Here is a 144,179-nt window from a genome sequence, read left to right on the forward strand (position 1 = left end):
CACAGAATACTACAAATCATGCAAAAAACAACTGTCCAATGTTTTTCTGCTGTTTCCTGGCTAGAGGGGAAAGGGTTCGAACTTATCTGATTATTTTGAAATCTGACACACATATCAGCATGCCATAAATACAGAAAGCCACATATAAAACTTCAGTATGCAGTAACTATTTGTTCCTTTCCACAGTTCCCCAATTCTAAATAATAGTAGAATGAACCTTTGTGTAAGGATAGAGTAGCAGATCTCAGTGGTAAAGCACATGATTTGCATGCATGCCGTAAGAACGTGAGACAAACTCTACTGGATCAAACTAAAGGCCCCTCTAGACCAACATCCCGTTCTCACAGTGTAAACAAGATGGCTATTGGAAGCCTTGCAAGACGGACCTGAGCGCAGCAGCACCCTGCCCAACTGTGATTCCCAACAACTGCTATGCAGAGGCAAACTGCTTGTGACAGTGAGGTTAGCTGCTGGCACCTCCTGTTTAAAAGTTCTCATGTGGTATAATAAAAGGAAAGCCCCTTTCCTTGGAGAGCTGCTGCCAGTCAGAATAGGCATCGCTGGCTGGCTGGATCAACGTTCTGAACTTCTGACAGCATAAAGCTTTGTGAATTCAGCTCAGGACACAACTACACATTCTGAGAGTAGCATGTGTTAAGAGAATCCTTCTTGCCATCTCTCCTCTGTAAAGCACACTGGGAGCGGTGGCGATTTAAATAAAAGAAGGGTGGGCTCCTACTTATTAACGTATTTGCTTTGCAACCTCCCTTTGCGCATTTAGGGTAACTTTGCCTGTGTACATGGCTTTGCTTCACTCAATAATGTGCAATCAATTTTTGTAAAGGTTGAATGTATTGCTCATGATATGGTTTTTAAACTGAGGTTCCACACACCACACAGATACATTTTTATGTGAGTTTGCAATAGATAAATGAAACAATAATGTTAGTAGATGATGAAATAACATGAGACGATCCCAAGGAGTGGTGAATGCTATTTTTCAGCAGATCAATGAAGGAGAAGACAGTAACTTTTCACCTAGGCATTTTCAAAGAGAAGTGGATAGTTTGTAATTAATAATGGTTTTACAATTATTTATTGCACCTTTAAGATATTCAAACAAGTTTATGTTTTATTCTGCATCGCATCAAAATTATTTAAGAACAGACAGGATTCTGATGACTCTAAATGAATGGCAGAAGATAATACAGAAATAGAAATTCTGTCTGTGATCAAAAAAAGATTTTAGTGATGTCAACCTTTCATTGTCATTTCACATCAAGGCACTGGAGAGCCGAGTAATACTGTGCCATCTTGTTTACTCATAAGTAACGAGATTGTTTCCCACTAGTTAAGTGTGCATAGGATTACAAACAAGATGGCATTTTTTCATAATAGCAGAAATAATTCAGATAGCAAACTCCTAGGAGGAAATTTAAAACATTCTAAAAGTCAGCAGGAATTAAATTAGGATAGGTAATCATGATAATCTGTGGTTCCAATACAGTATTTTCCATCCAGGATGAACAAAAGGAGTGAGACTTTTAAGATTAGTACAAGAACGTTTTGAATAAACTATTATGAATTAAGTCAATATGAGTGTGACAAAAACACACTGTCTCTTAATAGATCTAAAAACCAAGTTAGGAAATTATCTGGGAAAAGTCACTGGCAAGATAGCAACAGAGAATGTGTAGAACTGGTTTTGGGTTTGTTTGTTTTTTACTATGCCCAGCAGCATTTCCTAATATTAGTCTCAAGAAACTCTGATTAGGTAAGGGAATTTTACTATTTTACAGAGAAATAAAGATGGCCAGGTTGATTGTTGGCATTGTAATAACCTGAGATTATGCATGGTGAATATGCCTAAAGAGAGTTTTGAGTGACAAACATTTATGCTATTCAGATAATGAAAAATTACATGTTTTTTCATGTAATTTTTCATGTAATTTTTCAATGTTTTGTGGGTATATGGTAATTCAGTTAGTATTGGGCACAAAATCTGATTCTGGAATCTTTTCAAAAGAGCAAAATCTTAGCGACTTTGAAATGGTGAACAATGGACTCACATCTAGGGAATGATGAGGTAAGATCTGGAAAACTAAAGAGATGATCAAATTAGTATTGGACATTTGCACGATAAAGCAAAAATACAGAAAGCCTTGAAATATGCTGGTTATTACTGTTAACTACTGCAGGTGGTGATATTTTCAAGTCTCACTCTTCATTCTGGTTGCTAAGTGCACCTGGAGAAAAACTTGTGCAGTCTGGTTAACTTCTTATAGAAATCCTAGTTAGTGGTAGCAGAGCTGCAGAGGGGAAGGTGATGTGGAGAGGGTCAAGCATGTGCCTTTTACTGGTGATTTTTATCCTGCAGTTTGCCCTCTCCGGATGTTGTACTGTGGAGAGGCAGAATGTGCAGTTCCATCTTTAGTGCACATTTTGTGGGAAACCCCGTGCATTAATTAATGACTTATGTATGCTACAAAGATAATTCTTTCCCTTATCAGATGTTGACATGTTTGTTCCCAATACCTACCCCCATATGAATTTTGATCTCCATATTAAAGTAATATGAGGAAACCAAGTTGTTCGAAGAAATTTATGACAGAAATTATAGTACAGTAGGCTGTCTTTGAAAATTGCGCTTTAAATTGTGCAGAATCGAGTGTTGGTCAGAATGAATCACCAAGAAGTGTTCCATCTGAGCTTATGATATTTGAAGATCTCCAACTGTCCTGGAATAATACAAGCTATTGGGATTAACCTATAACCCCTTGTACACTAAAGCGACCTCCTTCCCTATCATGACTCTTAAAATAACAATGAACACCCCTTAGCTTAGCCATTCATGTACCCTATGTATAAGAAAGGCACCCTGTGAAACATTATTAGTGGCTAATCCACAATTGTTGAACAATCCCTTATGTAGATTTTCTTCTGAAATTTCTTTTCTTTTTGTCAGCTTTGGGGACATTTTAAAGGAATTACAAATTAGTAGGGTTTTATCTTAATATCCTAGATTTGTAAAGAATGATAGAAAACAAAAACTTATTTATTGTAAAATTTCTAACCTGTCTTTAAATCTAAATTGGGCTCACAAGGTTGCTTAAAGCAGAAAACATGAAGCATTTAATTTCTATATGTAAAAAAACAGGATACATTCAAGTAAACATGCATAAGGCTGCATCAGTAACTATTTAACATATATTTATAACATTTTTTTCCATTAAGAAATTCTTAAAGTAGTACAGAAGATTTACAGTACAATCCTATACATGTTTACTCAAAAGTATTCCCCACTGAGCGCAATAGAACTTATGCATGGGTGAATTGCAGCCTTAAAGACATATCTCAGGTGTGTGGTAACTTCAGTCTTGTCTAATCCCCCTTATACAAATTGACAAAACTAGAAGGTATGCTGTATACTACAGCATCTCTTAATGAGGCATAGCTTTCCTGTATTAAATGACCTCCTTCCTAAAGAGTTTTATATGAGCACTGCTCTGGGTTGCTGCCCCACTTCTTGGGAAGCTGGTGTTTTATGTATTGATTAGAATGTTTACATCTTTATAGTTATTAACAATTCTGTATATTTTAAAAGTTGTCTGAACATTACTTAGAGACTGTCCTGTGTTGAGTAACTAACGAAACAAACAAATAAATGGTGGTGAAGGTAACTGGAAGCTGTGCTTTCCTGAATCAGAACAAGGTCCACTAGTCCAATATGCTATTCAAAAATTCTAGCACCTATCAAGTTGCTGATTGGCCAGGGATGATAAATATAAAGGGATGATTTATGCTTTCCCTTAGTATGCACTGTGTTTACTACAGAAAGTTTATTGATGACTGTATACTGGATGCCCACTCATCAGTTGTGAATATACAGTACTTTCATTTATGAAGACTTAGTGAAATCAGTTCTCCTATTTCACCAACTGGAAATTATATATGACAGTGAAACTGTACTTATTTAGAGCTCATCATCTCCAATAATATGTTCTCCAAAACCTTCAGCCTTCATTTCTGGCTTTCCATCTGATGAAACTGATTTTGAAAGTATATCCCAGTTGGTCAGATAGTGAGCAGACCTCAAAATTTTATTTTTAATTTATTTATTTAGCAAAATATTTATATCACTTAATTGTAGTAAAACCTATAAATTTTACAATATTAAAATATTCAATGGAAAAATGTTTTTTAATTATTGCCCCCCCCCCCATGTTTTAGCGGTTCATATTTTATCTGTAAACCACCTTGACTCCCTGACAGGGAAAAATACAGGATATAAATATATAATAACAAGAATCAGTTAACACAATTAAAACATTTAAATATAATTAGAATTAAAATATTAAAACTTGTCAACATCTATGCGTCTGGAAAGGATTGTCTAAACAAAATTGCTTTAAGTGAAAGCACCTCCCTGGTGTCAAAGGTGATCTTTCAGTACATATATTGGAAGCAACACACACTACCGTGTTTTTCCAAAAATAAGACACCGTCTTATATTTATTTTTCCTTTAAAAAACCCCCACACTATGGCTTATTTTCAGGGGATGTCTTATTCCCCCCCCCCTCCTCCTGCGGCCGGCATTGCTGCTGCGCCTATCACTATACAGTATCTTATTTTCAGGGTATGGCTTATATTCCTTGAATGCTTAAAAACCCTGCTATGGCTTATTTTATGGCTACATCTTATTTTCAGAGAAACAGGGTATATACTGCATCCCAAGAGTTTTTGAGCTTATAGCTTCAATCCAGCAGCCAGACACAAAGTGGCAGCCAATGCAAATCTTTCAGTATAATCAGTTTGACAACCTGCTGTGTTCTGAAACAGCTGAAGTTTACAAGGAAGTTTAATGGAAGCCCCGTATATACGTAAATTTAACCTAGATGCAGCCAGAGTATTAGTAACTGTGGCAAGGTCATCTCTTTCCAAGAAGCGGTGCAGCTGATAGGCCAAAGTTCATGGAAAGTACTTCATGCTACAAAAGCCCTTTAATTATCCATTAATTTGACCAGAACATCCTTTGGCATCTACAAAGATTCGGAGCCCCCCACCCCACTGCTTCCTTTGACATAAGATGGTGAGGGTGATTACAATTTTCCCCTTTGAAAAGTACATAGAGTGAAAACACCAAGAGAGAAGAGTGGGTGCTGTTTTCCATATCCTCTTTCAGCTCTGCTTTTCAAGGTCACATTAGCTGCACAGCAATGGACTGATAAGAGAGGGTAGGAGAGAAAATAATAATAATCTGGGAGACTGGGGGGAGGAAAACAGAGTGGTGGGGGAGACAGGAAAGATGGGTCCTGTGATTTGTTGGTGGTTTTGTTGCTTTCCAATAGATTTGTCCCCCACCCTGTGCAATATACCAATGTAAGCTTTAATACTGTTGTGGGCACCCCAATCTCCGAGCAGTGAGACTCTGAACGTGCTAGCAAATACTTCTGGTGATCACTGGAGACAGAGGTTACTGTGATACATGGTTTTATGTATGTATGCTTAATTTAAGAACAAAGAAAGGACTCACAACATTAACAGCCCAACGGCTTTGTTCCCCCATTGTTTCTAGCATTTCTCCTATAGTCCTGGATTCAGCACAGAGAGCAAGTTAAGTTTGTGTCCCCCAGCTCCATAGAGACCGGACTGAATTCTGTTCTGTTGTTCTCTTACACCCACCAGTCAACATCTCCAGACATGCACTGGTGGAGGAACGGGTCAGGGGAGTGGTCCGCTCCGGGTACCATCCGAGGTGGGGTGCCATGACGCCCCCCCGGCGCACACCATAGGGATGCGCGTATGCACCCCCATGGCAGGTGCCAGGCCCCTGCAGGCGGCACGTCATGCCACGCCCCCGGGATGCGTGCCAGCCACGCCCCCACCTGTTCTCCATCCCTGGTGCTGGAGCATGCAGCTCTGTCACTGCACACATGGGGAAGCATGTTCCCTTCTAGAAGCATCACTAGTTAATTTATTATTTATTGCATTCATCTGCTACTTTTTCTCCAAGGAGTTCAATTTGATGTACATGGTTCTCCCCCCTCCTCATTCAATCTCCAAAACAATCTTGTGAGGTATGTTAGACAATGACTGGCTGAAGGTCACCTAGTAACTAGCCATGTGAGGATTTTAACACTGGTCTCTGAGGTCCTAGTCCAGGCTTCCTCAAACTTGGCCCTCCAGATGTTTTTGGCTTGCAACTCCCACGATCCCTAGCTAGCAGGACCAGTGGTCAGGGATGATGGGAATTGTAGTCTCAAAACATCTGGAGGGCCGAGTTTGAGGAAGCCTGTCCTATTCCAACACTCTAACCCAGGCATCCCCAAACTTTGGCCCTCCAGATGTTTTGGACTACAATTCCCATCTTCCCCGACCACTGGTCCTGTTAGCTAGGGATCATGGGAGTTGTAGGCCAAAACATCTGGAGGGCCGCAGTTTGGGGATGCCTGCTCTAACCACTATGCCACTCAATCAATCAGACTTTATTCGACCGTCAGTCAGAAATAAACATTTATCCATACAAAAATTAAAACATCAAACATCTAAAGGAACTTAAAACTTAAACTGGCAATGAGAAATAGGCTATACATTTAGACCCATGTCAATGCTGTCAATTTTAACCTTACAAGGCGTAAGGGCCAGAAAAAGAAATATGGCCACCAAGGAGGCTGTTGCTCCAGTAGACTTGTTCAGCAAAAACAAAACCTGTCTTTCTCTGGCTAGAGGCCTAAGTTGGCAAAGGAGTGGAGCTATAGGTTTTTGTCTAAGATCTAAGATCTGCATACAATGGGCAGATCAAAAGAATATGTTCAGTTGACTCAACCACTCCCAGGGACAATGACAAGATCTCTGGGCATATGGAACTCCCCTGTACCTTCCCATCAATACCACGGATTCCAGGATATTTAACCTAGCAGCTATGAGGAATCTACGGTATTCCACATAGTGGATTTCTGCAAGATAAGGGGCTGGTGTAATCTGAAATATCTGATCCCCCCCAAAAACATCCCAGGTTTCACAAGGGCAATGTCCTCTTGTCTAGCAATGTTACTCAGTCTTTGAGAGATCACAGCTCTGGCTTGACTAAATGTCATAGACTGCAGGAAAAGATGTGACAATACTATGCCACTCTAGCTTATCGTGTCCATGGCACCGGTACTTTGCAAACTCCATAGTCATGCACAGATACACTAATAGTCTGTTAGGGCCAGCCCTTAACAGAGACTGGTTTCACCATGTCAGCAGTTCCTGCTACTATAGTGTTTCATATATAAAACCACTGTCCAAGGATGATATCTTGATCAACCCCACAATCCTAAAACAATATGATGGCAGGGTGCCATGTAAAATTATGCAAATTCAAGAAGATTCATTTCAGTTTTACTGGATGCAGTTTTTACCCAGACCCTTGGAAAAGCTGTGTGTGTGTGTGTGTGTGTGTGTGTGTGTGTGTGTGTGTGTGCATGTGCTCTGTGTGTGTTTTGGGGGGGGGGGAGAGGAAGAGTGAACCAAGGGAGAAGAGAAACAAGCAGAGAAGGTGGTGCTTACAGCTCTTCCAAAGTTCACATTTCCAGAAAGTTGGTGAATGAAGTCCTTACATTCCAAAATTAATTATAGGCGTTATAAATTAATGTGGTACAGCATAACACAATGGCTGTGGTATGGCTCAGCAGAAATACAGAGTCAAAACACAGGAAAAATACAATATGCAAATATGAGAAGAAAAAATGACCAAGTATTTTCAAAGGATTTCATAAACGAACCTACACAGTATTGAAACATAATACTTTTTCAACATGCAAGTCTTCATAATACTATTATGAGGTGTGGCAGTACTACGTGCAGGTGGAAAATAATGAACTAGGGTAAATACTACAGTATTTGCCTTTAGTCTACTTTAAGTCAATTTCAAGAACTCTACACCAGCTCATAAAAATTCATTGGATGAAATTCTTTCTTACCTGAACATCACAAAAACAAGGTATTACACTAGTAACTGTATCTGAAAGTACTTGGAGACAAAGTTATTATTTCCCCAGCTCGGTCTCACAAGGACCATTTTCATTCCGCAAGAATGTAGCACACAGCTATTATAGTGTACAGTAATAGGGAAATTCTAGTTACGTCTACTCAGAAGAAAGCCCTGTTGAGGTAAACAGGGCTGACTTTCAGGTAAGTGTATATTAGACTACTTACAGGTAGGTAGCCGTGTTGGTCTGACGTACTCGAAACAAAAAATAAAAAAATTCCTTCCAGTAGCACCTTAGAGACCAACTAAGTTTGTCATAGGTATGAGCTTTCGTGTGCATGCACACTTCTTGAAACAGTGTATCTGAAGAAGTGTGCATGCATAAGAAAGCTCATACCTATGACAAACTTAGTTGGTCTCTAAGGTGCTACTGGAAGGAATTTTTTTAATTTTTTGTGTATTAGACTGTGTTTGATATTTTAGGAAATTGGGCAGTTTTGCAAAAGCCTATGTTTCCATTATGTAAAACTATTGACACACACACTGTTTCAAAAGACGATTTAAGATAAATACAAAATTATTAATACGAGAAGTCTCCCAGAACGGCCCTTGGGGGAAGCAAAGCAAAACATTTCAACTTTGCATTTTCTTCCTTCCGGGTGTACTGAGGGAAGCTGAAGACTCGTGAAAGTGCGTTAGTTAGGGTGTGTGTGTTTGAGTATGGCGTTTTTTGTTTTTTCCGTAAGCGCCAGGAAACGTTTATATTTGCGCTGCCCTGTTTTTCACAGCCAGGGCTCGCCGCTCTCCACCCTAACACGTGTCTATTCTCAGGAAAGGTAATCAGCAAGGAAAATGGAGGAAGCCCTCCCGAAGCGGTCTCTGTCACACGTTCTCCCTGGAGTCAGAGGCTTCCACGCACACGGCAAGGCAGCTTTCTGCTTCGGGTTGAGGAAACACATTAACTCGGGAGTCGCTTTTTTGAGGGGGGGGGGAGGTGGAGTGGGAGGGCCTAATGCAGGGCTTGCTGCTCCCTGACCCTGCTTCCTAGGAAAGGGGAAGGCGCCTGCCAACGGAGCCGCGAGCCCAGGCTGGCTTTCTGGAAGTCGCCCCCTCGCCTCTCACGCGGCCAAGTCGAGCTCCCGGCAGGCGAGTCGCTCCTCCGAGGCGGCAATTTAACGGTCCGCCCTCGCTGACGGACTCGGGGGAAGAGCCGCTGCCGCAGCAGAGGAAGCGGAGCCATTGAGCCGAAAGCGGCCGCGCGCAGGCTTAGCAGGGGACGCCCCGCCGCCGCTTCGCGAACCGCCCCCTCAGAGGCGTCCCGGCGGGCTCGGCTCCAAGCCCCGGCCCACTCCTCTCTCCTCGCGCGCACACGCATCGCGCAAGGGAAGCCATTATTATTCGTTGGTGCCAGAAGAACCACGCCCCAGACCCGGCCCAAGGGAAGGCGGGAGGAAAGCAGGGCGGGGGTCGCAGCCGTTGGCCGAGAAGAGAGCCCCCTCCTCGCACCCTTCTGCGCAGGAGGCGGCCGGCGACAGCATCGGTGACAGGGGCAGTAACGGCCACGCGTGTTTTCACACGCACAGGCTCCCAAGCAGCGTCTCCAGACCAGCTGCCTGTTTAAGCGCAGCAGCCATTTATGCGCACGCAATTCCAAACCTATTCCCCCTCGAGCAACTGCTGGCCGCCGCCGCTGTGGCCTCCCCGCACCTAATTTAAAGGCCGCATACGAACTTGCTGCTACTTCGGTAACTGACAAAGTCGCTTGATTGACTCACTGATGGTTGAATAACACCCCATGGTGTACATAAATCCCGCCCTCTCAACCAATGGCGTATGGCCAGTGATGAGGGCGGAAGCCGAAGAGATAGGGGGGAAAGCGACTTAAGCTTCCGGTTTTCGATTGACTTTCTGTAAGACTCCTCCACTAGCGGGGAAAGAGTCCTACACCCAGGGACTGCGCGGAAACCAACCTCAGATAAAATAGGACTGGGTTACACGGCTCCATTTCGTTGCAGGTTTTAAAGTTTTCGTGAGTGGCAGTTCCCCCACAATGGTTTCTGCTCATTAGATGGGCCTGCGCCCCCATTCAGTGTTGAATTGCATTTTTAAAAAATAAAAGTTTTGGAAATTCAGTGCTCCTCCGTCTTGCTCCCAAGTTGTGCTATGCAACTGGGAGAGTTTAAAGCACATTTCACTTCTTATCCAAACAGTATGATTTGTTAGGCCGACGGAAACGAGTTTGTAACCAGTTATGTAACCCGTCTATAAAGCCGTCTATAAATGTCGGTAAATAAATAAGTGGGCCGCTTAAAAAACTGAACAGAAAAGGAAAGTGTGTATTTGGCCACATAAATGAAGAGGGCTGGTGTGTAAGTCTTTTTAACATACAAAAATACACGTTTGACTCTCGTGCCCTGACAGAACTGAAACGGGTAGATACGGAATAATTAATCTACGAGTCTCATGATTAGAAATGTATTCTCGTTTTTCAGATCCTGTGTTGTTCGTCTGTCCAAGAACAATTTTGATCTTTTAAAGTCGGCAAAACCGGTAAAAATTCAGCAGTGCAGCTTTTTACATCTCACTGAACAGGGAAAGGCCACATCCGTTGAATTTCTGCCTACATAACTACCTAAAATCAACAACAGAGTAAATGCCAACGTTTTTAAATCCTTAGTAACTTGGTTTCTCAATCCCTGCCCTTCTTCCGCGCGAGAGGTCATAAGGCTTTCAAAGCCCTGCCAGACTCTAGATGACATGAAGAACTGCACCCGCAGAAACCTCTGCTGTCTCTATCCGTTGAATACCTGTCACGAAAATGTAGATGGTGTGCTCACAGGGTGTGAGGAAGATTCAGCTCCTTTTCTACTTTTTAGAAAAGTAGAGGAAGTTTCTAACGCCACCCCCACCGTCCCGGCCACACATGGAGGATTCCGCGATCCGGCTGTAATCGGGGTACCCGAAGTACAGCTTCCCAACTCCGCCGCGTAGCCCCTACGTGAAAGCAGCGCGGCTACCAAGCTCGAGCGTAGCGGTAGAGGAGCGCTATGACTGACGTAAGTCAACAAAGGTCACGTGGGCGCGGCTGGGAGCGGCGATTGGCTGCGTGGGCACAGGCAAGCGGGGTGGGGAGGGGGGGTCACGGTGGCGGCGTGGGGTTCGCTGTGTGACACAATTACAACAACTTTGTGCAGCTGCTGGGGAAGTTTGTACAGGCAACAAATACACCCCGCGCGGGCGCGCGCGGGCCCCTGTCACTCCGACTCCACTCACTCCTCGCCGCCGGGGCTGGCGGCTCAGCAGCGATGTAAACACTGCTCCGCCGCCGCCGTCACCGCCGCCAGCAGCAGCAGCAACAGCAGCAGCCTCCTCCTCCTCCTTATTCTCCTCCCCCTCCTGCCTCCCCCCCGCGTCTCCAGCGCTGGGGCTCCTTCCCTCCCTCCCTCTCTCCCTCCCTCCTCCTCCGAGCAGCGGGGCTCCCCCCGCCTCTCCCTCCCCCTCCCTGCCGGCTGTTGTTGTTGTAATAAAAGTTGTGTTGGTGGCGTGTGTGTGTCGGGCACCCCGCCCCGCCCGGCACTGGGGGGGCGTTGGGGTGGGCGCGCGGGGAGGGGGGGCCTTGCGATCGCGAGTTAATTGCGCTGCGTTTCCATGAAATCGTGTGGAGTGTCGCTCGCCGCCGCCGCCGCCGCCGCCGCCTCTACTGCTTCTTTCGGTGATGAGGAAAAGAAAATGGCGGCGGGGAAAGCGAGCGGCCAGAGCGAGGAGGACTTCGCCAGCTTGACAGCGGAGGAAAGAGAAGTCCTCGCCGGCCTCGACAGGTACCCCCAACGGCAGCCTCCGCGCTCCGGCTCGTCCGGTGTTCTCGCTCGTCCGGGGTGTTTGTGTGTGTGTATGTATGTGAGCGCGCGTGTGTGTGTGGGAGAGAGAGTGGGGAATATAAAAAAGAGCGGCGGCGGTTGTGGTGCTCGGGTCGGAGCGCGGGCGGCAAGCGCGAGGGAGCGGATGAAGGCGTCCGTGTGGGGCGGACGAGGGGGGCAGCCTCTCGGCGGACGCGGCTGTTTTTCTCAGTCTGTCTCTCTCACTTCTCCCCCCTTCTGCAGCCGACTCTTCGGATTTCAGAGGCTTCATGAAGATGGCGCCAGAACGAAGGCCTTGCTGTTAAAGGTAAGGGGGGATTGGGCTTCGGTAGGGGGGTGGGGGTGGGGAGGAGGCAACCGACGAGGGAGCCACCCTCCCCTCGCGTGTGTTGTGTGGGCTTGGGTGTGTGTTGTTTTTGTGTGTGTGTGTGTGGAGGAGAGCTGGAGGAATTAAACCGCCGCAGCAGCAGCGCGCCCATGGGACTCGCCAGGAGACTTGGGTTGAGCCTGCCCTGCGTGGCCACCACCTCTTTCCTTGGCTTTCGGACGAGAATGGCTCTCTTGGCGCGCATGTGGTGCCCGGTGGTGCCTCCCTCTGCTACCACCGATGGTCCCCTGTGCGCGGAGGGGGAAGAGAGGGGCGCGTGGCGTGGAAAGCTGCCCTCGGTCACTTTCTGGGCTTTGTCCAAAAAGTAGGACAGAGAGTGCCTGCGCATCTGGCCTGAATCCCTCCAGCTGGGAGCAACCTCGCGAATAATCGGGAGATCGGGCGTTACTTATCTGCCATTGGCCACCTTGGACCTCCTTTTTTCCTCCTGGTTTTTTATGTATTTACTCATAAAGCTGGACAGGACCGAAGTGACCTAACTTAATTCATATAAGTACGAAAGTAGAAGAAGCGGGATCCCTTTTCTTCCATGGTGTGTCACTTTGGGGAGTCAGTCGCCAAGTGATTTGTTTACTCTCGAGCCATCTTCCTCCCAAAGTGCATCTTCCTTCAGTGAGTCTTCTCTCCCAGGCTTTTCGCCTCATCATGCTGTTTTGTCAGGCCATGGGGGAGAGGCTGTTGCTGCTCACCTGAGCGTGTGAAGAGAAATCTTGTTCCTATATTTAAAAAAGTTCTTGGTCCTGTCATTTAGTTAACTAATGGCTGCTCCTGACTGCCCAAGATGGCCGGATAGGGAGGGGAATGAACAGGGTGGGAGGAGGTAAACGGGGAAATAAATAGTAGGGATGAATATGTATATCAGTTGAAGATTGTGGCTTTTTGGAGCTGCAAATCCCACTAATGTATTGAGAGCTCCTGCCTCCGGTTTTCTAAAGTAGAATATTGCACTTTTACAGCATGGATAAACGGCATGGATAAACGGCATCAACCTGTGGAACATGCAGCTGTCTAGCGCCTAGATATGACCTATGTTTCAGGACAGTTTAACCATTTTTATGCTGCATGAAAGGGTATAATGCTGATTCATTTGATACTGCATTTTCAGAGCTAGAGTCTATATTTTGACATCTTAACGTTTTGGACTGAATATAAATGAAATTATTTCCTTATTTTAAAACTGGCATTCCCATTTGGATTTAATAGTCTACTTTAGACCTTAATGCTTGCTTACATTTTTTCCCTTTTGGTGTAACTGGTGAGCTTACTACGTTGTGAATGATTTTTTTTATGTGGGTATGTCTGTATTGTTTTATGTAATGATGCTTTCCTCTGTCCTTTTGGCTTTCGTTGCAATGTTAAAATAGACAGGTTCTCCAAAGTATTTAATGTTTAAGTAGTTATTTTAATAAAAAAATATGCTGTGCGTATATAGTTTCTGGTATGTTAGAGACTATCAGAATTTGAAATCTTACTGAAAACTGTTTTAGGATGAGACACATATGTTTAAATAAATGGATGAGTTTCTGCTGCTTAAAATGTTAGGCCGCAATCTGCAAAGATGAACAGCCCGAGTACTTTTGGCTTTTTAATATCACACAATATAGCTGTAATGTGTTTTTATTTTTCTTGTATATATTTAGTTCAAATGCGTATTTATCTTTTGTATATAACTTGAGGCTTAGGTTCTTGTGACATCATTAAAACAGAGTTTGGTACTTGTGTATTTTAAGGGTTAGAACTGAGGTTTCTTTTTCCTATTGAGCAGAACCCAATAATTGGGTAATATTGCTAGAGTATAAATGAAAATGGATAGTATAATGCTATCTTGTCATTGTATGGTTTGGATTGACGTTTCTGAACATGAAAAAATATTAAGGTTAATCCTATGCATGCTTACTCCAAAACAAGTCCCATTGAGTTGGTTGGGGCTTACTCCATGGTAAGTGGGGACAGTATTGTAGCCTAAATTAAAAGTATGCAGAAATTGCAAACTAGGGCAGATGGATTTAAAACAGATGGGTTCTGTTGAAAGAGTGATGTCCCAGGCCTTATGTGCTTGGGGGCTTACTTTCCAGAATGGGCTGTCACCAGGCAAAGATTACAGTGAAGAGTTTCATTGAAAGTCGGTCATAGTCAAGCATGTGTATAAATATAAAGCTCATGGCTGACATAGCAAAAAACCAGTAAGTTCACCAATAGTTTGTGTCAAGACCATGGATGGTGGAACAACTTATGCCTTAACTGATAATGTGTAGTAGATAACGCTCATGGTGCAGACCTCTTCATTCTTAGATGATAACCACAACCCTCATGTAATAATCAACAAGGGAAAACCATCTGGGAACGAATTGCTTCCTCTGAGTTATAATAGCTTTTTAAAAGGCAAGATCTAAGCAGCCAGTTGAACACTTCAGTCATTTTGAGGTTTCAGCCTGGGTTCATTTACATCATTCATCAGTAGTTCTGGTGAGGGCTGTGGGCCTTTTCAGATGCACAAAGCCAGGCCTATGAGGTGCTGAACAATTTCAGGGGGAAAACTGCCTATGTGGAGAGAGTGACTTTTATGTCAGAAAATAACTGGGTTCTAAATATGCGGCTATTGAGCAAAGTATCACTGAGTTGTGGGGGAACCTAAACAACTTTCCTGTTGGGTTACTTCCTGGGTCCATGATAATCCTGAGATATCTGTCCTATGGCTTGCCATCTTTAAGTTTTTTGTCATAGCTACTCGCTCAGGTACGCTTGTGGTTTATGATAGGAGCAAGTTCATAATGTGGTCATTATTCTGAGTCTCTTTTACTCCCCTTCCCCCCGCTGTTAGTTTTTTTTATGTAACCATAGTGGTGCTTCAAGTTTGCTAATCAGTACTGTTTTAGAACATGCAAGTATACTTAAGTATATGGTACCTAGTGACAACAGTGACAGTCTCTTCGGAGCACTTTTCTAGGCCTGTTGTAAGAAGTTCCACTGTTTTTGTTGGATATGAAAATTATATACTTCTTGATCTAAAGTGCAGAGAGGGATATTTAAACTATGATATATGTATGATTGTGCTCTTAATTTCCCCATGCAGAATGCATTTTCTACTTTGTCCGGGGGAGAAAACAGCACAGGAATATGCATTTTGTACTTCTCATACAAAGTGAAATACTAATGTAAGCAAATCCTCAGGGTCTGATTTAATGTTTACAAGCAGTTCTTCATTTGAAGCATGGAGGTGATAGGAAAAAAGTGTTGCCAACATTTCCCTGGTACCTTGTTTTGGATAAGGCTGGTGCATGTGCTTCTGTTCTTAATATGGGGGCAGGGCAATATGATGACTCTTACTTCCTGGCTTACAGTTAGGCATTGGTGGGTGTATATGACAAGCAAGCTTCTGGTATTGCGCTCTGGTTTTTGGATCTTCTAGTTCCTCTGTGCACTTGCTTACCGTGTTTCCCCCTTTTTAAGACACCGTCTTATAACTTTTCCCCCCTCAAAAAACACAGGGTGGCTTACTTTCGGTGGGATGTCTTATATTTTTTATTACCGGTACGGTTTTTACGGTTCAGGGCGCTGGCTCAGGGCGCTGCTGGGCTGTCTTGAGTGCTCGGCGCTGCAGCAGCCCCCAGTTCCGGGTGGCGGGGTGGCAGGCATCTTTGGCCGGGCCAGGCAGAGGCCGCTGGCTCATGCGCTCCGCCCGCCGCTGCAGGGCGCTCCAAGCTCCTTGGCCGGGCCAGGCAAGGAAGAAGCAGTGAGCCCAGCAGTGGCGGCAAGCACGGAAGTGGCAGGGATGGCGGTGGACGAGAAGGCAGAGCGCGGGGATGCAGCCAGCAAGGCGGGAGCGCGATCAGCTGTTAAGCGGAGCTCTTGGAGCGCCTCATCATAGCTGATCGCGCTCCTGCAGTGCTGGCTGCATGGAGTGACTCTGTGAGTGGAGGTGCCTGTGGAGGTTGGTTTCCGCGGCGCGGAAGTATGGCTTATTTTCGGGGTATGTCTTATATTTCTCAAATACTTAAAAACCCTGCCATGGCTTACTTTATGACTACGTATTAAAAAAGGGGAAACAGGGTAGGTTTCTATTTATGCTATAGCACTTGTTTTGTTGTAGACCTTATTCTAATGAAATTTGTGATAGTGTGGTGCTTGAACCTTTCAGGCTTAAAGGGCATGTTAAAGAAGAGTGGTATGCACAATATTATCCTGGGTCACCCCTCCCCCCCATGCACAATTCAATATAAGAAATTCTAGTATAAAATCTATTTATACTGCTGACTAGTGTGCCAACTAAATTCAGTACAGTATGTTGAATAACTGTGTGATGGAATACATTGCATTTATATTTCCTTATAAAGTATGTGTAAAGGTTCAGTGTATGTTAAGACAGAAGCCTAAATCTATCTACGGCCATGTCTGTAGGTTTGTGTTTTCTCCTTGCAGCAGAGGGCAACTTCTTTCTCACTTATATCCAGAGGTTTATACAGTATGCTAATGTCAGTGATAATATATTGCCAAGGAAGCTCTTAAGTAAGGTTTTACTGTTATGCAATGAGAGGTATGCCTATGGCTGTGGTTAGATAGAATTTGCCATCAGGTATATTCAGTGCACTTTGAATCCATCCTCAGTCATTTTTGCCAGTACTTTGTATAATGATTATGGTTTGTTACCCTAATGTTTCATTGGAATCCTTGTTTACTGTTGGAACAACTTTGTTTCAAAGACATTTCATGGAGTGAATTGTATTTTATTTTAAGGTCTCTACTACAGTTTCATGCATTTTAGTCTTCTGTTTATTTTCTTTTTTCTCTTTTTTAAGGCAACAATTCATTGGTACATTGGGTGTGTATATAACAGAAGTCATATTGACTGAAGTTAGTATGATGGTAATTGACTCTGTTTTTATTTAGTGTATTGATAAAATTAGGCCATAACCAATAAGTTGGTCAATGGTTTTTTTTATAGAATGTAATGGACATACAGTATTGGTTATGCAATGGATACACTAAGCTTCATTCTGTTTATTTTTGCACTTATTCAATATAATAGTCTAGTTTTGCAAACAAATGTGTGACTAGGATTATCAGAGAATGTGTACCTTATTGTTAGGTTTTAACTGCTTCTATTTGGAAATAAATGAAATTGATTTCTTGTGGAATTTTTTTGTTCTTTTTGGTGATATAGGATGGTTAAAAAACCTCAAGATTTTTTTAAAATAGATTTCGCTTAGTCATATTTTGGTAATGTAATCTGAGGTATTTAGACAGTGATATTTTGTAATTTATTTATTTGTTGCATTTCTAAAAAAGCAAGCCGTTTCAAGTTCCATGTAAATTGAATTGATGGTTTAACAATAAGAAAAGGAAATATCTCTTGCAGGCCAGAATCAGCTTCTCATTGTGACATAAGCGCTAGACAGTGTCTTACAGAAATTTGATTTCTCACTTTCCCCATGCAACTCAGAAGTCACTTCTGAATATCCTGCAAGTCTTTTGTTGAATGTGTGGTCACACAGGGAATTCTGTAAAATGTCCTGCAACCCTATGCTTGTTTTCTCAAGCTTGTTTTCTCAAGCTTGTTTTCTCATAATTAAGTCCTACTGGTTTCAGAGGGACTAAACTCCTAGGTAATGCATAGGACTGCAGCCTTAGAAATGTGACTGCTCATGTGGAGCTCATTCTGTGCCTACTTGGATTGAGGCCTAATTTAGCTACAATAATGGAAACTTTCCTACAAACACTATGGATTGGAACGATCACTGAGATACCAATGATAGTCCTGTACCTGTAAGAGATTTCTGTAGGAATGCCATTACAGTACAGTACTGTTGGCATTTTCTGCTTGGATAGAATACATAGTCTGGAATGAACAAAATTGGATAGACATATGCAGGTTGACACAGGTCTGAGGAAGCAATATTCCAAAATGGCTATTGGCCATCCTCCTGCAGCATCTATTGCGCATCTACACCCATAAAATTTATATCGAACTATAGGGAGTGTTTCATTATATTATCATTTTCACTAATTATCTTTTATTTTATTTTATTTCATTTCATTTATATCCCCCCCTTCCTCCCAGTGTGGCAAACATATCAATAACAATAAAAACATTCTAAAAACAGTTGAAAACAATCACATGCTTTCAATCAATGATTCCAGGGTTTCACAGAAATATGGTGCCATCATGCCTAAATAAGAGAATAAAAAACTAGGGGTGTGCATACTTAAATAAGCTCCCTAAATTAATTTGACACACCCCAATTAATATATCCACACATCCAAAAATGTCTTTTTCTTTTTGGACATCAATAGCAATATTTTTTTCTTAAAGTCTGTTGATGGAAAAATGAAGGAAAAATATATACATCATTCTAGGTCATTTTTTGTCATTGTCTATTAAAGTATAATTTTTGGAGTTGGCTAGTTCTTTTAAGCCACCTTATGTTTCAGCATATAGCATATGGCCATAAGATAGCTACATCCTTTTTAGACAGGCTGCTATTGCATTTTCAGAATTACACCTTTTATTTCATTTGAGTATATTTTTTTAAGAGAATCACAATTTTTAGATCTCTTGTTCACATTCATATTTTCCATTTTTCTCTAATATGAAGTATACTGAATGATTATAATAATTCAGCCTTTTAATCTCTACTTGATTATACACACACAATATAATATATATATAATAATAATTTTATATTTTATATATACAGTTTTATAACTTGCTACTATAATTAGATCTGAACTATTTGGGAGCACTCTGATGAATGTGTTGCGCAAGCACCTTAGAAAGCTAAAGTTTTGAATGACTACAGTTTTAATTTGCTTGGCAAACTATTGAAAGCTGAAGGTGGGATTACAGGCCTTAAATTTTAGTGCAATTATGTTTGATACAATAAACATATTTTCTTATCAGATAGGATTCTGATTGCTGCACTAATATAGATTAAAGGTATTTCTCATAGAAGGGATAGACTCCTTAAGGATAATTTATTGAGTTCTCTGTGGCCAGCGTTATGGATTCCTGAAGGCCTTCATTGGCGCGGTGTGTGTGGTAAATTATGATGTGAAGCATTTAGTTGTTTTTAAGAACCTGTGGATGAAACTTCCTCAGCAGTTCTTACAGTTGTGGTTACCACAGTCAGTGAGGGAAACCAGTGCTTTATTTTTAAAAGACCTTTTCTCTTTGGTTGTAGGAGGAGTGGCAGTTAACTACTGTAAAGGACTATAGTGGTGCTCATCGTTCCCTTGTGAACACTTCTCTTGGATCTTGTAAATCAATGGTTGCAACTAATCTAACCCAACAGGCTATTTAGTAAGAGAATGGGAACAAACCCCCACCCTCACGTACCTGCTGACAAGATTAGCCACAGTTTGTACACATTGTGTGAAATAGATGGAATTGAGAGGAAAATTCTAAGGAGTGAGAAGCGGCGGTCACCCTCCTGTTTCATGCTCATGTCTGACTTCCCTTCATTGCCATTTGCTGGAAGGGTTAGACTGAGACGCAAAGGTATATGAGGAAAATAATTTCCATACATTATTCTGTTTCTGTGTATTCCTGATTATGTTTCATCCAGGAAGTAACAAGAGGGGTTTGTTACATTGTTTTCAGTCTGCTAGTAGTAGTTAGGACTAGGCATCACTTGACAGTGGTGCAGAGGAGCCATCTTATGAAGCAAAATTGATCTTTTCAGAGTGGGAACAACACAACAGAACTATCTGAGATCCAGTAATATACAAGAAACTCCCTAAATAAGCAGAAATGGCTCCAGTATCTAAGTTCTAAATGTGTGGATTATTTCATAATCTTACTATGGTCCATAATACCCAAACTGGAACCTATCCAAATCAGAACATAAGGTATCAGATCTAACCCTCATATGTTTGGCTAATTGCTGTCATTTATTGAAGGGCCAGGGCATGTATGTATGTGCTGATTCTCCTACCTGGGACATTAAAATAGATATTAAGGTTGTAAGATTTTGTGTTCATATTTCTCTATTTGATGCTCAGCAAAGTATGAACTTCAGGAAGCCTGTTTTCCTCCTTCCTCTTCTTTTTCTGGATCTGCAGGAGAATACATCTGTAAGACTGCACTTCCTGCATTGATTCATGTATTTTTGAACTGTTCTCAATAAACCAGTCTCACTGGCCTAGAAATATTTCACTGTATTTGTGAGTTGTTTTGAGTTAGCCACTATTCTTTGGCACCATCCCCGATAAGTAGCAGGCTAAAGCCACATGGGGGAAGACATTTCTCTTCACCTCTCCATCTCTATCCTATCTTGTCTTTTCAAGCTATTTTATTTGCAATTTATAGTCTCTCTTTCAATAACAAAAACTCAAATGTGGGCATTTGTTCTGTCTTTCTTGAAAAGTCTCAGAGAGGGGGGGAAAGTGTGTGTCCAGGTAGAGAGACAGAAGCATGTACAGGGATGATCATTGTGGTTCTTTCTCAACCACTTTGGCTTTCCAAGTGGAGAAAGATGGAGGAGGTAGAAAAAAGCATTAGGGGATGAGAGTTCTTACCAGCTTGGAAATGCTTTGGAAAACCACTTAGCTTATTACTTTAAAAAAGTGAAAGTTTATGCAGTTTTAAGTCCACCTGCATGAAGAATGCTTGAGCATAAATTAAATTAATAGCAAATTTTGTAAAGTTTTTTTTAATCTTTTAAAGTAAGTAGCTATACAGAAGTTGTATAAATGTTAGAGCTGGGCCTTGCCTAACCTGAAACATATACAGGTTTCGTATTCAGTAATCCCACAATTTATGTGGGGGTAACATTCTGGGGATCCACTCCTAAAGCAAAAATTGCACATACAGTCGATGACCATTTTGTGTGGGAGTTCTGTTCCTGGCCCACAAGTGTGTATAAGTGTGTCATATCCTGTTCCGCCCTTTTCATGACTTTTTCAAGTCATGTTCATGTTTGCCATCATGCACATGTGCGTGATCACGTGTCTTTTGGATGCGTGTTGATTGGTTGTTGTCTATAATCAAACCACATTGGGTGCAATCAGGGCCAACTTAGGTTTTTCAAATTTCCGCAGTGCCCTGTGTGAGTCCAAAATTCAGCAACTCCACCTCTAGCCTTCCATTCTGCTAAATATACTAGTTGTGAAGCTCTCTGGCACCTCCTTGGCTTTGTGCAGAGTGTGGCAGAACAGATCGTGCTACCCTAAACTCTGCCTCTGGTGCAAAATCTTTTTTTCCTGGAAAAAAATAATCAATTTATTTGTTTATTTATTGGCCAAGCACATAACGCTGAATGCCCACAAGTTAAATGCATGTAAGTTGAGGGCTTACACTTATTATATATACTGATAGGTAAAGCTAAAGGGACCCCTGACCATTAGGTCCAGTCGTGACCGACTCTGGGATTGCGCGCTCATCTCGCATTATTGGCCGAGGGAGCCGGCGTATAGCTTCCAGGTCATGTGGCCATCATGACAAAGCCGCTTCTGGCAAACCAGAGCAGCACATGGAAACGCCGTTTACCTTCCCGCTGTAGCGGTTCCTATTTATCTACTTGCATTTTGACGTGCTTTCGAACTGCTAGGTTGGCAGGAGCTGGGACCAAGCAATGGGAGCTCACCCCGTCACAGGGATTCGAACCACCGACCTTCTGATCAGCAAGCCCTAGGCTCAGTGGTTTAACCACAGCGCCACATACTGATAGTGAGCCCCAAATTCTTCTCCTTACCAGTACATAGCCAAAATAGCACTGCCTATGCACAAATGAGAAGTATCAGCAGGCTTAGGTAAACATAACAGGTTTGCAGGATTTTAAAAATATACCCTTAGGATTTTTTTAAATAAAAAACCCAGCAAAGTGGGGAGGAGCAAAGTGCTCATGAGCATTAAACCATAGTAAACTGTGATTCAGTGTTGTCTTTGAACCGAGACACAGTGTGGTTTTTGTAGTTAAAAGGGATTTTTTAAATTTATTTTTTACCTTTTTAAATGCTTTATTATTCATTTTCCATATATATACAACACGTAGTCATCTTCATTTTGATCAGTCCAATAAAGATTACAATGTTCTCAAAAGATACATACAATTTCAACTATATGTTTTATACACGAACCTATGACTTCCCATCCTCTCCATATTTTCCTTTATATTAAGCATCTTGCTTTAGTTTATCATTATTGATTTGTAAAAATTCTCTTTTCTATTTCGATATCATTTTCCTTCATATGTACTATTTACAGAAATCATTCAAAGGCTACTACTGTGCTTAAGTTACAGCTGCTTTTCAAATAATTCTTGAAATTATCCCATTCTAGAATGAACTCCTATCTGGGCTTACGTGGTATGAGAAAGGGATTATGTGGTATGAGAAATGTTTGCTGAATAACTCTGGAATCTCTAAAGGAGGCACCTTAAATATGAACGTTTGTGCAATAGAGCAGCAACCCGAGAATGAGCCCTTTCTGGGATGGCTCCCTGCTTGTGGAATTGCTCTCCCACGGGAGGCTTGCTTGGTGCCTTCATTACGTACCTTTAGGTGCTATGCAAAAACTTTCCTCTTCTCCCATGCCTTTGGCTAATTAAACAATGGCCTTTTAAACAATGTTGGGGGTTTTGTGTTCATGATTATATGACGTATTTTTTGTGTTTATTGTAAACTGCCCTGTGAACTTCAGATGAAGGATGACATAGAAATTTAATAGCAGAGGTTTTCTTTGGTGGATCCCCATTTGTGGAATACTCTCCCCAGGCAAGCTCACTTGGTGCCTTTGTTACATATCTCTGTGGGGGAGGTTTTGTTTTTGTTTGTTACTCTGTTTTGTGTTTTTATATTGTAAACTGCCCAGTGAACCTCAGATGAAGGGTGGTATAGAAATTTAATAATAATAATAATAACAACAACAACAACAACAACAACAACAATAACAACAACAACAACAACAATCTTCAATATTTTTGCTTCCTATGAGCTTCTTCATGTATCACCCTAAGATTCTAATATGGATTTCCGTCACTGAGCATGGAACATTTTTTGGGGGGTCAATGCTGTGTCCTAGTCTGATGCTAGTCTCATGGCACGAAGACAGGTAAAGAGTTGCAGGACCAAGGATAGTTCTGAGTTGAGTAACTTACTGTGACAGAGGTTTCAGATCAAACAGACTTTTAAAGCCTCTGCTTCCAGTCTACCCTCCCTCACTGTGGAGACTTCAGATTCTTAAAGGGTCAACTCTCCTGCCTGAAGAGGGGTACTCTTCCCTTCTATAATTTCTCTGCGCTGCTGGACTGGTTAGGTACTGCGGGAGGCCTTTGCTTCTTGAGTCTTGGGAAAACTCCCATGATGGGCCTTGGTCCTACGGGACCTGGTGGTCCGGGGTTTTTTCTGGGAGCTTCTGTCTGTCAGCCTTGGGTGCAGTGGTCGCCTGATCTCCAGCAGCAGGATCAGACCCCTGAACTTGGTTTTCTTCTTTGTCTGGCTCCTACTGGTAGCTAAAGACTCAGCAGCCTTGGACCCTGAGTCTTGATTGTGGCTAGACTCTGGTCTTCACCAGTCCTAAACAATTAACAACACACAAATTATTAATGCATATTTAAAGTCTGCCCACAGTTTATTTTATTATTTTAATAATGCATGTGTTGCTTCACACAAAATTTCTACTCTGTTTTACTCTAGGACAGGGGTGTGTAATTGGATCTGGCTGGTGTAATCTGACAATCATCTGATTGTCAAGTGCTTTGGAGCACAACGCATGTGGCTTTGTAAGACATGGCAAGCCCCCTTTTGACTCAGCTGCACCTTAATTTGCCCCTCACACAACATCATATATGACATGGTACATAAACATAGCTATTTAATTTTAGATTGGTGTTATTAGCTCTGACCCCTTCATATTCTGTTCAGAGGCAGCCTATTTCTGGTAATCTGTAAAGGTTTGTTTCTGGTCCCTGCCCAGGCCCCCATATCTGCAAATAGTAAGCCCAAAATTTTTCATATGGAAGCTGTACCTTAGAGATGCCACATCCCATAGAGAATGTGATTGCTGGTGATTATGTACAAACTATAACTTTTTGTATTGATCTATTACATAATAATGTTTCAATTTAATCTTTGTACAAGCACATCTGTGTATACCAGGGGGTCCCCAAACTAAGGCTCGGGGGCCGGATGCGGCCCAATCGCCTTCTAAATCCGGCCCGTGGACAGTCCGGGAATCAGCATATTTTTACATGAGTTGAATGTGTCCTTTTATTTAAAATGCATCTTTGGGTTATTTGTGGGGCATAGGAATTCGTTCATATTTTTTAAAAAAATATAGTCCGGCCCCCCACAAGGTCTGAGGGACAGTGCACCAGCCCCCTGCTGAAAAGGTTTGCTGACCCCTGGTGTATACATTCATAGAACTTTACATATTTTAATCATAAGTCTTTCAGATTGAAGTTCAGTGAACTCGTAACTGACTTATGTACCATTCAACTTGGTGGAAATTTCTTTCAAATAGCATGCATAGAATCAAGACTGTGTAGCTCCCAACATGAAAAATGACAGACATATAATAGTGGTATTCAGGTCTTTGCATAAACATGTAATGTTGTAAATGAGAGGCAGAAGTGTGTATGTGAGCCATGCCTGTGTTTTCTCTAGATATATAGGTTGCCCTTTAGATCAAAGGTTTAGAGAATTTTCTGAATGTGTTTAGAGACTTCCTTGTGATTGGGCTCCCTGTTTTATCAGAATTCCTGGTAGTGTGTGTGTGTGGGGGGGGGGGGGCTTTCTAAGTATGCTAAACCGAACATGTTTAGAATCTCTCTACAGACTTTCACACCTATTCCATGAATGTTTAAAGGGCAGCAGTGCGCCTGCAGATGTTGGAGTTAAGGATTATGTGCCATCCCTGCCCCCATCTTCAGTTTGCAACATTGTACATTCAGTCAAAAGCCCAGAGACAGCAAATGTTTAAGTCATTAAAAACCCCTTCTCATTGATCATGGGCTAATGGGAGTTGGAGCCCAGCCACTTCTGAAGGGCCACAGATTCCCCACCCCCTTAAATCTAAGATGCATTTTGCACCTAGAGGGCTCTGCCATCTTTATGAAAGGACTATATAGGCCCTTCTTTAAGACTGATTCTGCCCAAATAATTGTTTCTTTCATTTGCAAAAATAGTGTGGTATTTACATTCAAACTTTATTTTTTACTAACATCTCAGATGGCAAACGCTAAGATACACGTGTTTAGATAACATAGGCTGCAACAATTTGGAGCCCTCAATCTTTAATATTGGCCACATTCACAATTTTGTTCGTATAATACCAACAGCAAAATCCTATACATGTACGTTCATAAATTACTTTATTCCTAGGTAAGTTCACATAGGATTGCAGTCTTAAGCATTTATACATTTGAGGCTGTAAATATAGTGTATATTTCAATTTCTCTCAAAATTTTCTCCCTGCACTCTGGAGAAAAAACAGATCCCCTCCTTCTGCTTCAATATTTGTTAAATTTCTAGATCGGGTGGGTGGGTGGGTATGTATGTCACTAAAGTTGAAATCATTACAACTGCAATGCCTAAACAAACAGGTCATGTATATTTTTGTACAACCATTATTTCCTGTAGCACAGGGGTGGAGAACTGAGGGTGGGATTCACCTAACCAGCCCTCTTGGCAGAAGCCCTCTTATTCCCCCTGCCCTGCTGAATTTGGCTTGTGTGGGTCAGCAGAACCTCCAGAACAGCACACAGTGGGAGGAGAGCAGGGATAGTTTTATACAAGTTGCAGTGCTTGTGTCGGTGGAACAATCGGAAGAACATCAGTGGATGAGCTTGGCAGAAGATTTTGCAATTAGAAACATAGATCTTGGAGAAGGAAAATATAGACAATGAGAAGGGAAATTAGAAAGAATTGAAAGGTATGTTATAAGTAGTTATATTAAGGAAATGAAGCAGTGCTAAAGTGGCTGCTCTTGCAGCTTCTTCCCTACCTTTTGAAATTAAAGCTATAACCCTGGGAAGAGGCAACTGGCATGTTTTGCATTTCCTCATCTTGGTCAGTGCCCTCCTCCCCAATAGAGGCATATTACAGTGGCAGCAGAAGGGGGGACTGTATTGGTAGAGGCAATTGCACCCTGCTGTGTTCCTCCATTATGGTTGTTTTCAGTCAGGCTGCACACTGTCAGATGACAAGGAAATTCAGGAAGCATCTATGGTAATTCTGTATTCCCTTAGGTGGGGAGCAGTACTGCACTGCATTTATGTGCTCTTTCTAGGCTGTGAGGCTTTTCTTAACAGCCTAGAGGCAATTCTTGCTCACCTCAGGCATGTTTAATTGCAAGGCTATAATAACATTAATGTATTTGCTGAGGGAGCAATATTTATTACTCATTCTGTTTGTAACTTTCATTCCTAAATATGTAAAATGGGTTCAGATTATTTTTCATAATCTGCTTGTACAAACTTAAATTCATGGATTTATTAACAGTTTTAATATTGTGTATAATGCATAGATACCATACCGATAATGGGAGCTTGCTTGACAGACTCTCTGGATTGGGAGCCATGGTGATATGGTGATTCCACTTCTGCCTGCATGACTGACTGGTTTCAGAAAACAGCATTGGGGGAATTCTGCTAGATTCCATGACATTTCAGCTGTAGATTCCTTTAAGATTCCATCTTTTCCTTCATTCTCTGAAGCATCTATAAGCTGCCATGTGGTAGGTTCAACTGGGGATTTAGAGTGAGGTGTCATCAGCATATTGATGAAACATAGCTCTTTTTCTCCTTGCATCAGGTGAGGAAGTGGTGAACTGTTACCTGGACTTGGTAACTGGCCTGTAAATTGAAGTTGAAACCTGAGGAGATGTAGGCACTGTGGGTAGGTACCAAGTCTTGGAATTAGGTGTGCTGGATTGGATTGCAGTCCTTCTGAAGGAATAGGTATGCATCTTGGGGGTGCTTTTTGATCCCACTTTGTCACTAAAGATCCAAAGTGGACATTTTTGCAAATTTAGGCAGCTCTTCAGCTGCAGCCTTTTCCAACTGGGATAGCCTGGCTATAGTGATCCATGTAAAATAAAAAAATTCCTTCAGTAGCACCTTAAAGACCAACTGAGTTTTTATTTTGGTATGAGCTTTCGTGTGCATGCACACTTCTTCAGATACAGTGAAATGGAAGTTTCCAGGCACTTATGTAGAGAAGGGGTGGGGAGGGGTGGGGATGGGGAGGGGGGATCACTCAGAAGGGTGGTGGAAATGGGTGATTGACTGACTGATAGCTGTTGATGACCGCAAACGACTGCAAATGGTTTTGCATGAAAAAGCAAGGGTTGAGATGGCTGAAGATCGCTTATCATGTATAATGAGATAAGAACCCGATATCTCTGTTCAAACCAGGTCCCTCCATAATACAGTCAATCACCCATTTCCACCACCCTTCTGAGTGATCCCCCCTCCCCATCCCCACCCCTCCCCACCCCTTCTCTACATAAGTGCCTGGAAACTTCCATTTCACTGTATCTGAAGAAGTGTGCATGCACACGAAAGCTCATACCAAAATAAAAACTCAGTTGGTCTTTAAGGTGCTACTGAAGGAATTTTTTTATTTTACTTCGATCCAGACCAACACGGCTACCTACCTGTAACCATAGTGATCCATGTTCTGGTAAACTCTAGGTTGGATTTGTAACAATGAATGCAACAATGAACTTACATAATACAGTATGTGTATTTCATTTCTTTTTTTTAATTTTACATGCCTATTACAACAGATCCACAACACATTTTTGAGGAACTTTTTAGAGGGAGATAATGGAAGAATTACTGCTGTATTTTTGTTAGAGGATGAGCTAGAAAATGGAAACAACATACTTTATTTGGCCAAAGCTGAATTATGTGGAGTGGAAAGAGAATTGCTTTTCATATACAGTATGTTGTAATATGGAACAACATATATGAAGAGCAATTCTCTTTCCACTCCACCTAATTCAGTTTTCTGAGTAACCATATACTTAAGACTGAAGAAATCCACTGTAACCCTAAATACAATAAATTCATAGTACTAATTCATAGGATATATGCAACAGTCATATCAAAGTTGAGACAGTTGAGCAGAAGCTTATCTTGTCTCTGTTCTGGTGAATGAGACAACAGTGGTGTACAATGCATTGTGATACTTAGAAGTGCTGGTAACGTCTTCAACCTTGGCTATGGATAACAATTCTGAGGACTTGTTAAAGCTTGCCTCAAAGGAGAGCTGGGCCTTTCAAGCCCCCCAATTCTCTACTAGCTGACTAAGTAAGGCAGGGGACTGTCAGGGGCAGTGAGGCATTTTCTCAAGCCCCCAGATTGGCTTTGGAAAATATTTATTCCCTGCTTTTTCCAGAATAAATTATATACTGAGTATATAATTTCTGAGTAAATCCAAGGTAGGCTTGGGAGAGCTCACCATTTCCATATGCAAAAGTCTTTGCCAATCCTTGGGGCAGCAGCTCATGAAACGGGCTGTTATTTAATTAGTTGCTTAATCACAATATTTACTGTATACAGTGCATTTATAATGCAGCATGTTATCCAACAGCTTGCTGTAATGATTCAAGAAGCCAGACATTATTGTTTATGACTCCAACAAGCACATCTTTGAAAAGTGTTGTATGCAAGTCCTTCCAGAAAATACCTTAACAGTCAGAAAGGTAGTACAGTATGGCATTAGAGAATAAATGCGGACTCAAATGTAAAAGGGTCTTCTTTTCCTGACGCATCTTTCTATTCAAATTAATTGAAACTCTCAGTCACTCTGGCTACATTTGTATGGTTACGATTAGTATATTTTATGGGTAATATCCAATGTTAGTCATACTCAGAACAGACCAATTAAAATAGGTGGATAAATTCATTGGGTCTACTCTAAGTACAACTTAGCTGGATATTGCTCATTGTGCTCTGTAGCTTCTTTCTCTCACTCCCTCCTGAATGAGATTTTTATTTAAAATTTTTTCGTAATACAGTAAAAAAAAAAAGGAACTACAAGAAATACAAATTGTATAAGTAAAATACGGAGGCCTCTCTTTAAAGCAATTATTGACCCTTTCCACTCAAAGAGGAACAGTAGTTCCTCCCAAATCTCACTTGGGATTTTTCCTTTATCCTCCCAGCCTTTCAGCCTGGGAGACTTGACATTTCCCTGTCTTTCACACAGGGTCTTCCATCAACCATAGAATCATAGAATTGTAGAGTTGGAAGGGACCCTGAGGATCATCTAGTCCAACCCTCTGCAATGCAGGGATATGCAGCTATCCCATACATCAGGCACGTCCAACTCCCAAGAGACTGCAATCTACTCCCAGTATTAAAAAAACCTGGTAGTGATCTACCCATTGTCATTGCCAAGAGTTGTTGAGCTTCCCCTCCCCCCATTTTTCATTTCATCGAACGATCGACCTAAAAGGCAACTGCGATCGACCTGTAGATCGCTATCAACAGGTTGGACATACCTGCCATGCATGAGTATACAATCTCTGGACTTTATTATAAAGTTCCCAGACATTATATAAAGATACAAAAAGAAAACTTCTGATTTTCCATCTGCCAGTTAACATAAAATAAAAAAGGTTTATTTAAAACATTTGGTCCATGCTAACATCCATCTTCTCCATTTTCTGTTAAGCAATATTTATTTTAAGTCAAGTCAAGTCGAGGTATCAGAATCAATCCTTTTCCCCATGCAAAGTCGGAAATGGGTTCTAATTGTTGTTGTTCTTGATAAATGTCAACCATATTTTTATATTGAATTTATCTTCATTATTTCCCACCACCATTACTCCATATTGAGTGAAACTGAATTCTTCCGTCCATATCCATTTAAAAATCTCTCCACAGTGATCTCATATTGGGCTAATATTCAATTTTTTACTTACTGTATATCCTTTAGTTCATGTCCCATTATGATCAAATTCCATTTCCTGTTGTGTTTACGATAGTATCCCAATCTCCTCCTTCAGTATCTTCCATTTTTGTTTCTCCAGTCTTTTTCCAGAGAGAGTACCATAACTTTCTAACAACATCATTCTCTGAATTCGCTACAGATGATACACAGAATACTTTCTCTCTGCTAGAAGGAAGGCCAGAGCTGTTGTTGTGGTTAGTTGTGACTGATAATACCAACTCCCTGTGTATTTAATTTTAAAGGCATTATTCTAATTGCTATAGCAATGCCCTGCATCTTTGACTGGTTGCAAAGATACAATATACTAGAATGTATCACCTAGAATTGATTTAATCAAATGTTGATTTAAAGCTTACCCTTAAGTCCAAAGCATGCGGATATCACCAAAGTTTTATAAACTAGACTTGATTTATTTTTTAATGTTTGTTTTGTCCACTAAACATTACAACCTATATATCAATTAGGAGCATAATGTGTTATTCTTATTTCAACTACAGTCTTGGCTGTACTTATGCACACTTAACACCCCATTGATTTCAGAGGAATATAAGCATGTATAATTGTGCAGAACGCACAACTGTGCAAGATTTACTTTTTGGAACATTGCTCATAGTGTAATCTCAGTTGTTTTAGATGACTATTTAATTTTACAGGTTTCGATTCAACGTCTATTGCATGCTGAGTGCTTAAATATGATTCCAATTTGGAGCTAGATTCTTTTTTATCAATTGCTCTTAGATGAAGCAGACTGCTTTGATTGCCCTGATGGATGCAGCGTTAGAAACTGAGATATGAAAGCCAGGAGCTAAATGGCACCTTAAACCTAGGTTATGGGTGCAACAACAGAATTTCTAGGCAAACATTTTTATAATAAGAATACAAAGCTGAAAAGGAATGTACTGCCCACCCCCCTAATATACTTAAGAGTAGCTGGAAGTGGGGAGGCATAAAAACATCCTCCTTTCCTTCCACTGTGCAGTTTTACTCTGAAATCTTAGGTGCAGTACTACACCCAGAGCTCGGAAACTGCTTGCGCCAATGAAATTCCCTGTCGCAAAATGTGCCTAAAACAATGGGAGTTTCGAACACTGGATGGATGACCCATACCTTGAAAAGAACAGGGGTAGTGGACCCCTCAGAAGTTTTCATTATCATAAAGTTCAATTATACATAGGTACTGTGTGTAAATATCTATCTTATACCTGGATTAGAATAATGTGGATACCATGTGAATGCAGTTAGGCATCCTTGGTTCTTAGGAAGTTTAGAAACAAGTGAAAAACAAAGAAGATTCAAACTGGTGCCCATAGTTAATAAACTTGTTATATACCCTAATCATTCCATATATTTATATTATGGTGGCTCACAGAATGGAAATCCATGGATATAAGTTGTAAAAAGAATGTGAGAATATTTGTCTCTTAATTTTGGTGGCGGGGAGTTTGTAGGTCTGAGCTGCTGTGTTTACAGTTCCTCTTCCTAGTTCTTCTTGGAGTTCCACTTTGAAGAGCTCCCACATGTCTGTGGAACTTACTTTAGTAGCAGTCTTATACTCACAGTCTAAAATGTCATAAAAGGTTAGAGCTTCCAACTATTACTACTTTCCTCACCATGACTAATTCAAAGCAGTAGAGTGCCTGCCCAGTCAGAGTCTCCTTCTCTTAAGTATTATACTGTTGAGAGTGAGAGGAATGAGGAAGAAGTGCAGCAGACTTGATGCAGTGGGCTTGTGGACCAGACACCTGTTGTTGTTCAGAGATTACTGCATCATTTTAAAACTTATTTCTTACTTTTAATGAATAAAAATAAATATTTAATTGGGGTGAGGGGAGGGAATTACTTGAATCTAGCAGTCCTTTTTTTATTAGAAAGCTGATGATGAAGGGAAAGAACAGAAATTACATTGGTGTTTAAGTCATTTTTGTTCTGAGGCTAGGAAAATATAAAATCACATTAATTGAGCCATATATTAATGGATTGAATAGCAGTAGAGAATCCTATAACTGGAATTAATCTGGAGACCGTCTTTTCAATCCCCTCACTAATTTAGAAGCGCTCCTGTGCACATAAGACTAAAGGATATCCTTCACATAGCTGTCAAGTTCTCCCCCTTTTTAAGGGAAATTCCCTTATGCTGAATAGGCTTCCTCACGAGAAAAGGGAAAACTTGATAGCTATGATCCTTCACAACAATTTTAATTTGAAAGGTTACACTGGATGTAACTTGAACTTCTCTATTCCATGATTTTTGGGCAGATGAGGTGAGGTAAGGTCCAGCAATTAATGACAATATAAAGTGTGAGCTTTGGTTGGGGGATTATGTGAGGGGTGCACTTGTTAGGTAACTCTGAATGAAAATAGCAAGAGAAACACACACACACATACACACACACACACACACGGTTTACTGGAAACTTCATTAAAACACCTGTATCTATAACAGGAATGGTTGGTTATTAGCTGGGGTCAGCAAACTTTTTCAGCAGGGGGATGGTCCACTGTCCCTCAGACCTTGTGGGAGGCCAGACTATTTTTTTTGGGGGGGGGGAATGAACAGATTCCTATGCCCCACAAATAACCCAGAGATGCATTTTAAATAAAAGCACACATTCTACTTATGTAAAAACTTGCTGATTCGGACCATCCGCAGGCCAGATTTAGAAGGCGATTGGGCCGGATCCGGCCCCTGGGCCTTAGTTTGCCTGCTCATGGTTATTAGGGTTCTCTCTGACCCTGCATTTGCAAAGAGCAGCAACATCATTTAATAAAAAAGAAGTAAATCAAAGTGAATTATTCAAGATTGTAAAAAATGTAACCATAATTTTTACTCTTTCTGTCTCTTATTTTTATTCTTTTCCTGTCATTTATGGATGTTATTTTAGACAAGAGAATCAATGAGTTAAATATGAACTTTCCCACACCATTGTCTCCTGTTGTAGTGGAGACTGAGGAGTGTGCAACCCAGCATTGGGCTTTATTTAGGTACAGTTAAGATGAGTACTGTCAGAATTCTCATCTTTGTTTATTCTGTTGGTGCATTTTCTTATCAAACACATCTTTACATTTACACAAAGTTAGATGTTAAAGCAGCAGAATTATCATAATTCAAGTTCTACACAAGTGAACTAGTGTTTAGTTCAGTGCCCATGAAAAGCAAGCAGGTGGCAGAATAACGCAAATGATTTTTTATATTTTAGACTGAATTGCATTCTCTCCAGTCATTTCTTTTGCTTCCTTCCTCTGCGCTAGTTATCATACCCACATGCCCACAACAAGGCAGCTGTTGCTGGTCATTTTGCCAACTTAAATTCTTCCAACATTGCTTCCCTCTCTTTAAACAAAGGAAAGGAAGTGAACTGTCTTCTGTAGCACTCTTCCCTTTTATTAACAGATTCTTTTCATTTCATTTGTGAAAGCAACAGGCATAAAGGCTAGTTTTAATGGAACACCCTGTAAAATGTAGACTGCATGCAGGCAACAAGTAACAGAAGACTTTAAATTTTTATTCTTAATCTCCAATAAGAAAAATGCTAGTCCCTTTTCCCCCTGGCATTAATAGCATCACTCTTATGTTATAGTAGCATCCATATTCAGCTCTTAGAATAAACCTAGCTGCCCTTCTCGTGCTTCGTACCACAAAGCCATAAAAGCTGCATTCCATGCTGGACTCCAGTGTAGCTGGAGTGAGAATTTATTCCTCTAAATGAGAATTTGTCTCCATCACCAACATTTTTTAAAAAATACATCAGTAGCTGGAGGCTGGCTAGGAAGGTGATTGGAACCTGGGGTGACACGTTGTGCTAAAGGCGGCTGTGATTTGCAGGGAAATTGAATGAATTCTTTGCATCTGGTTTCACTGCAGAAGATATAGGACAGATTTGTGCATGAACTAAGTGTTAAAGGATGGGAATCTCAAAGGAACTGGGACATATAGTTGAGACAAGAGTCCTATATAAGTCCTATATAGGTTGACCCTCAGATCAGCCTCCATACATGAGGATTGGAAAGTGAAGTGGTCAATGCAATATCAGTTTGTTTATTTTTTAAAAAATTACAGATTCAGACAATGAATTGGGGGGGCTCAGTTTTTGCAGCGGGAAGAATGGCTATTGCTGGACACAGTGGGAGGCACCAGTGAGAAATGTTGAACCTAGAGCACACCTTCTTTTTAAAGTTGCTCTGTGCTAGCTGCTTGGCCTTCTTTTGGCTCCAGCCACTTGTCAAGAAGAGGTCTAGGTCTGGACATTATGCTAAGCTCTGGATAATGTAAACCAAAATGTGTAAACCAACTATAAACCTTGGGATTATTGGATATTATTGTTAGGGGGAGATCATTGGATTCTTCTTGTTCTTGTTTTTATTTTTCTTATCTATTTTTTGTTTTTATATTGCGGTTTTATGTTGTGAACTGTTGTGAGACCTGTGGGTATACGGCGGTATACAAATTTTAATAATAGTAATAATAGTAATGATAATAATTGGGCACCTGTTAAACATAATTAGTAAACAGTAGGCTGTTTTTTCATGATTGTTTTTAACTGGTTACCTAACCCATGTTTTAGTGTGTTGTCTAAATCAGGCCAATGAGAGATTCAGCCTGGGTTTTCCTTCATACTTCTGTTGATACAACTGCAATTTAGGAGTCTTATGATAGTGCCAGGCCATTTTGCTGTAAGTGGCACATTGACTCTCCTCTTCCTATTCGGTCTAACAGCATCACTAAGCCACTACTGTTACAAGCTGAGCAGGTCTGGAGAAAGACACTCCTCAGATCAATGGATTTAAAGCAAGATTATTCATAATTTAAGTTTTCTAAAGTCATAATTCCTTCTATGCCATTCTAGTACTGTCTTTTATGCCAGAGTATGGATTTTATGTTTTAATCAAAAATTGATTCCTTGCAAAATGAGAAAATCCAAACAAATCAAACAATATCAATTCAGCCCTTTAATTGTGTTTGACTGTATTAGAGCAAAATATCTTGATATTTTAACAATAGCTGTGGTGCCTAGTTGTATTATTTTATTCACGCAGTTCACATGTCCGATTACAACCATCGTTTAAAACAATCTATAATTTAAAGTGCATGACCTGCTGGTACATGCTCCTCTAAATTGCTGTGATGTTCCTCTGCCCTGTTGCTGTCCTGTAGACCAGCAATGTCCAACCTGTTCCTCCCGAGCGATCTCTACGCGCCGCGCCCCCTGTGCTGATTAGCCTCGGTCCTACGGCACTGCTGTGAAAGCTTTTATTCTCTGCTCCAACAACTCTTCCCCTCAATCAATCACTCAGCTCATCTTCCCCAAAATGTTGCCTTTCCCTGTAAAATGAGCTCAACAACTGTGATCTCTCACTCTAAAAAAAGTTAAACAATTATGGTCCATCCTCTCCAAAAAAGCTCAACAACTATGGTCAATGACACTGGGTAGATCACTGCCAGTTTTATTACACTGGGAGTAGAACACATTCTCTAGAAAGTTGAATGTGCCTGCTGTAGACCAAACAAGCCTTTCTGACTGGCTTGTGTCATCTCATGGTTCATTTCTCTTTAAACCAGGGGTCGGCACCCAGGCCCATGGGCCGGATCCGGCCCACAGAGGCCATTTATCCGGCCCACAAGCGGTGTTCCAAAATGTTATATTTTTAATGCAATGGTAAAGTTATCCTAAAATGATGACTTATTTTATAAGCACATTACATATATTGTATTTAGTATATTATATTTATAAAGTTTGTTATCTTCCCCCTCAGGCTGTTGGCTGCTATGAATCGTTAATATTGAAAGCAGAAGGAAAAGTCGAATCCGATTTCTTTTGCCAATTAGGTCACTTCAACCTCTTATTGGAGGATTATCCAAAAGGTAAGTCCATTGCTATTTCTTTTAGCAGTCTTTACTCAGGATTTCTTACATATTTATGAAGGAATTATTATTTAACATTTACAAAATGCCTAAAACTTTCTAAATGTGGCCTCTCTCAAAAGGTTGAACAGTCTTTGCCCACAGGCTTACAGTCTAATATACATGAACAAAAGCAATGGGAAGGAAGAGAGAGTGGAAACCAAGCAATGGAATAGCTGTTGCCTCACTGGCTGGTGGATGGGGGCCCATGTTGGTCTCCATCTTGCCATAATGTTCTTCCTGAAGAGCTGCCTCCCAGTGGCCCTAGGCCACCTAGCTCATGTATCTTCTTTTAGTTCTGCGATCCTTTTAGTTCTGCAATAACTGGCAGTTGGAGCAGAGTGCCATGCAGAGATTGGGGAAGCAAGCTGCCTGTTGCTGCTCCATCTCTGGTTGATGAATAGGGCCATGACGGCCTTCCCCTTGCTATGATGACCCTCCTGAGAAGGATCCTCCCAGCCTCTGTGACCCTTGGTGCCCTGGCAGTGACAGAAGTTGTTTTTCCATCTGTAAATGTTTAATACCTTACTCATTAGATTAGTGCTAGGATGAGTGGAACAGTTCTTGACCCACCCATTCGATTTCGTCCCCCTTTTAGCCTAGGTTCATTGTTTGAAATACAGCTTACAAATCCCTAGGCCCCATCATGCTCCCAGCAATGTGATTGAATATGTAAAGCAGCCTTAAGGCCTACCTGAATCCAAACCTTGATTAGATATTTCTCAGCTTTGCTTGGGCCTTCCCTCTTGTACATGTTTTGTTACATATAGTGGGCATCAGAGACAGTTCATTCAGACCAGGAAGAGTGTGGGCTTTAGTACTACCTCAAAAGCTATTGCACATGTGTGGTATGTATGAGTCATCCAAGGGATTATGGGTACTTTGCATGATCCTCTAAAAGTGTCTGATGCACTGGGCATATGCAACAGTGTCTAAAGTATTACCTAAAGCCTTTGGGTTTAGGTCTTCTTTTGGTATTGTCTTTATGATGTTTTAATTACGTTTTTACATTTATTCTGTTAAATAGAGAACATAAATAAAAGCATATGTATTGCTGTAAGTATTGTAACTCAGAAAGATAATGAAATAGCTACACAATATGATTATGCAGGGGGCACATCAGGAAGGTCCACGCCAAGCAGGAGCGCAACAAGGCACAGAAATGTTAACAACTAACAACTGATATGTTTTTTCTAAAAAAAATTAATTTAGGAAGAGTGGCTTATTGTTAAATTGACAATTTAAATAATTACATTGCCAAAAAAGAATAATAATAATTTATACAGTGTCCAGGGCTCTGTATAAAACCAAACTGGTATGGAATATGTTTCAGATTGTGCACTTCTTCTGTTTTGAGGTTTGGACTGACGTTTTGTTTTGAATCTAAGGCAGAATCCTGCTAGTTTGCTTTTCCAGAGCTTTGTATGAGGTCTCCATTGACTTGAATTGTAAAATCAACAAACACCTATAATGTCTCCATTTTGGGGCATAATTTGAAGAAAATTTCTGGCTTAGCACTTGTGGGAATGAAACCTAAGTTTCAAAAATGGGTGCAGTTTTTTTATTTTAAAAAATGTGCTACATGTCTTTAAAGTTTGAGGGATTTAGAAAGAGAAAATGGCCTCCCCTCCATGGTTTTGTGGACATTTTGCTGCAATCTTTGTTGCATGTGTTATGTGACACAGAGGATTATTGCGTGCACCAAGCAGTAATGTAAAAAAGCTTCCCTGCTTTTAAATCTCTCAGTTCTTTGGCTCTCAGTTCTTTCTTGCAAATGGGGTTTGAGTAATTTTTGGTCTTTGTTTTAGAGTAGCCATCTGACAAAGTTGTTCTGTGATAAAAAAAATGTTGAGATCCACTCAGGTTTTGCAGTTCTTGAGCCACTGGTTTCCCCTTGTGACACGTTTGCAAGGCACTTTGAGGGTAAAGCCATTCAGTTTCATACCACGTTGATTGTTACCATTGCTTCGGTGTCTGGGGAGCTGTCCCATGCTCTGGCTGACCAGGAGTTACAGGATCAGTTGTAGATTTCGAAGCTTGGTATGGACAAAACTTGAAGGTGTTTGTTCAACCTCCTGTGCTCTCAACCCTTACACTTCCTAGCTAGTTAGATCTTGATGATGATGATGATGTGTGTGTGTGTGTGTGTGTGTGTGTGTGTGTAATGCTTCTTTGCATGAGGCAGTGGCCTCCACTTTCTTTAAACAGGAAATGCTGTGTCTGCTCCTAAACGCCCCCCCCCAACAACTGCACCTAGAGGTTTTGGACATCTATAGCTAAGTACAGTATATTCCTGCGTATAAGACTACAGTGGTACCTCGGTTTATGAACACAATTGGTTCCGGAAGTCTGTTCATAAACTGAAGCGTTCATAAACTGAAGCGAACCTTCCCACTGAAAGTAATGGAAAGTGGATTAATCTGTTCCAGACGGTCCGCGGAGTAACCGTTCATAAACTGAAGCGAACTTTTCCATTGAAAGTAATGGAAAGTGGATTAATCCGTTCCAGACGGGTCCGCGAAGTACTTAAACTGAAGCGTTCATAAACTGAAACATGGGTGTAATTGGTTCCGGAAGTCTGTTCATAAACTGAAGCGTTCATAAACTGAAGCGAACTTTCCCATTAAAAGTAATGGAAAGTGAATTAATCCGTTCCAGATGGGTCCGCGGCGTTCATAAACCGAAAATTCATAAACCGAGGTGTTCATAAACCGAGGTTCCACTGTACTTTTTAACCCAGGAAAATCTTTTCAAAAGTCGGGAGTCGTCTTATACGCCGGGTCGTTTTATTAATACGGCGAGTATATCCCAAACTCTATATTTTAACTGGAAAAGTTGGGGGTCGTCTTATATGCCCAGTCGTCTTATACGCCGGAATATATGGGGTAGTCCATTTTTGGGAAAGGTATTTAAAAGATGGTGTACACCCAACTTCAGGCACTCTGGATGAAACTGATTTACCGTACTTAGACTTATTCAATAAGGTATCTGGGTCAGTTTTTGAACCAAAACTGCCTCAGTCACCTTGATGGATAACCTCTGTTTGAAGACAGACAGGGGGAGTGCTATCCTGTTGTTCCTTCTGGATTTCTCAGTGGCGTTTGATACCACAGACCATGGTATCTTGCTGGGCTGTCTCTGTTGGCTTGGGAGATGGAGGCACAGAGACACAGTTGTTCCACTCCTACCAGCTTCTGGTTTCACATAATAGCATTGGGGAACAGCTACTTGATCCCATGGCAGTTGTGGTCTGGGGTCAGTCAAGGTTCCATTTTGCTCCCCTCCTTGCTATTTAACATCTATAAAAAGCTGCTAGGTGAGATCATCAAGAGATTAGTGTAGGGTGCCATCAACATGCTCATGACACCCAGCATTACCTGCCCCTTGACATCTGAATCAGATATGGCCATGTAGGTCCTGGACAGGTCACCAAATGTAGGGGTGGGATGAATTTAAGGCCCGTACTTAAGGCTGAATCCTGACAAAACCGAGACTCTAGTTGGTGGCTGCAGGATCTGGAAATTAGGCAGCCCTGTTTTGAACAGGGTTGTACTTCCCTTAAAGAGTGTGTATGTAGCTTGAAGATGCACATTGATCCATCACTGGAGGCATAGATAACCTTGTTGACTGGTAATGCCTTCTGCAAGCTCTGATTGGTTTAAGTACAGTTGTTGCAACATTCTGTATGTGGAGCTATACTTGAAGACTGTCCAGAAGCTGCAATTTCTGCAGAATGCAGCCATTCAATTATTGAGTGAATTGACTTATTGGGGCCAGCAGGAGGCCCTGAAGCACCGACTGTTAAATTGTATTGTGGCTTTGTTTTTGTTGTACTCCACCCTGGGATCAATATGAAGAAGGACAGGTGGCATAGAAATACTGTAGAAAATAAATTAATAATGCTTTTAATAATTGGTTATGTTTGAATATAGTTTGGCCAGTCTCAGCACAATAGTTGAAGATTGCATTGACTTAGGACTCACAATCAATTGCTTAACTGACAATTTCATTTCTCAGAAGTTGGAAGAAGCAACAAAGGGATCATGGACCTGGTCCTCACTAACAGGGAAGAACTGATTGATGAAGTGGAAGAACGAGGAACCTTGGGAGGAAGTGATTATATCTTCGTGGGCTTTATTATATAGAGGCAAGGGAAAGCTGTGTGTAGTTGGGACTTGCACTCTGGACTTTAAGAAGGCCAATTTCAAAAAACTTAGGGAGCTGCTGGGTGAGATCCCATGGTCAGACATACTCAAAAAGAAGGGAATCCAAGATGGATGAGAGGTTGTTTTAAAGGTGAAATATTCAAGGCACAAATGCAGACAGTTCCAACAAGAAAGAAGGGTAGGGGTAATCTAAAGAAACCACTGTGGTTGCATAAGGAGCTTACAGATGAACTGAGATTGAAGACAGACGTATATAAGAAATGGAAGAAAGGGAAAATCATGAAAGAACAGTATACATGAGTAGCCAACAGTTGCAGATAGGTTAGACTGGCCAAAGCTCAAAATGACCTCAGGTTTGCAAGAGAGGTTAAAAATAATTTTAAAAAGTTCCCCCCCCCCCCGGCTGTGTTCAAAGTAAGAGGAAGAACAAGCAAGTAGTAGGTCCTCTGCATGGAGAAGATGGAGAAATGCTATTGGGTGACAGAGAGGTGGAACTGTTTAATACCTATTTTGCCTCTGTCTTCACTAAAAGGAAATCAGTGCCCAAAAATAACAGAATAAACAATGCAAGGAGGAAGCTGAAGTGCAAGATAGGAAAAGTGGTAAGCGAACTCTTAGCTACTTTTAATGAATTCAGATCTCCAGGGACTGATGAGCTGCACCCAAGAGTACTAAAGGAACTTGTGGATGTAATCTCAGATGCTCTGTCTATAATCTTTGAGTATTCTTTGAGAGTAGGTTAGATCTTTGCAGATCGGAGGTAGACAAATGTTGTCTCCATCTTCAAAAGGGGGGGAGGGGAAGACCCAGGTAATACTGACTGATCAACTTGACGTCAATATCAGGAAAGGTCCTAGATCAGATAATTAAACAGTCAGTCTATGTGCGCTAAGAAAAGGGACACTGTGATTACTAAGACCCAGCATGGGTTTCTCAAAAGCAAGTCATGCCAGATGACTCATTTCTTTTGCTTGATAGAGTTACAAGCTTGGGTGAATTGGGGAATGCTGTGAACATAGTGTGTTTTGATTTCACTAAGGCTTTTGACAAAGTCTCCTGTGATATTCTTGTGGAGAAGCTGGTAAAATGTGGGCTGGATGAAGTACCGGTAACTGTTAGGTGGATTTGTAAACCCCAAGAGTGTTCCCTAATGGTTCCTCATTATCCTGGAAAAAGTGACAAGTGGGGTGTCACAGGGCTCTGTCCTGGGCTCGTTGTTCAACATCTTTATAAATGAGTTGGATGAAGGGTTGGAGGCTATGATCATCAAATTTACAGATGATACCAAATTGGGAGGCGTGGCTAATACTGTTGAAGACAGATCTTGGATTCAAGGTTACCTTAATATATTGGAGAACTGGGCCAAAACTAGCAAAATGAATTTCAATAGGGACAAATGTAAGGTTCTACACTAATCTAGGAAGAACTAGCTGCACAAATATAAGCTGAAGGACAGTAGTACATGTGAAAAGGCTTGCCAGTAATACATGTGAGAAAGAGCTAGAGGTTTTTGTAGACCTTGTGTTAAGCAAAATGATGCAACAGTGTGTTGCAGCAGCCAAAAAAGCTAATGATATTTTAGGCTGCATCGACATAAGTCTTGTGTCCAGATAAGGGAAGTCATAGTACACTTCTATTTTGCCATGGTCAAACCTCACCTGTAGTACTATGTCCAGTTCTGGGTATCACAATTTAATAAGGATATTTGCAAACTGGAATGTTTGCAGAGGACGACCAAGATAATCAAGGGTCTAGAAACCAAGCCTTATGAGGAATTGTTGAGGGAGTTTGGTATGTTTAGCCTGGAGAAGAAGTCCATATTCTTCAAATATCTAAAAGGATATCACATGGAAGATTGAGCAAGCTTGATTTCCCCTACTCCAGAGGGTAGGACCCAAACTATTGGATTCAATTTACAGGAAAGGAGATTCAAACTCAACACCTGGAAGAACTTTCTAACGATTAGAACTGTCAGGTAGTGAAATGAACTCCTTTGGAAGATGTTGGACTCCCTTGGTGGTTTTAAAGCAGAAGTTGAACGGCCACCTGTCATAGATGTTTTAGTTGAGATTCCTGCAATGCAGGAGGTTGGACTAGATGACCCTTGGGATTCCTTCCAACTCTACAGTCTACGATTCTGTGATTTTATGCTTGTCAAATCAACTATTACTTGCCGAAGTTTCTGTGCTGTCTTTCTTATCTGTTTGTCCCCATATTTTCCAGTTCCCAACACTGTCAGAACTGCATCTAACACTCTGTACATGTTCAGAAATGGAGACTTGCATTATTACACATAATGTACTTTTTATTCTTAAAGCACACACAAAGTCTTCAGGTTATGTTATCAAATAAAACTCTGACACAGACTATAATTAAAAGGTCTGGAGAAATTGAATGCTCACTTAACACAAATTTCATGCCTCTTTCTCTCTCTCCCCCCAGTGTGTATTCAGGCTGAACAGAAGGCTTTCCTCCCCCATCTCTTTACTTGCACATGCTTGAAGCTTTAATCTGCCACTGTTCATTCTGAGAAACATTCAATTGTGTATGTGGAACCCAACTCCTTTTCCCAGTTTCACTATATGAAAGACTCAGATTGCTAACCTGTAGTTTCTCGTGCCCTAGGACAACAAGGAATCATTTCTGACTTTTAAAAAGTCTATTTAGCGTTGAAAATGCTCATATGTGATAGCACTTTGCTGATAAGGGAATGATACTAGCAAATCCACAGGCATAATGCTTCCTTAAAGATCCCTGTCAGTAAGCAATGATCAACCAGTGTTGAATAAAGATTGTTTTTCTCACCACCCGAAAAATGTCCACAAGTGCAATATTGGGCAGTTTTCTATATAGAAGTGAATGGCTGCCATTCTAAGGGGGATGTCAAAGAAACTATTTGAATGAGGACTTTACCTGCTTATCTAGCAATGCTTATATATAATTGAACCTTGGGTTCTGTTTCTTGGTCATGCTAGAATACAATGAGAACTTGAGAACTGCCTTTCCTTTATATATGAATTATTGTGACATGAGTTTGCCAAGAATAATCCACAGACTGTTGGTAATTTTGAATTTCATGTACTGTATATAATTTCCTTTTGATATTTGCTGAAATTCTGTTAGGTTCCCCACAGAAGATTATGAAATACATGATTCTGTGACCTCTCATGAGTTATCTACATGAAAAAAAATTGCATTATCAACTGTCATGGCATCCCCCAAAGAATTCTGGAAGATGTAGAAAAGTAATGATTCTTAGTCTTATTAGATTTCCAAGGATTTCCTTGCTGTAGTGAATTACTATTCAGTTAGTTTGTCTGTGGTATAGATACACCATTAATATCTTTGATGGTGTAAATTGTATATGAGAAGCAGTGTGAAGTACTTGCATAAACTCTAGCTACGGTTTCAAGTTTGTCTTTTGTATTCTTGCTTTTTCATAATAATAGACAAATCCCTTAATCCAGCAGTAGAGAACTTGTTTGGTCCAGTGAGCCAGATTTTTTATCTCTCCCCACCTTGTGAACCAACTTTGACAGGTGGCAGAACTACCCACTTTTCAACTTTCTGATGTCATAATGAGAATTTATAGTGACAGCAGGTTTGAGAACCCACCCATTAGCTAATGGGCGCTGGAGTTCAATTCTGTTTTCTGCAGGGTTTGAGTGTGTGTGAGAGTTCCCCACCTGGGCACCTGAACCAAGGAAGAGTTAATTCCCCATGCATCAGCTGATGCATAGGGAATCGAGTCCTGCTTTCTGACACCTGATGTCACATATGATCTCAGAAGTGATACAGATGGTCTTGCTTTGTGGGAAATGACCAAATGCAGGTCAAATGGGAACACCTTTCAGCCCAAATTCATTGCATAAGCCAGAGGTTCCCCCACACCTAGACAAATTCTAATTATTCAGTTAACATTTGGGTTTCCCATAACTTATTATGAGTATGGATGGAGGGATTTAGATATCCTAGATGCCTGTGTCATGATGAACAGATTTTGATTGAAAACTATCCTCACCAAATAGTTCGAGCACATGCAATTTAATGTTATGCCTTTCAACTACCAAGAGTTAATTTCATCAGATGACTTGAGCTGCTGCTAGGAGACATAATGTGCTTCATAATGACTGTGTAGAAATGATGAGCAATAAAAAAATACTGGAAGGAAAGTAAAAGAACTATCAACACTGTTTTATATTGTGTGGTTATTTTGCTCAGAGTATAAGTATGCAACCAGTTTTGAATATATATATATGTGTGTGTGTGTTTAGGGAAGTTTTTAATCTGTGACATTTTATTGTATTTTAATCTTTGCTGGAAACCGCCCAGAGTGGCTGGGGAGACCTGGCCGGATGGGCGGGGTACAAATAATAAAATTGTTGTTGTTGTTGTTGTTGTTGTTGTTGTTGTTGTTGTTGTTGTTGTTGTTGTTGTTGCAATCTACATTGGACTGCTGCAGACATAATATTTTCTTTCATTCAATATTCCATTGAACACAATGGAACTTACTTCTGAGTAAACATGCATAGGATTGTCTATTGAAACCCATTGTAGAAATAAGCACTCCCCTTTTCTGTTTTGGGAATGAATACCCCCTTTAAGTATAGTAAAGCATTTAACTGACACTGATTGTCTCCATTTAACCAAAGATGGAACTTAGCATTATTAACCCATGGTTTCTGGGCTTTGATTAAATAGAAAACTTGGTGAACACTTTTCCTAAAACACAGATAACCAGGAAAGAGGACTTTGTGCTCCAGAGAAGAGGGGTGGGAGGAGGAAGAGCACTTCCCATGGTTAGATCTTGTCCTGTTAACTATGTTGATCAAGGTTTATCAGCAAATAACCTTGTTATAACTACAGTACTAAAACTTTGAGTTTGTTTTCTAAAAAATATTCTTTTTATTGCAGCATTATCTGCATACCAGAGGTACTACAGTTTACAGTCTGACTACTGGAAGGTATGTATAAGTTATACTTCTAAAAAGTAATATTGTTTCAAACAGTACTCCAGTTTTTATACATAGTAGATTATATGTATCAATGGCACAATGTTTGACTATATTGTTTGTCTACACTGTTGTTTACTATATCTCAAACTTCAGTGATGGTATTATGTAGCTGGCTGTGCCTACTTTTTGTTTTTGGCTTATTTCAGGTCTGAAGTGTCCAACAGTAGATAACCTAAGACTGCTGCTAAAATTTACTGGGCAACATTTTCTTACACCATCTTCTTTTCTGCGTTCATTGTTGTTGTACAGTATATTATTCTTTACCACGTTAACTTGCAGTTACTTTCCTTCATACAGGGTCAACCAATTTTGGGTGGCCTTGGTGGTATTGTCCCTGATTTTATACAGCATCTTCAGAACACAAGATAGGGTCAATGATAAACTGAAGTACTCATACTGTCCTCCTCCACCTTAGAACTGGCAAGGGACAGCAGATGGGTGATGGGATTTTCTGCTTGTCTGGTGATTGACACTTCAGCTACCCAGTGTGGACACAGGTTTCTGCCTGTTTCATAGAAGTCAGCTCCTAGGGATTGCGGGGGCTTTGACCCCCACAACAAAATAAACAGTATATTTATTAAAGCATTTCTTTTTTTGCCTCAATATTAGGCATTCAAGGTGTCTCAAGACACAATTAAAATGTGTTTGATCATATATACAATCATATATATTCAGAATCATTCAGTTATGTTGGTGCTTTAAATTACTGGATTGTGTATGATGGAATTTTAAGTTACCAGCTCAACTTAAGTCACAATGGTAATGAATATACCTATCTTCTGCAGTGGTTCTAGTTTTGAGGTGATTTTCTAAAAAAAATTTGGTTGAAATGATCTGCCATTCTGAATAAAGAAAACAGTAACTACTGTGGCATATGGTGCATAAAATATTAATGCTAGTTTTGGCTTAACAGGTAAAGACTTTTTGCATTCTTAATGAATAGAACTAATAAATTAATTTATTTTAATTTTGCCTGCACATTTATGATTTTGGAAGAAGTTACATTTTTAAAAGCTGTATTTGCAAGAAAGGGAAAGAACATGAAAAGAGGGGTGTCATTAGATGTTGATGCCAATAAAATATGTACTTTGTTTTGGTTCTTCATCTCACCCCTCTCTCCATTGTTTCTGCTGGAAAATGGCTGCCTCAAACCAACAAAGCACAAACCAACAAGGAACTAAGGAAATAGGCTGTTGGTGTATGTGACTCTGCAGAGCTTATAGTAGAGTTTTGTGGAGATAAGAAGTTATTTTTTTGGATGATGGGACCTTAGAGCATTGGTGCTGTTCTTTAGTTTCCACTGTTGTAAAGTAATAGTATAAGGTGAAATGACATTTGTTCCGCCCAAATTTAGGAGTTCCACATTATTTGGAGATAAGCCTCCAGTACCCCATTCACTGAGTGTACTACAGGTATATAACTAAATGAACAGAGGTACTGGAGGTGAATGGCATATTTTGCAGTGAGAATTAGCACCTGGCAACGAAGCAGACATTGACCATAAGTAATGTATCCTTCTAAAATTCAGAGTTTGCTCAACAGGGTGATATCTGCTGTTAGTCATATTTGGAGTAGACCCATAGGAATTTGTGGATTTAAGTAACTTGTCCGTTGATTTCAGTTGGTCTAAGTCATACTGAGTTGCATACTAAGTCATAGTATGACTTAGTTGGATATCGCCTGTAATATTTCTTACCTTGAAGTATTTGGTTTGGAGGACTTTCAAAGGTTGCAGGAATATCTTAGGCCAGGTGTGGGGAACCTTTGGCCCTCCAGATGTTGCAGAACTACAAGTCCCATCATCTGTAGACACTGATCATGCTTGCTAGGGCTGATGAGAGTTGTAGTTCAGCAAAATCTAGAGGGTCAGCAGTTCTCCACCTTTGCCTTATGTTGTACAACTAAATTGAAATTGCATTGTGAAGTCTGGCATTAAAAATACTGCAATTACTGTGAATTTTCAGTTCATCCCACTTATATGTATTACTTCAGAATATACTGATTAGAAATGCCAAAGATAGGTAGTGGGGTCTGATCAAAGTTTGTAAAATTAACTGTTCATGCAGAGCTTGTAGAAATAGTGTATGCTACCCATAAATCTGTCTAAGCCTGTAAATTGTGAATGTAACTGTAATTTAAAGACTTTTTTTTAGAATACACATCTTTACAGCTCCGTAAAACTGAGCAGGTGTTTCTAGGTGTTTTGTACTTAACTAGAATTTCCAGAGACACACTGTACTTGAAAACATATTTTCCCACACATTTAAGAGCTTTATTAAAATATACTGATGATACTGAAAACTAGGTGGGCTATGTATTTCATAAGCCATTTCTTTTTAGCATTATCTTCCATTCAGGTTGATGATCAGTATGGCTTGTACTTTGGCCTGGTCTATCAGTGGCACCACACTTCCTACATCTCTTGCAAACTGGGTGAAGATAATGAGAAAGCATTTCTCTTCTCGTGGATATCCCCCTCAGGCAACAGATGTTTAAATGCAGTCACATTATAATGCTGCTTTCAGTGCCTTCATCTTCTAGAAGGAGACTCTGTTCTAATTTATACCATTTACATGTGGGGCAGGCGTCAGATACATTTTGTAACAATATAGCAATAATTAAGGCTCCTTCTGGGCTTCTCTCCTCATATTCAAAATGCACAATATATTATTAGTTAAACATATCAGTTGCTTTTTTTACAAAAGTAGCTCAGAGACTCACAGCACATACTTGGTGGTCTTAGGAAAGTGCCCATTCTGACCCGTGAAAAGGTTTCAGTATCTGATAATGATACAATCAAATTTGCACAGTGTAAGGGAGAGCTGTACTGTTTATCTTCGTGGTTCTTACACATTCCCTTAGAGTAAAACTGTTTATATATGAATCTGGATGGAACATCTTATGCAATAAAAATCTTCCAGGTAGCAGTCTCACTTGAGTGCCTAGAGAAATAATTAAGAATCCATTCTCCAGAGATAGTTGAGAATTCAGTGCTGTATTATTCTGCCACTAATTATGTCATTCTAGAAACACACAAAAGTGACTATAGCAGTTGATCAAAATTGATTTGGTTCAAAAATACTTGAAGGGTAAAAGAGAAATACAGTGGTACCTCTGGTTAAGAACTTAATTCGTTCTGGAGGTCCGTCTTAACCTGAAACTGTTCTTAACCTGAGGTACCACTTTAGCTAATGGGGCTTCCCGCTGCTGCCGCGGCGCCGCAGCGCGATTTCTGTTCTCATCCTGAAGCAAAGTTCTTTACCCAAGGTACTATTTCTGGATTAGCGGAGTCTGTAACTTGAAGCGTTTGTAACCTGAAGCGTCTGTAACCTGAGGTACCACTGTACAGGAAAGAGACTTAGGAACTTCGAAATCCTTTCATAATGTATATTGCTGCAACTCATGTCTCTCTTGTACGGCCATCCCCCCACCTACATGTGTTCTACTTGATCATGACCGTGTATATGCGCGGCACCAGGAAATAAAGAGAATCATATTAGGAAATTGCGGGGGAAAGATCGGGAGAGTCCTTGTAGCTCATGACGAGACCCTTCCTGGAGCCCAAAGATGACGTCAGTGAGGGTGGAAGAAGTCCACATGACATGTTGCAGGTCTTTGTTTAGGCTGCTCAGCATCCCTATGTAATAGCTCACGCGTGGGGTAGAGGGGTAGTGCAATGGCCTTCCAGCACATCCTCCAGCCGGCCCCAGAGCTCCAACTCTAGATATTTTGAATTGGGCATTTAGAGGCATTTTAGAGGGTGCTCCCCATTTTACGCAATTTCACTTATGTGGGACACGGGGGGGGGGCGGAACCAGATAAGTAGTAAACTTCAAGATTGATTAAGATTTCAAGGATATTTATCTGTGCAACCTGAAAATACATTTACGTAGTCAGTTTGAAAGCAATTGTAGTAATTTATTATTACAGCATTTATCTACTGGATGCTTCCCGATTTCCATCAATACTTTATTTTGCCTTGATGACCTAGCTTTGGGGGATTCCTTACACATATTGTCTTCTTATTGGCAGAAGATATGGAGCATTCATTGCTTCTATAAATCCTTGCATGGACTCTTTAAGTTTTATATCAGAGGAAATAGTTTTGCTTATTGTATGCCCACATTTATTCATGACCTCTTTTGCTGAAATGTTGGTATATAGAAACATACACAAGCTAGTTATTCAAGCCATGCATGTATGGAAGTGGTAACAAAGTGTCCTGAATTGCAGTTGGAACTCTTGTTGAAATAGGGCTTAGCCTCTTTTGGGCTTTATAGATGCTGTAAAACTGATTTTAATAGGATGTCTTCTTATTGTTATGGATCTCAAGGATTTAGAATGAGAAGAGTTGAAAATTTGTATAGCACCTTTTTCTTGAATAATACCTACCCTGGTTTCAATTTCATGACCATGATTCTGAACTAAATAACTTACCATGGTAACACTTTAAGAATTTTGTTGAATATGTAATGAATATTGCACATACTCATTACATATTGGCAGAGGCTCTCAATTGTACCTGTTTATAATGTCCAGGATTTTTTATGCTATAGAGAAACACAGACTGATAGATTTGAAACACCCCTCATCTTTGGCAGCCAAAGAGTGCAAAGAAGACTCTTCATTTCAGGGTTGCGGGTTTGAGACCCAAGTTAGACAAAAGATTCCTGCATTGCAGGGGGTTGGACTAGATCACCCCGGTCCCTTCCAACTCTACAATCCTGTATAAATCTTTGAATCTATTTTGTTCTAGAAAGAAATATGATAATACAAAGCTAGTTCATCAACCATCGTAATCTTATCTTTATCTCTGTTGTTAGTTTCATGATGTTTGGAAAGGCAGAGTATACATCTTTATAACATATAACAAAAGCATTATAAGGTACTGCAGTGCATTCAATATGACCTACAGCTACTGAATTTTTAACTGGGACTGGCTATGTGGAATACATCTCTCAAGTGGTTTTTTGCCAGTTTGTTTCAGAACACAATTCAAAGTACTTTGGTCATATGCTTCATTCATCTGAGAACCTCTTTCACCAGTAGCACCTGTCATCTGAAGATAGATGGCTGCTGACCAGTGAAGGCCACCCTTGGTCATGCTGTAGCTACTGTGATTTTCTTCTTGGTTTTATTGTTTTGAAATTGTATGCGACCTTTACGGTCCTGTTATTGAAGTGTGGCTCATGAATTTATGTAAATAAAATTTGTTGCTTGAATAGAACTTAAATCAATTATATGAGAAACCACCCCATTGTTTAATTATACTGATTTGTATCAGAAACTGTTGAGTCAAGTAGAGTGTTGTTTGGCTGAATTTTTGTTGGAGTTACCAAATTTGGGAAAAAAATGATTCCTGTTTTTCTCTGTACCCCTCCTCAGGCCTGATTTACACTTATATGCTCTTTACGTGTTTCATTCTATCCTGGTCTCAGTATCAGGCAAGCAGGAATGAAGGTTGATAGAGCAGTAGCTGGTTAAGGAAGTGGACATTAAGTATAAATGGATGGTTCTTCCAATGGAGTGATGTAGGAAGTGGAGTTCAATGATGATGCAAAATTATTCAAGCTGATTAAAACAAAAAGAGATTGTGAGGAGCTCTGAAAGCATCTTTCCAAAGTAGGTAAAGTAGAATTAAAATGGTAAATGTGATTCAGTGTAAGCAAGTGTCAAGTGATGTGCATTATGCTTTTGGAATCATATGTTGGGAGAGTGTTGTTGCACTTATTCCTGCTTCCTGGCTTCCCATAGGCATCTGCTTGGTCACCGTTTAGACTGCTCCAGCAGGCTCTTCTTATGACAGCTGCTGTTAGTGCTGAGCAGTAGAAACAGAGTTCTGTAAATGACAGATTGTCATGCTTGACCCTCTGTATCTTCTGGTTTTAAACACTTAGGTGAGGTGTTAGGAGACTGGAAAGATGAGCTGTTGCTTTTATAAGTGAATTGTGCTGTTCTTATCCTTCTTTTATCTCACAACTTATTTGTCTTACATCTGTCAATGGATATATGTCTCTTCTCTCTAGTGTTCTCTGTTGTTTGTTTGCTTCCTGCATCCACATCAACCCTGGTGTTTGTTTTAGCTCATCCACCCATTGAATAAATGGGTCTCCATACTACCACTGCTTTATATCATTGGCCTGACTCATTAAAAAAGGAATAGTGCACTATTCAATATAGTGTAGTTGTGTTAACTACCAGACTTTTAGAAGACATCTGAAGGCAGCCCTGTTTAGGGAAGCTTTTAATGTTTGATGTATTACTGTATTTTACAAGGGCAGTGGGGGAATCCCCATTTTGCAAGCAGAAGTCCTTGCACAGGGCTTCCACTGACAGTTCTTGTTGGTAAATCCCACACCGAATCTTCTCCTGCCTCTCCTTCCCTATATTAATGTAAATAAAAGGGAGACAGAGTAGGCCTATTCTCGTTTTCTTCTAATCCAGGGTTGGGTGAGTGTGCCAATTCACAGCTCTTTATACACACAAGAGTGAGGTAATCTGGGCAGCTGGATGTAAGGTCGCGAATTTAAGCTGCCCTTTTCATGGTCGGATTTTATTTTTTTTAAGTGCGGCTTATATTTGGGCCAATACGGTACTTAGTTTGTTTCTTTAGTGCTGTTTGAGCACTTGGAGGAGGACATTCGTTGATGATCTTAGATTTTGTGTGAGAGCCAGTGAAGGTGATAAAGTACTGGCAATATGTCTGTAGCACGTGGTTCCAGTTGGCACACAATATAGAGCTGCAAGAGTACTAACTGGCTTCCAGGCAGTTTTCAATGGAGACATTGGAACAATAATTAAATAATGATGCCACGAGGAAGGCCCATAAAAGGTGTATAAGCAAAGCATGGCTATTCCAGAGTACACACCTAGTCAACAGAGAAAATACCTAAGATAATAAAACATTGTGGTTTAACCTTGAGCCTCTTCCATTTGACTGCAGTTCTGCCCTGTATCTGGCAGGTCTCTTGTCACCCCACAGTTTTTAAACATATGCTCTGTCTAAGGAAAGCAGGCCACTAGATTGCAAGTTGGATTATGACAGCAGTTTTTCATTGTTTCAATTTAAATGAATGAGAAATGCTATTGATCTATCAATTCACATGCCTCATTATTTCAGTAATGTAACAATACTGTAAAATTTGCTAATATGAGTAACGTTTTATTCTGATCAGCATTCATTCTGCTTAGCCGTGCCTAAAATATCATTTTGTACTACAATACATATTTAATTGCTCATCCTCTAACATTGTGTATGCCATCAAATGCCAACAGTGCCCTTCAGCTCTCTATATTGGACAAACAGGCCAAACCCTACGCCAAAGGATAAATGGACATAAATCTGACATCAGGAACCAGAAGACAGAAAAACCAGTAGGAGAACACTTCAATCTCCCAGGACATTCTATACAAGATCTCAAAGTAGCTGTCTTACTACAAAAGAATTTCAGAAATAGACTGGAAAGAGAAGTTGCTGAATTGCAACTTATCACCAAGCTCAAAACCGTGGAGGGACCTGGTTTGAACAGAGATATCGGGTTCTTATCTCATTATACATGATAAGCGATCTTCAGCCATCTCAACCCTTGCTTTTTCATGCAAAACCATTTGCAGTCGTTTGCGGTCATCAACAGCTATCAGTCAGTCAATCACCCATTTCCACCACCCTTCTGAGTGATCCCCCCTCCCCATCCCCACCCCTCCCCACCCCTTCTCTACATAAGTGCCTGGAAACTTCCATTTCACTGTATCTGAAGAAGTGTGCATGCACACGAAAGCTCATACCAAAATAAAAACTTAGTTGGTCTTTAAGGTGCTACTGAAGGAATTTTTTTATTTTACTTCGATCCAGACCAACACGGCTACCTACCTGTAACCAACTACTACAATACAGTTTTTGATACTTTCCTAGAAAAATGCAGGCATGCCTTTATGTGTGTCAGTTAAAAAATGTGTTTTCTTTTACAGAATGCTGCCTTTTTGTATGGCCTTGGCTTGGTCTACTTCCATTATAATGCATTTCAGTGGTAAGTGGATGAACATACTTTCTACTTCTAACAGATTGTTGCATCATGTGTTGTAGTTTCAAATGTTCTGGGTATTGAATCTTCAAGTGAGTGAATTGGTTTACTGGCCTTAAATGTTACAGAGGGAGACAAACAAAATCCATTCACTTCCCAATTGTCTTCATTTCCCTAAGAAGATGTATTGTAGTGGGAAAACGATATGAGCACCAAAATGGTAGAATTATGTTCATAGCATTATAAAATCTACTATATAGTTGTAAATGAATATTTTAATTGCTATAGCAACCATTTAATATGCACATTTGATCAGAATACATGAATTAGAAAATAGGAAACTTGATTTAAATCTTTCTCTTCTTGATGATGTGGACACTTAAGGCCTGCTATTCATTTGTTGCTAGTATTTAATAATACAGTATATTCAACAGATTATTGTTCTAAAATGAAAATGAAAATATTAAAAAGTCTAAAATGGTTTCTAAACTCAATGAACCAATGTAAACACAATGTAAGTATATTACAGCTATTCAATATTTTATTACTTTAGGTGTTTTAGAGGAATAGAGGTACATGTTTTAATTTAATATGACTGTGAATTGTCAGAATTCCTTTGCACTCCCTTTCTGAGTAATTTTCTTCAAGCAACAATTTAGTTGGTCTTCTCAGATGCCCTTTAAGAATATTCTAGACTAAACATTTCAGTGTGTGTTCTTTCCCCCCAGGGCAATTAAAGCATTTCGGGAGGTGCTTTATGTTGATCCCAGCTTTTGCCGCGCCAAGGAAATTCATTTACGACTTGGGCTTATGTTCAAAGTGAACACAGATTTTGAATCCAGTTTTAAGGTAAAAGTCTCCCTTTTGAATGATAGCTAACGTTTTCTTCATATTGGACTTGCTTTTTATTGCACTACAAGAGAGTGTATTAGCTTCCTTCACTTTCATTTCACCTTTTCCGTTATTACTTGGCACCTGGGTTTCTGCCTTGGAATGAGACCAGGAGTTTGCTATCAGCTAGGATCTATCAGCTTGCCGATCAGAAGGTAGGCGGTTCGAATCCCCGCGACGGGATGAGCTCCTGTTGCTCGGTCCCAGCTCCTGTCAACATAGCAGTTCAAAAGCACATCAAAGTGCAAGTAGATAAATAGGTACAGCGGGAAGGTAAACAACGTTTCCATGTGCTGCTCTGGTTCGCCAGAAGCGGCTTTGTCATGCTAGCCACATGACCTGGAAGCTGTACGCCGGCTCCCTCGGCCAATAATGCGAGATGAGCGCTGCAACCCCAGAGTTGGTCACGACTGGACCTAATGGTCAGGGGTCCCTTTACCTTTAGGATCTATCTTTCATTTCATGGAGATCCTGCTTCAGATTAAATGTGAGATATTGCAAGTTTAGCTTTAAACTCTCTATGCACATGGGACTATGGGAGGGTGTGTCCAAGTCCTATTTCATCATGTATAGAGTTTTGAGAGCCACATAATGATGGTATAGACTTAGATAAAGTATTTTGACTTATAGAAACGTTGTGTAAGATGGAAGGTGTTCATGACTTGTATGAGGTACATTTTAAAGGGTTTTTTTATTATTTGAAGGTGAGCATGACTGATTTTCCAGAAGTTTATATTGAACCTGTATATCATTTATTTTGTAATATGAGGATTATTAAAGTATGACAATTTAGCATATAAAGTAAAATGAACCATAAAAGGTATTAAATATGGCTGTCCAAATCATTAAAAAGAAACTGTACAATATTTTCATTGAAAGTCTACTTTGTGGCATCTTTGCAGTCTTTTGTGGGGAAGTGTGTATGTGCAGGGCAGCTTCTCTGTGGAGTGATGTTGTGTTGTGCAGACCCATTTTCCTTTTCCCTCTTATTGGGTTGTTGAGAAGGGCCTCCCATCCACTGCAGAATGACACCTCATCAGTTCATTGTTTTTTCTCTCTGCAAATGAAGCATTTCTGACAAGCTACTTTTTGTTTCCTTTCCCCCCTGGTAATTATTCTCTCTTATCTATCACAAGTGGTTCAAGTTAAGCTTTCTGGAGGCCTGCTCATACCTCGAGCGTGGGAAACCCTTTAAACTGGGTGGAAAATCCAACTCCTGTATGCGCCAGTTGCCTATGACTTAAAAATATTTTGAGAACTTCTCTCAAAGCTGGAGGTGGGGCAGTTATACAGTTGTACAGTTGCATTTGTATGTAGCGTATTTGGGAAAGAAGCACAACGTTGGCAAGTGTTCAGTCTGCTGACTTCTTACCTGAATAACCAGAAGTGATTATACTGCACAATTAAAAGTTGCTTCCTGGGAAAAGTCATGTCTACTGGGGACTTCACTATGTCCATAATAATTCCACTGCTGTTGGCTGCTTTGTATGGATGGTGTATGAGAAAAACTTTGTGAGACCCTGAGTGTTGGGGGCACAATGTGAGGATAAGAGACATGGAATAAAGAAAGATGTAGCATTAAAAGCTAGAGCAGGGGTTGCCAGTAGTAGATTCGGTGCCTGTCTCAAAAAAAGGCAAACACATTTAAAAGAACAGGAAAACACAGACTACAAAATGATCCAGCCATGCCCCTTCTCACTCCCTACCAAAAAAAAAAAAATCAATAGGAAAAGGCAGTTACATCAGCTACCAGCACACTGACTCACAGAGAGAAGTTCTTTGTACTTCTCTTCATAATGGAAATGAGGTAGGTGTCCAGTCTGGCATGCAGTGAGCATTCAGTGTAGGACAGACTAAGCCAGTGCAAACAGGAACTGAGCCGGAAGACCAAACAAAGTGTCGCGTTCTGTAGATTTTTAAAGGGGATCTTTACTGAGATGTTTTGTGGGTATCATAGGAGAAACTGGCAGGCATGTTGATGTCCATTGGTGTCATGTTGGCAACTCCTGAGCTAGAGCATGGCGTTAGCAAACTTCTTTCGCCTGAAACTCTTGCCTCTCGCAAAAAATTAATGCTCTTTTGCTAGCACTTAATAACCACCAGTGTTCAACAAAGCTATTATCCAAATGCTCTACTACAGTGTCATTATATGCTTGGAATTTTGCAAGTATGGGAAAAATATATGGTCTAGCATGTGGTCATTTAGACCAGGCCTGTTTTATTCATATTATGCAAATTAAGTACTTTGTTCAACTTCTTTTGTCTTGCTTATGTAGTCGATTATTCTGTTTGGATTGTGCAGCGTAGAGTGAAAGAGAGTGCTTACGCCTTACAAGCCTCCTTTCTTTTAGAAAGATGAATTAATTCCGATTTTGAAGGACTCTGGAGAGCAAACTAATGAGTTGACTTAGCAGCGCGTGCTGCACGTCCTCCCACCCTTACTCTCAACATGCCTGTCAGATGGAGCCTTGGCTATTTGCCAACACTTTGATTACGCAAGGTTTTCTGTGTCCTAGTTATCTCAACAAAAGACATTTTCTTAGGATCAGGCATCACACCTAGGTCATACAGTTAGAAAAGACAGCTCTAAGAGTTGTACTCAGCTGGGTTAATGCTGTCCTATGGTAAGTTCATGTCAGAATTGTCAGGTTTCTAATGATGGCTTGACTTGTGTAACATAGACTTTTAAACTACCTATTATGAAATTTTGCAGCAGTTTCAGGATGAAAAATATAATAAAATTACAGTTTCAGAATATCATTATAGTTTATGTGTATGTAAAAATCAAAAGGTTTTCCAGTAACTTTTCTAATATTTCTTCTTCTTTTAAGTACTACTGTGTGTCATTTTGAAGCCTCTTGATATGAAATAAAATCCTGAAGAAATAGACTGTTAAACATGTGTAATGCCATAGGAGATTGCTTCTGTGTGTGGTAATAGCTTTGTAGACACACAAACACTGAACTTACAATTCTTTGTAAAGGTCACATCATTGACTTTTACCACAATCACATCAGCAGCCAAGGGCTCTGAAGAACTCTCCTGATTAATTGCACAATCATAATTCCATACAAATCAAAGTATGTCATTGACTTGCTGCTGTGCTTAAAAAGATGCCACCACATTTAAACATTCAGATTAGTGCCTTGTGGGTAAATCCTCTTACTCGTGATTTGACTTTCTGTAGACTGATGTCTGCCTTGAGGTATTGTATGTCGTCTCTGAACTGCAGTGGCCTCTCCTGCATAATAACTATTTCACACAGCAGCAGCAGCAGCCAGCTTCAGTACTGCAATATTTGTACGAGGTGCAGATGTTTGGTAGCTTCGGCTTGCTGCAGAGATTTGGAGCTGGATATTTAATGTGATGTATTTGTTGCTTATAGTGCTAGGGACGATAAACTGCTAGCCTTTCGACAAAAAAGCTTTGTTTTTTCTACATAGCTGTATTTTATTGAATACTTAAGAAGGGAATTTCTGTTTTTAATTTGTAGGGCAGATATGCAGTATTGTTCAAGAGGAATAGGTTGCTCATGTATGAGCTTTAGTAATTAAATATACAGCTTTCTGATAGATGCTTTCTTTATTATTTTTGCATTGCCTATCTTCATGTTCTGGGTCATCAACATAGCTTTTCATGTGGTATGATAAATGGTCTTGGCAAATGTTATGTTTTGTATTTTTTGATATGCTGCTGTTCTGAAATTGTGAAGAATATACTGGTACTGTAGAAAGACTTCAGTATTGTTAAATATTTTGAAGCTGAAATCTAGAAATAGTGATTTTGCTTGCATTTCATTAGTATCTTCCACTGCCATCTCTTGATTCAACAATGAGTATTTGTTATTTATATGCAGCTTTTAAATAGCTTTATTTTATACTGACAGATCTGCAGTGCCTGTTTGGGTGGTTTCTCTTTCTTCTTTTTATATGAGGTGCCAATAATCTCTGTAATTTTTTTATTTTTTATTTGCAAGGCCTCTAGATGCAGGCTTGCTCATTTCTGAGTCTGAAAAGCTGTATGATGGTGTTTTTGAATAGGTTTTGTTGAATACAGTTTTCAGAAATTATATCTCTATCGGCATCCTTAAATCTTTCCAAGCGTAAATAGTATTGCAGCTGTTATAGTTCTTGAGCCTTGGAAAAGGTAGCTTATGGACAATGAGTCAGTTTTATAATTTGCAAGTTAGAGATATCATATGTTTTTTCTTAGAAATAATTCCAAGTAGCCCTAGAACCGCTAGCAATCCGAATCCGCGCGGCCACAGACATCAAAGGAGTGGAAATAAAAGGCAGAACATATAAATTAGGGCTCTTTGCAGATGACCTAATGGTCACAACATCAGACCCCTTAAACACAGCACTCTCCCTAACCAGAGAACTCAACACATTTGCAACGGTGTCAGGCCTGCGAGTAAACTTTGCAAAATCAGAAGCCATGTGCTTCAATACCCCTCCCCACACCCAGAAAGAACTCACTAATATCACCAAAATAAAACTCTGTCACACCAAGTTCAGATACCTAGGGGTACAAATAACCAAAAATCTCAACAAATTATACCTACACAACTATAAACCCTTGTGGCGACAAATAAACAAGGACCTAAAGAAATGGAACAACATGAACTTCACCCTCTCAGATAGAATGGCAATGATCAAAATGATCACTCTCCCAAAACTAACCTACTTATTCCAAACCCTCCCAATCTGGATCCCCCCAATCCAACTCCGCAGATGGCAGAGAAAACTACACTCCTTCATCTTCTCACATAAGAAACCAAGAATAAGCACCAAATACCTGCACCTCCCCACCTCACAGGGAGGATGGGGAATCCCTAACATAGAAACATATTACAGGGCCAACCAAATTCGACATATAATCCCATATATACTGGAAGACGAGACAAAACAATGGATACACCTAGAGAGAGACACAATTGAAAGTACCTGCACCACAGCATACCCATTTCTCCCAAACAAACTAAGAAAGATCCCCACAACACTTAATAGGTACACACAAACCATGTTCAAGGCATGGAAAACAGAAACGGACAAATTATCCCCAACCACATCCCCACTACTCCCCCTGGTCTACCATCCGTTATTCCACCACGCAGCACAAAACATCCAAACTAAAACTTGGCAAACCAAAGGCCTACACCGCCTAATAGACTTTTACAAAAATAACACACCTCTGACAACACAAGAAATACAAGATAAACTAGAAGACACCCAAATACCCTGGTTAGCACAACACCAATTACATGCCCTCTTAAACAAGCCAGCAATAAAACTAGCAGCAACAAGACCCCTGACACCCTTTGAAAATCTCCTCCTAACAACAAAGGGTCACGGCAAAGGGATGGTATCTGCAATATATAAAATACTGCTCCAAAATCCCACAAACCCCCCAGACACAATAAAAAAACAATGGGAAGACGACATAGGCTACGAGATTAACCCCACTCAATGGACCAGAATGTGGTCTAAACCCCCCTTTAAATCCATATCAGCAAAAAGGAAAGAACTCACTCTGAAAACCATCTACAGGTGGTACCTAACACCACGAAAACTAGCACTAATACGCCCAGGAACCTCATCAAAATGCTGGAGAGGATGCACCTCAACAGGCACATATTTCCACATGTGGTGGGAATGCCCCAAAACCCAACAATTCTGGAGAACAACCGTAAGAGAAATAGGTAAAATAACCCAACAAACATTAGAACTTACCCCAGAACTGGCCCTGCTAAACATCTTCCAGGACAATAACACCTATCTACATCACAAAGAACTCATAACCCACCTACTCTCAGCAACCAGAAGCACCATAACCAGACACTGGAAAGACCTGTCAGGAGTAAGCATGGACCAATGGTACCAGGCGGTATGGGAAACAGCCCTACTAGAAAAATTAACCAATAAGTTGAAATTGACACGGGGACAAATAGAAGAAGACGGCTTCACACCAATATGGCTCCCCTTCATCACATACACAGCCCAACAAGAAAATGACAGAAATCCACCAACAGCATACAAATCAATTTGGCTAACCTGACCCAGAACACCCACCCACCCCACTCACATAAAACAGACCACCACAGCCAACCACAAAAGAAAACTATATCCTAGGCCAACCCCAACAACTCTCACCACCAAAGGAAAACAAATGCACAACAAAGAACCTGCACAACCGACGCTGACAACCCCCCCCCACACACATTAAGTAAAACAGAAACATTGCCACACCCCCTTCCCTTATCTACCGCTCCCCCCCTTTTCCTCCCCAATGTCTCAACAATTGAAACTGATCTGTAAAAATGTTATGAGAGACATTGTACACGTCTTTGTAAACTGAGAAAACCGTTAATAAAAATATTAAAAAAAAAAAAAAAAAAAAGAAATAATTCCAAGCAGTTTAGTTAGATAATTTATTGTTTAGAAGAGAAATAAAACAAAGCTGTTTGTGCATCAGTAAAACTGACTTTTTTTTGTAAGACTATAAATGCATGCATTGGTTGCTCTAGCACTAGTTTTTATAGTTCATCTTGCATTGTGATGCCATTGGAGTTCTTGGTTTGCTTGTTTAGTTGATTACCTTGATTAATGAACACTTTCATAATTTTTTTGAATGAAAATTGCTTTTTTAAAACATTACTGCCACCCTGGTATGGTGATGTTTCATTTATATGATGAGGGTGGAGGCATGTTTGCTGTATGAAGTATCATTCTGTTATGACATTCTGATAAAGTGGGTGAGTATCAGTTGCTTACCCTGAACCTTGAATTGTTTGCATAATTAATTGCTCCTATTTTTCTTTTGATTTGTGTTCAAGGTAGCAGCACACAGTTAGTTAAACTGTGCTAACAAAATTATATACCATTATGTAGTTTTATTACCGGTAATAGTCTAAAATGTTAGCAGTAGCAAATTTACTTCTGAAAATCCTGAATGTTTCAATGAGAAAAAATAAGTGCAAAATACATAACACTTTTTGAATTAATACACACTTTTGAATGATTTCATGTGCTTTTCATATGTTTATGTGTTTATAAAAAAGGGCCCTCAAGTTGATCTACAGTTGTGCATTATGAATGGCCTACCATTAACTTCCATAAAGGGAAATGTTTCTTATGTGCTCAGGGTTTTTCCATTGCGTACATGGAGTTTTTCCATATTTTTATAATCATGAAACTCAGTGTTAGTGTTGGATTACTGAGTACTGTATATAGGAGAACTCCAGTAGGCAAACCTTTTGTTCAGAAATGTGATATCCCATCAGGGATGACTAAAACTTTAGAGATCAAAGTTTTTTGTCTCCAGTGGGCCACAGCTGTTGTTGGGATTCACAAGGAGGGATCATGTCACCTGAAACCTCAAAGCACTATACTGACTGCTGCTGAGGTACCAGATCTGATTCAAGGATTTGCAGTTAGCAAATGACTTGGGACTCAAGTACTTGAGAGCCTTTCACATTAACATCCAACTGTGCATTACAATAAGCAGGGGAAGCCCCACTTGTGGTTCGAGGACCCGCCCCCCCCCCCGCAAGAAATGAAGACACAGTGACACATGGATTTGAGTTAATGGGTAAAATAAGGCCACAACTATATTGGTTAGAGCAAGCGAGAGGTATTGGCTTAGGCATTGGACACCCTAGCAAGCATGACCCCACCCCTGCGGGGGGTCATATCAGGTTAACACCCCGAGGGAGGAGCCTGTTGATGCAAATACAGCTGAAAGCTCCCCCAGGTGTCACCAGGGGTCGTGCCATGGCCCTAGTCTCAGCAGGGCAATGGACGGGATCCACAACCGCCGGATCCCTTAAGGGGATACCCCTATAAGAGGAGGGTTGGATGACGGCCACAACCAGTCCTCAAACACACCAGACAACTCCATATTCCAATGCCTAACCGCCAAATACCGAAGAATTTGTGACAAATTGCTACAAGGTAGGCGAAAAAACCAAGAGGCCGGTGCCAATTAGCCAAATGGATAAAAAACTCCTACCAGGCCCCTTGGGCAACCAAGGCAACCAACCGAAGTCCATAGCAAGGTCAAAGCACACACACAAAGGGAAGACCTAAAGGGAGGGTGGGCGGGAGATCCGTCGGGATGCAGCAGGAGAAGGAGGATTCCCCTGCTGCCGTGCAGATTTAAATGTCCGTAAAGCCCGCCCCCAGGCTGGCCCTATTGGCCAGCCAGAGGCTTGGCGCGGCAGCAGGGATTGGCTGCAGCAGTGGGCCGATACACGCCCCCCTGCTTGCCGCGAGGAGCGTGTCCCGCCCGCAAAGTCTCCCCTCGTGGAGGAGGAGAGATCTTGTCCCATCTGTTGGGAGTGGTTGGTAGGATGATGACAAGGCAGCTTGCTTCTGGTAATCTAGCTGGCACTCAAAATAGAAACATTTTGGCAATGGTTAAATACATTTTTTTATTTCTTTAGTGTTTTGGATCTGAACTGAATTTGATTTTTGTTGGATAATTAGTGCTACAGTTATTTGTTGTTGCTGATTTGATTGTAATTTTTTGGTTAGAATAATAGAATTTTAGAGTTGGGTGGGACTGTCATCTAGTCCAACCCCCAGCAATGCAGGAATCTCAACTAAAGCATCCAAGACAGATGGTCATCTAACCTCTGCTTAAAAACCTGCAAGGAAGGAGAGTCCACCACCTCCCAAGGGAGACCTGTTCCACTGTTAAACAGCTCTTACTGTCAGTTTTTATGATAGTTTTACTATTTTGCCTGGTTTTGCCTAGTTAGTTGTTAATTGCCCTATATTCCTAATTGGAGGAAGGGTAGGGAATAAAAATAATGAAATGATAAATAAAATATTTTTTTCTGAAAACAAACATTGACTGTAGCATTTTCCTTGTAACAGTTGCATTCTTTTATGACCTTTCATTTATTTTATATGCATTGCTGTTTTGTTTTTATGAAATGGTTACTTTTTTGTTTAGTTTTGTTAAGTTTAGTTCTTTGAATCTTAGATCTTACTTTTTCCTACATAAACCTTTAATTGCTTTATGCTTCCCTAGGATTTTTACATACATTGTACGTGCATCACCGTAACATACAATAAAAATATTCAGTTGTTAGATGTTTGCCATTAACATTTTCCTGCACATATTGCTTGCATCATTTTTTCTGCTATTGAATCTATATAAAGTGAATATCTACCAAATATTTCATTAGCTTTTTACAGGGGGGGAAACATTTATTTTTCTGTTCTCTTTTACAGCATTTTCAGTTAGCTTTGGTTGACTGCAACCCTTGCACTTTGTCCAATGCTGAAAGTAAGTAGTTTAATTTATCTGTGGTCTTAGTAACTTTTTAGATTTATGTCCTATATCGCCCTAGTGTCATAATTAACCCATTCTCCTACTTCACTACTGTCTTACCAGTCAAAGGAGAACTCTCCCTCCCTCCCTCTCTCTTTCTCTTTGTGCACGTGCGTGCGTGCGTGTAGCATTTAGCACACTGGAGCTACATTTTATTTTATTTTGACAATAATAATGCATTACTATCAGCAAATAACTAAAGTGAATTCTTAAAATATTAAATAGTTTAAGTAGTTGTATGTTTAAATACAAAACTGTTTGTAATGTGTTTGTAATTTCTTTTTTGAAGGCAAACCTCTCATGGAAAACAGCTAGATCCCCCCATTACACATGAAATTAGTTACTTTTTCATATTTTCTAGATAATATTTTCCTTAGACCAGAGCTTTCCAAACTGTGTCTCATGACACGTTAGTGCAGAGATTTTCAATCTTTTTGAGTCCATGGCTTTCTTGACCAACTACCGTACGTTCCTTCTGTGGCACCCCTGTGGGGCTCAGGAGCCCAGTTATGTCACCCCGTGCCCAGGGCCGTCTTAAGTATATGTGGCGCCGTGGCCCCGCCCCGTTTCCCAGCGTGGGGGGCGGGTGGACGCAGCGTACAGCGCGGCTGCTGGGGTGCAGCTCCGCGGCGGGTGGGCGGGTGCAGCTCCGCAGCAGGCAGGTGGGTGCAGCTGTGCAGCGCCACCCAGCCTGGCCGTAGGACCGGCCCTGCCCGGGCCTGCAGAGCTGGCAGCCTCTCATCCTTTTTTTTTGAAAACCCTCTCTGGTGGAGTGTACCCTCAGTCTTCTCTCCTCTCCTTTGGAGTCCTCCAGGTGTTTTACAGCTGCCGCCCCAAAGAGAAGTTCCTCCTCACACTGCCCCACAGGGACTTGGGAAGCACCCCCTAGCCAACCCCAGAGGCACCATTCACCTGGGGAGCTTGTAGCCAGGGCTGCTTCAACAAACAGCTGTGCAAGCCTTTGGGAAGCAGAAGTGCAAGAGGGCATCAGAGGAGGGAGGCAAGGAAATAGGGACAGTGGCCAGTGTTGCCCTGACCAGCATTCAAGGCACCCTGGAGTGCCACAAAACACTCTGGTTGAAAACAACTGCATTAGTGTCTCGGTGCATCACACAAACGCTCCCCACGCTCCTCCCAGGCCTGGAAAGGGGTTTGTTTAATCTCCAGTTTGCTAGTAAAACTGAATTACTATGTTGCAAAATGATGCATGTCTAAAAAGTATGTCAAAAGCATGTCTAAAAAGTATGTCACTGTTAAAGTATGTTAAAAGCTTGGAAAGCTCTGCCCTAAACTGTCCAATGGAAAGTCAAATTGGTGTTTACAGAGTTAGAACTGCTGTTTTTGATGGTGTGCTTTGTTTACAATTGTTTGGGTTCAAGGCTATGTTAGGCTTTTCCAGTAGGTTTTTTTTTAAAATTTTCTTCTACTGAACATTAGATTCCCTATACCATATGACAAAGTAAATAGAGCTCTGTAGAGAAAGATTTGGCTGGTTATTTCAGATTTAATATATATTTGTCACCTCTGCAGATTTTTACAGTCTTTGCTCATTTTCTCCTCATCTTCCTTCTTATCACAGACCACATCTTCTCAACTCGATCTCCTCATACTATTATCTTTCCAATTTCTTTAAAAAAATGTTTATTGTTCTTTTTCAGGCAGATTTTTTTCCTTCTCTCTGTTCTTTGCTCTCTTGCCTTTTGTCTCCCTTACTGTCAAGATTTAGATTATATTCTCCCCAGAGTAGGAAACATGCCTTTTATTCTCATGTTACTCTTTAAGTCTATATTGTTGGCTCTCAAATGGTGGATAGAGATTTCAGGTTGCTAGACTAAAATCAGTCTCTTCAAAAGGCTTATGCCATAATTAATTTGTTAGTCTTCAAGATGCCACATTACTCATTTTGGTTCACGAAAAAGAGTGTTAGCAACAGTGGAGAAAAAATGACTGAAATATGACAGAAAAAAAAATCTTTATTAGGATTAAATTCAGAATCTGTAGTGTTTTTTTTTCAGGAAAATTTACCTATTTGCCTTAAAGCTGTTGTGTTTTATAGTTATATATACTCATAAATATCTGACAGTCAGGAATGTATGTACTGTATTTGCATTTATTATCCAAGCTATATTGTGAGACTGAGAGATTAAGTCCAAGCACAAATATTTCCATTAGTAGCTCCTTCGTTTATTAATATTATTACTACTATTACTATTATTAGGTTGAAGAATTTATCTGATTTCACTCTGAATCCTGATGTTTTGGGAAATGACTGGTGCTGTACCATAGACAACAACTTGTAGTAGGGGCAGGATTTTAGTGTAGGGCCACCAGATGTTTTTGAAGAATCTGTGAACATTGCTCATTTTTCAAAACTTAATGACATTGAAAACGAAAATGAAGATGGTGGATTGTGAGGACTACAGTACACAGGGGGTTGTGTGATTTTTATTGGGACTACATTTAGGAGGAAAAGGGTTAAACTTTCCCATACCCAGCCTCCCATGCCTGCCATCTTTTTGCCAAATGATGTGGTTGATAGTGATACATTTAGCATCAAGTCGAGTTTCACAAAACTAAAAAAAAATGTTGTGAACTGCCCTGAGATCTATGGGTATAGGGCAGTATACAAATCTAATAAATAAAATAAATTTTAAAAATTGAGTCTCTAGCACCTGTGTAGACTCTCTTCTACCCTGATTTATCATTCAGCATCCACTCACAAACACACAAATGTTCCAACAGATGTGTATACATATATACTACAGTACTTAATTCTCTTGAATTTCCCTGCTTTTACAGTTCGGTTTCACGTTGCCCATTTATATGAAACCCAGGTAAGTGTATAATGTTTTTTGTTATTAAATGTGGTTAAGGTAGAACTATGCTATATAGCAAGAAGACTTATGCTTGAATAAGTGCGATTTAGCAAACATATTTGTCAGAATTGAGAAGCTACTCCCATCAGTGATTTTTGAAATGAGATAGAAAAGTTCACCTACTCAGGAAGCATTGCCCTTACTCTGGGTGAACCTTGTTTGCCTTTAGTAACATCACTACATCAACAGATTTGTTTCGTTATGCACCTTCACAATCATTTTGTAATTTTTGATTGCCTGGGCTCAATTTGGGAAGGAGAAAGGCACTCTAACCAGATGGGGAGATGGTCTGAAAGAAGTAGCAGAACCAGATGGGGAGATGATCTGTCTGAAAGAAGTAGGAGAAACGATGGCAGAAAACATAAAAAGGGACATTTTCTCAGTTGAGGGATTTTGATTTTGTTTGTGTTATGAAATATATCTCCTCTCCCCATCAGCACTAACAGATAAGAGACAAGGTTTCGAAGATTACTTAATTAGCTAGTAGTAGAGCCAAATATCATTAGCTATGATATCTTATTTAATGTGCAGCATTTAGTTGCTCTTGTCAGTTTGCTTTGATTCTTCATCAGCCCAGATCAATAGCTTTCCCCCATTTTGGAGTCACTTATGGGCATCTTAAACATTAGATACCACCAACACTAATTAGCACAGCCTTCTTAATGTAGCAAAATAGTAATAAAGGGTCACCTTTATCAAAATCATAGCTAATAGATCAGGCACTCACAAGAGTACTATGCTCATATTTTATTATGTAAATACTGAACCAGCAGCTACTATTCACCATACTTGTGTGGATGTTTGCTTTATCAGTGAAAACAGTATTCTATCTGAAGAAGTGTGCATGCACATGAAAGCTCATACCAAAATAAAAAAATTAGTTGGTCTTTAAGGTGCTGCTGAAAGGAATTTTTTTATTTGTGTGTTAATTGTTATTAAAATTCACTTATGTTCTTGTTTTTGACTATAATACCAATCCAGATTATCAGTAAAAAATTCCAGCATTTATAAATATGCTTTGCTCCTTTTTAGAGAAAATATCACTTGGCAAAGAAGGAATATGAACAACTTTTGCAGACCGAAAATCTCCCTGCACAAGTGAAAGCAACTGTGTTACAACAGTTAGGTATGTAAAAGAAGTTGGGTACGTGAGGGAAAAGGAATTATTGTACATGATTTTCTACAGCTATTTGCTGGCTATAGGGTGGCATGGAACTTTGTTACTGAGTCCTTAAGCTCAGAGGTGCAGTTCAGATATGACTCCAGTTGCAACAGATGATACAGGATGAATCTTTAAGTTTCCTAAAGTAACCTTAACATGTATTTTCAAAATTTTGTTTCATATGCTAGTTTAGTCTGTAACATAATAAAAAAGATTTTCTTCTATAAGAGTTTATACTTTTACAGAGACTAATAATGAAAATTAACTTCTCCGTTGAAATGGATTGATTTAATGAGTCCAGGTCTTATGCAGGCCTTGCTGCTTTTAAAGTAGGTTGGATGTATTTTGACACTGCTGTAATTGCTGTTTGTTTGTGTGTTAATATTTGAGATACTTCATATTTCCTTCATTAAGTATTGATAATCTTTAGTTACCTTTAGCTACTGTTTACCTCTAGTTGCTAGTTGCCTAGAATTAAATATAGGAGTTCCTTTTTAGTTCAGATGCTAACAGATTAAAACAAATGGGACCTGCTATAAAATGCTGTATATGTCTGGTGGGCTATAGGTCAAATTCAGAGCCATTTGTCAGATATTATGTACACAAACATTCCTTTCCTTACCTGACAGCCTTAACAAAGGCCAAAAGTGCTTCAGTTTGCCCAGTTTGTTATCTCTTCTATGGGAATATTGTACCTGACCATTATACAAAAAGCTGCTACACTCAGCAGAGGTTATACTTTGACTGCAAGTACTTCACTAAGTAGGAGGTAGAACTGGACCGTAGCAAGTTCTGCTTGGAAATATATAATTGCTTGCTTAAATTTTCTAGCTGTACTGCTTTTCAGTGCTAGCCACAGGGCTGACAACTCCTGGGGCCTGAGCCCTTTTGGGCCCTCAAACATTTTTGGTATGGGGGTAGTGCCCTCCAATATTCAGAACGTGCAGAGCCAAGTGAGTCCCGGTTCCAGTGGCTGGCTGGCTCCTCCTCCTCCTCTTGTCACAAAAGGGAAGGAGAGTCAAAGCAGCTTCCCACCAGTAGTGACATCAGGAGGAGGAGCCACCAGCCATTGAAGCCTATTATTCCTAGTGTTCCTAATACTCAAATTTTAAATTCATAACCATGGTTAAGAGGCAGATTATAGGGCTGAATGGACTCTTGGCTTGGTTGATTCAATATAAGTCTTTGCAAGAGTGTTCTGTTACAATATTGTGTGTTGAGCTGTGAGCAAGTACATGTTTTCTCTCTCTCCTGATTAGATGTGTATAGTGGCTTAACTTCAAGAATAGGTTGTGCACCTGTGGGGTTTTTTGTTTGCTCTGTTTACAGGGAAATTCCAAATACAAAAGTTATTCTATGTGATTTATAAATTCTAAAAACCATGCAATAGGCACTCAATGACTGCATTAGCAAGTCATGCTCAACCAAAATTGGGGAACCTGCAGCCTTTCAGATGTTTTTGAACTATAGTTCCCATCATCCCTGACCACTGGGTATTCTTTCTGGGGCTGGTGGGAGTTGGAATGCAACAACATTTGGAAGGTTGCATGTTTCCAATCCTTGTGCTAAACCATAGCTTAGCACGACTAAAGTGAGCCACACTGAGCCTTAAGCTTTGATGTTCCCCCTCACCTTGTTCTCTGGTATAGTTGCTAGGAATAGTTTGGAAGATTTTGCTTACTTGTTCAACCACAATTTGTGTCTTCTGAACCAGCAAACTAGGGTCAATATTACTGTGACTGATTTGTTCAAAACAGTGGCTTGTTTCAATCTATAGTTAACAGTTAAGGTTAGAGAGGCCCCTTTCTGCTGAATATTTGGTGCTTACTGAATACTTCTCTTTCTTCCTGCAAGCTTTTAATTGAATTCTGATTTTATAGCCATAAATAATTTTTAATTTCATTGTATTGATTTTCCTCTTGGAGATGATTGTAATTAAGTGGTATAAATTGTTTAAAATAAATAAAAAAATCAACCACAGCTTCTTGTATGGACAACATGAGATGATGTCTGAATCAGGCCAGTAAGTAGCAATAACATCCCTACTGAAATACAAATAGCCATGTATATGTATATATTCTTTATTTTAGGGTGGATGCATCACACAGTGGATCAGTTAGGAGATAAAGCCACCAAGGAAAACTATGCTATTCAGTGTCTCCAGAAGTCTCTAGAGGCAGATCCCAATTCTGGACAGTCCTGGTATTTCCTTGGAAGGTAAAAACGTGTGGTATACCATTTAAGTACATTTTGAAAGTCTGCAATATTAACACATTCATACACTGAAAGAACAAATGTCTGATTTCATCTTAGTATGAAAACCACAGAGCTAGTACTTTATCTGAGGTTAATTATTTTGTGGAAAAATGTGTAATTGCTATGATAATTTAGCATTTGTAGCATGTATGACATTGTTCATTATAAGTATAGCAAAATAACTTCAGCAAAACCATTATTTAGATCATTATTTGGAGATTGGGACATTTGTGTTCTTTGTAATCTACCCAAAGTGATGTTGTTAGTATCCTCTTTATGGTCTAGCCCAGTCCTTTACAACTGTGAAGATACCAAGCCATACATAGCTCAACATTCACGCTAGGTAACACAATTCCCAGCTTGATAAGACTGTTTTTGCTCCCTGTTTGAGAATGCAGAAAACGGGGTGTCAAAGCACCTTGCATCGTCATCATCGTCATCATTTATACCCTGCCCATCTGACTGCGTTTCCCCAGCCACTCTGGGTGGCTTCCAGCAAAATATTAAAAATACAATAAAATATCAAACATTAAAAACTTCCCTAAACTTCAGATGTCTTCTAAAAGTCAGACAGTTGTTTATTTCCTTGACATCTGATGGGAGGGTGTTCCACAGGGCGGGTGCCACTACTGAGAAGGCCTTCTGCCTGGTTTCCTGTAACTTCGCTTCTTGCAGTGAGGGAACTGCCAGAAGGCCCTCAGAGCTGTACGCTCCTTCAGATATACTGGGCTGAGGCCACAGTGTGTGGTTAGTGAGCTGTGTTGGTTTGACAGTCCTGTTCTAGCCTTACCACACCTTCCTATTTTGTATAATGCCTGCTTCTTCCTGTGTTGTATGGTGTTAATACTTGAAGAAGGGAGCGCGTGGTGCTGTGCTCTAAACCACTGAGCCTCTTGGGCTTGCCGATCAGAAGGTTGGCAGTTTGAGTCCACGCAACAGGGTGAGCTCCCATTGCTCTGTTCCAGCTCCTGCCAATCTAGCAGTTGGAAAGCATACCAGCATACATGCTTAACGGTCCAGGGGTCCTTTACCTTACCTGATACTTAAAGATAGTATTTTTACATTATCTTCCTCAGCAACTGAAAAATAAATCAGAATAGCTACGGTAATTTTGTATAGGTAAAAAGGTAAAGGGACCCCTGACCAGTAGGTCCAGTCGCGGATGACTCTGGGGTTGCGGTGCTCATCTCGCTTTACTGACCAAGGGAGCCGGCATACTGCTTCCGGGTTATGTGGCCAGCATGACTAAGCCGCTTCTGGCGAACCAGAGCAGTGCGTGGAAACACCGCTTACCTTCCCGCCGGAGTGGTACCTATTTATCTACTTATACTTTGACATGCTTTCGAATTGCTAGGTTGGCAGGAGCTGGGACCGAACAACGGGAGCTCACCCCGTCACAGGGATTCAAAACGCTGACCTTCTGATCAGCAAGCCCTAGGCTCTGTGGTTTAATCCACAGCGCCACCCGCATCCCAATTTTGTATAGGTACTATTGTTGGAAAAACTGAGGTGCTTACATTGGAAAGAGCACTGTTGGATAAAAATAAACTATTGTTGCAAAGTCTATTTTACTTTAGTAAATATTCTAGAATTTATCAATCTTTGGCATTTTCATGCCATTTTCTTTTGTTTAATATTAAAAATGACTCTGGTCCAATAGGCTGTTTATTTGAAGGCAGGGATCCATATATCCAAGTGTTTTCAGACTACAACATACCACAGATGAAACTGTAAACGTAGTTTATTTGTTATTTTATTATTTATGCAAGGATCACAGGATGGTTTACAATATACAAAAATACATAACATAGTAACAAACAAACAAAAATACCTGACTTTACTTATTTACTTACTTACTTACTTACTTACTTACTTACTTGCTAAATTTCTATTTAGAGAACAAATTTAAATATATGAAGTGTAGTGTATACATACTGAGATAGCAGGTTTTTGTAATATGTAGGTTAACCACTGATATTAAAGGCAAACCTTTGCCAAATTGTGCTCAGATGTGCAGATTGATAAATACACATTTTCTTTCCCCGCAGGTGCTATTCAAGTATTGGGAAAGTTCAGGATGCCTTTATATCTTATAGGCAGTCTATTGATAAATCAGAAGCAAGTGCAGACACATGGTGTTCTATAGGGTAAGAGACTACATTTCCCCTTTATAATAAAGTACTGTAATGTGTTTGAGCAATACAACTTTAAACCCCCAGTGATATTTTAACTATAATACAAAATTATTGATTTTTCCTTATTGCTAGATATAATGTGTAGTATGTATTCTCTTAAAAGCTAGCACTAAAACTTATTTTTAGATGTAATTGACTAAAATAAATTTGTTTGAGTGGCTTCCACACATTCCATTGTAGCAAATTGAGGTTTTGCAGCTATTGTGTTCAGGAAGATGGTTCTAGGACAATTTCTGGATTTTCCAAAAATTTACAATTTAGAAAGCTGTATTATTGGACTTTCCAGATGTTAAACACGTACCTGTCTTTTATTTCTTATTATTATCTAGAAGTGCTTAGTTAGTATACTGAGACACACCGAAGGGCTGAGTGTGATATTTGTCATCTAAAATTTTAATCATCTTTCTATATAGTGTGCTGTACCAGCAGCAGAATCAGCCTATGGATGCATTACAGGCCTATATCTGTGCTGTACAGCTGGACCATGGTCATGCTGCAGCCTGGATGGACCTTGGCACCCTCTATGAGTCCTGCAACCAGTCTCAGGATGCCATTAAATGCTACTTAAATGCAACCAGAAGCAAAAATTGTAGTAATACCTCTGCACTTGCAGCACGGATAAAGTATTTACAGGTAAAAACTTGGGTCTAAGAATAGGGGCACATTTAACTGACCTGGGTAGGGAGAAGGAATGAAATAAACTAAGGACACAATGTAATATGTGATTGTTTTGTGAATTGTGTGATCTGTTTCCATATACATTCTAAACATATCATAGCTTGCAGTTTCATTTAATTTCTCATTTTAAGTGGGTCTCAAGTATTTTTTTCTACCTTGATATAATTTATGCATATTTTGTGTTGTCTACATTTTAAGTTATCATAGCATTTAGTGAGAATACACACACTATCCTTTGCTCTTGTTTGCAGTTTCAGAACCAAAGCGCTAATGAGACCTCTGAAATCAGAGCTCAACTTTGTTCTGATTCTCACAAAGGTTTATATTCTGGTTACCCTCTTTATCCTTAGCACTTCTCTGAAACCCCAGAACTAAAATGTATTCTTTCTAAGACACAGTAGAATACGGAATTTAGGAAGATTTCATGGACTTGATCTTACTAAATTAGGCGTGTGTTAAATTTACTTTTTACATAATTTTTCCTAGGCTCAGTTGTGTAACCTACCACAAGGTAGTCTACAGAATAAAACTAAATTACTTCCTAGTATTGAGGAGGCATGGAGCCTACCAATCCCCGCAGAGCTTACCTCCAGGCAGGGTGCCATGAACACAGCACAGCAGGTGAGAAGTTGGGTTATGTTCTGCAGGTGCCCAGCTTTTTAAGGGTTCTTTTCAATCAATCTGTAGTAGTCAAGCGTATGTTGCTGTAGCACAGGGCTAGTTTTCAGTGGTAACAAGACTAATTAGCAAAGGGAGATTAAGAATAGACTCCCTGTGATTTGGAGGAAATATGGGGGAACCAATTTAGAACCTTTGTGGATTTTCATGATTATCAGAAAGATTTCATCCCACATAGAAATTGCAGCAGACTTTTGTTTTAAAAACACCCCCCATGAAAGGTACACATTGCTCCTTTGATGCTATGGAAATTGGTTTTCAATAAATGAGATCAGCATAGTCACACAGCCCTTATTAAAATGTGCAGCTGGCAAAAGATATGTAGCTTAAGGAACATTTAAAAATGTATAGAACCATATATTTTTTCTTCCTCCTTTGATTCCTAGGCTTGTAAACCTCATCAAAATACTGAACCTGTACTAGGCCTCAGTCAAACACCTATTTCACAGCAATTGCCACTACACATGATTCCTTCTAGCCATGTAGATGACCTGTCCAGTCCAGCCAAGAGGAAAAGAACATCTAGTCCAACAAAGGTATATATTCTCATAAAAAGCCCCGCTCAGTTACAAGAATCTGGCATCCAGGAGTATGAGTCTGTTGTTCAGATAACTCTTTTAAATGACAATCAGAATAGCAATGTTCACAATGATGACATTGCACTAGGAATAATTGAACATCGCAGCAGCTATAACAATAGCATACTAAAAGTTAGGGGGGGATCATACCATTTTGTCTACCACCTTTGCTTATATTTAGAATGCTTAATCATCACATTAATAATACTGTAAGAACTAAGATGAATTTTTATAAACTTCTAAGTCCACCATTTGGTTTTATTCTTCATCACAGTTGATTATATTTTACTTTTTATTCCATGGTGATTATATTAACTAATACTGAATTATATATAGCAATATTTTTAAAGGAAATATTCTTAACTTGTAGTGGACAGCTTTTAATAAATTCTTTCACTGTTATATTCACATTTTAAATGTTAATGTTTTCCTTAGAACACTTTAGATGCTTGGAGCAGTGGCCATACAATGTCACATCCTCCAGTACAACAACAAGTACATTCTTGGTGCTTGACACCACAGAAATTACAGGTAAATTTACAGAAAGCCTATTGTAATTATTCATAAAGTACGTATGTCCATGCAGCACAAATTGATAATATTTTTCTCATCTTCTGACATACCTCCAAGCTTTCATTATTTCCTTTTAATTCATAATTTTTATCTAAAATATTTGCAGTTTTATGTAAATGACTTTTCCTATTTTTATCTTTCCCTGAGCACTCTAAAGCACTGTATAAATCATGAGCAGCACATGGCACTCTCTAGATCAGGGGTTGGCAGCCTTTTTGGACCAGAAGGCACATTTTGAATTTAAAAAGGCGCCAGTTACAAAATTTTAGAGAGTGCAGTTATTACTGCTTCCCAACCCCCACTATCTTCATGTGGAAAGCTATGTCTTGATTGTGACAAACTCACAATAATGATGTACACACATACAAAATGATGCTGTTGCTTTCTTATAATAGCGAACGCCCCCCAGTATCAAGAAGAATATACAAGGTAGCCACACCACACTCACTTTCTTGCATACACTCACACCTACAGATGATAGGTGAAACCAGCATCTTTCTCATTCATAAACACACACTTCACTTATGCATAACCACAAATACATCATCTCTCTCTCTGCTGCAGTGCATCTCTCTCAATCACACATACAAACAGTGCATACTTGAGCAACCATCACCACCCCATTCAGAAAAGCCCTCTAATGCAGGGGTGGCCAACTCCCAAGAGACTGCGATCTACTCATGGAGTTAAAAACTGGCAGTGATCTACCCACTTTTTGGGGTTCAGGCCAAAGTTGTTGAGTTTTTTTCAGGGAGGAGGTGAAGTGTTGAGCTTTTTTTTAAGGGGAGCCACAGTTGTTCAGCTTCTTTGGGTGGAGCCAATGATCTACCAGTGATCTACCGCAGACGTCCAGTGATCTACCAGTAGATCACAATCTACCTGTTGGACGTGCCTGCTCTAATGTGAAAAGAAAATGCCTGCTTATTCACCTCCCTCCCAAATCTATAACTATACAGGAGGGTCACATGCCCAGGGGCCCCAAGGAAAGCCTTCAAGGGTGTCAAGTTGGCAATCCCTGCTCTGGATGTTGTTGGACAAATACACTTGCTTTGTTTAATAACACAACTTCATGCATTTCTCTTCCTTATTCTGATTCAGAGCCTAGGCCATTGACAGCTGGATTGTAGTTATTGCTTCCCATCCCCAACAACAAAATTGTTTCTCTCCCAAAGGAAGTGAAATTTTAGAGAGAATTGCTGAAGAAATTTAGGAAATAAATGAGTGCCCTCAACAGTTGTCACTGTGCTTGCATTCAAATTTATTGGTCAGAGATGATGGGAATTGGAGTCATGGGTTTCTTATCTTCATATCTTCTTTACTTAATTTGAGTAGGTTGTGTATCTGTTAATTTTTAGTACAACTTGTTTCAAGGAAAGGAATCGATGGACTGAATGGGATGCATATAATGATAAACAGAAGATATATTTTGTCACGTGAATTGATAAACAAATCTAAACTTATGCAGGGGGCCTAAGTAATTTTTTTAAATTTATTTTCTAGCACTTGGACCAGCTGCGTGCAAATAGAAATAATTTAAATCCAGCACAGAAACTTCTGCTGGAACAGCTGGAGAGTCAGTGTGTCATGATGCAGCAACACCAGCAGGTGCCAACAAAAAACGTTTGTTTCTGTTTTGTACATATCCTGTCTAATTATCTTTTCCAAACAATTGCCAACAAGCTGAAGAAGTCATAGGGTGGAATCCAGTCTTGAAGGAGTTGACTTCTCCTTGCACAACAAGAATTTTCCCTTCCTTTATTTTCCCCTGCAGCCCTCAGCACCCCCCCCCCAAATCTGTTTCAGGGGATTTCCCCAACACTGGAGTGTGTGTTGGAGGCTGCGGGGGAGAGGAAAAGATGGTCTCTTGCATTAGTGGAAGTCTGTACGTTGACATGCACATAGGCAAGTGTTGGATGCAAACCATAGTCATGCCTCAAGAGCTCTGTGAATTCAGTGAGAACTTTTGACATTCTTTTTACTAAAATGTGTATGTTGAAGACATGCTAACCACTAAGTGATAGAAGGTGTCTAACTAGTGTTAAACATCTTGCTTCCCAGCTAAGATGAATATGCAATTAGTTAGTGTTCTGCAATAACTCACCACACAATGAATGATATAGTAGTATGCATTCAGACAATGAAATTTAACCCATGTGACTAGTGTAATGTATGAACTCAGTCCTTAGATCTGATCAAGAATTTTATAAAAACAACATAATCTTCAATTTTTCTTGGATTGGAGGCCAGGGACTTCCTTCACCATATGATGCAATATGATTTCTAAGTAGAAATGCTGAGAGAGAAGAACTATTTCATTTGCAGCTCCTACCAACAGACTGGAACAATCATTTTGAGAAACTGTTCCCTTCTGAAGTCATATTTATTACACGATGATGCATGTACTACCTCAGATTTCTCCAGACTCCTTCTGTTGGAAGGGAAAGGACCAGAAAGGCAGCATACATTATTATGCTCCTTTATTACATGCTGTCACTTCTCTCCCCCTTTTCTCCACTTGTAGAGTATGGGTGAGATCCATATGTTTCTGGGCTCAATATTAGGAGCTGGTTTTGATATTTAAAGCCCTAAATTGTTGTCACCTGGTATCTTTAAGGGCCACCTTATTTCATATGTGCTTCATCATATATACTCTGGCATTGGGGACATTGCTCCAGCTGCCAGTGCTGAACGAAGTTTCGTTGATGTCTACTAGGAGCAGATCTTTCTTGGTGAAGCTGCCAGTTTTGTGGAATGCCCTCTTCTGAGAGGTCTGCCAGGTCCTGATGCTGTGCTTTTTCAGAAAGCTTTTGGGCAAAACTGATTTAGTTTATTTGAGTTTTGTACTGACCGATGGCACTGTTAATAAAAAATCCCTAGCAAAAATAAGCAATAATAATTGATCATGTTTTTAATTGTTTTAGACATGTGAATTGGTTTTTATTATATATTTTGTGTTTCTAGTTTTAATGCCAACTCTGCATGTTGACTACTTTTCTATACTACTTGGCAGGAAGGATTCCCCCCCCCCCCCCGGTGCCTTGGAAAAAGAAGCATCAAATGTTCACAAATACTTATGAATATAAGATTGTTTTGCACCTGAGTACAACGTGTGTGTGTGTAATGTAACTTAAGCAAGGTTTCCACGTTCCTTGTGTTACAAGTGCATAGATGACTTATGAATAGCACACATATAAGCAAATTGCATCTTTTGCTTACAAAAGACTCACAAATGGCCTTCTGACCTTTTAACCCTTAATGTTTGTGCTATTTCAGAGAAAAAACAGAAACATGGCATTATTAATAAGTCTATCTGCTTCTAATGTATGAAGCGCCATTTGTGACAGATTCACAGGAATCAGAAGAAAATCTTACATCCACTAAGAGCATTTACTTGGGTATCATGGTTCCAGTGTGTCATATCTATTTAAGGGGGGGGGACCCTCATGAAATACATGATTCTGTAAGTTATTCTGCTAACATTCTTTATATTTTACTTGCTTTTTATTAGATGAGGCAGACGGGAGTTGCACAGGTACGATCTACTGGAATTGCTAATGGGCCAACAGCTGACTCGTCTTTGCCTACAAACTCTGTCTCTGGTCAGCAGCCTCAGGTTGCTCTAACCAGAGTGCCTAACATCACGCAGCATGGAATCCGTCCAACCTGCCCTGGGCAGCCTATGGCAAATGGACCCTTTCCAGCAGGCTCAGTTCCCTGCAGCACAGCAAGAACGCTGGGTAGTACAGACACTATTTTGATAGGCAATAATCATATAACAGGAAGTGGAAGTAATGGAAATGTGCCTTACCTGCAGCGAAACGCACTCTCTCTACCTCATAACCGCACAAACCTGACCAGCAGCGCAGAGGAGCCGTGGAAAAAACAACTATCTAACTCCACTCAGGTATGCACTATATTTTTTATGTTGTATAGCAGAATGTTAGTACAGGAATATATATTTTTGCAGGGTTTTTATCACATTCTGTGGTCAGAAAGATCAGAAAACATTCAAACTCTGCACATTATAATGGAAAGCTATTTCTTTTATATATATTAAGGGAATTGATGGAATAGAGTGTAATTATTTTATAAAAGTTTCATTGTCATTTCATTTTTGTACAGATGCTTGATGTATAAAATTGCAAGTTTTAAAAATAATATGGTCTACTAATTGCTTTGGTAAAATAGCATCTGTTTTAATCCTGATTTGTTTTCCAAGGCAATAAGGAACTGGTAATAAATATTTTTGTCAGGAAAATCATGAAATAATATTACATGCTAATTCTAAAAAAAGAAGCAGCAATTAATGCAAAGCATAAGTACTTAGTTAAATACTTGGCACTATCACTGTTGTTTTTCTGAAATCGGAAAGCCAGGCTTCAGTATTTTCTAGCCATGTAATAACTTGTACTGGATAGTCATATGTTTTTAGTTTCACAATTAATCTTTATCAGCTGTCTTTGTTTCTTGCTTTTTAAAATGTTTGGCCTTAATGTAGTGTTGAATTCACCACTAGAGTAGCGGTTAATCACAGAGGCTACTTGCGTGGCCATGCGTGTCTGCTTTTCTGGTACTAGCACAACAATTAAATTCTAAGCGCTATAAAAAGTGGTGCAAAGAGTAAATGGTTGAAAAATTGTTTTAGTATTCAACACTGTTCAGCTACATAATGTATAGGTATACTATTGTTGATTTCTTTGTATTTTGGAGCTATGGTTTTTTTTTTAAGTGACCAGGACAAAAATCTAGAAATACTTTGGAACACCTTGAGAATTTCCTCTGAAATTGACATTGCCTATTCTTATATGTTCTCATTAAACAACTTAACTGAAGGATGATCATCATTTTTAATTGGCACCCACGTTCAGCACTGGGTTCATACCACACATTCAGAATAAACCATACCATGATAGCTCTCAACCCTCTTCAGTGAGAGCCTCCCACAAACCACTAGTGACCCTGGAAGGATCCAACTGTCCCTGAGGTTTTGGATTTTCTCTTGACGAGGCCAGAGTAGAAAAAGGAAGAACCAGAAGCTGCAGAGAAAGAATTACACTGAAGCGGCCATGCCAGGAAAGAAAGCTGACCAAAAGACCTATCTGTGACAGTCATCTGAGACATGGGTGGAAGCAGGCACATGAAACAACACAGCTGAAATAAAGAGTTGGTGCTCTTTTGAAATCTCTCAGCCAGACGTGGCCCATGGAAGATATGCAACATTCATCCTTTAACTAGCCCTTCTCCCAGAGTACAGCACAGATCCCATTCCAGCTTTCATGGTCCATTCTACTTGTTCTCTGGAAGCAAGAAGCACAGCAGCAATACCCTCAAGAGTGGAAATGTTCATTTTCACTGTTGCTTCTCACCTGGAGTAGAAATGGATGCAATTGGTGTGTGTGTTTGTGTGTATGTGTGGAATGCTTAAAGGCAATTAAGACAAACCCCACTGAAAATGGAGACCACTTCCTGCTGTGGTTTTGCAGGCTAGACTTTGACGTGACGGAGGGAGCTTTCTTGTGTAGCACTGTTCCCGCCCTGCTTTTGCCTGATTACCATTATTCCTTACATGAATGTGATTAACTCTTTTGCTGGGTGCTTTACAAAATTCAGCCATTTACCATTATTCCTTACATGAATGTGATTAACTCTTTTGCTGGGTGCTTTACAAAATTTGATTTTAAGTTTGATTTTTAAGCCACTTTAGTTGCCTTTCTATTATACTACATGGGGTGTTTGCCTCTTAAATTTCGCAGTTCTCCAAGAGGCTAGACACTGTGGGATAGCAAAGAAGTGAACACCAGAAGTCATAGAATAATGTAAAAAGGCAGTAGAGCTTTGAACTAAAGGTGGTGTTTAGTCTCCATCTCTCAAAGTCCATTTGTTTCTGGTGTTGGTGATTTTATGTCACTGTTAAAAGAGTTTCTGCCAATTTTAGCGTTTCTTACAATAGACTCAGTTTGTGGCTGTTTGGCATAAACTCTGAAGAGCTGCTAAATGAAGACAAGAAGATCAACAGCTACACCCTCAGCAATTAGGCTTTAAAAACCCACCGCAAAATATCATACGTACAATCTATTACATATTTTGTAAAATGGTTTATCCATTTGTTCTTTATGCATTTGGACGTCTTTGAAGATCTCATTGCCAAACTCTGCAGAAGGGTTCCTGAGCTGGGGGCAGCAGTTTTTGTTGATGTTGGGATGCTGGGCTCCATTTTGAATCAAGCTGGTGGCCTGAAGTATGACTTCACCCAATATTTGGTGTGACAGGTCCAAACTGCACCAATTGTAATGCCTCCAAAGATAGCATCACATGATGGATCCAGGTTGTGCTCACATAAACATCTTTGAAGATATTGCAACCCAATTTGGAATAACAGTTCCAGCCTGCACCAATTTGGATACCTCTGAAGATACTGTCACCCAACTTGGCATGAGCATTCCTGAGGGGAGAGGTGGTGGACTTTGTCTATGTTTCAATGCTTAGAACCATTTTGAAACAAGATGGGGTTTGAAATGTGAGTTGGCTGTCACTTCAGCCAGTTTGGGGTGCAATGGGTCCAAAGTATGCTGATGTGGATGCCTCTAAATATTTTAAGGACTGTGGAGGTATTTGGTGTGAAAGGTTGCAAGTGTGCCAATTTTGATGCATCCTGGGATATTGTCGCTCAACTCAGCATGACGGTTTCTGAGGTGGAGGCAGTGGTCCTTGTTTATATTTGGACGCCTGATGCCATTTTGAATGAAGATGGCAGACTGAAATGTGACCCAGTTTTGCATGTAACAAAGTTTCCCAAGGTGGAGGTTTTGCCTATGTTTGTATGCTGTTGGATGCAATGAGCTATGTGCCAGTGTATGTGACATAGCCCCAAACCACAAATTACATTATCCATTTAAAAATCACAATTTTTTGTGGGGTGGGTTGGTGTTTCTTTGAATTCCTGGGCAATGCAAGGCAGTCCTTGCTAAGATGATATGAAAGAATATTGCCTGCAGCAGTTTAACAGTTCAAACTCTTGGATCTGAATGACAGTAGAAGCAGACAAGCTCTTTTAATTTAGAACTCTTAAAGTACAACCCACTGCCTACTCTGCATGCAGCTCTTGAGACCAAAAGGCTCCCTGCTCCAGTGGCTCTCAAATACACAACCGGGGAGGGGGGGTAGTGACTCATTTCCAAAAAGCAGTAGGAAATGGAAGGGCTAAACTTTAACCATGCGGGGAGCCACTAACTAAAGTTAAAATAATTGGTTTTGAATAATTGTATTAATTGAGAATTAATTGATACTGTTATAATTGGGCTATTATTGGGGAAATATAGGAAAATTAAGACAAATTTATTTGGCAAAAAAGAAAAAAGAAATATGCAAAAAAGAAAAAAGAAATATACATTGCATAGAGATAATTTCAGTAGGTGGAGGGGGCTTGAGAGAAGAGGATACAGATCAGGGGAGGAAGTATGAAAAGAGGGTTATGTACTGGTTGAATATGAAAGTAGCTTGATTTGCAAAGTTTGTAATAATTAAACTTTTAATATTTAAATAGACAAATTTTTAATAAATAATTAAACAGTTATTTGCACATTAGAAAATCTAGAATGCTTATCAAGCCACAGGTCACACTGCTTGCAACTGATGGAAAGTTATAGTCAAAAACACCTGGATGGTAATAGGTTGAAGAACACTGCTTCTGTGTTATAAAAGAACCATGCAGCTTTTTTACAGGTGCATCTCTTCATTTTGGGACTCCTTAGTTGGGTGTATTATTGCCTTAATGTTAATTTCTTGATAGCAAAGCTGTTTACATGTGCATATAGCCCCAGTTCACAGGGACTGGAATGAATCCAGATATTGTCTTCATAGCTAGGTTGCCTCATATTTATAAATTTCTGACAATTAAATGCTTTTTTCATAACTGGATGGAAAGGGCTGTTTTCTAGGATGTTTTTAGGCCATATAGAGATTTCAGGGCACATGGGTTGTTCTCTCTATTATTCTTGTTTAAGTAAAGTTGTAAAACTACCATATATTCCAGCGTATAAGATGACTGGGCGTATAAGACTACCCCCAACTTTCCCAGTTAAAATATAGAGTTTGGGATATACTCACCGTATAAGAAATACGACCCGGCGTATAAGACGACCCCCGACTTTTGAGAAGATTTTCCTGGGTTAAAAAGTAGTCTTATACGCAGGAATATACAGTATGTCAGATCTTGAGTCTAAGGGGCAAAAATGTCTTGCTAAGGCCTGGTGGTTATAATATCCATAGTTTTTAAGCTCTTGGGTTTTACTAACTAAGAGGAAGATAAGACATTACAATATTTGCAATCCACTTGTTTTATAGATGGGACTTAAAGGTATTTGCTTTGCTATGTATTGTTAATCATTTAATGTATTTTGCAAATAGCCACTTGCTCTATGGCCTATGGCACATAAGAATTGCCTTCAAGGCAAACAGTTGAGTTTCTAGTGTACATTCAGCTAGTTAATAGTTAATGCCATGTAGTGTTCTGGGATCTTTGCACGTGGCTGTCTGTCCTTATCCCTTCTCAAAATGAGCTTCACGTTCAACAGTTAGTTCTGTAGTGCTGCCTCGGCTCCCTTTGGGGAGGTTGGGGATGTGAAGGCAGCTTCTTCCCACTGACATTTTAATTTCAAGATTGCTTTTGTGAGCACACAACATTTTTCCATTTACTTAATTTGTGTTTAAAACTAATGAAAAATGTGCAAATTACATTTGATTTCTGTCATGCAGTGTTTCTGTGCAAGTATCAAGCTTACATACAACCAGGAATGTTCAAGGTTGTTGTTATAGATATACAATAGATAGAGATATTTAAATACTAAACTATTTTTCTTTTCTTTAGGGGCTTCACAAAGGTCAGAGTTCACATTTGGCAGGTCCTAATAGTGAACGACCTCTTTCTTCCACTGGGCCTTCCCAGCATCTCCAGGCAGCTGGCACTGGTATTCAAAATCAGAATGGACATCCTACCATGCCTAGCAATTCAGTAACACAGGGGGCTGCTCTCAATCACCTCCCCTCTCACACTGCTACCTCAGGTGGACAACAAGGCATTACCTTAACCAAAGAGAGCAAGCCTTCAGGAAACACATCAGCAGTGCCTGACACAAACAGGCATTCTGGAGAGACACCTAACAGCACTGCCAGTGTAGAAGGACTTCCTAATCATGTCCATCAGGTGACGGCAGATGCTGTTTCTAGCCCTAGCCATGGAGATTCTAAGTCACCAGGTTTACTTAGTTCAGACAATCCTCAGCTCTCTGCCTTGTTGATGGGAAAAGCCAATAACAATGTGGGTACTGGAACCTGTGACAAAATCAATAACATTCATCCACCTGTTCATACAAAGACTGAGAATTCTGTTGCCTCCTCACCATCTTCAGCCATTTCCACAGCAACACCTTCTCCAAAATCTACTGAACAGACTACCACAAACAGTGTTACCAGCCTTAACAGCCCTCATAGTGGACATGCAGTTAACGGAGAGGCGTTGGAGGACTCCCAGAGCCCCATAAAAACCAACCCTCCTCTTATTGTTCACAAGACTAATCCCCAGATCATACCATCAATGTCGGTATCTATATATCCCAGTTCTGCAGAGGTTCTAAAAGCATGCAGGTAAGTGATCAAACTCCTCTAAAAGAAAATATATAATTTTATGTTCCAAGTGATTTTTAAAAAAAAAAATGGTTGAAGTTGCTATTTAAAGGAATATGAAGTATTCAGCTGTAACTATAAATTAATTTATTTTTACCGACTGTAGATCTTATTTGAGAATGAATGGTTTTAAAGTTGTTTAGAATAAAGTTAGCTTCAGCTATAACTTGGTTGAGGGAGAATTAAATGAAATTTATGTCAGTATATGGAACAATAATTAGCTTGAAATGTATGTACTGAAAATATGTATTTGTGAGCCTAGGGCTTGCTGATCAGAAGGTCAGCGGTTCGAATCCCCACAACGGGGTGAGCTTCCATTGCTCGGTCCCAGCTCCTGCCCACCTAGCAGTTCGGAAGCACGTCAAAGTGCAAGTAGATAAATAGGTACCGCTCTGGTGGGAAGGTAAACGGCATTTCCGTGAGCCCTGGTTCGCCAGAAGTCGCTTAGTCATGCTGGCCACATGACCCGGAAGCTGTACGCCTGCTCCCTTGGCCAGTAAAGCAAGATGAGCGCTGCAACCCCAGAGTCATCCGCGACTGGACCTAATGGTCAGGGGTCCCTTTACCTTAACTAGAGACTCCTAGGATTTCTATTACAGAGATTGAGGCCAGGAAACAAAGGGCCATGAAATTAGTTTCATTATTCTAAAGAATCTCTAGTTTGGTTTTCCTGAAACAACAGCTACAAATTATGTATGACATACTGCTGCCTGGCATATTGAATTGCATAAACAAATATCCAATTTTTGGCATAGAAACTGCTTTGGTTGTTCTGTATGATAACCTCTGTTGGGAGAAAGGCAGGGAAAATGTGTCCCTGTTAATTCTCCTCTACCCCTCAGCAGATTTTGATACCATTGACAATGGTACCCTTCTGGAATGGCTGTCCAAATTAGGGGTGGTGGATGTATATGTGCAGAGGGTGATGTTTGGAGAGTGTTATTTGACCCCATGGAGCCTACAATTTGGGGTTCCTCAGGGTTCAGTTTTATTCCCTGTGTTGTTTAACATCTGCATGAAACCTCTGAGTGGGGTCATCCAGTGTTTCGTAGTACGTTGTCAGCAATGTGCTGATGGCACCCAGCTCTGCTCCTCCTTTACATCTGCATATGAGGCAGTGGATGAGCCAACAAACTAAAGTTAATCCTAACTAAGTGTGTGGCCCTGGACCAGATGGATTGGATGTTGCCTGCTCTTTATGGGGTTACAGTCCCTTTTGAAGGAGTTGGTACTCATCTTGGGGGTCCTTCTGGATCCATTGTTGTCACTACAGGCTCAGTGTCATGGAGCACCTTTCATTAGCTTTGGTGGTGGCTGAGCTGTGCCCCTATCTGGACAAGGATAGTCTTAACTTATGTTTTCTGTGCTGGTAACCTGGGTTAGATTATTGCAATGCATTATACCTGGGGCTGCCTCTGAGGATTGTTCGGAATTCTCAGCTTGTGCAGAATTCGGCAACCAGGTTGCTCACTGGGCCAAGATGGTTTGAGCATGTAACACTGATCCTGGACCTACTGCACTGGCTGCTAGTTAGTTTCCAGGCTCAATTCAATGTGTTTATTTTGACCTATAAAGCCTTAAATGGCTCAGGACCGCAATGCCTCAAGGACTGCTTCTCCCCATATGGACCTACCCAGACCCTGTGATCATCCTCTGAGGCCCTTCTTTGTGTGCCTCCGCTGCGAGAGATTTGGAGGGTGGCAACACAAGAACGGGTCTTTTCTGTAATGGCTCCCTACTTATAGATTGCTCTCCCCAGGGAGGCTTGCCTGACACCTTCATTACATATCTTTAGGTGCTAGGCTAAAACATTCCTCTTCTCCCTGGCCTCTGGCCAATTAAACCATCTATTTTGAATTCTCGGGGGGTATTGTTTTTGTTTGTTATTATGGTATGATTTTTGTGTTTTTTATATTATAAACTGCCCTGTGATCTTCACAGGGTGGTATTAAATTAGTAGTAGTAGTAGTAGTAGTAGTAGTAGTAGTTGTACCCCACCCATTTGACTGGGTTGCCCCAGCCACTCTGGGCAACATCATAAAACATTAAAAATTAAAAGCTTCCCAATACAGTTCTGCCTTCATATGTCTTCTAACAGTTGTGTAGTGAAAGAGTAAATAAAGGTAAAGGGACCCCTGACCGTTAAGTCCAGTTGCGGACGACTCTGGGGTTGCTGCGCTCATCTCGCTTTACTGGCCGAGGGAGCCGATGTTTGTCCGCAGACAGCTTCTAGGTCATGTGGCCAGCTGACTAACCAGAGCAGCGCACAGAAATGCCGTTTACCTTCCCGCTGGAGTGGTTTCTATTTATCTACTTGCACTTTGGCATGCTTTCGAACTGCTAGGTGGGCAGGAACTGGGACCGAGCAACGGGAGCTCACCCCGTCGCGGGGATTCAAACCGCCGACCTTCCGATTGGCAAGCCCTAGGCTCAGTGGTTTAGAACACAGCACCACTCGCGTCCCAGTGAAAGGGTAGTTGGCCTCAATTCAAAGGAAAATTTGAAATTCCCTTTGGTAAATATAAGTTCCTGGTCAACCCTAAACTAGCTCTTGTGATCCTGCTCAGTAGATGTCACAGTGCTTCAGAACTTTTGTGTGCAATGTGGTCCTCTTTTACTCTGTCCCTTAATAATTGCAACTATTAGATGCAGGCAGGGGAAAGTGTTTCTGTGACTCTTAACAGATACGCAACCCCCCCAACTTCCCAGATGTGCTCTCCCCCTCCTCTTTTATACATTCTCCCTGCCATCCGAGGTAACACAGAGCGGAGAAGATTACTACATAAGCACAGTTGGGCCTTAGAAATGAGAGGGTCCAGAACCCAGAAGTTGGATTAAAGGCTAACATTTATTATGACATAAGCTTTCTTGGATTAGCGTCTATTTAATCATATTCAAGGAATGTTATCCTCGAGTGACAGGTATAAATACTGATGGATGTAGAGAGAGGTTAAAAATTTGCACCCATGTGTTTCTTTTCCTGCCAACTAAGGATAATGTTCAATGCATCTGATAAACAGGACTCTTAATTCATGAAAGTTTATGCCATGATAAATTTGTTAGTCTTGAAAGTGCTACAATATCCTTTGTTTACATTCTAATGGACAAGAAAATATAAAGTAGGGTAGGAGAAGGAAGAAAAGCATTGAGGACTGACCGATAATGTAAGAGATCATAGAGCAGCAGGTGCAACAAGACTCCTAATGTCATGTTACTGAATTCTATATAGTCATGTGTATTTTATGTGTAAAGATTTGTTGTAAAGCTATTAAATTTCATCATCTGTCTTAATTGCTGGGAATCCCTTTGCTACCTGTATTCTGCCTTTTAATCTGTCCCTTTAAACCTATTCTTATTTGAAAGATGTTCCATTGAATGATCCTTGCCATTAAATTTCTGTGCATTTTTTCCACGCTGTGCTCTATTAAGATGAGATTAACGAGAACTGTATATTATTGGAAGCATGAGCCTACCACTTGTAGGCATTTTATGATATATTCTGCATTTTTTCACCCTCTAATTGATTATTAAGGAGCTCAGGGCAGCAAACAACAAGTTTAAAATCAATGAGAAAAATTAAATATTTGAATAGAATGTTTACCAGGTAATTCCTAGTATAAATATTGGTAAAATGTTTTATTAGATTTAAAATATTCAGTTAATATCCTTGCATTCTTTTTATCATGCTCAGTAAAAGTATAGCACTCCCAATTTGCTGAGCAAACTTGTTAGCAACAGTGAAATTTCATTTCTGACTGGTTACACGCCCTTTTCATTTACTGCCATGCCCCCAATAGTGCATCAAATAAAGATACTGTTGCTTTCCAGGAACTCCATCTGCACATGAGACAAGCTGTGTAGAACATTTGTATATAGCTCTGTGTTCCATTTTATATTTAGTAGCTTTGTAGCTTTATATTTAATATTTATAACCTCAGTAGCATGTTAGTGAAGGGTTTTATTTATTAGTAGCATATATGTTTTAGTCTGGACACATAAGAACTTTTTTTGCAAAGCTTGACTGTGAATGCAACTTAATAGAAGTCATTGCTGAGGCTTAGTTAATATCTCACTTAAATCTTATATTTTGTTTTACTTAAAAATAAGGTGTGACTTCTGGAAATGGAAAGAGAATTGGAAGCAAATATGTAATCTACACATTGGACCTTAGCATAGACACAACCCTACTGGGCTCAATATTGCCTTACTTTCCAAGCCTTCCCATCCTTATTATTTCATTATTGTTTCTTGTGATTATCAAAATCTTTAAAATCCATTTGAATGTTAGTCTTGCAATCATCCAAAATGTTATCTCCCTATTTGAAATGGTTCCACAGCAGCTAATTAACAACTTGGCCATTATTAATTCAATAGCAGTATATTAGTAAATATTTAACAACAGAGCTTATTAATATATTGTTGATTAATGAATCCTTTGCTGCCATTCTGCTCATGAGTTGTGAACCAGCAGAGGCTTTCCATACTGGAAGTCCAGCAGGTTACGGGTGTTCTTCAATTCCTTCTCCCCCCTGCAACCTTCCCTACAATGTTCCACACTGTTCTGGAGGGTTCCCCAACCTTCTAGAACAGATATTTTACAAGTTTAGGGAGCTGAGTAGGGTAGCAGAATTTGAGAAAATATGCCCCCTTCCCCCCCTTTAAGTTAGGCAATGCCTTTAATAGAGTTTAAACCTGTTTAAGCATCTCTATTCATCTTCCTTGAATATAATTTGTTTTCCCCATTCCCCCCCCCCTTTGCGTATATACTTCTAAGGCCTGAGAAGATTAAAAGGATTTCAGATTTATTTCTAGAAGTTGTAGAAAAATAACATATTGTTTGACAGAGTGGAATAAAGAAAGGTGGTTAATACTGTGCTTAATTCAGCCTTAAAAAATAACTAAACAGAAGCCAGACATACGCATCCCAAACTGCTCATCCTCTTCCCGCCCATGTCACTGTAGTGTTATGCACGCAATTCTACTGTCTCCTTAAGATCAGGAAGGTGAGAGGGTTGGGGAGAGTGCATGCAACTATTATAATACTGCTCTACTATATCGCTTGCTGTCTGGTATATACAGTGGTACCTCAGGTTACAGACGCTTCAGGTTACAGACGCTTCAGGTTATAGACTCCACTAACCCAGAAATAGTACCTTGGGTTAAGAACTTTACTTCAGGTTGAGAACAGAAATCGTGCGGCGACGGCACAACAGCAGCGGGAGGCCCCATTAGCTAAAGTGGTACCTCAGGTTAAGAACAGTTTCAGGTTAAGAACAGACCTCCAGAACGAATTAAATTCTTAACCCGAGGTACCACTGTAGCTTTAAATGGCCTGAAAGAGGAAAGACAGAAAAGATAGAGCAGTGTGGCAGAAGAATGGTTGGTGTAGCTGCAAGTTGTCTACTCCCCTGGAAGCAATTGTTACTTGCTCCAGGTGAATTGGAAAGTCCTCAAAGATACTTCAGGAATAAAAGATTCTTTATATTTTAGGCAAAAAAATTAAAATTGTATTCATAACACTAAATGTTGGTCTTTATTTTCTGATTTCATTGACATTTCTCTGCAAGACAAATTATTTCTGACAACTTATTTTGAGGTTATTGTTTTTTGGTAACACATTATTTTGTTAATTTTTCTTAACAGACAATGCAGGAAACACTGAACAGAGTTCTCTTAACACCTTGCCAATAGAAGAATAATTATAATTACCATTACCATTTTTCTCTGTACCTTTTCATTTTTATTTTGGTTCACTTAGCATAGAAAACCTTCCAGAAATAAATCTATTCTAACAATTAATATATTCTAACAATAGATCCCAGAATTAAATAAATATTATTAAATCTTATAACACATCTATTGAATTGTAGTGTTTAAATCAAAGAAATTGTTTTTGGATAATTGATCAATTGCCTGCTTTGGATGGGGTTGTTCTCACTTGAAAAAGCAGGTTTGTAGTTGGGGTACTTCTGGATTCATCTTCATCACTAGAGGCTCAGGTGACCTCAGTGGCTAGTGCCTTCTAGCAGCTTTGGTTGGTAAAACAGCTCCATCTGTTTATGAACTAGGGTTGCCTGACCACTGTCATCCATGCACTGGTAACCTCTGAGCTGGATTACTCCGATTCACTTTTTGTGGGGCTGCTCTTGATGCTTGTTCCAGAAGCTGGAGCTGGGGCAGGATATTGCCGGCATGTCACCCTACTGTTGAAACAATTGCACTGGCTGACAATTAGCTACTGGACTAAGTTCAAGGTGGTGCTTTTGGTGTATAAATTGCTATTCAGCTTGGGTCCAGGATATCTGAAATATTGTCTCATCCTTTATATACCAAATTGATCACTGCACTCTACAGATGAAGAATAGGGCCTTCAGTTTTGTGGCACCTAGCCTTTGGAACTCCCTCCCATTGATTTATTATTATTATTATTATTATTATTATTATTATTATTATTATTTATTAGACAGGCACCATCTCTGTTCTCTTTTTGGCACCGTACTCTTTTCAGTCACCTTTTAAGTTGAGGTCTTTCCCAATCTGTATATGTATTGGATTTCTTTTAAATATTTCTATTGTTTTATCACTGGGTGTTTCCTGCCCTGGGCTCATTTGAGAGGAAGGTGGGAGGTGGTGGTGGTGGTGGTGGTGGTGGTGGTGACAGTTCTCAGGATGATCTCCTGTTACCATAGTCAGCATAGAATGGACCCCCTGCTTTGGTGTTTGCTTTGGAGAGAAGCAGCATATTGAATTTTGATATTGAATATCATAGCTGCCAAGTTATCCCTTTTTTAAAGGGATTTTCCCTTATGCTGAATAGGCTTCCTCGCGAGAAAAGGGAAAACTTGGCAGCTATGCGAATATGGATGGGAAAGATTTCTTTTTGACTATTTTTCTCCGGCTTGGTGCCCTCCAGATGTTGTTGTACTACAGCTCTCATCACCCCCGACCATTGGCCATTCTGGATGGGGCTGGTGGGAGTTATAGTTTAAAATATCTAGAGGGCACTAGGTTGGGGAAGCGTGTTTTGATCGTGATCTGCTTAAAAGTTCAATCCTGGCTTGTATAAGTAAAAAATAATAATGTAATGCTGATGTCCAGCCACTACTCCTTCCCCAAATACTTCTTTTTCATCTGTTCTTTGCTATATGCAGTCACAGCTATTTAATTCAATCTTTTGTCTACCTCACATCAAATATTATAAAAATAGAATGTTTCTAGAGATGTCAAAAAAGACCCTGCAGCATATTTATCATTCTAGACATTTTCTATAATGCTACAAAACTTCTGAAATTGAATAAAGCTTATCTCATGAGATCTGCAAAACACGGCAGGGCTCATTTGCACATTACAGTAAACCATAGTCAAACTAAACAAAATTTAAAATGTGATTGTGCATCATGCCAGAGCACACTGCTGAAATTCATGAGTTCATTCCACGTAGCACTTCACTCTACCACCTCTCCTGGTAAGCCATGAACAAAATCAAGGTTTATTTGGAAAGAAACAAACCATGAACCAGGTTCAGGCATTACACTAAACCAGCAGCTGTAAGAGTGGGGGTGGAGCAAAGGACCCACACTTTCAGTGGTGTGCACTTTTCAGCTGCATGTTCACCTTTAAACCACAGTTTAGTTTTACTATGGTTTAAAGTGACATGTGGATCAGACCATAGTTAGTGACTACAATTGTTCTTGTTTTTAGTTTTAATAGATTTATTGTAATACCAGTTTTGCTGTTTGTTGTTTTTTTATTTTCCACCACCCCCAGCCATGGCATAACTGATATTTGTATGAATGCAGACCCTTTTGAACGTGTATGTGTGCCCATGCACTGATGTGCATGTGATTTCCTGTATTCTGTCAGAAGGATCTACTGCACAGGTGGTCACATAGCTGTTTTCTTTGCTATCTACCTTCTTTCCTACTGTTCTTCTCTATCCCTCCCTTCTGGGCTATGAAATGAGGAGGTGAATGAAACTCCCAGTTAGCTCTTTGCTTTCACAACTAGATGCACGCATCTACCTTTCCTCTGCTTCATAATCTTCTGAGTGCACTGATACCTATGAATATATTTATGTTGATGCTCTCTGAACCTAATTAGATGTCTTCCAACTTTCCAAGAGTTGCCTCCAACATTAGTTCTATTCAGAGTAAAAACCAAAGAAATTCATGGACATGACTTAACTAGGGTTCATCAGCTCTGAGTAGAACTAACATTGGATACAGCCCCATGGGAACAAATTTTCCTTAAAATGGAGAAAATAATCTACTTAATATTTCAGGTTAATAATCTATTTTTCAGATAACTGCTATTGAAATTTATCTTAAACTCAAATTCAGGGAGCAAAGGAAGTAAGAAAATATAGTTAAGTAAATATAAAAAGCTCATATATATGTATGCTTGTACTGTATTTGTGTATCACATGATAATCAGTTCACTTTTGAACTTAAATTGTATGTATAGTAATTGAAGGTTGATAATTTTCTGCATTTATCAGGTGTTTGTATAACTGTTTTTGTTTCTTCTTAGGAATCTGGGTAAAAATGGCTTATCTAACAGTAGCATTTTATTGGATAAATGTCCTCCTCCAAGACCACCACCACCTCCATATCCTCCCCTGCCAAAGGACAAGCTTAATCCACCTACACCTAGTATTTATGTAAGTATCGTTTAGATAGTTGTAAGAACATTTTGTTGCCTTTTAAAATAAAAGACTATATGCTGATCATGTTTTTCTAGAAATACTCTTGCTATAAAACCCTTTAGGTTTATAAAAGGCCTAGTACGCATCAAACATTTTTCACAAAGCATATTGCCTTCTACCTACCTCCCAGTGCTGCATTTCAAACAGCTTTTCAAAGTGGTTTATAAAGCAGAATGACTTATTAAATGCAAATACTGTAAAGAGATAGGAACTCTGCTGAACAAAAAGAGCTCATCAGGCTCATGGCCACTATTTTAATACCTGTTTTGGAAACCACCTGGAAATGCAGGTTTATAACATGGAATAAATCTTTCAGTGTCTATGTTTGTATGTGATATTAACTATGGTTTAGCAGGCTGTGAACAAACCTACCGTAGCTTCCTCCCACATCTGTGCATTCCCAGATCTACCTCCCCTCCTTCCCAGATCTACTTCCCCTCCTTCCACAAAGCCAGACCCAGAACTTTGGTTTACATTTACTATGGTTAGTTCAAACCATTCAGTTTCAAAAACCATGGTTTGAAGTGGGCTTGCTTTAAACCAGGGTTGTGGAACCTGTGGTCCTCCAGATGTTTTTAGACTCCAACTGGCTGATCCAACAAGCACTGTTTGTATTTAGTGATGATGGAAATTGTGCAACAACGTTTGGAGGGAACAGATTCTCCACCCTTGCTTTACACTTTTACCATAGTTAATGTCAACCACAGTTTGTCATTACAAACCAAAAATAGAAGCAAAATATTATGTGAGCCTAATAGGACTCACGAAGCTGGACTCATTTGGTCTCACACAACTATAGTATAGCAGGATGTTCAAATGCAGTCATTGTCTGCTTACCTTTTTGTATTCTAGAATTCAGATAATGTATCTGTTTCTGTCTCTGATAAATATTTAAGTTGCCAACATATTCCTATTACATACCCTTATAACTTTCTAAATACGGCAATAAGTACTTTTTCTATAGCATCTAGGAAAAAACAACCACAGCACTAGAGAGCACACATCTTGAATCATTGCAGAACAGTTGCATGATGAGCTGCTCCTGCTTTCTGCATATCATCTTAGTCAGTGCTTTTTTTCTGGGGGTACGCAGGGGTATGCATATCTCTAAACATTTTGTGAATCTTTGTACTTTTGTCCATTTACTGTATTTATTTCCCCCCAATTTGAACTATAAAATGGTGGTATTCTTGAGTCAAAATGAGAATACCCCTAAACATTTTTTAGAAAAAAAATACTGATCTAAGTATACTTCTTGAAGTATCCTTAACAACCCATAAATAACTTCTAATGAGTAGCAGTGCCATGCCATGATGCATGTAATTGTTAGGAAGCATTATGACAAGGGACTGATACAACTCTGCATTCTATTTCCTTGCATTAATACTGAACTTTCTCTTTACTTATGTAGTTGGAAAATAAGCGTGATGCTTTCTTCCCACCTTTACATCAGTTTTGTACAAATCCAAACAATCCTGTTACTGTAATACGTGGCCTTGCTGGAGCTCTTAAATTAGGTAAGTTTGAGCTAGAAAGATTTACTTTGGGCTGTATTCAACTAAGTCAGATGCAGAGTATGGCCATGGAAATTTGTTGACTTGTCCATTGATTTTTAAGGGTCTACTCTGAGTATGATTTAATTGTGCATGGCTCTATATTTAGATATTTTTCTGTAATACAAATGTTTAGAAGTGGGGGTCCTCCTAAAGTACTTACAGATCACTTTGTCTTTGTATTTTTGTTTTCATATAGTTTATGGTAACATGTATTTTAGTGGCCACTGCATAAAACAGTAAAAATGTACTGAACTGGAACTGGTAAGGTATGTTCTACGAACTCAACTGCCTATCTAATTCTGCAAATTCAAACTGCTCAGTAATTTTTATTGATCTCTAACCAATACTTCAGTACACAATTTTAGACTCTGGACTTACAGTGTTCTGCTCTCCTGGCCTTTAGATGGTAATGTGTATTATGTCACTTATTTCAAAATATGGTGAGCCAGTTCTGCTGCACTGAGGGGTTCTCCTGCTGATTCTGCTGAGTAGGGTCCTGGACATCTGCCACAGGTTTTGGTAGCTTTTTCCTTTGTGAAATCTATCATCCTTTTAATGGAGATTTGGCTGAAGAAAGTTTTCTGAAACCTGAAACTGTTAAACAGGTTTTGATTCAGCTGAGAAATATTTATTGAATTGATCATGTATTAATGTGCTCATAGCTAGTACTGTCTAAAGCTTTAGCTTGCTAACTCATTTATCTCTGCTGTTCATGCAACAGTAGTGCATGCAAAAGAGCTCTCAGTTTAAGTACATGCTTGTTCCCTAGATCTAGGACTCTTCTCTACCAAAACATTGGTAGAAGCTAATAATGAACACTTAGTAGAAGTAAGGACACAGCTATTACAACCATTGGATGAAAACTGGGACACCACTGGAACAAAGAAAATATGGCGTTGTGAAAGCAGTAAATCTCAAACTACCATTGCTAAATATGCACAGTACCAGGCCTCTTCATTCCAGGAATCATTAAGGGTAAGTAGGGTATTATAATTTATTTGTCAATTAAGATCTGTTCCTGATCTGCATCATATATGCACACTTAACTTTACTCCAAAAGCATAGGTTTTTGAGATACAGTAGAATATGTACAGTCATTTACAGCAGGATAATCAAGGTGGCTAAAATACCTTGTTTTTTGAAATTATTTGTGTGAAATTATTTGGAAGGGAGGGTTTAGATTACTGCTTGCAGTAAGAAATGAGAAACAAAGATAGACATTGTAATATTAAATCTAAAATACTTACTGAGAGAATGTTTCCTGGGGTTACATATGGTGGAAGAATGTGAAAAAACCAACAGGGGTTGTGAGCAAGGCAAAAAATGGCGACAAAAGAATTGAAAGCTGGACTGGTTTGGTGGGTGGGTACATTCTGAGATTCTGATAGTACTTTGTTGGGCTGATCAGGGACACAAATGGGATTTTTTTAGATTGCCAATGGTGATGGGGGAAATGGGAAATCCACTGAAGATTTTCGTCTGCTGGTTGAAGAAGGGAGCCAGCATTGTGTTCTCCTAGATAATTCCATCGCTGTTGGAGGGTGGGGGCTTCCAGAAGCATTCAGCCTCTTTGATTCTGAGGGCAAAAAGGTAAGCTAGAAAGATCAGAGAATGCATCAAAGCATTGAGCGGAATAGAACTGTGGGTGGCTCATGAGTGGGGCCCCACCTTTTCAAGTGGGAAATGTAGGGAAATGAAACACATGTCTGAATGGTTTTTGGACAAATGTATTACTGTTAGATGAAAAGGAATGTCTCAAAGGTTTTCTGGTTTTTTATATGTTATACTGTATCTGTTTATAGTAAAACGTGGAGCTTCTGTAGTGGAGCAACCACCACATCCAATTCCCCACTGGCCAACACTGGCTGGGGCAGAGACCTCTTTCTCTTTTCTCCTTTCCCCCCACTCCAGTTGACATACTTGGGAGAAAAAAAGGTTACACTAACCCAGGGCAGGAGTAGATCTGGGCCCTTTTAAGGGACCTGTTGGAGAAATGAAGTCTTAGGATCTTTTGGCTCCACATTCTTCTCAACATGCCCCTGAAATGCTCTCCCTTTCTCTCCTGCAAATCACTTCCAGAACGTGGCTGGTGGGACATGTACAACTACAGAGCTTTCTGTGGGTATACCAGAGGGCACCCAACAGCCTGAGTGCCAACCTGCTGGGAGGTCCATATTATTGATACAGTGGCACTTATTGCTGCTTCCACAGGTCCCTTGGTCAGCTTTGGGTTTAATCTCCCATTAACTAACACAATTCTAGAATTAGAAGCAAGAAAGAATAGTGCAAATCAGATCAACTGTATGAAGAGGGTGCCCTACATTTAGTATTCTCTCTCTCTCTCTCTCTCTCTGTGTGTGTGTGTGTGTGTGTGTGTGTGTAGGTTTTTTATTGTTGGAATTATAAATATACTGATGCCTTTGCGTTTTTATTTATTGTGTATTTATATTTTGCTGGATGATGATGATGATGATGATGAAGAAGAAGAAGAAGAAGAAGAAAATGTGGGTGCTGCTCAGGGGGTGATATTTTTATGGTTGTTCACTAAGTTGATTAAAATTATCCTGTAAACTAAGCCTTTCATGAGCTAAGTGGCTTTTCTTGTGGTCAAAAGAGGAGGCAATGACTTTAGGCATCTCCCAGTAAAATCACTTTTCATAGAGGTATCAATAGCTGTTCCATACTTTACTGTTTATGTTTACCAAATACTTGTAGAATTTGATTTTTAAAAAATTTAATGTTTGACTTTTGCAGGAGGAAAATGAGAAAAAAAGTCACCATAAGGACCATTCAGATAGTGAATCAACATCTTCTGATAAGTGAGTGGATAGAATTCAGTAGGTTCCCTTCACATGTGCTCCCAACAGCATAGGAGTTGCTTCTTAAAACAATCTATACTACAGAATGGGTGGGGTTGATTACATGTGGTTTTTCCACATATTTGGCGAGGTGAGAGAATGTGGTCAAGACCAATGTGATCCACTGGTATTCACATGCATGCATCCTGTGTAATGGGATTACACCACATAGAAGTAACTGGAAGCATGTATGAATTGGGTCACAGTGAAAGGAGAAGCGATAGAGTAAGTGTATTAATACATCGACTCACAATCTGCAATGGAAAGAAATGTAGAAGCCTCAGACCTTACCTGGTGAAGAGGTTTTCTCAGCCACATATATTTCCAGAACTACATTGATTTTTTAATGTCTGGATACATATGTGTTGTGTGTTTTGTATTCTTAATGTTTCAATTTCTAATCTTGTATATGCATAACTCGTGAATATATTTTCTATTGCTCCCAGCACAGGCATGAACAAAGTTGTAGCCTTGTAGAATCTGTGTTGTTGTTTTTTACTAGAACCCCAAGATTCACCAATCAGTGAGCTGCAAAATAGTTGCAGGGTAAGGTAGACAAACCCTTAGAATTAAGGAACAGGGTACCTAATAGCACATGCTTAGTCAAAGTACCGTAATCTGAATTCAGTAACAAAATGGTTTCTCTTTTGAATTTTTTTTTAAAATTGAATTACCAAATTTTTACAAATTGACTTCAAAATATATAGTTACATTGTTTCATAGCCCTTTCACACAAAAATGCATTCCTAGCTCATGGTGATCACTTAGGTTTAAAATATACACAGGCTATGAAAGTCACATTTTAAGATGCTGGTTTTTTTAAAAACCATTAGTTAAAATTTATAACTATAATTAATCTTTATTTTATAGTTCTGGGAGGAGGAGAAAAGGACCTTTTAAAACTATCAAATTTGGGACCAACATTGATCTTTCAGATGACAAAAAGTAAGTAAAGCTACATGTATATAGTCACCATAGGGGACTAAATCTTCTCAGGATACCAAACTTTGAATATTTTTCATGGATTGTATTATTAACTTAAATTTTACTGAGCTGCACCCCCTGGGTCAACACACTAGCCTCATCCAGTGACAGGCACCCTATGACTCTAATAACACTGGACCTTCAAGGGACAAGCTTCCACAGACTGCATATCTGGTCCTTTTCAGGAATGCAGGACTATCCAGAACAGGTTGAACAGCACCTTCATGTGCATATGAACCATACTCTGAAATAATTTCTGTTTTAGTAGAATTGGGCTTCCGTTTCCTAGTCTATCCATTACTGTACTGATTCTGAACACTGATCTCACACGCTCACTGCCTCACCTGAGCCTAATGTAAAGAGAGGAGAGACATGGTGAGGTTCAGTTCCAAAACTCTAGATTGCTCTGCTTCGTCCTGAGGTTATGGATATACAAAAGGAGTGTGAAGGTGCCTGATATGGGAAGGTTGTTCTGTGAAATTATCACTTTTCATTTCTCATGTATGAGGTGGACACTGTATTCTTTTCTTCTTTGGGGTCTGCCAACATATTCTTTAAGGTGTAATCACCAAACAGCTTTCTGCTCATGAAAGGTCCAGGCAAATGACCTTGTGCATGCTTGTGTGTCAGCATCTCAGGGTATGTCTTGCTGCTGCTGCTGCCATGGCTCTTGTGGAGAATTGAGTGGTGTCCAGTGTGGCGTCAACTATGAAGGCTATGGTCCTAGAGATTGATTAGATTTGACATGATTGGATTTGATAGTTGCTTTATCTTTCCCAAGGCAAGCCAAACCTTTTGTAAGGTCTGGTGTAAGTTTTGCTGTATATTGGCTACCCACAGGAGTACCAATACATCCAGTATATTGGCTACCCACAGGAGTACCAAATGGATGAAGATGGAAGCAGAGCATGAGGCTCTCAGTGAAAGAGAGCAGTTGGATTCGTTAGTTCTCATAACCAGCAAACCACCATAACCATTCTGAGATCCTACACAGCCTATTGTGGCTGGGCGTTGGGTTTTTGTTCATGAAAAAGGCTTAATCAAGACAGTATAAATTAGTTATCTGATCCAGCATCCCAAAAAGGTCAATAGATTTTACTTGTGTAAATGTGTAAGTAATGTAATTGGTTTTTGCGTCTCCAAATACCACATGGATTAATTTGCTGTTTTACAACAGGTGGAAGCTACAGCTTCATGAACTTACAAAGCTTCCTGCTTTTGTGCGGGTGGTATCAGCAGGAAATCTCCTCAGTCATGTTGGTCATACAATCCTGGGAATGAATACAGTCCAGTTGTATATGAAGGTGCCAGGCAGCAGAACACCAGGTGAGTAATGTGGAGTGCTACATACTGACACAAAACACCTCTTCATTTTTACAATTTCTCAATTGTTCTGTCTTCTTTTTGCAACTTTACTTTTCATTAATAATTCTGAATTATGCATTTATACATCCTATTGGTTCTGAAGATTTTCTTAGTAGTGCTTTCAGCTACTTTCGTAGTGGCTCTTTGACCGCAATGATGACCATATAATATTGCCACTGATTTCAGTTTCCAACAAGTGTAGCATAATATCACTAATAAAACCCAACAATTAAAAAGGTGCCTTGGACTCCCTTGGGGGGGGGGAGGTGGGTTGTAAATGAAATCAATAGTAATAAATGGATAAAAATCCATTCTTCTTGCTCTTGCTGCTCTGGCTATATGATGCAGCTCCTTAAGTTCCTATGACGACTTCCTGTCTGCTACAGGATACTTCACTAGCTTTTCTTTAGGGTTTTTTTATAAACAATTTTTATTAAAGTTTCCAATTACAAACCAATTATATCACATCAATTATTTCAAATTATACAAATACAATCAATTAAACCGAATATTATGCCAAATCATACAATTTTTTGACTTCCCATGCTTCAGAGTCTGGGGATTCTTAATAACGTTTCACCCTGCCATCCTAGTTCTAATGTCCAAATCTTCCTCATAATCCATTCTATTCCCAATCTTTTCCCATCAAATCCTCTAGGTGTTATCTCCTCTCTTATCACAGCTTTTGAGATGAGCAGCAAACGAGATTTGAGGCAACATCGTTCTTCTGTGTGGGTTTTTTGTCCAGTCCAACCTCCCCGTAGTTCCCCTCTTATACTGGAGCGCCTCTCCTGCCGCGTCGACAATCAAGTACGAGCAATCGCCATCTTGAAAGACCCAGGAGGGGAGGGTGGGGAGACTGCTTTACTCCCCTAGCAGCCGCCCAATTCCCCATGGGGGTCGGGAGTGATGGTACGGGTCAGCCATAACTCCCACGGGCACGAGCGGAAGTCAGCTTTTCTTTAGTTTTTAATGTGGGGATCACTAACGTAGCACCTTCATTTGCACCAACAGGAAGGAGCTCCAGACTCTGAGCTTTCCCTCCCCTCCTAGAAAGATTGTCAGGAAGTAAAATGTCTCGATGCCCTTAGAAGCAATTTCTGTGAAAATGAGTTAGCCTGACTGCTGGCTTTCTCTTCCAATAATTTTTTTTCTGCCACACAATAAATTCAGGTGAATGTGAAATAATCCACTCCCCAAATGGTAAATGCAGAATATGAAAACTTTGCAAAGAGGCTTAGGCATGTCTCCTGCTGTGCAGGAAGGGATATCCAGGCGCACATTAAGAATTCACTGCAAAGTTAACTTACCGTACAGTGGTATACATGTCTACCTCAGATGTAAGTCTCTGTGTTTCATGGGACTTACTCTCAGTTAAGTGGGTGCAGATAGTTATGCTTTGTTTCTTCATCAACAGTTTATAGACTGCTTAATTGCATGGCAACCTAGGCTGTGGTTTAGTGATTGGAACTGGGGTAAATAAGGTTCTTTTGCCTTTAATAGCTTTTTCTTCACAGTTAGGACGAGGAGGACATAGTCAACTTCCTGTGGTAAACCTAAGATTGTTGTGGGATGGGGGGAAGCAGTGACTGCACTCTCTCTAACATTGCACTATGCCATGACGTGTTATGTTCCCCTGCCTCTTGACAGCCATTTTGTGACTAGCAGTAGCACTCTATCAAAATGTGCCTGCTGGTCTAAGAAGGTTGGCACCCCCTGTTCTAACGCCTCCATGGCCTTGAGTCGCTTTATATCAGCCCTTGCATCCCACATATCCCTTCACTTGTTCTAGAATCTACACCATCACCCTCAGCCATTCAAAGACCACCTGTTCCCCTCAGAATGGCTGCTGTTTCTTCCATGCTGCCTGTTATGCATGAAATTGCCTCCAATAGAATGTCTGTGATGCCACTTCTATTGCTTTCTTCAAATTCCTCCTCAATCCCCACCTTTTAAATGATGCTTTTGACAACTCATTATTCCCCATATCCATTGCAGCTGAGAATAATTGCATATTCTTTCCCTATTTACCCAAGGCGCAATTTCCCTCGCTTCCTTAGTTTTATGGATGTTAAGCCCCCTGAGACAGGGACCTACCACTTCATTCTTTATAAAGCATCATGTGCATGTATGGTACTATATAAAGAAGAATAAAAATACTTGCACACTAAACTCCATCAAAGTCACTCTTGGTCACCCTGATGAATTACCTTTACAGAGAGGAGGACAAGCAGAACTTGTAGTTGCTTCCTGATCTCTCTCTGGCTTTCAATACTAGTGACCTTGGTATCCTCTGGGACGAACTCCATGGAGTGGGAATTGGGTGCCCTGTGTTACAGTGGTTCCTTTCCCAGTTACAGGACCAAGTCCAGACAGTAACATTGAGAGAGGGCTTCTCAGTCCTCTGGCAGTTATGCTTTGAGGTACTGCAGGGCACTATTTTATCCCCAATGCAGTTTAATATCTATATGAAGCCACTGGGAGCAGTTAATAGCAAGGTGCCATTAGTAAGGCAGTGACCATTTAAAGAGCATTCAGTGTGCCATCACCAATGTGCAGGTCCTTTTATGCGTGCTGTGCCGGTGCACGCAGGGGCCAGGAATGGAACCTCCACACGAAAAGGTTTCTGCCTGTATGCTGATGATTGGATGCCCAAGTAGCCACAGTGACTAGAAGCATGTTTTTCCAGCTATGCCTGGTACAACAGCTACAGCCATTACTGGACCGGGAGAGCTTGATCACAGTAGTTCAGACGCAAGTGACTTGCAAGATTGGGTTACTGTACCTGCAGGGCTTAACCTGGAAACTACAATTAGTACAGAATGCTGCAGCATAGTTGCTGACAGGATTAAGACCCTGCCAACATATAACACCTCTGCTCTGAGATGTGCACTGGTTGCCGAGTTGTTACTGGGCCAAGTTCAAGTTGTTACTATTGGTATATAAAGCGCTTAAGAGTTTGGGACCCACTTACTTGCGGGATCACCTTACCCCATATGTACCCAATAGACTCTTTTGTTCTGCAGAACTGGCCACATAATAATGGTTCTGCACTTGTAAGAAATTGGTCTTTTAGTGTGGCAGCACCTACATTTCAGAACTCTCTGCCTGTTGACACCAGGCATGTCAGCTTCTCTGTGGTCCTTTCGGGGCCTTCTTAAAACATTTTTCTTTAGGCAAGCCTATCCAGGCGTGTCAGTGTTGACATGTTTTAATCTCTTCTTAGTGTACATTAAAATGTTTTGATGTGTCTTTAACTGTTTTGTTGATTATTTTAATACTTGTATAAACTGCTTAGAGGTTTTATTACAATCAAGTGGTATATAAATTTTCTTAAGTAAATAAAATATAAATTTAGAGCTGCAGTTTAAATCACTAAGCTTGCTTGGAACATGTGTGTCTCAGAATGTTATCTGATAAATAGCAAGGAGTATGTAATTGTCTCAATCCTCCTTACATTTGTAAAATGAATTGGTAATGGTTGCATATTACTGCAGCTTTCATCAGAAGTTAACTATGCATCAAAGTTCCTACAATAATTTTTTAAAATACTGTATCCTCCTTCCAACTCTAAATTCTATGATTCGTATCCATTATTATATAACCTATAACTTGCTGAAATAATTAAAGTTTTAAAAGTACTAGAATCTGACAGCTCTGATTTCAGGCAGTTTTGAACATCCCATTTTTCACCTGGATGCTTAAGTGCATTGTGGCAGCTCAACTTCTGGTTTTCCTGCATGAGACTTGTTATCTACATCTATCTAGCTTCTGATTAGGTTTTTTTGACTGCAACTGCCTTCAATTAGATATTTTAATTTATAATTGATTTATGTTAGATGTCTTCAATATCCGATATGAAATGTGGGGTATTAATTTGTAAATTAAACTAATGGAATAGTACCAGTCCTAGTCTGTTGCAGAACAGCAACCAAAAAATGTTACAACACCTTAAGAAGAAATAAAATCATATTCTGGTACATGAAATAATATATTGCTTATGAAATCAAATGCCGCAGTGAATTTGTTAATCTTTAAGGTACCACAGGACTCTTATCATTTTTGTTTGCATGTTATGCTCCATATTTTTATAGTGCCCTGCAAACATCGATCATCACTATTATGGTTTTGTTTTTTTCTTATTAATTTCAGGTCATCAAGAAAATAACAACTTTTGCTCAGTCAATATAAATATAGGTCCAGGTGACTGTGAATGGTTTGTTGTTCCAGAAAATTATTGGGGCGTCATGAATGACTTCTGTGAAAAGTACGTTCAGTATTTTCCATCGCCATATGCTGTGCTTCCAATTATTTCACAATCCACTCTGTCTCTAAACAGTGCTATTTGTGATGCTTATTTGGGAGGATATATTACTTGGTTTGTCCTAGTACAGGGGTTGTCATTGTGATGTCTGTGGACACCAGTGTGCCCACCAGTATTTCCTATGGTGTCTGCAAAAATATCCTCTCAAAAATCCAGAACACACAAAAGACTGTTTGCAGTGGCTCAGCTTCTTCTACACTGTACATGCCCCCTTGAACATGCACACATTTCATTGGCTGCCCACCCTTCCTTCCATTCTGAAGAGAAGCGGAGGTACAAAAGGCTTCTCTCTGTGAACAAGCATGCAATAGTTTCCCCTCATTGAAGGTTTTTTGGGGGAGGGGGCAAACCTGGACTTTTGTGTGGTCCTGACTCTTTTTTTGTTTTTTTGGATGTGGTAGCCATTATAGCATGTTCTCATAGAGACCATTTTGCTTTATACCACGCCTCGCACGTTTCAGCCACTTTGCGACTGGCACCCACAACACTTTTTAAAAAATTCCAAATATGCACACTGGCCCAAATATGTTAGCAACTCTTGTCCTGATATATTACTTTTTCATCTCTGTCTTCTGCCACCTTCTATATGCTATGGTGCAACAGCAATATTGATGTGGAAATGTAGATATGCATTGTTGCAGCTACAATCTAAAGAACTGCTGCAAGTTCCAACTCATCACCCCCAGCCAGCAGGACCAATAGTCGGGGACGATGGGAGTTTTCATCTAACAACACCTGGATGACAGGTTTCCCATCCCTGGGCTAGCCTGAGAGCTTTTGGGCTTGTGTTTCTTCAAGAGGGGTTTTTCATACTGCATGGCAAACTTTTAGATAGAAAGGGTTATATGTGATTTGGTAAGAGGGCCTACTGTTCAAAGAAAAAGGCACAAAACTCCTATCCCTTGGACATCCCTAAAGCTAGCTAGCAGTTGTGAATAAGCCCAGTGATTGTAGCAGATATTCTGTCGCAACTAAAGTGGGTATTACTGAAGCTGCATCCCTGGAAAGCAGCAATGTGCTTTAAAAGAAATAGTACTTAGTGCAATAAATCCCCTAATTTAGTTTGTAAGTTCTGCAAACATTAGGATGTAGCAGTTCACTTTGGCTTGGCAGTTCACTAAAGTGAAAGTTTCCTGTTTGAGCAAACATACCTCTTAAGATTATTTATAATAATCTTTTGTCCTTTTGTTGTGTACAGCATTTTGGATTGACATGTTTTTGGTGTATATAGAATATTTCTGTTGATAAATATTTACGTTCATCTTTTCCTGTTTCAGAAACAATATGAATTTTCTTTTGGGCTCTTGGTGGCCTAATTTGGAAGATTTGTATGAAGCCAATGTCCCAGTGTATAGATTTATTCAGAGACCTGGAGATTTGGTGTGGATAAATGCTGGGACTGTACATTGGGTTCAAGCTATTGGCTGGTGTAACAATATTGCCTGGAATGTTGGCCCTCTTACAGGTATGATGATGTGTCTTTACTGTTACACAAATACTTCATAAAAGCACTAACACAGCTTTCAACAGACCACCCACATTTTTCAAAATAAGCCCTTCCCTTTGACTGTGTGATTTTTGCAGAGGGCATGAACTAGAGTAATGCATATGACAATTCCAGATCCTAACAATAATTCTGAAAAAAAATCCAGAGGAAATACAGACTTTTCTGAGGTCAGCTCTTCAACGTAATTTTATCAAAAGTAACTTTGTAACAACAAATTTGGATTAATTAATTTATAGTCAAATATGTATGTAGGAGTCTGTGGATGGAATAACATGAGCTGATTTGTCTGCATTTAGATAATCAGATCTCAGTTTAATAGGACTAGTATGAATAAGCTTTCTTATTCAGCCTCTTTGCTCCCTCTTCATGGCATGAACAGTCCAGGAAGTTGTCCTTGGGTTACAAACACTTCGGGTTACGGACTCCGCTAATCCGGAAGTAGTACCTCCGGTTTAGAACTTTGGCCCAGGATGAGAACAGAAATTGCACGGCGGCGGCAGCAGTGGGAGCCGCCATTAGCTGAAGTGGTACCTCAGGTTAAGAACGGTTTCAGGTTAAGAACGGACCTCTGGAACGAATTAAGTTCGTAACCAGAGGTACCAGTGTATAGTGTCTCATTTTGTCTGAACCAGGAAGATGCTTACCAGCTTTGGAATGAGCTAGGGTATTCCTCCATGGTTTGATATCCTGTCATGATATCCTGTCTTTTTCCAAAACTGGTAACTATAATTCCCCAGGCGAAACAGGAAACTGTCGTTGATTAGAGGCTTCCAGATTTAATCACACCCTGTACAAAGGGAGGAACAAACAGGCTGCATGTGTGAAGAAAGGGCTCACTCATTTTTCTGCTTATTAAGACCCAGTAGGATTGTACGAAGTAGCAATTCAGATGTCATAGTCCCTCATTGTGAATATGCTGTGTGCACACATGCCTTCTCCCTTTGCACATTGCCATCCATCAGCCATCCTGATTCCTCAGACCATGGCTTGCTGTGATGTCTGAATTGGCAAAAGCGCTTCTTGCAGACCAATACTGAAAGGTGATTTAAAGCCTAGGTTGGTGAGGTTGCTCAAACCACAGTTTGCTGCTTTGGATACCAGAGGAGGAGGATAGATGTACAGCTTTTTCTAATCCCCCAAATCATAGTTTGGAGAATGTGATATCTGAATGAAGCCACAAATTATCAATATTTGAGGCAATTAAAAACATTTTTTGTTCTGCAGAAATATGGTTTCTTTACAAAAGGCTACACTTAAGAGACAAGAAAATTTCAATTTGGTTCTTATATCTGTTGCTAAAGAAAGAACTGCCATTATCATATTTATCCTGTGTTTTCTATTTCGGTGTGGCATACACAATGAAAAAGTCTACCAAAATAATTCATTTTGAAACTGCTCAGAGGTTTTGAATGTGACTGTGTGTGTGTGTGTGTGTGTGTGTGTATATATATATATATATATATATATATATATATTCTTAATTGAGAATAACTACAGTGGTATTTTCATACCTAATTGGTACCCTTACTTTTCTCTCTTTGTTTTATTGCAGCCTGTCAATATAAATTGGCTGTAGAACGGTACGAGTGGAATAAATTGCAGAGTGTGAAGTCAATAGTACCTATGGTTCATCTTTCTTGGAACATAGCACGGAATATCAAAGTCTCAGATCCAAAGCTTTTTGAAATGATCAAGTATGTACATTTTAAATCACTATGCTTGTTAATTCAGAGGGTTGTAGTCAACTAACTTTTACTTGAAGTACACCGATTGAAATTAATGACTTTGACGACTATAGGTCCATTAATTTTAATTGGTCTACTCTAAGTAAATGTTAGTTGAATTCAACACAGTTATTACCTTAATTTACTGATTGATACAAAGGTACAAAGAACCGAGTTCTTGGTGAAGCAAACTAGCTATATCCAATTATATTTTTTAAAATGGCATGACTCATTGGTGGAAAATGTGCTGTAAGTTGCAGGCCCTGAGTCTTCACCTGATCACTTGGAGGCTGTTTATGAGCATTAGTTTGATAAGACAACATGTTAATGATAACTCTGCCTTTGCTGCTAAATTAAATATATGTTTTGTTTCTTAAATATTAGGCACCTTTCTGAATGAATAATGCAACCAAAGTACAACTTACAATAAAATGTTAAATAAACATATCACCCATCATTCCCACCATTTTACATACATTTCAGTTGTAAACAAACCCCACAGTTGCTTTTATATAAAAAGATGACACATCCACACCAGTAGCGAAAACCCAGAAAAACAAACAAACAAACAAAAGTGTTCTGGCCAACAGCAAGCATACTACACTCTAGTGGCTGTGAGCAGCATTGCAGTGTAGAAACACCTACTGAACCGACACCAGTTTTCCCTTTTAACTAAAGGACTAGAAATTACTGCAGTCTTCCCCCCTCCCTGGCTTTCACTGTTCTGATTTTATGTTCTGTATGTGAGTAGCTGTAACAAAGATCCTCTGGATCTGAAAGTCAGATTGTTGTGGTTGCCATTCGCAAGGGCAGGGTGTCTAATATTTTCTTTGGCCTCTAACTAGAAGCAGTAGGGGCTCTCTTCTCAGGCGTAAGAGTTAAATTCCCAGTAAGATTGTAGAATGTGTGGTACTGTTTTCTGCACTCCTTCCAAACAGTCCTGGCTATAGAGCTTGGTGACAGGTTGTGAAGTTTCTGCTGATCCTCCTCAGGTTTGTGACAAAAGAGGCAACACGTAGACCAATGAATGATAAAGGCATAAATACATGAATTCATAAAGCATAACCACAAAGCATGGTGCAAAACCACAAATGTATTATTTAGAATAAGGAAGCAAACTACATTTAAAGATACAGGATAGCTACAATAATGGTTAAATAAAACAATTGAGAACCAACTCAGAATTTAACCCTTCTGGATAGAGTATCTTAAACATAAAAAATAAATTGGCACCAGTTCACAGGCATCGACAGGCATTTCAAAGACTGCATTGCCAGATGAACATTATTTTAGTTACTATTAAGAGACTATAGTACTCGCTTTGTTTATAGAGATTATGATGTTAGGAACCTTATTCTAAATAATACATTGTGGTTTTGCACCATGCTTTGTTGTTATGCTTTATGAATTTATGTATTTATGCCTTTATCATTCATTGGTCTATGTGTTGCCTCTTTTATCACAAGTTTTGGATCCTCCTCAGGTGACAGACTGGTGCGGATGCTTGTCACTCCTTCTCTGTCCCCTCCTTACATGACGGCATTTCTCTCCCTCCCTCCCTCCCTCCCTCCCTCTCTCTCTCCCCCCCCCCCCAAAAAAAAAGTTATGTTGGGAATTATGTGACGGTTTATAAAAAACAGAAAGGAATAAGAAGGGGGAGAAAGTTATCGGCTAAATTGCCAAAAATGAGAGAGACAGACAGACAGAGAGATTTCAGTGTACAACTCAATAAAATTGCCCATCCATAATATAGCGTACTGTGTTCACATTTTCAGAATATTAATTAATAAATTAAATACTACTCAAAACATGTTTTCATGTAGTTATCAGCAATGACATTGGTGCAGTAGAAAAAAAGTTGCATTTAGAAGACAACTTAAGCATTCTAAAAGAGCCTATAATTAAAATGCAACCTAACATTATTCTAAAAGAAATAAAAAGGAGACAGAGCAGATAATGGGGTAGCATTCAAAGAGGGAGGAACCCGAAGTATGGAAGAAACCAAGTGCAGTACAAAAAAGGCGAGCTGGAAATAAAAGCTAACAACAGAGGTGTCAGGAAAAGTAAAGTGGCCTCTTATAAGTACACAACAACAAAAGGTGGTTCTAGGAAGATCATTCTAATAAATCCAATGTTAAAAAGATAATAGGAAGTTAGGGGTTCTGCAGGTTGTTTGGAAGGCTTGTGGAAGGAGAATAGGATTGAGGGTGAAGCCTCTGTCAGGAAGTATCTTACCAGCCAGGATCCTAAACAGCCACTCAGTCTGCTTTGTTGTGGCCTTTCTCTAACATTATTTGACTGGCATGGATTTCTCTTGATAGATGTGTGTATAATCAGGCATGTGTCACTTAACCAAATACATGGGGCACACAAGCATTAATTCAGCCTACTCTCCACTATTGGTAGTCAGAACAAATATCAGAGCATATCAGTGGACAGAATCCAGTCTCAGTAAGCCATTAACTACACTGTTCTTTTAATCTGAAACAAAGATTTGTTACTTTCCAAGTTCCCCAACAGTCAGGACAGACAAGCAGACCTCGAGGTTAAGGGTTGGTAATTTCCCATCACAAATTATTTTATCTCATAGAATCTTCTGTTATTAAACAATGAGGAACTCAACTAAGTAGCTCTCATCTGTGCTGAGCATAAATTCTTCACTGCTGCAATACTTTGGGCACCAGAGAAATAGATGGGGGCAGAACAGTGAACAATAGAGAGAAGAGCAGGAAATGATTACACCTAAATAAAGACACGAGCAATAATTCTCCATTCCTGCCTCAAAAGAAAGATACGTTAGCTGATGGTGTTGACCTTTCTTAGCTGTAATTTCCAATCACATTTGCATGCTCCCTGGCCCCATCACTCTGCATTATAAATTGTTTTTGTGTCATACAGGAGTGGTTGGGTTTCAGGTGCTTTTTGTTAAGATTTTTATTTTTTAATTGAGTCTAGAATGAAAGTAACTTTAAAAGGGAAAAAACTTGGCGATATTTCTGTTAAGTAGAATGTGCAGAAACACAACACTGAGGGCATACATTTTTAGATATTGAATAGTAGCTCGAAGGTAGTCACATTAAATATTGTCAAGGATTAATAAGTATCAAACTGAGATTAGTATATTGAAAATACTGTTGATTAGATGCTATCGTGTCATACAATTAAAGCCCTATTCTTTTCTAAGGTACGACTGATTTTTTCTCTTTTGTCAGCAACGATTTGAAATATGATTGGTGGGAGGGGGAGAATTTGAATTGTGATGGAGCCCAGCATTATTGGAATCATAGAACTGCAGTGTTGGAAGGGACCCCGAGGGTCATCTTGTACAGCCCCCTGCAATGCAGGGATATAATACCATTTATCACTTTTATTCCATTGGCAGTTTAACTTTTAAAAAGGTTTTTAGTAATGGGTCAGTTTGACCTAGGGAAGATTGAAACGCAAACACTTTGAAAAGCCTTACCAATATGAAGGGAGCCCTGATTCTATTTATGCCATCTTGTCTTGGTTTAATATGCCCATCACTGGCCAACCAGGCATGCTTTCTTGCTTTCCCCTTCATCACTTAACTGCTGGAGAGAGGGGCAGAGCTCTCTTACTTCTCTCATTAGAATGTATTTAGGCTCTGGAGTCCATGGCTCCCATTTTTCTCCAGGGCTTCTGAGTCAAGTAACTATTGAACGTGGGGTCCTGGAGAACTATGTTTCCAAGGGTTCTTTGCATCTGATATACTGCTGGTGGTGGTTTCTTATTGACACCCTAAAAGACTGATGGAGACAGAAAGAGGCCTTGAAGATGCCCCCATCCCATTGTTAGGGGCAGGGGGATTTTGGGGGAGAATTGATAGGGATATTATTATTATTATTATTATTATTATTATTATTATGCAGTCTTCTTGCATGTACTCATAAGACTTGTGGTATTTTGAACACTTTCAAGGCAAGTGCAAAAACTAAGTCTAAAACTGGTAGAGACAGAAGGAACTTTACATATCTTTAGCCATCAAGTAAACATGCTTTGCTTAATTGTATTGCACCATAACCACATCAAATGGGAAAGATACCTAGACCAAGTTATTATAAACACCCAATTTAAGATTATCCATTGATTGTAGAGGACATCCAAAAAAAATCAACATAATTTATAAATGAATATTTGGTTGTTGGAAATGCACATTATCAGATTGTATATTTATCTTATGAGTTGACTTGAAGTTCATATTTACTGGGTTCAGGTTCCACAAATAGTTGTACAAATAACAAAGATTGGTTGAGATTTGATGCATTAAGAATGCTGCAAAATAATATAATGAAGGTGCCTTTAAAAATTTGTATGTTGGATAGTTCATTTTTTGTTAGCTGTCGGGACAATACTCAGTATTGTGGGATATCCACTATTTCTACTATTAGTTATTTAAGGGATTGGAAATACCATGAATGGACAAACTAACAGATATGGTTTGTAGGGGGAAAGTATATTTATTAATTCTTTTTTTTCTAAATGACATCCTTTTATGTATTGGGGTTATTATTTTTGAACAGTTCAATATGTGTGTATTTTGACAATAAAAATGGGAAAATGTTTCTGTGATGCCACTGTTGTACTCCTTTATCCCACAGGAGAGGCAGTCGTTTGTCTTTTCATAGTAGCAAAGTTTTAAAAACATTAAAATTCAAACAACAAATTCATAAAACAGTGTTAAAATGAATAATAATTTGAATTATTCTAATATCTGTTGCAGGTATTGCCTGTTGAGAACTCTCAAGCAATGTCAAACTTTGAGGGAAGCTCTAATTGCTGCAGGAAAAGAGATTGTTTGGCATGAGAGAACAAAGGAAGAACCAGCTCATTACTGTAGCATATGTGAGGTTAGTAAATATGTATGTTCTGTGGGTTAATATTTGCTTGCAGTTTTAAAATCTGATTTCTGACTTATTCTCTTAGACCTTTCCCCAATTGTTTGCACTTTACTAGTAAAGTATCCCACTCCTCTTCTTCTGTGAATGGGATCTTTAGCTCATTTGAATCAGTCAAAACCATTCAGCAGACTAGTCATGCAGCTGATACTGGGAAACACTAAAAATCTTTCTCCTTTAGAGATGCAATCCCAGAACTGCAAGTGCATTGTGGATCCCTTGCACAGCAAGGAAAGCTAAGGGATGGATAGTGGCTAGCAGAAAGTTTTAGACTGTGCAAGTTCTTGGTTTGAAGGAGGAGAATACCGGATTAGAACATGTCTCTAGTTTCCCTCATCACAGAGATAGTAAGAAGGTCTATACTTGCAGTGGAAGAAATCATCTCACTCTGAATTTCTGGGCAATTGACCCTTCTTGGATTTCTTCTGGCTCCAGAAGCAAAGGTGTGGCTGTATGTGTATATAACTGGGTTTTATTCAGACTAAGTTAGTTGAACTTGGATTTTGATGGAACACAAGTCAAGTCATGGCTAACTTGCCTCATAGATTTCAGAAGGAACTGAGGCAACTACCAGGTCTAATTTGATATAATGCTAAATCCTAATTTGCTTAACAAACTGGCCTGGTTCACACAACTCTGAGAAACATGCAGGATCCTATCATTCCTCCCTGGTTCTTTTTGTTCCTACACTGAGTTAGCTTGTCTTTCAAACTTGTAGCCATGGCTTAAACATGAGCCCAACTTGTGGCTAGTGAATAGAGAGCTTAACCACGAGCCTAGGTTCAGGCTACATGTTAAGCCAACACTTGGTTTAGCTCATTGTGGTGCAGGAGCAAAAATGACCAAGGAGGAGCTAAGAAGCTGTGACTCCGCACACCTGCACAGTCCCAGTAAGCCATAGTTCACCTTACACTGTCATGTGAACCAGGCCAATGATATAACCACAAGTTTCCCCACAGATGATCAAACAAACCATGGGTTATTTCTCCAGAATTTGACTTTCCTTCCAGCTAATTGCATATTGCTTAGTGAGCACATGAGGTGATGTAATCAAACAAACCATAGTTAAGGAAAGGTGCTAGGTTTACATGTAATGCCTAGACATAGTTAAAAGAAAGGTTTGCAAAGCATGGCTTCAGATTGTGGTTTGTTGGCAGTAGGCAAACCAGAGGAGGTAAGTTGCTGGGCAGGGTTCAAATGATTTTTTAAAAACCCACTGTTTAATAAAACATAGTTTAAGAAACCAAGGCTCATTATGTGCAAACCAAGTCCCTGTCTTAATCTGCTCCACTGATTTATTTGGTCTGGCTTTACTTCATCCATAGTAGTACTAGTGTTGTTTGTTTGTTTTTTACATAGGTCTATTTCAAGTTACCGGACTAGTGGCATTTCCCTTTAAGAGGAGAGACAGTCCTTTAATTTCATGACCTGCCTTATACTCTACTGTTGCTCTTTGTGCCTTCAATTTCAAAGAAAGATATTTAGACTGACCTGTGGTGCCAAATTAAGTCCAGGTCTAGCTCTGCTGTCACATTCATATTCTGCTACAACTTAGTTTTGCTTCCTTTTTGTATCCATAGGTGGAAGTCTTCAATTTGCTTTTTGTCACAAATGAGAGTAATTGTCGAAAAACCTATGTCGTACATTGCTTAGACTGTGCACGAAAGATATGTGGGAATCTGGAAAACTTTGTGGTGCTAGAACAGTACAAAATGGAGGATCTGATGCAAATCTATGACCAATTTACATTAGTAAGTAAAACTGTATTTGTGAGGCAGTACTTTATTAATATATGCCAACAGTTTGAACATACTGGTTGTGCTGTGTTTGTGTAACTATATGTTCTACTTGTTACAAGAAAAAAACTTGTACCCTTTAGGCAATCACTTACTGTATATAATATAATTAGAACTTCAGGAGAATCCTGGGTCATGTTAATTTATTTCATTGATTTACTACTAAGCAAAATCTTGAGAGCAACTATATTGCATTAATTGCATTAATTTTGCTAGGATATCAGATGTAAAGCATGTGGGAATCCTTCAGTTGCAACTGATGAGGTATCAGAATAAGCCAATATTTATTATTTATTTATTAATAAAAATATGTATATACTGCTATATCACAAAACATCAAAGCAGTTTACAACATTAAAAAGATAAAAACCATACAATAAAAGCACAAACAAACTAGAAACCATTTAAAAGCAAAACAGTTAAAAACAAGCCCATCAATAAACCATTGTGGGAGATGTACTCTTAATTCCCTGCATAGGCCTGGTGGAATAAATAAGATTTCAAGTTGGCACAAAAGATGGCTGAGGATGCCACAGGACTGGGCCAATGACAGTAAAGTCTCTGTTTCTCTTTGTTGTCAAATGAGCCTCACCAACTCGGGGAATAACCAACAATGCTCCAGCAGATGATCTTGTTGACTGAGCTGGGATTCAAAGGTTCAGGTTATCCCTGAGCTACCCTGGCCCTAAGTTGTTCAGGGCTTTGTAAATTAATACAAGAACCTTGAACTGAAAAAGGCCTCTGCACGCACCCTGACAACACTGGTTCAGGGACATGGATTGAAGAAGTTCATTTGTTATCAGGAAGGAATAATTTTTAACCTGTTCAGTTAGAGTTCCAAAACTGGAATGTCTGGTGTTAGGAAGGGAAAGCATGTGAGCATTGGAGACAGGTTGGAAGTTGCTTATTGACCTTACTTTGGCATGGAATGGGTTGGAAGAGAACACTGAAATGAAAAACAAGAACTCCAGTGCTACTTCTAGTTGGATGGGCTTGGATCGTATATCGTTCCTCTGTTCATGTCAGGGTGGGGGCCACTGTAGCCCAATGTATCTTATTCCAGCCTATCCAAAAAAATTAGCCAACCCCAAGAGCAGATATTCATGGACTGTAGAGGGAAGGAGAGATGGGAAAGGTGTGTTCTACGAATGCTGTTCTCATTCACTGGAAGTTTGGGTCCAAACCATTGTGTGATGGTGAGAATTTACAGAATGTGTGCCCAAAGAATAAAGGTAAACTGAAGCTTGTCAATAATACTTGGAAACCCTTTGAATAAGGGAAGCCTTAAACAATGTTCTGTGTGAAATGTTCAGAAAATAGTATTACAGCATCCAGATACATAAAGAAGCAAACAATGAGCCAGTGCACTTCCACTCTGGACTGAACAGTAACGCTTTCTGAAGACACGTTCAGTAAATACAACTTTTTAAAAGGTAATGTATTGTGTTATCTCTTTTCAGGCACCTCCATTGCCATCATCTTCATCTTGACATTTTTCCAAGGACATTTACATAAAAACTTTTCTGATATTCAGGAAGTGACCCAGTTCTGCACCACTGATTTTTGTAGCGATCCCATAAGGCTGCTGGCTGAAAGCTGTGTCTATGCAACCTTCCAAGTGCGGAGTGTCAACCAACTGGACAGGAGAGAGCACAGCTCCTATTCCAGAATTTGAAATATAGAAAGCTCATTCAGCTGATTTTTTAAAAAGAAAATTCCACGTTTTGTATATATCTGACAAAACTGGCAACATTATACAGACTACTGACTTGAAGACCACCTCTTTTGTATTTCTCTGTTTCTGGGCTGATGAATTGGTTTCATCTATTTTTCCTCCCTTCAGAGTTTTCTCTTGGAAAGTACTAGCATAGCTGGTCATTTCTTTGTAAGGTAGTTAGAATTTTAAGTCTTTCTTTGGGCTACACTTTTTTTTTAATGTGAAAGGTTAGGTGATACTTTTTTCTTTTTTTTACTGCTTTTATGTTATTCTGTCTTGTTTTGAAACCATGATGGTTACTTTTTGTTTCCTAAATGAAATTTAAAAAAATTAACAGCCAAGTCACAAAGATAAATGGGTTGCACATAGACTAAAGAATAAACTTCAGATTTGTGATTTTGTTTCTAATCTTGATGTAAATTTACACTATTTATAAATACATATTTATTGCTTGAAAATATTTGTGAATGGAATGCTGTTATTTTTTCCAGATTACCTGCCATTGAAATTTTAAGGAGTTCTGTAATTTCAAACACTACTCCTATTACATTTTCTATATGTACATAAAACTGCTTAGCATTGTACAGAAACTTTTATTAAAATTGTTTAATGTTTAAAGTTTTTGTATTGTTTGAGTTTTAAAAAGAATTTATGTACATTGCCCCATTTTTGTTGATTTTTTTGAATCTGGTTATATATATTTTATATATACTCTTGTGCGTGTGTGTATATATATAATATATATAGAAAACTGAATATAAATATATGTATAAAAATTAGAGCCTAAATTTTTCTCGTTTTAAGTTTTACATCTATGGTAGATTTGAGGTGTCTACTGTAAAGTATTGCTTACAAAAGTATGAATATTTTTTAAAAATATATATGGTATGTATCCTCAAGATATGATATGTCCTTCAGACTGGTTTATTGTTAAATTGCACTTCTTGCAATTACAGACAAATATAGCTGATGCCAAATCGTAGTACAGTAGTAAGAAATGAGAAATAGCCTACCTAGCTAACAGCTCAAAAATAGTAGCATTTTGAAGATTAAATCTAGGCACCTTGAAATTTAGCAAGGTATGATCACGTAAAATATAATTTTGATGAGACTGATATCTGAGAAGACGACCAAAAAAAAGATTTGTACATTCCAGTTGCTTTTTTGAGCAAGTGTAAGGCTATGTTCTATTACTGCTTATTTTGTAATTCAAATTCAATTGTAAATTTTTAAAACATTATAATCCTTTAGGGCATCTTATCTGTTTAAAGTTAATAATAGCATTTTATTTTATTAATTTGCTTCCATACTTTCTTAACTGTTACATGGAGACACATTAAATCTAAATCCAAGATCTTTATTCATCCCAATGGATTAGTTTACTGATTCATAAAGTTCTGCATCAAGTGCACTGATAATTGCAGCTTCATAACTGTGGTATTTGATGTCGCTGAAACAAAGCACCCCCTTCCTTTTTACATTAACAGTTTTTTAAATGCTTCTCTTTAGTTAAAAGTATGAGCAGCATTTTCCCAAACCAGAATTTTGTTGAAAGCCAGAGTTTACATACATTAATGTATCAGATACAATTACATTAATATGAACACCAACTTGGAACACAGAAAACATTTCGGGGAATAGAACAGATGTAAATGGATACCAGCCTAGCTAATCCAATCCAATCTCCTCCCAAGTATTAAAATGTGGGTTGGCTCTATTCACTGACCAGATTGATTGTTCACAGAAAGTCTAATTTTCTTTGTGCTGGAGGAAGTAGAGCAACTTATTTCAACAATGCTGCTTTGCCTATACCTGCTCTAGTACTTTCTATAGGTTGCATTTGATGAGTTGATGGAATCCTTGTTTTATATAGCCCATGAAGAAATGAACTAAAGCCCCAGTAGTTTATCTGCTTATCACAACTCAAAGGATATTGTACCTCAGTATTGCAGCCCCCACAGGTGAGGTACCCTTCAGAGGCCATATAGTGCCAAATGATTCGGTTTTCTTGCCATTTGACCCAAGCTAACAAAATGAACTTAAACAGGGACAAATGTCAGGTTCTACACTTTGGCAGGAAGAACCAGCTGCACAAATATAAGATGGGAGATGCCTGACTTGGCAGTAGTACACATGAAAAGGATTTAGGGGTCTTAGTAGACCACTAGCTTAATGTGTGTTAACAGTGTAATGCAGCACCCAAAAATGCTAATGCTATTCTAATCTGCATCAACAGAAGTCATAGTACCTCTCTGTTCTGCCTTGAACAGACCACACCTTGAATATGGTGTCCAGTTCTAGGCACCAGAATTTAAGAAGGCTATTGACAAGCTGAAATGTGTGTGGAGGAGGGTGGCCAAGATGATCAAGGGTCTGGAAACCAAGCCTTATGAGGAGCAGTTGAGGTAGTTGGAAATGTTTGTCCTGGAGGAGCCTGTGAGGGGACGTGATAGTCATCTTCAGATATCTCAAGGGCTGTCACATGGAAGACGGAGCAAGCTTGTTTTTTCCTGCTCTGGAGGGAAGGATCCGAACCAATGGATTCAAGTTACAAGAAATGAGATTCTGGCACAACCTCAGGAAGAGCTTTTTGACGGTAAGAGCTGTTTGACAGATGAACAGACTCCCTCAAGGAGGTTATGGACTCTCCTTCCTTGAAGGTTTTTAAGCAGAGATTGGATGGCCATCTGTCATGGATGCTTTCATTGGAGGGGTTGGACTAGCATACATAAAGACAAGGACCAAATTTTGTGGAGCAATGCCCAAATTGTAAAAGCCTGGAAAAGAACATGGCCCTCACTCTCAGTTTGCTTTGGACACAAACTGGTTAAGCATTGTTTGACAACACAGGGAAGATCCTTTTTCAGGGGTCCACTTCACTTTCCACCAGGATAGTTCCACCAAGCATTGGATCAGCCCGCCTGTTTATTGGTTTTGCCTTCATGGAGTTTCTTCATTCTAGTAGGTTGGCATTTTCACTCACATGTTATCTATAGCTCTTAAACATCACCTTATGTGAGGTAGACCTTTGAGAGCCATTGTTCATGTCTGAGAGTTTCAGTATCATGTAGCTATGATCTGGAAGTTGCGTAAAAGTCAATATCATTGCAGTTCTGGTCTAGAATTTAGCCCACAGACTCAGTACTTTGTTCATGCAGGAGATGCCAAGAATTTTATCCTATCTTCTGAACAGGAGGAGGAGCTATTCCCAAGGATAGAGATTGGCCTCTAGGCACACGGTATGGTGACTTACAGTAAGGAACATTTGCACATCAAGTTGGATTAATGTGTTCAGCCAAAACTTTTCAAATGCAAGAGAAGTTGGTTGGTTGGTTGGTTGGTTGACTCTTAGAAGCAAAGGCTCAAAAATAGGAATAGTTATTTCAGGGCTTTATCCTATCGCACTAGGGTTGCCAGACTCAATAGAGGGCAGGACTTCTGTGCCTCTTGGAAATTAAACAAAGGGTCTGCTGGTTTCTCTTTAAGGTTTCCAGACTCAAAAGAGAGCAGGGCAATTAAAGGCACAGAAGTCCTGTCCTCTATTGAGTCTGGCAACCCTATATGGCACCCTAGGTATCGTTTTTGATAGACAGAGTTCTTCTATTTGCTTGTGATAAACTCAAAATGGCAGCTTGTGGTAAACTCACTACAGCTGCAGGCTAGATTGGATTTTTAACCCCAGCCCTCAAATACTTTATTCTTGGCACCACCCCAGTTTAGTTTTCCTGCAGAATAAGGTGAAAGCAAATACAGTAAATATTTAAAAGCACAAATCTGTGGTTAGTAATAATTCCGTCTCAAAACATTTTCCAGAGGACCACAGGTTCCCCATCCCTGATGTCAGACTTGCTTTCAGCAGTTGACCAGATCAGATGCTGGCTGAGGGCCCCAGGGGCTTGGAAAGGGCCCTCGGTGGCCTGTCCTCACCCTGCCACAGTCCACCCTTCCCACCAGATGCTTTTCAGCATCAAACAGTGATGACCCTTTTAAATGGGGGCACCAAGCTCAGCTCCCAGCCCATTTTATAAAAGGACAGATAATGCATTTGTTTTCCAACTCCCTTTATTTCTGCCTCATACCCTATGACTTCTGTATTGCTCCATATACCTGGACCATTCCTTCACACATCAAACCATCATCTTGAATAATGCCTTTCTTTATGCATTCACCATCTTCCATTGCTAAATGACTCTCCCATTTTTCAAGCCCTTCACCCTAGCTCCATCTTGTCCTTCTGGGCAAGAGCCTCTTGTTATCATCCCATCTCACATTAAATCAATAGTAACCCATTACATTGGTTGTGGTCTTTATCTATCTTTCTAGAAGAGCAGAGGTGTCAGCAAAAGTTCCTTCCCACTCCTGCTGTGAGTGGGCAACCCCTTCAGTTAATGTTCTGTGTCTCTCCACAGGATCTTGGCTCATTTGTCATAGGAACAAAAAAATATGGCTCTGGGTATGAAGATAGAATAAAGAAAGGCAAGATTTCAAGCACATATAATGGAAGAAGGTAAAGCACAGGCAGTTTGCTAGTGGGGACATGTGTGCCCCTGGCAACTTATACTCTCCCTGCCTTCCCTGACTCAGCCCAGAAGGAAAGGGAACGAGGAGCAGAAAGCTTGCAGCTTGGAAAGATGGAGCTATCCATGTGTGTTTCACATATCCAACAAAAGTGGAGGAGGGGGAAGAGTGATCTGCAACGGGGCAGGGATGTCTATGTCGTCCTGAAAGGGACAATTGATTCCATCACCTACAAGTAGTCAGCAAAGTCTGTGCAGCCATAGAGAGCAGCTTCCTAGAAAGAAAGTCACCATTGTAACAATGGCTTGGTTCATCTTTAGCATGCTCTTAAACAACAAGCTTGTGAGATTTGCATTGATCTTGCTGAAGGCATTTGTAAAAGCAAGGTAAATGTGAGAAGTTAGAATGTGGTGGCTGATAAGAAGGAGCTCATAGAGGTGCTGTGAGCCTTTGAAGAGCAACGTCAACAGGACCACTGAGTTTCATCATGGCAAAGTGAATGTCTAATGGTGGCAAAATCAGTGTTTGCCTCCCACTGGGGGATTTCCTGGATGATTCTATTCTTTTGACTTCAAAGGTAGAAGAAGTAGGTAAGTGACAGCAAGATTTCCTTTTAGGGTTTATCTCTGTATTTGCAATCGGGATAGCGGTAGGCAAAACGAGGATCACAAGTCTGCAGAGGTTTCAAAATCTCTTCCAGCACCTGAGCTGCCCTGATGACTTCTTGGTCGGTTAGAAATCTGTCTGAACACCTGCTCAGAGCTCTGTCAATCTTCTCCTGGATAGGAGGCAGAAATTTTTCCTTTAAGAGTTTAGGCAAAAGTTCCTCGCAAACCATGATGAGGCTTTGTGTATCCTTGACGGAGTTACAGGAGGGAATCTCAGACTGGCAGTCTGTAACCAGGCAGCTGAATATGTCCTTATCTTCCTGTCGTCCGTCCATCAACCGCTTGCCTAACAGAAAGTAATGAGAAGCTTTGATTATAAACACATATGAACAAATTCCAGAAGGAGAACCATGTTAATCTGCATTGCAGCAAAAACAACAAAAGAATGTCAGGGCATCTTAAAGACTAACATTTATTATGGCATGAGCATCTGATGAAGTGGGCTGTACTTCATGGAGGTTTATGCAGTAATAATTTGCTAATCTTTCAGGTGCCACAATTTTATGTGAGCAAATATTATCTTTATACAGCTCAGCAGTGTTTAAATTTAGATTAGGTGGTCAGTTGGATTACAAATGGATCAACTTGTCTTTTGACTCTTCCACAGGGAAAAGGTGTAGAAGAACAGAAGTTTTATCCTGCCAGGTCCTTGGCAAGGTGTGAGACCTCCATCTCTTTCCATCTAAGAACAGGCATAGGCAAACTTGGCCCCCCAGAAGTTTTGGGACTACAACCCCCATCTTCCCTGGCTAACAGGACCAGTGGTCAGGGATGATGGGAGTTGTAGTCCCAAAACATCAGGAGGGCCGAGTTTGCCTATGCCTGTCTAAGAACAAGGATCTTCCATGATGATGATGATAATGATGATGAATAATTATTTACCCTGCCCATATTACATATTATGTCTGAGAGAATAGTTGTGTCCCAGTCCTCTCCCTAATATGCTATATTTCCATGTACAGGGACATATTGAGCATTCAGTCATGTGACTCCGCTTGAACTCTGAAATGAGACAGTCCTCTGAAGGACTGTACATAACGTTTCTCATTTTGGGCTTTGATTTTACATTTTGAAATTAGATCTAAACTTTGTAGGACTGGGTTTCAGGTAAAAGCTATAAAATGTACAGCGAATGCGAGCATCAGTCAAATGGTCTACCTTTTGTGAAAGCTGCTCGAGGCTGCTTTAGCTGTTTCTAAGAACTTGTGGGTGGGGGGTCCATCAAGATGCGTGGCAAACAGAGCAGGCCTTAATCAGAAACCTCTGTTTCTCTCCACATTTCTCCAGAGAAGTTGGGCATACTTTTAATAGATTAAAGTGAATAGCTGGTCCCAGGATCACTTGATGGGCGGGGCAGGTTGCCCATTTTTTAAATGCTGGAACCTGGAGTATCTTTCCTTTAGTTTCCATATTACCCTTGGTAAACTCATGTGCTTTGATTGTTTACTGCCCATATTTATGCTGCTTGTTCTCTCTGATTACCTGTGCTTGTCAGGTGCTCAGGATTGGACCACGTAGAATGTTTCCCCCAGTTGCTTTGACTATAGGTTTTTTTGTTTTTTGTTTTACCACCCATCCTGGCAATTTCCTCAGTTTTTTCTTCCAGTTGAAAGCTAGCTACTTCTCTTCCTCCCCCCCCCCCCGACTTAAACATCTAGTTGTCCTGCTTTTCTTTGGAACTCTGGCTTTGCTTCAGGTGGGTACATTTAGAGTGTACGTGTGCTCATTTTGATAATCTGACAATTTCCTGCTATAATATGAATGTTCATGCGTGTGTGTTTGAGTTATGCTAAATGTACTAATTTCCAGTTGCACAGAATCGTATTGGTATACAGATTGCCACCTTTCATTCCTTTTAATTAACTGATCTACCATCAAAAAGCTTGAAGCTAAAGATCTATCCCCCCCCCCCGCCTCATCCTATCCTCTTGTGACAGATGCTTATTCAAAGATGAAGCTGAGTACCTTCCTGCTTGTCAATGACTCCCAGTGTGCTGGCATCCCGGATAAACAGATGTCCATTGTTGAAAACGCCAAATGTGCCAGCATCGACATGGGTAAAGTAGAGTAAGTAGTTCAGGTCATTGTTCCTCATGGAATTGATGATAGCAAGGAGCTGGAGAGCTAGGTCTGCTGCCACGTCAGAAGACAAGCCATAGAATTCCTTCAAAGGTCTGGTGCTGGTAGTGACAATCAGCCGCCCGCAGGACCCCAAGTATTTTGGAAATGGCCACCCTTCTGCTCCAGGGAAAATCTGCCCAACAGAGGGGACACAAAATGTGTTAGTGCAAATGTGGGACTATTTATGTGATGGTGTCCCACTTTGGGACTTCACTTTGTGCTGACTTTTTAATCTCTTTTTCTGAATGGCTAGAGTGTGCACGTTGGAAACCAGCTGTGTGAATTGGCCTGTGAATTGGCTGGTGTGCATTTTTGTCACTCGGTTCATGTTGCATACTTCAGGGAGTTTAACAATGGCTAATTCAAAGGGTCTGGCTTGCTGTGCCTATATTCACTATGCTGTGTGTATGCACTGAGAGGGTGTGGATCTGTATGGCTGTTGCTTGAATTGGCCTTCATGACTCTCTTCAGTTCATCAGAACCTGTGTGGTTAAGTACCACACAGTTTTGCTAAACAAAATAATACTCCCACCCACTGCCATTTTTCATTTGAGCACAGCTTCTTAGAGAGGGAGTCACAGTATAGTGTGCATTGATTCCGATTTTACGATGTTGTTCTTGATCTCTGTCAAGGCAAGTGTCCAGTCCACTTGGCTTGTAAATTTAGGCTCCTGCAATTCTCTGTGCAGCAGAGTGGCTATGAAACCTACTGATCCCTATTTTTGAACCAAATTTACTGTAGCTCCAGCTGGTCAAAATGACTTGAACTTGGGTCATGGGGTGGTAATTTACATCACAGGAAGACAGATGGAGTTGTACCTGTAACATGATGGGATGTGCATTAACTGAGAGTGTGTAGAGGAGGCGCAATTTATCCCGGTCGGTGAAATGGTCCATGTAGACACTACCAGCATCTACCACTTCAGCATATCGCCGCACTATTCGGTCCAACAGCCGTTGTGAAGGGCAGCGAAGCATCGGTGTACTCAGACCCTAAATAGAAGAGAAGGGGAAAGGGCCAGTCTTTTTCTCTGCATATAGCGCAGGGGCTTTGATTGAATGGACCTGTGGTTCGTATGTCCCTTTCTATGGTTAGGACCCAGCCCTATAAATTAGCACTGCTGTATATAATTAAGCAGAGCATCTGAAGAAGCAGGTACACATGAAATTCAATGGCCCTGCTTAATTATTTTTAATTAAAATCATAGCTGAAAAGCGATATACAAAAGAACCCATAAGCACATGCATGTTTATATAATAGAAATATGAATAAATTGCTTACCGTATGATATTCATAATGGATCCATATGAAAATCGCATCCCACTGCACAGTGAAAACTCCCAACAATAGTAGATTTATTCTGAAATAACTGGTCCTGCGATATATTACCATGTCTAATAGCTACAAAGAAGCACTGCCATCGGTATCAAGTACTTCCATTAGCATATGCGTTCAAATTCACAAAATGCCTCCTGTATCACTTGGATCTGGGGTGTTCCTGACCGGGCAACCCTAGTTCAAAATGTGTCAGCCAAGATATTGTCTGAGACCTACTGCAAAGCTAAAATTAAACCAGCACTAAAAGAACAGCACTAGTTGCCAGTTAGTTTCCAGGCAGAATTCAAGGCAGTGGTTCTTACCTTTAGAACCCTGAATGAACTGGGATCAGGAAATGTCAAGAAAGTGACATCTGGCATATTCTTAGAACATGAGAATCCCAATAAGCCTTTTAATGGTGCTACCTGCCATTTGAAACTCTCTTTTGACAAAGACTCGCCAGACTCACGCCCTGTTGTTGTTTAGATGGCTGGTGCAAACGTTTGTTTCAGAGAACCTTTTTATACTGTCACTGATGGTGATTCAGTGTGTATAGATTTGTAATTTTTTTTTGTTTAGATCTGTAATTCCTAAAATTTGATGGCAACACATGAATATATTTTCAGGGTTTTGCAGTTGCTTTTACAACTTGTAAAGGTAAAGGGATCGCTGACCATTAGGTCCAGTCATGACCCACTCTGGGGTTGTGGCGCTCATCTCGCGTTATTGGCCGAGGGAGCCGGCGTACAGCTTCCAGGGCATGTGGCCAACATGACAAAGCCACTTCTGGAGAACCAGAGCAGCACATGGAAACGCCGTTTACCTTCCCACTGTAGCGGTACCTATTTATCTACTTGCACTTTGACGTGCTTTTGAACTGCTAGGTTGGCAGGAGCTGGGACTGAGCAATGGGAGCTCAAACCCATTGCGGGGATTGAAACCGCCGACCTTCTGATTGGCAAGCCCTAGGCTCAGTGGTTTAACCCACAGCGCCACCCGCATCCCCTTACAACTTGTAGCCTGAGGCAATTAACTGTTTGTGTATAGCTGCTAGGGCACCCCTGGCCTCCTGATCTCCTGGTCTCTGGAATGCACTAGCTGTGGCAAATAGGCCTGTTATTCCTGTCGCATTGCCCACCTGGGGCAACTCCTAACTAGTTAGCTGGAAACTGAGGCCAGGCACCAGAGTTGAGTGCCGAAGGGCAACATAAGACAGCTGCCCTTTGGTGTAGCTATTTGGAATGGCTCAAAGGGAGCTAGAGGTTAAAGGGTGAGGTTTCCCTATTTGTTAACATCAAAGTTGATGTTGCTTTTTGTAACATATATTGGCCTAGGCCTCCTTCAATTTTTTTTGAGAGAATTTTGCTGTGTGTGAATGTATTATTGATTTCCCCCTTTTTCTTCTGCAACTGAGCATCAGATGATCGGGTTTTCTTTTCAGTAATTAGCAGCTTAAATCAAATGTCAAAGTTTGTGTAACCAAAACGATTGGCCAGTTGACTGAATAGTTGATATATATTGATTCACTGTAGCAGAACAATAAACTTAATTGGTTGAATTTATTGATTTGTTTTGACTCGACTTGGTGCACACACCTGCTTTATAGTGGAGGGGTGTGTAAAGAAAGGTAGCTACACTTTTCAGTTCAGATCAAATGGCAAATCACTCCCACAGCAGATCTAATTCTAAAAACACTTCTATCATAACATTGGGGGGGGGAGGCTATTTTAAAAGAAAATTTAAGTGGTGGCCATTGTCCGTCTGTACCACAACTCCTCCTTCCCCCATTAATATTAGGAAAAAAGACTTAAGATAGTAGGATTGAATTCAATGTTAGTCATACTCCAAGTAGACTCTCTACAATTAATGGACAGGACTAACTTGAGTCCATTGGATATAACTCAAAATGCTTAAAAAAAAAAGCATCCCTCCAAACCAAGAATCAAAAGAAAAAAACCTCACATTTTTGATAATTCCAGGCATTAAACAGAAGTTTATTTGGAACTGAAATGCAAGTAACATAACCTGGAACTTATTCCTGTATAGGCTGCTGTGTTCCATTCAGAGTTGCATATACGGTAAGCACAAAGTTAAATCGAGGTTGTCTCTGGGGCAGGCAAGGCTTTTCAGCAAATGAGCATTTGTAGTTTGCAATAAAGATTTTCATTGTGACAGACGAAATAATCATTGTGGCAGGCCACTCAATTGATAGCTGGGTCAGACAGGGCAGGCGGCGTAAAGTGAAAAACATTATTTCATGGTCTGTCATTTTGATTCAAGTATGTTAAGGCTTGTCATAACTCTTTGCACTATAAAAGAAAATTACTTGAGCCCAATAACTTCTGTCAAGTCTCCTCTGTATCCAAAACTACATACGGGAAGACACAGCCGTCAAGGGAGTACAACTACCTTGATGCAGCAGTGGGAGTAAGTGTACTTTAGAGATACTGTTCTTTGAAATGTGTTATTTGCAGTTGCTTAGCCTGTCAATGAAAGAGGATTCCTGGGTTAGGCAAGGGTATCAATGCCTATTTTCTGCTGTGGGTAACAACAACAACAACAACAACAACAACAACAACAACAACAACAACAACAACAACAACAAGAACTGGGTGGTATGTATTAACATTCCCCCCGCCAGCTTGGTTTTAATGTACTGGGGTGGGTGGGTGGGATTAAGGACTCAGCTAGATTGGTAAAGAAAAAGTGTCGTACAGTCAAACCTCACTTCCCAAATGCCCCCATTTTGGAACATTTCGGCTCCTGAACGCCAAAAACCCAGAAGTAAGTGTTTTGGGTTTTGAACGTTTTTCAGAAGCCAAACGTCCAATGCGGCTTCTGCTTGAGTGCAGGAAGCTCCTGCAACCAATCGGAAGCCTTGCCTTGGTTGTCGACCATTTTGGAAACTGAACAGGCTTCCGGAATGGATTACGTTCGACAACCAAGGTTTGACTGTATATGCATTATAACACTGTGGCACCAGGTGGTGGTGTGGAGTTCCGCTTTTGACAACATGATTTCTCATACAAAGTTTAAAACGTGTTTAACTGAAACCCTTCTTTGATGTGTCTAGATGCAGCCTATGTCTAGTGACTACCCAGCCAGCACTTGTGGCAATGAACAGACAGGCAGTAGAAGTCACTGCCCAGCCAAATACTCCATGGTTGGCATCCAGCCCAAGTCTTGAGAGACTTCGTGAAGTTCTCACAGGACTTCGTCAAGCCTGAAGTGGACACTATTTCTCCCAGCCTGTATTTATTTTGAATACTTATTCCCACCTGTATCTTTGTTGGATTTGAAATTGTTTCTACATATTATTATTTTTTGTTTTTATATATGGATTTTTTTTTTTTAAAAAAAAGGTTTTAACACATACTGTAATTGGTTTTTTTTAAAAAAAATTGTCGATAGGTTTCTTGTTTACTGTGAAATTGCTTCAGCATATTTCATGGGAAATGATCCATAAATGGAATTGAATCAAACAAACAAATAATCCCTCTGAGATTACCTGCACTGAGCCTCTGGAACAGAATGGGTTATAAATATAAATAAACATTGGAATAATTTTATTTGGAAGACTGAGCTTCAAAATGTGCAATTCCTTTTCCCAGAACATTGACTACATAGCAGTATATTTTGCCAATATTTTGCAAAAGTCTGCTAATAGATCCAGTGTTTCAGTACTCACGGTAGTCAAGTAAAATGGTAGCCAAAGCCAGGAAAGAAAAATGAGTGTTGGTAACAAAGCCGGTCTTCTTCCAGCTGGATATGTAGCATTATTTTGTTGAAATCAAGTGCATATAAATAACTGGAGCAAGTAGAGAAAAAGCTATTGTGCCCATTAAAAAGTTATACAAAAATAAAAACCCTAAACTTTATCTAGTGTGTGGCTATCCCCAGTTCTGACTGATTTTTCCGTCTGGCACCATGAGTTTGAGTTCCCAGCAAATGTCGAGCCTACTTAGAAGTTCAGCAGGCGCCTTCAACACAGAGAGGAAACTTTAGCCTGTGAGAGAAATTGGCTCAACTCCAACGCTCTAGGGAGTGCTCAAATGGAAAGTACAGTATGCATAAAAGATTTTGCACTCTGGGAGATATTTGTGTGGCACAAGGCAGCCAGCAGAGATTGGGTTTCATCCAAACTGAACAAGGGGAGAGAAGGGAGTAGAGAGAGGGGAGGCACCTCGCTGTGGTAAACTTCTGTCAGAAGCTACTTGGAGCAATGTGAAGCTTGCCCTAGTGTAGAAGGAGGCAGCGAATATATGCCATGCCACTTTTTTCTACTGAAACATTCCTACACTTTCTGAATAAAAAGTTGGCTGTGGCCCTCGTGTTAAAGCAATGGAAGTCTACTGTTGTGAACCTACATGCTCATAATAGGAAATCTTGGTTGCTTGATAAAGGGGGATTCCCCATACTTCTTGCACAGCTGCAGTTCTGTTTTGCCAACAAAGCTCTAGTGACATGTTTCATGCTGCCATCTTGTGGAGTAAGGGAGAGGACCTGTGGGGGCTGGAAATCAAACCGTTTTAAATCTTGGGGTAGCACAGGGGATTTTGAGGGGAAAGGGAAATGTGAGGTTCTAGATTAAAGCACTTCTCTGTTCAGGCAGGCCGGGGCCTTTTCTTCACAGTGATGCTCTCCTTGATTTACAAGCTGGAAAGATAGAGCTGGCAGTGCAAGCCTATGTTTGCCTGCTCAGAAGTTAGCTCTATTGAGTTGCAGAGGACTAGTAAAGGTAAAGGGGCCCCTGACCATCAGGTCCAGTCGTGTCCGACTCTGGGGTTGTGGCGCTCATCTCGCTCTATAGGCCGAGGGAGCCGGCGTTTGTCCGCAGACAGCTTCCGGGTCATGTGGCCAGCATGACAAAGCCGCTTCTGGCGAACCAGAGCAGCGCACGGAAACGCCGTTTACCTTCCCGCCGGAGCGGTCCCTATTTATCTACTTGCACTTTGATATGCTTTCGAACTGCTAGGTGGGCAGGAGTGCAGAGGACTACTTCCAGGTAACTGTGTAAAGTGTCCATGCTTTTGTTTTGTTCTTCATTCATCTTGTGTTATTTTAATTTGTTGTAGGTGATGAGGCCTCCCTTGTGGGAAATTTGGTTATATTGATATCTCTGTTAGAGCCGCTTATCTTTCATTTAAAAAGCTATTTGGCTTGTACAATATATCAGTTGTCTACTTTTCTGATAATAGTAGCAAAAATATGGGCTTGCTTATACTTAAGTGTCTTTATGTGGGTCAGATACTGAGGGAGAAAGGGTCAATAAATGACTAAGCTGGCTCAAAAAGTAAAAATAATTTTAAAACCCTCTCAGTGGATGTGACTTGTATTTGGTGGGTGTCTGGCATACCTCCCTGAGAAGTTTCTCCATACTGATGCCTATGTCTAGAATGCCCTCCCTCCTCACATCTGGAAGGTAACAACTGTTTGTGATTCCAGATTTTCTTGGAAATGCACCTGTTTGCTCAAGCTTTCCCTACTACTACTACTACTACTAATAATAATAATAATAATAATAATATACCACCCTATACCCAGAGGTCTCAGGGCAGTTCACAGAACAAAACCAAAATATATAATAAAAATAAAAACAACAACACAATAACCCCCTCCCCAAAAAGCCACATTTTAAAAGGGCATAGGCCATAGGATGTCAATCAGATCAACCAAAGGCCTGTTAAAAAGGGACATTTTTGCCTTGCGCCTAAATGTGTATAATGAAGGTGCCAGGCAAACTTCCCTGGGGAGAGCATTCCACAGATGAGCCACTGCAAAGAAGGCCCGTTCTCGTGTTGCCACCCTCTGGACCTCTCAAGGAGATGGCACACGAAGAAGGGCCTCAGAAGATTTTGCATTTAATTTTGGTTTTAATCGTTGTAAATCTTTTTGAGTTTGCTTTGTCAATGCTAAGTAGTATGTAATTATTATTATTATTATTATTATTATTATTATATCATTTGGAATTTCCCTTGAAAAATCCCTCAGATATTAGAAAGTGAGCTATTTTTTTCTGATCTGGCAAAGGATATTTCTTTTAGATCATGAAAATGTTTGATGGGTGAGGGAGGTTGTATCTTTTCAAAGTCTCATATCTATTTTGTGAGTGGTAAGGTAGGAAGCCATGCCAGTGCCTTTGTTTAACACCTTTGCTTGTTTGCACTCTGAGCATCTCAGTCATATGATAGAAAACCAGCCTCTGTTTCTTTGAATCTGCCATTGGCTATGCAGGTGGGTGCTGTGGAGCTTGCTCTGTCCTAAGGACTGGAATGTTATTCCTACCCAAGAACATGCCTAACTGTAGCAACTCTGTGGGATGAAGAAGGAAAGAACAAAACAGGCCAGCATTTGTTTGATGGAATCAAGTAAGAGACACAAAGTTTCTAAAGAGCCCATCCTATGACCCCTCTTTTGGCAAAACATCTCAGTTACTTAAATAGATGATTCCTGCTTCTGAAAATTAGGTGAACTGAAAGCTGTAACACCAGCACCATTTATATGCTGACCCAATGTGAGAAGCCTCTCTGGTGCAACTAGTGGTCAGCATCTTTCTCCACAATTCAACAACAACAACAACAACACTAGCATCCTGTGTTTGAGGGTAAGATGGCCACTGCTGCATATACACTATATAAAGTATCCACAGTACATTTCCCCCATCAAAGAGTTCTGGGTAGCCAATGCTGATTGCTCATTGCTGTTGCTTCCATTTTCCTTCCTTCCTTCCTTTTGCTCTTCAATGCTGCTGGTGTGCTTTGCTGCTGTTTTGTTGTTTGCCTCCCCCCAATTCTTGGCCTTTTGCTCCTGTTCCTTGGAGACAGCAACTGCCCAGCAACTGTCCCGAAACAGCAGGAACTACGGCCAGAAGATGAGATTTATCTCTTCACTCAACCTACATGACTCAGAAGGAATTCAGTAAAAAGGCCAACAGACTTCCTCTCGCATGACATGCATCACTATAGTTGGGTGAGAGAGATGAAAGACACTTCAGAGTGCTGGGCTGGTGCCTGCCTCTGGGCATGAGGCCACCAGAGTGTGCCTGATACTCTAGGAGGATAACAAGTTTCTTCTGTAGGGTGGCTGTGTCTGCAAGAATCTCGGGGGGGGGGCACACAACCCGACACTGCCCTACCTTGACACAACACACCCACAGACATTGGCACCAGCTGAGCAGCAAGTGATGCTTTGGTTGCCCTTTAGAAAAGTCACTGGCACCAGCACCAGCACCTAGCAGGGATGGGTCTAAAAGAGTAAAGATCAGGTTGCTACGTTTGCTGAAGCTTTGTATGCAATAGGCGTTTTCTCCCAGATTGGAAGAGATCAGTCACCAGCTTGTTCCAACATGCCTGGCCCCAAATTCATAACCCTGTCACCCCACATTAGCTTATTCAGTTTAGGAGGTAAGCGCTGAACAATGGCTAGCCTTCAAAGATGGCAGTCGGTGGGAACGTAAGAGGAAGTAACAAAAACAAAAGCAAATCCATGGCATATTGCAGTCCACGGGAACTTATGTCATGATAAATTTGTTCGTCTCTCTAAGGGACTGCCAAACTCTTGCTTGATTTTCCATACCATACAGATTCAAGAGGCTAAGGTGAATAATTATTTTCTGACGTGTTTGCAGTTTGCGTGCAGATGACCGGTTCAGATAGTGTGCGTGCGTGAAGAGAATCTTTCCTTGATTTGGTTTCTGATCAGGTACAGGGGTGTGGCAAGATTTTCTTCACCACTTTGCACAATATTATGGATGGCTTTTACTAAGTGGTGGTATACACCCCATCAGGTGTGACTGTGGTGTGTGTATATGGCTTCCTTCTATATCCAAGCAGTGAAGAAAACTAGTAGAAACTGAGCCAGATCCAGCAAATTACAAGTGATTTCTTTGTGATGTATGGTGTGTGCGTGTGCGTGTGTGTGTGTTGGGGTGGGGTGTATACGAGAGAACCAGATCCCATAAAAATAAAACACTTTACTCCTGTGACACACTCTGTTGTGTAAATTCCATATCTCAGGGCCCTGTATACCAACCTGGACCAGGTTAGGGGTGAGGCGTTTTGTTTTTAGCCATTTCTGGAATCTCTCTGTTTTCCACAAGACTCGCTCGATGCTGCAGCTTTTTGTGTGGGTAAGAAAAGTGCAAATCCTCTTGTCTGCTTGGTCGTGCTGGTATTTTGTGGTTAATCTGGAGAGATCCACTGGCCGCCAACTTATGGTGTCATCTGAGTAGTTCCCAGAGTAGTAGGAGAGGTAGCTGGGAGGGAGTTTTAAACTGGAAGAAAGCCAGCTGTCAAACCTGCCATCAAATCAAGACATGCAATGTTGTTAATCCACCTTAGCCCAGCTAAGCAGCAGCAGACCGCGGTGCCTGCCAAATTCTCACATTTCCAGGTAGAATTCCAAAACAGATCTATAAGGTGGACTAAGTAGTATCCACTGTTTATTAGGGCACAAAGCCTTTATCAAGCAGGCTCTATTCTTTGAAACTGGATTAAGCTATCACTTATTCCCCCTCCACTCCAATTCCACACAATAATATCCAGGAGTGAAGTTAAACTGGAAAGCAGCCACAGAAGGGGTGCTTATAAAACAGACAGAAGAAATCACTATAACATCTAAATGTCTGTTGTAATAATAATATATTTACATACCCCTTGATATAAAAAATTCCTAGTTTACATAAAGCACGATAAGATTATTTTTTAAAAAAATCTATATATGCATATAACCAAAATGCAAAGAAATGCATCGGTAAAAACAGAGACAACATCAATAAAACATTCAGTTATATAACAACAACCAAACGGAGCAGTGTGGTGAATCTTATAGGCCAGGGAAGAACCTGCTTAAATTGATGGGTCTTCCAGAGGTGTTTAAAGCTTGCTACTATTTCTGTCTCAAAAACAATATACGGTACTAGGAGGGCTGTTTCTGAGAGTAGATGGAAGACTAACCACCAGCCTTGTTGACTAGGGCGAGGGGTCAGGATAAAAGCGTTCAGTCAGTAACCCTTCCTAATACAAATCTGGCAATGATGATAATTGGGCACAAGAAACAGACACTAAGTTCCTTTGTGCAATTGAAAAGGGAGAACCGCCTATGTCTTCATAGAATCATAAATCATAGAATTGTTAAGTTGGAAGAGGGACCCTAAGGGTCATCTAGTCCAAGCCCTTGCAATACAGGAATCTCAGCTAAAGCATCCATGTCAGATGGCCACCCAAGCTCTGCTTAAATACCTCCAAGGAAGGAGAGTCCACAACCTCCCGAGGGAGACTGTTCCATTCTTCTGACTGCAAAATACCTAGACAACTGGAAACAGTCACATGCTCAGCTAATATTTGTGACATTCACTGCTTTGATCAGATGTAGTTCATGACAGCACACTTTTTGGCCTTTTACGCATGTTATTTCTGAGGCTTCCCTCTCTCTGTTGCTATTGTTTATGAGAGGGAGCCTTCTCCTTTTTTCCTGCTTTTCCTGAGGAAGCAAATGTAGCCAATTCAGGATTCTCTTGTTTCATTATGCCCCTCAATCAGTTGTGTGCATGTACACGGTGTGAGGGCATGTACACAAACACTTTCTTCTCTCTCCTTCAAGCTATTTTATATAAGAATTATTCTTTGTTATTACAATTTATCCCATTTTTATCGCACCCTGCCTCGCAAAGGGGCCCGGGGCAGCAGATGCATAGATAAAACATTCAAATAATGTTGACTCCTCATGAACTTCTTCTTTATTTAGTCTAATGGCAGGCATTCAAGAAAATTTCCCAATTGTTCCAATTTTCCATGTGAATATAGAAAAAATATCCTTATCTAACCCCATCATGAATTTAATGTTAATCACTGAGAGCTGAAGACAGTCTGGCAAGATTGTTTGGGTTACAGCTGGGTTAGAATGCAAGCTCATGCAGATCCATCAACAAAGCAAAACTAGATTCCATGCTTTAAAACTTGCCTCCCTCCCCCTTGCATAAATTTAATTTTAAAAATGAACATGCATATCTTGCTTTGGATCTTGAGAAATTGGGTCTTGAGAGATGCATACAGTTTTAGGCACAGAATCCCTTGCTTTAAAACTGATTCTAGTAGAATCCCTTCAGAGTGTGTGGTTTGAGCATGACTATCTTAAAATTGATTTCATTTCTCCTCTACAAAACTGAATGAAATCTAATCCTTTATCTCCTCTGAGTTTGGGAGAAGGTTGAATTGGCAAGTTAGATTTGTGAATGATCACAGGGACGGTGTAATCCTCTGCACGTTTGCTCAGAAGTAAGTCCCACTGTGTTCCATAAGATATCTATATTGTCATTGTCCCCTTGCGGAAACAACGAAATTACAGGAGAGCCAGTGTGATGTAGTGGTTAAGAGCGGTAGACTCATAATTGGGAAACCGGGTTCGCGTCTCCGCTCTTCCACATGCAGCTGCTGGGTGACCTTGGGCTAGTCACACTTCTCTGACATCTCTCAGCCCCACTCACCTCACAGAGTGTTTGTTGTGGGGGAGGAAGGGAAAGGGGAATATTAGCCACTTTGAGACTCCTTAGGGTAGTGATAAAGCGGGATATCAAATCCAAACTCTTCTTCTACTACTACTCATGGAACACAGGAAATCATTGTGGTGTAGGAGATAGAGCACTTGCCTTCAACTATGAAGACCTGTATTCACATCCCAAATTAGCTATGAAACTGACTGAGTGCCCTTGGGCAAGTCACTATTGCTCAGCCTAGAATACCTCACAGGCAAGATGACAGGATAAATTGGAGAGGAACCATTTACATGGCCTGACTTGCAAGGAATCTACCACAGCCTTAAACAGAAATAATGACCACTCCCCACATCAAATGGGGGGGGGCGTTTTTTGCGTGGTCGTGCGCAGCCCACCCGCCCCCTGATCCTATGAGGTTCCCTAAAATACAACCTGGCTTTGCCCCCTCCCACGCTGGATACCTGGAGGTTCCCGCCTAACCTCAGACAGTTAACCAATCCCAGCGGCGGGGGAGGGGTGGGTTGCAAGGGGAGTTGGCCAGGTAGGGCGGGACTGCCCTGCCCACACAATAGAGGGTGGCACTTACCTGGGAGCCCTCAGTCGGCTCCAGAGCTTCTCCCACCCTGCCCTCCCTCAGTTATGCCTTCTTTTGCAGGTTAACCTCTTCTCCACAGGTATGTGGGTGCTGCTACATCATTGGTTGCTGTTAAAGGACCAGGAAGGAATTTCCCTGCATTGGCAGGTTTTGCTTTTCCCATAGCAAAACATCACAATTTTGGCGGTTTCAGGCCTTGGGCGGAATCCTTTAGTCTATCTTCCCTAAATTGGGGAGGGGCATGAAGCGGTGAGCCACGCCCCCCCTGCAGCAGCGACCCCAGGGTTCCCCATTAAAGGGGTTGTTTTGAGGGGAGTCATTGGCCATACGCCGAGAGGCTGTCAGTGGTCTCCCCAGCTGTTCCCCAGATCCCCAGCTGGGGACTAGGAGGGATAAACGCCCAACGCCTAAACCAGTGATGGGCAACCTTTTGAGCTTGGTGTGTCAAAATTTGCCAAAAAACCGAGCATAACATGGGTGGTGTGTCACTTCGAGGAAAAAAACCCCATAATTTCACAATATTTATAGTTTAAATAACAAAAATGTATAATTGTAATATATAACTGTATTTAATAAACCAAAAACTAATTATTTAACCAAAACAAACCAAAAACCCCTTATTTATCACAAAGTGCCCAGAGTTGTAGAGCTTTTTGGAGGGAGCTGCTGACCAAAGTTTTGGAGGGTTTTTTTGGGGTGTGTGTGTATAAGTTGATTTGCTTTTGGGGGGGATGCCCCAAAGCTGCTGCGCTTTTTTTGGGGGGGGGGAAAGAGAACAGAAATAAATGATGAATAATACCTTCGCTGGAACTAACACACAACACCGACATAGTCTGCCAAAGCGCCAACAAAACCAGCACAGAACAGGTTAAAAAACGAACACTGTTACACCCAATCATAGTCTGCCAAAGCGCCAGAAAAAACAGCACAGAAAGGGTTAAAAAACGATCTCTGGCTACCAGCAGCAGCAGCAACAACAACAACAACAAAAGGATCCGGGTTTTAACAGTGGAGACAAGCTGTAGTGGAGACAAGCTGTAGGAGGAGTGGGAGAACAAATGGGGGAAACAACAACAACAACAACAACAACAACAACAACAACAACAACAACAACAACGTGAATGGGCCGATGGGGCGTGTGCCAGCAGCGAGGGCTCTGCGTGTCACAGGTTCGCCATCACTGGCCTAAACCAAGGTCTCCCTACATCTGAATCTTTAATGAAGTTGTGGCCAATTTTAATCCCATAGCACGTTGTCATGAGTCATTATTCCACTAAGGATTGGGGGTTGGGGTTGGGGGGATCTCTGCCTGTCCACGCAATCCCCTCCCTCATCTATTTTTCAAGCCATTTCCTTTTCCTCCAAGTCCTTCCTCTGCAGACACTGCTGACACAATGGCTGCATTCAGATGTGGGGATTGTTGTGTTAGTTTTCCTGATTACAACACTAGTGTTTCTGTCCTGGATTCTAATATTCCTTTTACACTGCATTGTATAACTGCAATGTTTTGATTGATATAACACCATGTTGTGTTAAATTTTAAACGGTGAGAAAGAACCCTAGGTCGGGTACCGTACCAAATTTCATTGTATGAAATTAGAACGCAGAACTCCCACAATTTTCTGGACATGAGTGCTAGACTTCCACTAGCTTTTCAGCAGTGGCTTTTTTTTGTATCGTGTGAAAGATCACATAAAATATGGAAGTTATCAGGTAACTTGTGAAAGCAAAATAAAGTGCTGTCTGAATGCAACCTGAGTAACTGTTAAATGACGAGATATTCAGCACTTTTTTTCCTTTTACTGACTCTGCTCCTTTCACTTTGACAGCAACCTGACATGCAGAATTTTTGAAAAGTGATGCTTTGCCTAACTTGGTGTGGAGTTGCAAAGATGGAAGAGCCTTGCCTGCTACATTTGTGCACCTCAGGCACAAGTGCAGGAGGGAGTAAAAAACAATCTGGGCAGCAGTCTTTTGTCAGCTTTGAGAATTCAAAGTTGTGTTTTCATTTGAGGACTCAGGAAATCTGAGGGGCATTTTTACTTTACTTTATTTATTTTAGTATCTGATGGTTGCTCATGCAAGGGAGACGGAGGAGAGGCATTTGCAATGCCAATGAACATTGTAAATTGGCAAATTGGTATTGAGAGAGTGGTGCTGGGGTGAAGCCCCCTGTTCAGCCGTGAAACCTGAGGCAGCCTCCTTCTTGGCCTAAGTTCTCCAACTATGAAATGGGAATTTCCAAGGCAAGCCTAACAGAGTTCCTTTGAGGACAAATTTTATGAAGGATGTGAAGTGGTTTGTATGCAAGTGATTCATAATTGCCATTGTTCCTTGCAATCAATTAAAAGTGCTGCATTCTATCATTAACACTCAGTAGAAACAAGAACATAAATTAACCCAAACGGATGTCTTCATCCGGAAACCTGTAAGGCAAAGGTAAAAGGCTCTGGGAACATGACTCTATCTGCATTTAACCAGTTCACCAATTACCTGGCATGCTTTGTAAATGCTTATCATGGGCGTTGCTGGAATAGCAGTTCACTCTTACATCAAGTTATTTAATCACAGGCTTTAAAAGCAATATTGCCACATAGACCAGTACTCATTACTCAACAGGGTGGGGAGCTAGTAATTCCATTTTGCTAATGAGAGTTAATCCAGACAAAGATAAGAAAAGAGGAGATGCATTATAACAGAACAGGTATGAATTACCACTTCTTAGAATGAATGATACGTTTCATTCAGAATGGTTCTGATATATTCAGAATCAGCAGAATCTACTACAGCCTGAAGTGAAATAAGCAAAGTATACCTATGGTCCACTCATGGTGGATTTCTCTTTTTTGGGGTGGGGTGGGGGTGTATTCAGCATCTCCCTTCCCCACCCCTGCACCTGCAACGGTAGCTGTTTGCTATTAAACCCTTCCATCCAGTGAAGAAGCTGTAGCAAAGTGCTAATCCGAATGAGCAAAGTAAGACCATGAGCTGCGAAAAAACTCCATAACAGGGACCGTCAATGTGGCACCCTTCAGATGTTGCAGACTACAACTCCCAGCATCCCTAACCATTGAGCATGCTGGCTGTGTTGGAGGGAGTAGGAGTGCAGCATACCATGGGCACACTCATTTTATGTGGAGTACTGGCTACACTTATTAGGTTGACTCGCAGTGCAAGCAGGCAAGTTGCCTTTCAGGAAAGCTTATTTATCATTACTCAGGAGAGCATTGATAAATCCCTGCTAAGTTGTTTCTGAGGTAATTCAGTGTGAATGATGACTATTTTAAAAACTGCTGGTCTGCACTTTAATTAACAGGGTCCCTAAGTATCCTCTTAGTACAAATAATATATCAGATCTCCAGTTTCATCCAAAATACTCCTTTGCGTCTCTGCCTAACTGCTAGTCAACGATGCCAGGAAAGGCACCCACCTTCCTCAGCCATAAAGAGAAACAGGATGGGGTGGGATGGGTGATGTGGTGATGGGCAGATTTAGGTTAGCTTGTGCCCAAGGCACCGATTCTGTTGTTGTTGTTGTTGTTGTTGTTGTTGTTGTTGTTGTTGTTGTTGTTGTTCTGCTCTTCTGTATACTTTCCTTAATGTGGAGCTCTTACTCTCCAGACATTATACATATTACGCAGAGCCAAACCATAATATAGAAAACTTTGCCCTTTAAGGTTTGTTTGCCCACCTCCTTGGCAACTGTCCACCAGCTGGTGAAAACTTTTCAGGAGATGATGTTTTATATGATGAACGTTGTTTGTGGCTTATGTCTGTTGGGTCTGATTTCATTCATAGATAGATATTATTTTGTGTTGTGTTTTATTATGGGGATGTTGTGTTTTAGTTGTTGTAAGCTACTCTGCAAAAGTACTAGAAGGGTGGGTTATGTGTCACTAAATCAATAAATAAGTCCAGTTTGTCTCCAAATTCACACCAGACGAAGAGTGGACGAAGACTCCTGAGTAGTTCTTAATGAACTCTTTACTTTCTCTCCCATGTGTACTAGCAAAAATATGCAGGGTGTAGAGATATTCTGCACATTGCCAGGGTTCTTGCAATCTATAGGTCTTTCCTCCAGAGTCACGCCCCCCCCCCTGTCATAATGATAGGCATTTTAGTGGTTTAAATATAAATGTAAAATGCGAAATGAGTCTTTTATAGCAACTCCACCAAGGCTTTTTATTGCTTTAGTGAAGTATATTTTATATAGAAGCAGATACCTAAAAATGTAATTTGACTCTGTTTGGTGTAATAGTAATAATATAACTAGTGGTGCGTTAAAACTATAATTTATTAATATAGCAGTTTTTTCACCACCATGCTGCCAATTCTTTAAAAGCACCTTTCCATATATAAATCATATTAGAAGAGAGTGAACTCGGTCCTTTTAAAACTCTTTACCTGCTGTCATCTACCTTAATAACTTTTTATCTTGGCTATCTCTGCTTTGTGAATCTGAAATAGATCTAATGATTATGATAATGGCTTGTGTAGATGTTTTACTCTCACTAGAAGAATATTTATGTTTGACAATTGTCCCTGACATGCTTAACAAAATCCTGGCAAGATGAAAATGCTTGAGCCTCCTTCATGCTTCAGTCAATTTTGATAATGTAAAGAAAAATAAATCCTTCGGCGCAGCCCACCTAAAGTAGAGCTCCTATTATGAGCTGGGTTTGACATTTTGAAGTGCTATGTAGCCTGAGCCCTGCTTGCTCCTCCTCCTCCTCCTCCTGCTGCTGCTGCTGCTGCTGTATATTCCCCTTGTGCCTTAAGGTGATATTGAGGTGAGGCCCTGCTTGCATGCCTCCACCACCAGAGGGTCAGCAGTTGGCTGAAAGAACCCAAGCCCTCTCTGCAGCCGGTGTCCTCCTGACTTTTAGAAGGTTAACGGTAAAGGTAAAGGGACCCCTGACCGTTAGGTCCAGTCGCTGATGAGTCTGGGGTTGCGGCACTCATCTCGCTTTACTGGCCGAGGAAGCCAGCGTTTGTCCAGAGACAGCTTCTGGGTCATTTGGCCAGCATGACAAAGCCGCTTCTGGTGAAACCAGAGCAGCACACGGAAACGCCGTTTACCTTCCTGCCTGTTTACCTATTTATCTACTTGCACTTTGTGCTTTCGAACTGCTAGGTTGGCAGGAGCAGGGATTTAACAACGGGAGCACACCCCGTTGTGGGGATTTGAACCGCCGACCTTCTGATCAGCAAGCCCTTGGCTCTGTGGTTTAGACCACAGCACCACCAAAACTGTTTATTCAGGAAAGGCATTTGGGTCTGGTAGGCAAATGACATAGATTTTATTTAGTAGCTCTGTTGCTACTTGGGGTTTCTGGTATATTGGAATTACAATATTTTAGCCTATACTGCTTTTTTTTAAAAAAAAAAAAAACAAGAACAGAATAAAGCTGCAAGCTGCTTCTAAAGCTTATGAGGAGTAAATAGGAATCAAAATGAATTTAACTTTTCTAGAACTAGTGACATGAATCCCATTTCTAACACCTTTCCTGACATGAATGAAGTGCAGCAGATTCACTATACACAGCCAAGATGTATTTATGCATATTCTTGGTGGTGGTTGCACTCATATTTTAAAATGTAGCGGTTAAAATTTATTCCTTGCTTACCTCTTGACCCTGACATTTGGCACCTGAGATGTGTATTTTAGGATTGTAATCTGTTTTAACTGTATTTAAAAAAGTATTTGTTTTCAAAAAATTATATGTAATTGCTGTAACCCACCCTGTGACCTCGTGGTGAAAGGAGGGGGTAAGAAATATAATAATAATAATAATAATAATAATAATAATAATAATAATAACAATAACAACAACAACAACAACAATATTTCAGAAGCAACTTTTTAACAGCTGCCTATAAGCAAAGAGCTCCTGAAAACAGTATTGGTGCAAAATGATTCTGAGACAGGTTAGTCATTTGACAACTTAACAGTGGAAGCCTGTGAAAGAGAATGCATGCATTGAGTTCAGTGAGATTTACTTCCAAATAAGTGGGCATAGGATTGCACTTCAAATTACGCAGGGTGATGATGTGGGGATTTACTATGATGGCTGTAAAGGTGATATTCACTACTGACAAGTACATATAGAGCAGATATGAACTGGTGACAAATTACATGCATGAGCTCATCCTCCCAGCGGCCCCCACCCCACCCCAAGCAGTTGGCAATATTAAAAGAGCTAGACTTCCACTTCCCTTTGTCCCCACCCCAAACATGATACGGAGAGTCTGACCTTATTTCTTCTTTAAAGAACTTCTTGCAAATGGATGTTCCAATGCAGACATTGCATTTATCAAGTCCCAAAAAAGTTCGGCCAAAACTGTAGCTGAGTTTGACCCGGGGACCTGCAGATGGGGAAACGGTTGCTGCTAAGAAAGTGCCGCAGTTCAGACTCAAGCACAGAAGAGGCAACAGCTTGACCACACATTTAGAGCAAAGGCGATGCAGCCAAGGCCTCATTGCTACTCATCTGCTACTCCTAACCTAGCTTCTGATGGTCTCCGATTTCGACTGAACAACATTTTATTCAACTGGAGAGTTTTGGCCCAAGAGACTTTGAGCTCTCTTATCTTGCCAGCTGGTTGGTGGCTTCAGAGGTTCGGTGGGAAGGAGCATGGACTGGGGTGGGCACAAGGAAATACATGAGGATGCAGATAACTTTTGTTGCTATAGTTACCTTTCCTATGCTAGGAGCAGCTGTTGACCCACCCATCACCAAACACAGAATGGAATGAAAGCTTTGCTCATCATAGTGTTGATGGGGACAAACGAAGGATATCCTGTTGAAGGAGCACAAAGTATTCATCGTGAAATCCAACAGGAACTGCTTCTGATAACATGATAACAGACAACAATTATAGTTAGGGTATGTGAAGAATGAAAAATTAATCTTTAGTCCTATTTATATTAAAATGCAGACCATCAAGACCATCAGATTGCTAAGTTGTTTGTAAGTCCATTTCATTCATATTTCTCTCTCCAACAACTGAATTTATGGATTTGCCAATGGTAAACACTTTCCTTTAAAACACTGGTGTGGTTTGGTCAGTCATGTACTTTCCAGATGCTGGGTACCATGCTTTCCAATTTTATTGCTAAAAATATTGTCATTCCTTCTCTTCCTTCTTTCCAAAGCTGGGTACAAATTCTGGAAAAACTTTGGGAACCAATTACATGGGAAGGCATAAAAAGTAAGGAGGTATATTTAAGAAGAGCTGTACAACTAAGGTCTGAATGGAATATACTTTAAAAAGAGAGAGATTGAAGATCACTGTGTCTTTATTGTATCTGTTATGGGGGAATAACCACGCAGAGTCAGTTCATGGGCGCTCTCCTTGGGGTGATAGGGAAAATGCACGGAACACCAGCTTGCTGCTGCCATCATGCATTTGCTTCAAGGAGTCAAGTGCATTATGCTCCTTTCATATTTGTTTTTGGCTTTATTGCTTGCACAATCAGCCTGGACAGGGACCCAGTCCATTTGCATGGGATACAGTTAGTTATGGCTTTGGGATGGTGATGGGAGAAACTTTACAGCTTTTACAACAAAGGCATCTCAAATCTGATGTAATAGCTGATGACTCTCAGCTCCCTGGCTTAAAATGTTGTTGTGAGTCGAGGCCCCACTCCCCGCTTTGTGATGAAATAAGACACATGGACACAAGTATTTTAGGTTAATGGGCTAAAAAAATGCCACAACTTTATTGGTTACAGAATGTGAGTGGTATTGGCTTAGGCATTGGATCTGAACAGACTATACTTGACTCCTGCCCGCTCTGCCGGGAGTCACACAAGGGTTAACAACCTGTAGGGGGAGCTTGTTGATACAAATCAACTGGAAGCTTTCCCCTAGAGTCACTGGGGTCGTGCCATGGCCCTAGCCAGGGCATCAGACAGGAACCACGACCACTGGATTCCTTTAACGGAATACCCTTCAAGGGGAGGGGTAGGTGATGGCCACAACCTCTCCTCCAACACACAACGCATTTCCAATGCCTAACCGCCAAACCTTACAAAGTTGTGACGATTTGCTACGTGGTAGGCGAAAAGCCAAGTGGCTGGAGTCAATCTGCCAAGTGGAAAAAATTCCTCCCAGGCCCCTTGAGCAACCAAGGGGACCAACCGAGGTCCATAGCAAGGTTCATCATAAAATTAAGATTAAAATGCTGCTGTCCAAATATATTATGTTTTTTCTGCTCCACTTTCCTGTTGTCTTAGTTGTTGTCCATCAGGTTGATTTTATTACAAGAAAGGTCGAACATGCAACACTGTCAAATATATTTCAGTGACTGACAGTAACTCCACCTACTAGCCCTAATAGAAACAACAGCTCCACACATAGTTATTAAATCCCTAAGGCTGCAACCCTAAGGCAAGGAGTAAGTCCCAATGAAATCTGTGAGGCTTCTATGTAGACATATATTAAACAGTGCACTGGAGTGGGGGTGGTTCTATTGGGGTGGGAGGGTAGCTCACACTTTCCTTTGCAAGCAGCAGCAAAAGATGACATTGAGAGGCACATCCCAAAAGTGAAGATGGGAATGAAGTTCTGCCCAGAGTGCAACTAGCAGGTTTCTGTTGCATGTGAATTCTGTCCATATCAGCATCAAGGACTGCATGCCATTGCATGTAAGTTTCTGGTTTCTGCAATCTTTAGAGGCCCATTTACCATGCCACACAGAGGTGCATGTGATATAGGGTCTTTTTGGTGGTTGCACCTCCCCAGAAAGAAGTCCTCCCCACAAAGGTTTGTCTGGACCTTTCTTTTATGTTTTCCTTGGCACCAGGTGAAGACCTTTTATTAGACCTTTTATCTACACTACTACTACTACTTCTACTACCACCACTACTACTAATTATTATTTATTCTGC

At 40.2% G+C, this 144,179-nt stretch overlaps 2 protein-coding genes across 7 annotated transcripts; one reads left to right on the top strand and one right to left on the bottom strand.

Moving 5' to 3' along the window:
* Positions 1-11,477: 11,477 nt before the first annotated feature.
* Positions 11,478-116,474, top strand: KDM6A (lysine demethylase 6A). 6 transcript variants are annotated; one of them, XM_035114900.3, is made up of 31 exons: positions 11,478-11,791; positions 12,074-12,137; positions 35,868-35,976; positions 45,096-45,145; positions 53,165-53,223; positions 53,946-54,066; positions 63,348-63,402; positions 66,247-66,281; positions 67,356-67,449; positions 69,576-69,702; positions 71,790-71,888; positions 72,350-72,569; positions 73,101-73,235; positions 73,679-73,828; positions 74,306-74,401; positions 75,944-76,048; positions 77,952-78,347; positions 83,310-84,085; positions 92,654-92,783; positions 94,240-94,345; positions 95,154-95,359; positions 95,816-95,974; positions 97,139-97,203; positions 98,113-98,187; positions 99,404-99,552; positions 103,744-103,858; positions 105,193-105,380; positions 106,975-107,116; positions 111,888-112,014; positions 113,643-113,813; positions 115,319-116,474. In XM_035114900.3, exons 1-31 carry the CDS (start codon positions 11,622-11,624, stop codon positions 115,346-115,348), a joined length of 4,524 nt encoding a protein of 1,507 aa, XP_034970791.3. In that variant the 5' UTR covers positions 11,478-11,621; the 3' UTR covers positions 115,349-116,474. The 6 variants fall into 6 exon arrangements, with proteins under 6 accessions (XP_034970791.3, XP_034970785.3, XP_034970786.3 ...); XM_035114894.3 differs by lacking the exon at positions 95,816-95,974 and having other exon boundaries at positions 75,944-76,063; XM_035114895.3 differs by lacking the exon at positions 95,816-95,974.
* A 3,145-nt stretch (positions 116,475-119,619) lies between these two features.
* Positions 119,620-141,882, bottom strand: DIPK2B (divergent protein kinase domain 2B). The gene is made up of 5 exons (XM_035114893.3): positions 141,541-141,882; positions 132,232-132,496; positions 123,702-123,875; positions 122,727-123,015; positions 119,620-121,047 (listed from the first exon to the last, which is right to left on the bottom strand). Exons 1-5 carry the CDS (start codon positions 141,765-141,767, stop codon positions 120,707-120,709), a joined length of 1,296 nt encoding a protein of 431 aa, XP_034970784.3. The 5' UTR covers positions 141,768-141,882; the 3' UTR covers positions 119,620-120,706.
* Positions 141,883-144,179: the final 2,297 nt, after the last annotated feature.

This window comes from Zootoca vivipara, chromosome 4, assembly GCF_965207765.1.
Source record: "Zootoca vivipara chromosome 4, rZooViv2.hap1.1, whole genome shotgun sequence".
Classification (NCBI taxonomy): domain Eukaryota; kingdom Metazoa; phylum Chordata; class Lepidosauria; order Squamata; family Lacertidae; genus Zootoca; species Zootoca vivipara.

Coding starts and splice junctions, on each gene's coding strand:
- KDM6A (XM_035114900.3), top strand. CDS start 11,622: ATGAAATCGTGTGGAGTGTCGCTCGCCGCCGCCGCCGCCGCCGCCGCC. Junction 54,067..63,347: donor ATTTTGAATCCAGTTTTAAG/GTAAAAGTCTCC, acceptor TCTCTTTTACAG/CATTTTCAGTTAGCTTTGGT. Junction 84,086..92,653: donor GAGGTTCTAAAAGCATGCAG/GTAAGTGATCAA, acceptor GTTTCTTCTTAG/GAATCTGGGTAAAAATGGCT.
- DIPK2B (XM_035114893.3), bottom strand. CDS start 141,767: ATGAGGCCTTGGCTGCATCGCCTTTGCTCTAAATGTGTGGTCAAGCTG. Junction 123,016..123,701: donor CACATCCCATCATGTTACAG/GTACAACTCCAT, acceptor TCTGTTGGGCAG/ATTTTCCCTGGAGCAGAAGG. Junction 121,048..122,726: donor AGTCATTGACAAGCAGGAAG/GTACTCAGCTTC, acceptor ACTTTCTGTTAG/GCAAGCGGTTGATGGACGGA.